General features: G+C 39.3%; 1 protein-coding gene, 1 long non-coding RNA gene and 1 pseudogene across 5 annotated transcripts; 1 reads left to right on the top strand and 2 right to left on the bottom strand.

Moving 5' to 3' along the window:
- Positions 1 to 33,827: 33,827 nt before the first annotated feature.
- On the bottom strand, positions 33,828 to 37,871 carry LOC113934098 (annotated as a pseudogene).
- Positions 37,872 to 43,595: 5,724 nt separating this feature from the next.
- LOC113935139 lies at positions 43,596 to 49,966 on the top strand. 2 transcript variants are annotated; one of them, XR_003523910.2, is made up of 4 exons: positions 43,596 to 43,699; positions 44,265 to 44,354; positions 45,413 to 45,469; positions 49,564 to 49,966. It is a non-coding gene; the product is annotated as an uncharacterized LOC113935139 (long non-coding RNA). The 2 variants fall into 2 exon arrangements; XR_003523911.2 differs by lacking the exon at positions 45,413 to 45,469.
- A 286-nt stretch (positions 49,967 to 50,252) lies between these two features.
- LOC113935138 (spermatogenesis-associated protein 31D4) lies at positions 50,253 to 135,156 on the bottom strand. 3 transcript variants are annotated; one of them, XM_035723425.1, is made up of 6 exons: positions 135,071 to 135,156; positions 133,879 to 133,943; positions 99,144 to 99,207; positions 55,318 to 55,363; positions 54,695 to 54,755; positions 50,253 to 54,425 (listed from the first exon to the last, which is right to left on the bottom strand). In XM_035723425.1, the coding sequence occupies exons 1-6, from the start codon at positions 135,113 to 135,115 to the stop codon at positions 50,306 to 50,308; spliced, it is 4,401 nt and encodes a 1,466-aa protein (XP_035579318.1). In that variant the 5' UTR covers positions 135,116 to 135,156; the 3' UTR covers positions 50,253 to 50,305. The 3 variants fall into 3 exon arrangements, with proteins under 3 accessions (XP_035579318.1, XP_035579319.1, XP_035579317.1); XM_035723426.1 differs by lacking the exon at positions 133,879 to 133,943; XM_035723424.1 differs by lacking the exons at positions 99,144 to 99,207; positions 133,879 to 133,943; positions 135,071 to 135,156 and adding an exon at positions 56,430 to 56,903.
- Between the last annotated feature and the right edge of the window lie 9,023 nt (positions 135,157 to 144,179).

Below are 144,179 nucleotides of genomic sequence, written 5' to 3'. Positions count from 1 at the left end.
TGGGCAGAAAAAACATAACAAGTGAAATTGGCATTTCTTTTTTAAGCCCCTTATGAAGCTGGTCTAGGGCTGTGAGCTTACAAAATAGAAAAAGAGTATATATCGGAGTCCCCAAAGGGCTTTCAAGAGGTCAGAAAAATACCTGGCTTTTCATATGTGTTATGCCTGGACTTTGTTACTCTGGTAAAATGCCTTCATAGCCCAAGAAACTGGCAGTTTATCTTAAAATCTGTAGAGTGGACCGCAATGCTGTTTACTAGAGTGAATGCTAATCTTGCTTCTTATCTTGTTTCACACTTCCAGAGGGCTCATCCAAGCATTGATTTCCAAGGACGATTTGCTACAGGTTAGCTTTTTTTTTTTCTTTTTTCTCTTTTGACGGAGTGAACCGAGAGCCCAAGATATAATATCTTACACCCACTTGCCCAGTTTGGAGAGGGCCAGCCATCCGTAAACTGGAGCACTGGGTGGCCACTTTGAGAAACTGCATGTGTCTCCTGTGTGTGCATATGGATGGCAAATTATGAGGCATTCTCTGCCTTTTTGACTCACAATCGATGGCAGGGAACAGTTTGTGTGTGTGTGTAGCAAAAATCCCTTAAGTCCTCTGCTTTGCTTTGCTATCATTGTTTAGGTGCTAAAGTGAAGTAAATGTGTCACCTAATCACTGTTTGTGTAAAGGAGTCATGATGAATTCAATGAGACTGGCAATGAACAGTCAGGCAGGATTTGATTTTGCCTTGTCATAGAGAGACTAATTCAAAAGTGGGAGAAATGTATTTGCCAATATAATGTACACCTTCAAATACCCATTGTTTACCTAAACTTCTTAGGCATATGCTCAGTGGAGGGCATAAAAAAGACATTTACAGAGCTCATTGAAAACTGGCTTTAGGCAGCTTTTGCCACAACAAAAGGAGCATATTAATCACATCGGTGATCACAATGCCTTCTGCACAGAGACAGTGCGTTTGACTGAACTCCAGGGTAAATAGCAGAAAATATTAAGCTTGCTGGAGACTTAGCTTCAAGGCTGTTCCCTGCTCCAGTGTAGGAGTTTCTGAGTGCTACCTGAAGCTCTTTTTACCTGGAGTACATAATTGAAATTTCAGTTCAATAACTTGTTGATTCAGTCAAGTAACAGACTTGACATTCTAATCAACCAGTTATTTATTGGGTATTCCTAGTGTGTGAGGATGGATGATTATGTAGTAGGTCAAAACAGATCTCTGTTCTAACTTTTCAAGTCTTTTGTACCTTGTAGCAGTCAGGGCATCAAAGCAGTTACCGAAATAGTGGTTGTGTCCACCCAAGGCAGGTGTTCTATCTTAACAATATATATATATCTTTTAAATTTGGAAATTTAGGAGAGTAGCAAAGGGCCACATGGAGAATTAAGCCCTCATTATGAAATGACCTACATACACTTTACTAACAGGAAATTTAGATGTAAATATTTGCCATAAATTTCAGATTATACCCAATGTGGTTCATGCTAACTATGTATCCTCCATGTGAGGAGTTGGAGAAGACTTGAGAATGTGTGGTGCTGGTGCCCATCCCAGCCTGGTCTAAACCCACCTCTTGAAACATCCTAGCTCTTCATGGCTCTGTGTTTAACCACCTTACCTGCTTCTGCCTCACACTCTAGACCATGTTGCACAGTGCCATTGGTAAAGTTACTAAGTTGCTTACTCCCTCTGTCAGCAACTCCTCAGAGCAAAGAATTTTCTGCCTCATTTATACCAAGCTCTACAACTGCATTTCTGTTGCAATCACTAGTTTTATTCCTGAGAATCCATGTAAAATAAAGCAAAGGAAAAGTGGCTTATGAATACCTTCAAAGGCCAGGTATTTTTACTGCTGTGGGAATAAAATCATCTTTTTTTTCTTTTTTTTTGGCATTGGGAGACTTTGGCTCATTACACATGCTCATTAGGTCATTGGTGAATGAGTGAATGAACGAATGTTTCTTAGTAGATGATTCACTTTTCCTTTTACTACAGATACTTCCTCTGGCCTCTAAGATTGAACAAAAGGCCTCATCCTGGGGCTGCCTGTTTCTTTTAGGCCTCTACTCTTCATATAGCCCATGATCACTTCTTTTAGTTTACGTAAGCATTGTGCTGGGTACTTTGAAGGGTATGAGGAAATAGTCTAAACTGTGATCTTGTTAGCATTCAGGATATTTAAACTGTGTCAGGAAAGCAAACCTTATGTGACAAAGCAATGAAAACAAAGCTGGAGGCATCATACCTCACAATTTCAACTATATTACGAGGCTATAGCAATTAAAACAGTATGGTGGTGGCATAAAAACAGGCACATAGATCAATGGAACAGAATAGAGACCCCAGATGTAAACCCGTGCACATATGGTCAGCTAATCATTGACAAGTGTGTCAAGAACATAGAATGGGGAAAGGAGAGTCTCTTCAATAAGTGGTGTTGGGAAAACTGGACATTTGCTAAGAGTAGATCATAAATGTTTGCACATTTACAAAAAAAGAAGAGAAAAAATAACTGTGTAAGGTGATAGATGTGTGAGTTAACTTGAATGTGGTCACCATTTCACAGTGTACACTTTATATACATACAGTTTTATTTGTCAATCACTCCTCAGTAAATCTGGGGCACAAGTGCTGAGGAACAGGGTGCTGCCAGACACTGGAATAGGAATCAAAGTACAATCAGTGAGATTGGGTAATTCAGGGGAGGCCACATGACATCTAAGTGGGGTATTGATGTGTGGGCAGGATTCGAATAAGCAGGCAGGAAGAAAAAAATCTTGTCAAGGTGAGAAACCGCATAGAAATGACTGCCAAAAGAGTAGTATTGCTCGCTCACCCGTGCAAAGACTTCTCTAACCTCCTCCCATTCCAAGCTCCTTGCCTTCCAAGTTGGATTAGATTCCTGAGTATTTCCAGAACTTTCTGTAAATGCTTCTATGATAACATTTACATACCATATTCTCTTTGTTGGTTTAAGTCCTTCACCTTTGTGTGCCCAGTACCTGCATCGGTATCCAGCATAAGGTTGGTCGTCAATAGACTTTATGACTGGATGAAAAGAAGATTGAGTAATGATGCATGGGAGATCAAAACCAAAGGGCTTATAATGAGATAAAAGTATAGAGATTAAATTTCATGAATTCAAAGCTTACAAAATTTCTCATTTGGACAGAATAAAACAGAAAGGCTATAGTACTGACTGCAAGGGTATATAGGATAGTGATATAGCCTCCTTCTCTAAAGTCACTACCTGCCGCTCTACCTCGTACTCACTCCATTCCCACCACAATGGCCTTCTGGATGTCTCTAGGACTCGCCAGGCATCTTCCCCACCTGGGGCTTTTAGAATTCTTAATCCTGGGGCGCCTGGGTGGCTTAGTCGGTTAAGACCCTGTCTTCGGGTCGGGTCATGATCTCAGGGTCTTGGGATGGAGCCCTATGTCATTGGGCTTCCTGCCAGCGGGCAGTCTCCTTCTCCCTCTCCCTCTGCTTCTGCCCCTCCCCACTGCTCGTTCTCTCTCTCTCTCTCTCAAATAAATAAATAAAAGCTTTAAAAAAATAAAAAAATAGAATTCTTAATCCTTTGCGTAGAATGCTTTTCTTTGTTATTGGCCCGGCTTGCACCTTCACTTCATTCAGTATTGCTCAAGCAGACCCTTATTTGAGAGTCCTTCTCTGACCACCCTATCTGAAATAGTTTCTGCTGATCACCCTGTTCTTTTGCCATGTTTTTTGTTTTCCCTGATTTTTCTGTTTATTGTCTGTCTTCTTTCCCTAAAATGTAACTTCTATGACAGCAGACTTAGTGCCTAGCACGTAGTAGGCACTCAATAAATATTTCTTAAATGAATAAATGAAAGAAAAATAAAGAAGCAGGGCTAGATATGAGAGCATCTTCGTGAAAGCATGAAGTTTTGAGAGTATCTTCATGAAAAGTGGTAGTGTATAAAGGTTTATCTTGCAGTGGCATACAGAGTGGATGGAATGGGAGGGCTCAAAAAAGCAGTATGGCTAATTAGGTGGCCTAAATTGAAGTAAAGACAAATACTATATGGTATCACTAATATGTGGAATCTTTAAAAAGAGAGAGAAAACAAAGCAAAACTCACAGAAATACAGAGTAGTAAGATGGTTGCCAGGGGCTGGGGGTCAGGGAAATGGGGAGATGTAAGTTAAAGGGTACAAACTTTCATTTATAAGATGAATAACTTCTGAGGCTCTAGCAGGGCCTGACCTGGTAGGGAAGCTTCGGAGCAGAGAGGGAGTGTTTGGTCCACTCAGGTAGGTGACCCCTAGTAGGTCTGATCCTCTTGGCATTTTGGAGATACTCCCTATCAACCTTTTTCCTGCTAAAGAGGTTGGGGACCTTTCAACAGTCCCAGTTATCAGAAGGTAGTCCCCTGTTCTCCAATGTTTTTATGTGCCATACAGCTACAGAATTGTTCCATTAAATGCCTATCCCCAATCATGAAATTTGCATGCAGAAAGCACTTAGCTCATTTGGAAGGAACTCTGAGGGCTAGAGTGGGCACTTAGCAGGTTAGGCAATCGTGAGCTTAAAGAATTATGTTCAGTTGCACTAGGCAGATTTGAGTGCACTTCTGGAAAATAATTTAAATCTTCCTTCTCAGACCAAGATGCACAGTCCTCAAACCTTGTGCCTAGCAATCAGTCTCAGATCTGAGGTTCCCTGGGTGATAATAAGCTAAAGAACCTAATGGGTAGTCAGAGGGTGTGGAAGGAGGTGCTGGAAGGGCTTTCTTTTTATTTTAGGTACCTTAAGCTAGGTCAACTCACAACCCCTTTGACCACTGAGCCTAAAGAGAGATTTTGAGTCTCTTATACAGTAATTCCAGTTTGGCCTTATAAAACACTTTGTTTTAAGCCTGCTCGAAAGCAGTGCAGTGCAAGTAGATTATTCATTTACTATCTGTACCTTGCTGAATTTTCTTTTTAAAAGAGTCCTGGTTTGGCCTTCTGTGGGGTGTTTCTTTTTTCATAAATAAAAGGCACAAGGAAAGAAATGTGACTACCTGACAATGTGAAAAGCACCCCAAGTGGATTCTGCCGATGAGCTAGAAATGACAGGTGAACACTGTGTCTTAAAGTCACCCCAGGGGATTCTCTCTCTGATATGAAGGAAACCGCAGGGTCCATCCTTTCTGATTTAGTCTTTGACAGGCTGCTTTTCTGACAGTGGCTGCAATGTACTAAGTGCTGGATTGGGAAAAGGATAACGGCTGAAGGGCGCCAATTGCCAATCGCAAGGGAAAGAAGGGGGTCTGAAGAGCTACTGAGATGAAATATGCAAGAGGCTGAAGCTGGGAAAACCTCTCAAAAAGCAGACTTGTATTTAACTTTGCAAATGCCAGAACCTTTCCTTTGATGGTAATGTTTTTGGAATGAATGAAGAGACCGAATTATAATGCATCTCTTCGTAGATGTAGTTTTAGTTAAAGACTAACACTCTCACAGATATGAACTTAGGAGATTTAACAATGGGAGCTAATACACCTTTAGGAGGTTGGCAAACAATAAAAGCAATTATTTACCACATGATATGTGTGTGTGTGTGTGTGTGTGTGTGTGTGTGTGTGTGTGTGTGTGTGTGAACTATTTAATTCTGTCTATGGAAAAATAAGAAGATAAGAATTCTTCTCCAAATGCTCAGGCAATATCGTAGCTCATACCAAGAAAATGTAGGAATGGAATTCTCCACAGTTGTCAGAAACACCTATACATGGACTACTTACTTCACCCACAGACATTTTCAGGACAGAAATATAGACATCAGGGTTGCAACGGAATGATAGCTATACCCCTAATTTGTATCTAGTATCTTTTTAAGGGCAGTCTAGAGATATCAAATGAATAGATTTGCCCCCTTGAGTGTCTTAGGTCAACACTTTGAGACACAGCTCTGGTTCCACTTCTTTTCTATAGATTTAAGGCATTATTTCCCCCTCCAAACTCCTTACCTTGATACCTTGAATGAATTTATTTACCCTAGGGTGCACAGTTTATTCTTAGAAAACAGTGTGCTTAGGTTCCTTCAACATAGCTATTAGCTACTAACTATTTTACTGGATATATCGCTTTTGTTTTTGTTTTTGTTTTACCCCATAGTTTTCCTTCAAATAGGAATCAGTGAACTAGATGATATATTTAAGTGCAGAGCCAGCAGATGGTCAGGCTGAGATGAGAACATATGGTTGAGTATATTGTATGGTTCAATCTTCCATTGGCACAGAAGGCATATCCATCTTAATATTCCCTTTTAGCACCTGGATAAGGAGGGTAAAAGATTTCCCTTGAGTCTAGGAAATTTCTATGGCCATCACTGAAAGAACTTTACTATTTCACATCCAAAAAAATTTGAGTTGGGCATTTTAAAAAACCAACCACAAAGTCTAGCATAAAGACTTTTTTCCTTCTTTTAAAAATTAACTTGGGGCACCGGGGTGGCTCAGTCGGTTAAGCGTCTGCCTTCGGCTCAGGTCATGGTCCCAGGGTCCTGGGATCGAGCCCCTCATCAGGCTCCCTGCTCCGCGGGAAGCCTTCTTCTCCCTCTCCCGCTCCGCCTCCTTGTGTTCCTTCTCTCACTGTGTCTCTCTCTCTGTCAAATAAATAAAATCTTTTTTTAAAAAATAAATAAAATAAAAATCAACTTATTGAGGTATACTTTACATATAATAAAATTCACTAGTTTTAGATCTTTCAATTTCAATGAATTTTGACAAGTGCATAGCTATATAACCACCACTAAAGTCAAAATATGAAACAGTTCTATTATCCCAAGTTCTCTTATTCCCCTTTCCAGTCAATTCCCTCTCATTACTTTAGCCCCTGTCAACCAGTGAAGCGCTTTCTGTCACTATGGTTTTGCCTTTTCTAGAATTTTATATAAATAGATATCATACCATATTCATTCTTTTAAATCTGGCTTCTTTTACAAAACAAATGTTTTGAGATCCATCCATGTTGTTGTTTGTCTTTTTTTACTGCTGGGTACTTTCCATTGTATAGATATACAGCAGTTTGTTTATATATTCAGCAGTTGATGGATATTTGGGTTGTTTCCAGTTTGGGGCTATAATGAATAAAGCTGCTTGGAACATTCATGTACAAGTATTTGTGATGATAGAGAAATAGATTTTTTTTTTCAGTTCCCTTGAATAAATACAAAAGAGTGGACTTGCTGGGTTGCATCAATTTTCTTTTTTTCTTTTTGGTCTTAAAGATTTTTAAAAATTGAGGTGAAATTCACATAACACAAAATTAACCATTTTAAAGTAAGCAAGTCAGAAGCATTTAGCACATTTACAATACCATGCAACCACCAGCTCCAGCCAGTTCCAAAATATTTTGATCACTCCATATGATTCATGAGTCACTTCTAATTAACTCAACAACCCCTAGCAGCCACCTATCTGCTTTCTATCTCTATGGACTTACCTAATCTGGCTCTTTCATATAAATGGAATCATTAAAATATGTGACCTTTTGTGTCTGGCTTCTTTCAGTAAGAATGATTTTGAGGTTCATCTCTGTTACAGATGTATCAGCATTTTACTCCTTTCTGTGGTTGAATAATATTCCATTATTTGTTTATCCATTTATCTGTTGATGGACATTTGGTTTCATTCCACTCTGGGGATACTGTGAATCATACTGTAATAAACGTTCATGTACAAGTATTTGTTTGAGTACCTGTTTTCAGTTCTTTTGGTTATATACCTAAAGTAGAAATGCTAAGTCATATCGCAATTCTGTTTAACTTTTTTAAGACCCACCACATTTTTCCATACTTTATATTCCAACTTTATGTTCCCATAAACAATGTAATAAGGTTTCAATTTCTCCATATTCTTGCCAACATTGTTGTTTTCTTTCTTTTTTTAATTTTTACCTTTCTAGTAGGTGTGAAGTAGTGTCTCATTGTGGTTTTGATTTGCATTCTCTCAATGTTTGCTTCATGTATTTCCTATTGTTTGGTGTGCATGATCATAATTTTTATATTTTCTTTATATTTTGACCCTTTTATCAGTATATGACTTTCTAAGCATCCTGTAATGATTTTGACTTGAAGTCAGTTTTGTCTGGTAATAATATAGACACTCCAGCTTTCTTTTGGTTATTACTATGGAATATCTTTTCCATTCTTTCACATTCAACCTATATTTTGTCTTTGGATCTAAATTGAGTCTCTTATAGACTGCATGTGGTTGGATCATGTTTTTGTATCCATTCTACCAGCCTCTACTTTTTAGTTGGTGAATCTAATGCATTCACATTTAGAGTGAGTGAGTACTGTTAAGAAGACTCTTCCAGGTGCCTGGGTGGCTCAGTCAATTAAGCTTCTGCCTTCGGCTCAGGTCATGGTCCTGGAGTCTGGGAACCAAGCCCCACATCGGGCTCCCTGCTCAGCAGAGAGCCTGATTCTCCCTCTGCCCCTCACCCTGCTCTCGTGGTCACTCTCTCTTGCTCTCTCTCTCTCAAATAAATAAATAAAAAATCTTTAAAAAAAAAAGGCTTTCTTTCACCATCTTACTATTTGTTTTTATATGTCATATCTTTTTTTGTTGTTGTTCTTTAATTCCTCCAACACTGTCTTTTTTTGTGCTTGGTTAATTTTTTCTAGTCTGTCATTGTGATTCCCTTCTCACTTCCTTTTATGTGTATTTGTTAGTTATTTTTAAGTGGTTACCATGGGAATTTAAATTAATATCCTAAATTTATATAATCTAGTTTTGAATTGATAACAAATTTGCTTCAATAGCATATGAAAACTCTGCTCCTTCAGGGAAATCCAAATCAAAACCTCAATGAGATACCACCTCACACCAGTCAGAATGGCTAAAATTAACAAGTCAGGAAATGACAGATGTTGGCGGGGATGCGGAGAAAGGGGAACCCTCCTACACTGTTGGTGGGAATGCAAGCTGGTGCAACCACTCTGGAAAACAGTATGGAGGTTCCTCAAACAGTTGAAAATAGAGCTACCATACGATCCAGCAATTGCACTACTGGGTATTTACCCCAAAGATACAAATGTAGGGATCCAAAGGGGTACGTGCACCCCAATGTTTATAGCAGCAGTGTCCACAATAACCAAACTGTGGAAAGAGCCAAGATGTCCGTCGACAGATGAATGGATAAAGAAGATGTGGTCTGTATATACAATGGAATATTATGCAGCCATCAAAAGGAATGAAATCTTGCCATTTGCAACAACGTGGATAGAACTGGAGGGTATTATGCTGAGCGAAATAAGTCAATCAGAGAAAGACATGTATCATATGACCTCACTGATATGAGGAATTCTTAATCTCAGGAAACAAACTGAGGGTTGCTGGAGTGGTGGGGGGTGGGAGGGATGGGGTGGCTGGGTGATAGACATTGGGGAAGGTATGTGCTCTGGTGAGCGCTGTGAATGGTGTAAGACTGTTGAATCACAGACCTGTACCTCTGAAACAAATAATAAGTTATATGCTAAAAAAAAAAAAAAAGAAGAAGAAGATAGCAGGAAGTGAAAAATGAAGGGGGGGAAATCAGAGGGGGAGATGAACCATGAGAGATTATGGACTCTAAGAAACTGAGGGTTCTAGAGGGGAGGGGGAGGGGGGATGGGTTAGCCTGGTGATGGGTATTAAAGAGGGCACATACTGAATGGGTGTTATACACAAACAATGAATCATGGAACACTACATCAAAAACTAATGATGTATTAAAAAAAAAACTCTGCTCCTTTGCACCTCCATTTCCCCATCCTTTGTATTGTTGTTGTCACAAATTGCATCTGTGTACCTGTGTGCCCATTAACATTGATTTATAATTATTGTTTTATGTATTTGTCTTTTAAATTATATAGGAAACAAAAAGAATTCCAAAGCAAAAATATTACTAGCTTTTATGTTTACCGATGAACTTACCTTTACCAGAGCTCTTTATTTCTTCATATAGCTTCAAGTTACTGTTTAATATTCTTATATTTCAAATTGAAGACCCCTATTAGCATCTCTTGTAGGACAGGTAGATAGGAATAAACACCCTCAGTTTCATATACTCAATAAGAAACAAATGTTTATTATTGAAAAGCAGTAAGCTTTAGGAATATTTGTTAAGGGGTGGAAGCAATCTAAGGGTCCATCAATAGATGAATGGATAAGAAAGATGTGGTGTGTATACACACACACACACACACACACACACACACACACACACATACACACACGGGAATACTACACAGCTGTAAAAAAGGGTGAGATTGTGCCATTTGAGACAACGTGGATGGTCCTACAGGGTATTATGCTAACTGAAATAAGTCAGACAGAGAAGTCATATACTGTCTGATTTCAGTCATAGATGGAATCTATAAAAACAACAAATGAATAAAGGGGTTTCAAGGGGCAGGAGTTTGGGCAAAATGGGTGAAGAGACAGGGCATTATAGGCTTCCAGTTCTGGAATGAGTAAGTCAGGGGAATAAAAGGCACAGCATAAAGAATACAGTCAGTGATATTGTTTTTTGTTTTGTTTTTTTAAAGATTTTATTTGTTTTTTTGACAGGGAGGAGACACAGCGAGAGAGGGAACACATGCAGGGGGAGTGGGAGAGGGAGAAGCAGGCTTCCCGCTGAGCAGGGAGCCTGACACAGGGCTTGATCCCAGGACTCTGGGATCATGACCTGAGCTGAAGGCAGATGCTTAACGACTGAGCCACCCAGGCGCCCCAGTTGGTGATATTGTAATAGTGGTGTAATGGGACAGGTGGTATCTGCGCTTGTGGTGAACATGGCATAATGTATGAACTTGTCAAATCACTAAGTTTTACACCTGAAACTAATGTAACATTGTGTGTCAGCTATACTAAAAAGACCAACAAAAACACCTTATGTAGGGGAAGGGGGTGGGAGGATGGATTAGCCGGGTGATGGGTATTAAAGAGGGCACGTTCTGCATGGAGCACTGGGTGTTATATGCAAACAATGAATCATGGAACACTACATCAAAAACTAATGATGTGATGTATGGTGATTAACATAACATAATAAAAAAAATAAAAAAAAAACACCTAATCAAAAATTGGTAGCAAGAATGAAATACAGCAATGACATCAACCTAAAATATGAAGCATTGGCTTTGGAATGAGGAAACTGTTTTAAGTGGCCTGGGAATGGCCCATGTTGTTTGGAGGTAAAACATTTGGTAAATCTTCCTTCTAATTAATTTGTGGCATTAGGCATGGAAGTTTTGAGACAGATTGTTGATAAGATGAGCTGATTGTTACTAGTTTTATTTGAATCATTCCAAAAGAAAAAGGAGCTCAGGAAAAAAAATAATTTGAAAGGAATATAGAATACTCAGAAAATCTAGAATTTTTCAGGTTGAGAAATGAAACTCTTTCAAGTCTCAACCAGTTGAAGATAAGATTAAAAATATTTTGAGTTTAAAAAGACTTCTAAGCTCTGCATGGGGCTCCCTGCTCAGTAGGGAGGCTGCTTCTCCCTCTCCCTCTGCTGCCCACCCCCTCCCCGGCTTGTGCTCTCTCTCTCTCAGATGAATGAATAAAATCTTAAAAAAATAAAATAAAAAATAAAAGGCCTTCTAAGACTCAGACTCATGGAAAAAACACAATTGGGAGTTTGGTTTTTAACACACAGCCTCAGGGCAAAGACAAAATATGGATGTGGCTATGACACCTTTGGTTAAGTTGTACAGAGATCTTACAACTTAAGATAGGGCTCAGTAGATCATTACAGTTGGGCAAGATAACCTCTATAAAGGAGACTAAGGGTAGAATTTCAGTGAAGGAAGATATGGTCAAAGGAGATGAAATTAAGTCAAGAGAAAGAGACATGTCCCCCCAAAAATTATGGGTGTGACTTTTGGCATATAGGACTGACTGACCAAACTCATAGATTTAAAAAAAAGGGAGAAGGTGTTCAGAGAGCTGTTATTGACAAAAGTATATCACCCTCAATTTAAGAATGAGCAGTGAAAGAGAACATAGGGATTCTAACTTTATACAAGTAAGAAACAAGCTAAGAAAGAAAGGCATATTCTCTGATGGTCTTTTCAAATGTGACCAAGGTTAACAAAAGAAAAGATATCACAGAGGGTGGATCCAAGAACCATGGAGAACAATGGACTAGGAAGTTATTCATAGGAATTGGATCTGGGGCCTAATTAGGACATATTTACTACCATCTGTGGGATTTTGGTAACTCCTATGTGCCTCCAATTCTTTTCTTTTCCAAATAGGGATGTTAACTGTAGTTATCCTGCCTCTTTTCATCAGTGTATATGTGTGTATATATGTAGAGCAGATGGCTTGACATTTTAATTCATAAGTCTCTGGTCATGAGTTGCCACATTTTGGCCTGATACAGATATTGTCATGAGATCCTGGATGTTGACCCTGATTGAATATGACTCTTGGGGTATCCATGATTTGGATTTGGGAGGGAAAATTGTGATAATAGGGAAGACTGTGTTATATTGCAGGGGTCAGCAAATGCTGGCTAGAACATGGAACATAGAACATTTTGTGATGCTTTTTACTATCTGACCCTTTAAAAAAACATTTGCAAACCTCTAGTACACTGTGCTATTTGTAAAACTTCTCCTGTACTACCCATTCCCTGCAACTAATGCCATATGAGCAGATTTTCTTTTGTCTCATTGACTTTGAATTTGACTATGTGTCTTGCTTTGGTCGATTGAATGTGGTGGTGTGGGGGGGCAAGAGTATGTACCAGTTCTAGGATGAAGCATTAAGATACATTGCCCATTTCTGTTCACACCTCTTACGTTTTGACCATCCACCATGACAAAACATACACTGGGTAACTGCTGGGCCCAAAATGAGAAAAATACATGGAGTGTATCTCAAACCAAACCACAACCTAGACCAAGCTCAAATGATCCCAGGTAAGCTTAGCAGAGACCCAACCTACCTAGAAATCTCCACAAGAGACAATGTTTGTTTTTGTAAACTACTCTGTGGTATAATAAAAATAACATTTGATCTTTGTCCCCAGTTCCTGGCATAGAGCTCCCAAACGTTTGGAATTTTCTGTCTTGCATGTCTTGCATTAACTTAATATGATCCATGGTGGTAGGGGCTAGATAGCTTTAGAATGGGGACTGATCAACAGAAAAAAAAATCGTGAAATGAGAGGGTTAGAACTTTTGGCTCCCCTCCCCCCAACCTCCAGGGAGGGGAGAGAGGCTGGAAATTGAATTTAATCACCAATGGCCAGTGATTTAATCAATCATGCCTACTGCTGAAACCTCTCTAGAAACTCTTCAACGGTAAGATTTTGAGAGTTTCCAGGTTGGTGAACACATTGGTGTGCCAGGAGGGCAGAACACCCAGAAAGGGCATGGAAGCTTTGTTCTCCCTCCCTTCCCCCGTATCTTGCCTGATGCATCTCTTTCATTTGGCTATTCCTGAATTATATCCTTTATAATAAACTGGAAATCATAAATAAAGCACTTTCCTAATTTCTGTGAGCCACTGTAGCAAATTACTAAACCTAAGGAGGGGAGTTGTAAGGACCCCTGAATTTGTAGTCTTCTGATCAAAAGTTGGGGTAGGTTGGGCGCCCCACTTGTTGCTGACATCTGAAGTGAGGATAATTTTGCAGAGTCCTTGACCTGTGAAATCTGTGCCACCTCCAGAAGTTAGTGTCTAAAGTGAATTGAATTGTTAGACCTCCAGTTGGTATTAGAAAATTGATGTGGAAAAACAGCATATAGTTGGTGATAGTAAAAACAGTACACACACTGAATTTTGGGAATGTTTGTTACACATTACTATTGCAACATAAACCTAAGAAATATAAAAGTTATCTTCCACACTGAATTTTTTAAAAAGCTACATACTGAAATGAAACATTTGGCTGGCTGATCATAAACTTAGGCATAAATTCCTAGTGTTTGTAATGTGACCTCGATGTACATAGATTTATGTAAAGTTAGCTGGCTGCTTAGTAAAACAAATAAACAAAAAAACAAAACCCAAAATTTCAGGAGCTCTGAAGTTTTATTTCATTAATACAACCAAGATTTAGTGATATAAGTGTTGTATAGGGAAAATGAAATAATACTTAAAACTATTTTTGTTATTTAGATTTTAGGATGACTAAACTTATGAGAGTCTTTTTAAAGACTTTTGTTTTTTAAGGAGAACAAAGGGAACTGAGAGCACTGGATATTAGACCAGAAGAAGCTTGCTAAATAGGGAAAAAACTATAGAGAAAATACAAACTTTATTTCTAATTTATACCTAGGGCATTAGACATAAGCCATGGTATTTTATATGGAACTCCACTATGTTTAGTAGAGGATCTCTCTTGTTTTCTCTGTTTTCTCTACCTTTTATGTTTTTTAAATTGTTTTCCTCCTCATTTTTTCTAAGACAGTGTAAATTTTCATTGAATCTTAGGGACATTTTTATAGGTAACTGCTAGTGTCCAAAACAAGATATAGTAGATGTCTGGCCTAACTGGAGAAGATTCTAACTGCAAGTGACTCTGGGCTATGGATATTCAATCTCAGGTATACTTTTCTGTGGCATGACCATTTTTATCTCTATGGCAAGGGGTTCTGGAGAATTATCTATACAAAAGAAGCTCCTTTAAGGTCGATATTCTCAGCAGAAGCTGAAAATTCTATACAATTTCCAAAAATCCATTGGAGAAAACAGGAATGATGGAGTCAAGTTTAGTCTATCCAGGAACTTCAAGATAACAGTTTGTTCAATATAGAATAGAATTTGCTATAAATTTGGTGTACATGGACTCTACTTAACACATTATAATTAATGAAAAACCAAAGTGGCCTTTGAAGAAAGTGGTTTTTACCAAATGATTGTGATATGTCCTAATAGCATTACGGGGCCGAAGGAGAAGAATGGAACAAACATTTGTTGAATATCTGGTTCAGGTATTATATGTCTTTGGAGTGAAGTTTTTGAATATTTCATTTGTTCTTTATGACATAACATCATGTCCGATATGCAAATACACTGAAATATAAAGATTTGTGACAAGTTACAAGTGACTCTTGGTTTTGGAAACAAATCCTACCTATTTACTACCTGAGTAGATGTACTTAAAGGTCTGAATGAAGATGATTCACATCTAATCATACTTCCATAGTTCACGTTTTGAATGTATTGTGTATCCAAAAGATACTTAAGGATGAATTCATGAATAATTTTTTTATTCTTCAAATTCTGTGGAAACTTCTTTGCTCCATTAATTAGGTCTTAGTCTTTTGTTTTAATGGCCTGCCAATGGTTTTCTTACTCTTTATTCTGCTCTTTGAAATGGTTCTCTTAATCTCATATAAGCTTCTTTGGCATGTGTCAACCCATTTGGGCTCCTTTGGAGAATAAATTCCATTCCCCAGTGTAGGGGCTGCTCACTCTCAAAAGAGTCAGGCCCCAATTTGGACACCTGGATCCTTCCTGAGAAGTACTGCTAAGTGGCATCTGCTATGGACATCCTACCTGACAGCCGCTCTTCTGAGATCCAGGAATTCATTATTTTCAAGAAGCCTGTGAGAACCAAAACCAAAATTGAAATCAGTTAGGTTTATTTTCTTCTTCAGAAATCTAGATTTCTTCAGACCAAATCTAATACATGCTGCTTCTGGTTTCCTTGACACAATCAGATTTGATTGGCTTACTCAGCTATAGTCTTTGAGTCTTGTTTCTAAAGCCATCTCTAGGTTCTATGCAGGGAGCAGGCAGTCAGCCCTCTCTCTATTCCTCTGAATGGAGGGAGAGTATTTACTCTTGTTTCCAGAAACACATTTGTATCTCAAAGACCCTAAGGTAAAGGCCAAAGAGAGCCTCTTCTGCCTTCTGAATCCCAGTGGCTCTGCTGCATACACCCACCTGTGTGCAAAAAGGGAGCCCTGGGATCCTTTTCTTTTGTCTATCTCAACAGCAGTTTTCTCCACCCACTATAGATACAGCCAAGATATCAGAAAGGAGGCAAAACCTAGCTAGTTTTGCCAATTTTAAGCAGGTAAAAGGTGACTTTTTACCTTAAAAAAAGTTTTAATTTAATAGTTTAAAACTGGCATGCAGTCTCCATGGCTGGAGGCTACTTTATTCCTCTGACATAGATGACTGAGAAGCCTTGGAACATAAATATATGCAATAAGCCAATAATTCTGCCTGCCTTTCTGCTGCTCCTACAGGGTATCTCAGAGCTGGCAAACAGAAGGGTAATGGGAATTAGAAGGAGGGGGAAAACAGCAATAAAAATATAAATCAAAGAAAGAAGGAAATCCATTTGCTCCTTGGCAGCAGAGACAGTGCTCGGCTAATCCATGCTGAGTGCAATCCAATACTCCTTTATATAATCCTGTGCTGGTAGAAGAAAATTAAAGTTTAATGCAATAACGGCTGACACAAATCACTTTTGTTGCCCAGAAGCAGATTAAAGAATAGTTAAAATCATACAAATCTAATTTCTTTTTTTTGTTGTTGCTTTATTCTGTAACATCTTGATGCTTTAATCCCTAGCATCAGTTTTTGATTATTAAACATATATTGCCAACATAAGAGAGATTGTGGGAAAAACAGTGACAGCCAGGAAATGATTTGTGCTCAAATGGTACATGTTAAAGCTCTTTCAAAATCCATAAATTTTTCATAGGTTCATAGAGGTCCGTGCCTTTAATCAATCTGTGTCAAGGGAATTTTAAAATAAGCATAAAAGTAATGGAATGCTATCAATCATAATTGGGGCTGGAAAGAACCATCACAGTCCATCAGCAATCACTCTTGTGTTGTGTGTGTGTGTGTGGTGTGTACACATGTGTGTCAGAATGGTGTATTACCATTCTCTATTTTTGATTACTGCCAGCAATGGGACAATTTGAGGACCTTGTATAAAGGCAGACATGAATTAAAAAAAAATTTTCATTGTGGCTCTAATTTCTACCTTCCCCTGCTCCCTTTACAGGAATTACTATCTCTGCAGAGACAGTGACTTGCTTCATCTGTGAAATAGACTTCTTCATCAGAACAGAACCATTTTTAAAAATAAAGTCTCCCCAACTTTTAACCTATATAAATGTCCCTTGCTGCATACAAATGCTGCAGGGGCTTTAGAATTTCCTCACCCTGTCCAAATACCCAGGACCAACACAGTGAAAGGAAAATTCACACAGTTTCTTCATAACAAAATTTGATGAGGCAGAGACATTTTTGCAGAAACTCTTGCTGGAATGAAGTCAAACTTTTGCTTTAATGCCATGGATTTCAAGTAACACTCTCTAGGGGTTTTCCATAAAAGGTTCTGAAATCATCTCTGTCCCATTTCATGGGAACTTTGTGGTTAATGGGTATTACCCATTTTTAGTCATAGTGTCAGCAAGAGATTTCCAAGGAAAGAGCATTCTGGATGCAGGCTTCACTTGTATTATCAGGAGGATTCAGCTCTCTCCTTGAGCTAAATCTTAGTATATATGTGTATATGTGTATGTGTGTTTTAACTTTTATGATGGAAAGTTTCAAACATAAAAGCAGAAAGTATAGTATCACTCGACTTGAGTAATTATCCATTAATGTACAATTTTGTGTCGTCTATACTTTTACCCATTCTTCACCACCCCATTTGGAGCAAATCTCTGATATCACATCATTTAATATATAAATATTTCAGCATGTATCTCTAAAGATAAGGATTCTTTTTCAAAATAGAGCCAAAAAGCATAATGACAACTTAAAAATTATCAATACTTTCTCTAAATGTCATTAAATATCCAGTCACTGTTCAAATTTCCATAATTATCTCATAAATGTCAATTTTTTTAAGTTTACTGGCTCACATAAGGATTTAAACAATTTTCCAATTAAAATTGGTTAATATGCCTCTTAAATACTTTTTATCAAGCTTCCCCCCTTCCTCATATCTTCATCTCTCTCTCTTCCTTTTGCTGCACAGAATTTTTCACAAATTCTCACCATCTGAGTTTTACTGACTGAATCCCCTTGATGTCATTTATTCTCCTTGGTCTTTCTCATAACTTGGTAGTTAGGTCTAGAAGCTTAGTCTGTTCCAGAATAGTCTTCCTGATTCAGTACTCTTACTCATTCAAATGTTGACAGGGCTTGATAGGAGGTACTTTTGGGCCAGTCCAAGGTTGGTTTCAGACACAATCATTTAGTGGCCATGTCAAAAATAACCACAAACATTGGAGGTTTTGTATACAAGGGTTTTTTGTTTTTTTTTTCAGAAGAGCCCATGTGTTACTAGGTTTCAGTACTCAGTGGTTACCCCATATTATTTCCTTTCTCGTTCCACTCACCTAAGAGCTCTGTAAGCACATTGTTCAGTGAATTTATAGACACTTAGAATTTTGGATCTGGATATGATCATAGAAATTTTAACCCACATTACTAAACATGTATTTTTTGGAAGGACACTGAGGCCAAGAGAGAATATGCAACTTCTTCAAGATTGTATGACTTTAAAAATTTAATTTTAAAAAATTTAAAAACAGTTTTATGTTTTTACCACCCATCTGTGGATGACTTGAATTTAGAGCTTTGAGAGCAGGCCATTTCTGGCAGTAATGCTGGTGATTTGTGTTCAGCCAGTTCACAAACACAAATGAAATGTGACTTTGACAAGTATAAAAAAAGAACTTCAATTGATTAAATGCCTATTGTGTGTCATGCATTATACTAGATCCTTCACACACTTCATTTAAATTAACACATTTCATGACAGTAAGAAGTGTGTTGTTGTTGTTATACTTTATGTGTGAAGAATTAAGCCTTACAAAGTTTAGACAAAGTTGCCCAAGCTTATACAGCTAATAAATGGAAATACTGGAATATAACCAGAGTTAACTGAGTCCAAATCACAAATCACATGGTATCTCTGCTATGATATGTTGCATTTATAATGGTGGGGCTTGGAGTGAGAAGATCACAGCTCTGCCTCTGATTATCTACAATAATACTCAGCAAATCACTTGTCCTTTCAACCTTAAGTTTATCATTTCTAACAATGGATAATAAAAAGAAGTTAAGTTTGTCATTAGAGTCAAAGGGCTGATATATGTGAATAACATTTTATAAATGGTAATGTGTTATACAAATTCCTGTCATTCTAATTTACCTGTTTATCTCAAGCACACATATGACGATTTTGCCTATATGGGCCACTAAAGGATTAGAGAAAAATGAAAATCTGTCTCAAAATCTGGGTTGACTTCATACATCAGTAAACCCTTATAAATCTGGTGCAGAAGACTTAAATGGTTTTGCATAGGATGTGTGGCAGATGTGGAGAAGCAAGGCCCAAATTCCCATTTAAAGAATGACTTGTTGGCCAGCTCCCGGGAGTGCTGTCGACAGTCAACCTCCAGCTTTCATCCCCTTAACTGTCATTAAATGTATTAATTTAAATGAAGTGTGTAAAGAATCTAGTATAATGCATGGCACACAATTGCCTCAGTTGCAGAAGGCTGCATCACCCAGGAGTAAATCCTTTCTGGAGCAGTCCCAATACAATGACTGACCGCATCAAAGATATAAGGCCCATTTAGCCCACTGCAGGACACTTTCATGAATATACACTGTAGAACCTCCCATGGGGTTAGACAAGGTTTTGTGGGCCTGCAACATAGTTTGGCTTCCCTCTTTGATCAGTTCTCCTCTCTTCTCCTTCCTTCCACAGGTATGGATCCCTAATCATACCTAATCAACACGCCATATTCCATTTCACTGTGTGTTTCCACAGAACCTAACCTGTGACAGATGTGTTTCCAGAATTATTTTCTTTTCATGTTTGATTCTAGGGAAACAAACTGTCTATTACAAACTTAGAGTCTGTTTCCCAAATGTAATTCCTTCAGACTTCTAATAAAGTGCAATGTGTTTGAAAAATGGCAGATATTTTTTATTTAGGTAGGGCATTTGGGGGCTCCTTTCTTTGGATAACTTGAATAGGAATCAAAAAAGCTTTTCTACTCGGTGCTGCAATGCCTGAATATATCAACTTGATATCATCAATAACAATGCCCATGACAAAGAGAGCATGTCATCATTCAGTTCTTCCTTTCTTGAGAAGAGAGCAAAGGATCTCTGTTGGTAGATCCGATATTTTATTTGCTTGTGGGTTGGATTTGACTTTAAGAATGTGGTATTGTGACTAAGAACTGAGCAGTGAAGGGTGATGATTTCAAAATATAGTGGAGGAAATGAAGCACAGGAAAATGATAAGAATTAGAACCAGGCTAGAACATTGCCAGTGCTGTAAAATGTGCTAAAGTCAGTTAAATGGGATTGAAGAGAAAGAACTCATTGTACAAAATAAGGAAAAGAGATTGTTGTAAGAAAGTATGGTTAGAAAGCGTGTATTCTCTTTTTTCTTTCAGTCCCACAGATTAATTTTAATTTTCATAAAATGTGTTGGTTTTTTAAATACAGAAAACGTGTAAGGAAGAGATAGCTTTCCATTTCACCACCCAGATAGGCTTTCCAGCAAAAAAAGAAAAAGAAAAAAGAAAAATATATAAAAGTGCAATTACAAAAGGCAAAGTTCAAAAATTCAGAGTAAAGATAGCCATATTGTGAAAAGGAATAAGTTTCTGTCCCTTAAAGAAGTCACTATTAATAATTTCTTATTAATCTTTTAGGAAAAAAAAGTGGGCTTATATCACTGTGTGTGTTTGGGTGCATTCATGTATTTAGCTATGTGTGTGGGTGTGTGTGTATAAATATGCATATATTATTCTGTTCTGATTGTATTACTCAAACTACCGCAAAACTTAGTGGCTTAAAACAAATAATACTTTTACTGTATCTTATGATTTTATGAATTAAGAATTTGAGCAGGGCTCAGCCAGGCAATTCTTCTTCTCCTGGTGTCACTGATTGGTTCTCTAGGAAATACTCAGCTGGCACCTGGTCTGCTCTACAGTGTCCTTTTACACTGTAGCTCAGGAATCTGAAGGTGCAACACAGAAGCCAGAATTGGCATAGGATTACTATATGTTCTTTATTGGTTAATAGTCACAGCCTAGCCCAAATTCAAGAGGAGGGTAATAAGACCTCACAGTCTCTAAGTGGCTATGTGAATTTATTTTAACTATTATGTATACTGTGTACATATTTATACATATGCATATGCAGTATGTGTATTCACAGATAATTTTATCTATATTCTACAAGAAATGCACAAAAAAAGATCAGACATTCAATATTTTTAAAACCGAGTGTGTATATATGGTGTAGCATAAACTATCAGAAGTTAAATTCCTCTCAAATTTATAAGATATCATTGAACTATAACTTCATTTATTTATTTTTTTAAAAGATATACTTATTAGAGAGAGAGCACACATGTGCATGAGTAGGGGGAGAGGCAAAGCGAGAGAATCTTCAAGCAGACTCCCCGCTTGAGTGTGGAGCCCAATGCAGGGCTCCATCCCACAACCTATGAGAACATGACCTGACCCGATACCAAGAGTTGGGTGCTTAACCCAACAGAAATCAATGAAATAGAAACCAAAAGAACATTAGAACAGATCAATAAAACTAGGAGATGGTTCTTTGAAAGAATTAATAAGATTGATAAACTCCTGGCCAGACTTATCAAAAAAGAAAGAGAAAGGACCCAAATAAATAAAATCATGAATGGAAGAGGAGAGATCACAACCAACACCAAAGAAATACAAGCAATTTTAAGAACATATTATGAGCAATTATGCCAAAAAATTAGGCAATCTGGAAGAAATGGATGCATTCCTAGAGACATATATACTACCAGACTGAAACAGGAAGAACAAGAAAACCTGAACAGACCCATAACTAGCGAGGAAATTGAAGCAGTAATCAAAAATCTCCCAACGAACAAGAGCCCAGGGCCAGATGGCCAGGGGAATTCTACCAAACATTTAAAGAAGAATTAATACCTATTCTTCTGAAGCTGTTTCAAAAAACAGAAGTGGAAGGAAAACCTCCAAACTCTTTCTATGAGGCCAGCATTACCTTGGCCCCAAAACCAGACAAAGACCCCACCAAAAAGGAGAATTATAGAACAATATTCCTGATCAACAAGGATGCCAAAATTCTCACCAAAATACTAGCTAATAGTATCCAACAATATATTAAAAGGATTATTCACCATGACCAAGTGGGATTTATTCGTGGGCTGCAAGGTTGGCTCAACATCCACGAATCAATCAATGTGATACACTATATAAATAAAAGAAAAGACAAGAACTATATGATCCTCTCAATAGATGCAGAAAAAGCATTTGACAAAGTACAGCATCCTTTCTTGATTAAAACTCTTCACATTGTAGGGATAGAGGGAACATACCTCAATATCATAAAAGCCATATATGAAAAGCCCACAGTGAATATCATTCTCAATGGGGAAAAACTGAGAGCTTTTCCCCTAAGGTCAGGAACACAACAGGGATATCCACTATCACCACTGCTATTTAGCATAGTATTAGAAGTCCTAGCCTCAGCAATCAGACAACAAACCGAAATAAAAGGCATCTGAATCTGCAAAGAAGAAGTCAAACTCTTACTCTTTGTGGATGACATGATACTTTATGTGGAAAACCCAAAAGACTCCAGCCCAAAATTGCTAGACCTCATATAGGAATTCAACAAAGTGGCAGGATATAAAATCAATGCACAGAAATCAGTTGCATTTCTAAACACCAACAACAAGACAGAAGAAAGAGAAATTAAGGAGTCGATCCCATTTACAATTGCACCCAAAAGCATAAAATACCTAGGAATAAACCTAACCAAAGAGGCAAAGTATCTGTACTCAGAAAACTATAGAACACTCATGAAAGAAATTGAGGAAGTCACAAAGAAATGGAAAAACATTCCATGATCAAGGTTTGGAAGAACAAATATTGTTAAAATGTCTATGTTATCTAGAGCAATATATACATTCAAGGCAATCCCTATCAAAACGCCATCAACTTTTTTCACAGAGCTGGAAAAAATAATCCTAAAATTTGTATGGAGCCGGAAAAGACCCTGAATAGCTAAAGAAATGTTGAAAAAGGAAACCAAAACTGGTGGCATCACAATTCTGGACTTCAAGCTCTATTACAATAAGCTGTCACCATCAGGACAGTATGGTACTGGCACAAAAACAGACAGATATAGATCAATGGAACAGAATAAAGGACCCAGAAATGGACCCTCAACTCTAGAGTCAACTAATCTTTGATTAAGTAGGAAAGAATGTCCAATAGAAAAAAGACAGTCTCTTCAACAAATAGTGTTGAGAAAATTGGACAGCCACATGCAGAAAAATGAAACTGGGCCATTCCTTACACCATACATAAAAATAGACTCAAAGTGGATGAAAGACCTAAATGTGAGACAACAATCCATCAAAATCCTAGAGGAGAACACAGGCAGCAACCTCTGTAACCTCAGCCATAGCAACTTCTTGCTAGAAACGTGGCTAAAGGCAAGCGAAGCAAGGGCAAAAATGAAGTATTAGGACTTCATCAAGATAAAACGCTTGTGCACAGCAAAGGAACAGTCAACAAAACCAAAAGACAATGGACAGAATGGGAAAAGATATTTACAAATGACATATCAGATAAAGGGCTAGTATCCAAAACCTATAAAGAACTTATCAAACTCAACACCCAAAGAACAAATAATCCAATCAAGAAATGGGCAGAAGATATGAACAGACATTTCTCCAAAGACATACAAATGGCCAATAGACACATGAAAAGAAGTCCTCCATATCACTTGTCATCAGGGAAAGACAAATCAAAACCACAATGAAATATCATCTCACACCAGTCAGAATGGCTAAATTAACAAGTCAGGAAATGACAGATGTTGACGAGGATGCAGAAAAAGGGGAACCTCGTACACTGTTGGTGGGAATGCAAGCTGGTGCAGTTACTCTGGAAAACACTATGGAGCTTCCTCAAAAAGTTAAAAATAGAACTACCCTTTGATGCAGCAATTGCACTACATTCCTTGATTGGATTCTTTGTTCTTTGGGTGTTGAGTTTGATAAGTTCTTTATAAATTTTGGACTGTTTCTTTTGCTGTGCAAAAGCTTTTTATCTTGATGAAATCCCAATAGTTCATTTTTACCTTGCTTCCCTTGCTTTTGGCAATGTTTCTAGGAAGAAGTTGCTGCAGCTGAGGTCAAAGAGGTTGCTGCCTGTGTTCTCCTTTAGGATATTGATGGACTCCTGTCTCACATTTAGGTCTTTCAACCATTTTGAGTCTATTTTTGTGTGTGGTGTAAGGAAATGGTCCAGTTTCTTTCTTCTGCATGTGGCTGTCCAATTTTCCCAACACCACTTGTTGAAGAGACTGTCTTTATTCCATTGGATATTCGTTCCTGCTTTGTCGAAGATGAGTTGACTATAGAGTTGAGGGTCCATTTCTGGGCTCTCTATTCTGTTCCATTGATCTACGTGTCTATTTTGTGCCAGTACCATACTATCTTGATGATGACAGCTCTGTAATAGAGCTGGAAGTCCGGAATTGTGATGCCACCAGCTTTGCTTTTCTTTTTCAACATTCCTTTGGCTATTCGGGGTCTTTTCTGATTCCAAACAAATTTTAGGATTATTTGTTCCATTTCTTTGAAAAAAGTGGATGGTATTTTGATGGGGATTGCAATGAATGTGTAGATTGCTCTATGTAGCATTGACATCTTCACAATATTTGTTCTTCCAATCCATGAGCATGGAACGTTTTTCCATTTCTTTCTGTCTTCCTCAATTTCTTTACGAGTATTTTATAGTTTTCTGAGTACAGATCCTTTGCCTATTTGGTTAGATTTATTCCTGGGTATCTTATGGTTTTGGGTGCAATTGTAAATGGGATCAACTCCTTAATTTCTCTTTCTTCTGTCTTGTTGTTGGTGTATAGGAATTCCACTGATTTCTGTGCATTGATTTTATTTCCTGCCACTTTACTGAATTCCTATATGAGTTCTAGGAGTTTTGGGGTGGAGTCTTTTGGGTTTTCCACATAAAGTATCGTATCATCTGCAAAGAGTGAGAGTTTGACTTCTTTCCCGATTTGGATGCCTTTGATTTCTTTTTGTTGTCTGATTGCTGTGGCTAGGACTTCTAATACTATGTTGAATAGCAGTGGTGAGAGTGGATATCCCTGTTGTGTTCCTGACCTTAGGGGCAAAGCTCTCAGTTTTTCCCCATTGAGAATGATGTTCACTGTTTGGGTTTTTCATAGATGGCTTTTATGATATTGAGGTATGTACCCTCTATCCCGATACTCTGAAGAGTTTTGACCAAGAAAGGATGCTGTACTTTGTCAAATGCTTTTTCTGCATCTATGGAGAGGATCATATGATTCTTGTTCTTTCTTTTGTTAACGTATTGTTATCACGTTAATTGATTTGCAGATGTTGAACCAACCTTGCAGCCCAGGGATAAATCCCACTTGGTCATGGTGAATAATCCTTTTCATGTACTGTTGGATACTATTGGCTAGTATTTTGGTGAGAATTTTTGTATCCATGTTCATCAAGGATATTGGTCTGTAATTCTCCTTTTTGATGGCATCTTTGTCTGGTTTGGGGATCAAGGTAATGGTGGCCTCATAGAAAGAGTTTGGAAGTTTTCCTTCCATTTCTCTTTTTTGGAACAATTTCAGAAGAATAGGTATTAATTCTTCTTTAAATGTTTGGTAGAATTCCCCTGGGAAGCCATCTGGCCCTGGGCTTTTGTTTCTTGGGAGATTTTTGATGACTGCTTCAATTTCCTTAGTGGTTATAGGTCTGTTCAGGTTTTCTATTTCTTCCTGGTTCAGTTTTGGTAGTTGATACATCTCTAGGAATGCATCCATTTCTTCCAGGTTATCTAATTTGCTGGCATACAGTTGCTCATAATATGTTCTTAGAATTGTTTGTATTTCTTTGGTGTTGGTTGTGATCTCTCCTCTTTCATTCATGATTTTGTTGATTTGGGTCATTTCTCTTTTCTTTTTGATAAGTCTGGCCAGGGGTTTATCAATCTTGTTAATTCTTTCAAAAAACCAGCTCCTAGTTTCGTTGATCTGTTCTACTGTTCTTTTGGTTTCTATTTCATTTAATTCTGCTCTGATCTTTATTTCTCTTCTCCTGCTGGTTTAGGCTTTATTTGCTGTTTTTTCTCTAGCTCCCTTAGGTGTAGGGTTAGGTTGTGTATTTGAGACCTTTCTTGTTTCTTGAGAAAGGCTTGTATTGCTATATACTTTCCTCTTGGGACTGCCTTGCTGAATCCCAAAGATTTTGGACAATTGTGTTTTCATTTTCATTGGTTTCCATGAATTTTTTAAATTCTTCTTTAATTTCCTGGTTGACCCATTCATTCTTTAGTAGGATGCTTTTTAGCCTCCATGTATTTGAGTTCTTTCCGACTTTCCTCTTGTGATTGAGTTCTAGTTTTGAAGCATTGTGATCTGAAATTATGCAGGGAATAATCGAATCTTTTGGTACTGGCTGAGACCTAATTTGTGACCTAGGATGTGATCTATTCTGGAGAATGTTCCATGGGCACTAGAGAAGAATGTGTATTCCGTTGCTTTGAGAATGAATGTTCTGAATATGTCTGTGAAGTCCATTTAGTCCAGTGTGTCATTTAAAGTCTTTATTTCCTTGTTGATCTTTTGCTTAGATGATCTGTCCATTTCAGTCAGGAGGGTGTTAAGGTCACCCACTATTATTGTATTGTTGTTGATGTGTTGCTTTGCTTTTGTTATTAATTGGCTTATATAATTGGCTGCTCCCATGTTAGGGGCATAGATATTCACAATTGTTAGATCTTCTTGTTGGTTAGACCCTTTAAGTAGGATATAGGGTCCTTCCTCATCTCTTATTACAGTCTTTGGTTTAAAATCTAATTTGTCTGATATAAGGAATGCCACCCCAGCTTTCTTTTGGTGTCCATTAGCATGGTAAATGGTTTTCCAGCCCCTCACTTTCAATCTGGGGGTGTCTTTGGGTCTAAAATGAGTCTCTTGCAGACAGCATATCGATGGGTCTTGTTTTTTAATCCAATCTGATAGCCTGTGTCTTTTGATTGGGGCATTTAGCCCATTTACATTCAGGATAACTATTGAAAGATATGAATTTAGTGCCATTGTATTGCCTGTAAGGTGACTGTTACTTTAGATTGACTGTGTTCCTTTCTCTTCTGTGCTGCTTTTAGGGTCTCTCTGTGCTTAGAGGACCCCTTTCAATGTTTCTTGTTGGGCTGGTTTCGTCTTTGCAAATTCCTTTAGTTTCTATTTGTCCTGGAAGCTTTTTATTTCTCCTTCAATTTTCAATGACAGCCTAGCTGGATATAGTATTCTTGGCTGCATATTTTTCTCATTTAGTGCTCTGAAGATATCATGCCAGTCCTTTCTGGCCTGCCAGGTCTCTGTGGATAGGTCTGTTGCCAGTCTAATGTTTCTACCATTATAGGTTACATATCTCTTCTCCCGAGCTGCTTTCAGGATTTTCTCTTTGTCTCTGAGACTCGTAAATTTTACTATTAGATGTTGGGGTGTTGACCTATTTTTATTGATTTTGAGAGGGGTTCTCTGTGCCTTCTGGATTTTGATGCCTGTTTCCTTCCCTACATTAAGGAAGTTCTCTGTTATAATTTGCTCCAGTATACCTTCTGCCCCTCTCTTTCTTTCTTCTTCTTCTGGGATCCCAATTATTGTAATGTTTCATCTTATCGTATCGCTTATCTCTGAATTCTGCCCTCATGATCGAGTAGTTGTTTATCTCTCTTTTTCTCAGCTTCTTTATTTTCCATCATTTGGTCTTCTATATTGCTGATTCTCTCTTCTGCCTCATTTATCCTAGCAGTTAGTGCCCCCATTTTTAATTGCACCTCATTAATAGCCTTTTTGATTTCGACTTGGTTAGATTTTAGTTCTTTTATTTCTCCAGAAAGGGTTTCTCTAATAACTTCCATGCCTTTTTCAAGCCCAGCTAGTATATTCTGAACTCTAGGTCCGACATCGTACTAATGTCTGTATTGAGTAAGTCCCTGGCAGTTGGTACTACCTGTTGTTCTTTTTGTTGAGGTGATTTTTTCTGTCTTCTCATTTTGTCCAGAGGAGAATAGATGAATGAGAGAACAAAATGCTAACAGGGTAACAACATCCCCAGAAAATATAATCTAAACTGAAACCAAGGGAAAAGAAAGAGAAAGAAACAAAAAAGAAAAAGAAAAAAAGGAAAAAGAAAAAGATAAAAACAAATAAAAACAGAACAAAACAAAACAAAACAGAATATGATCAAATATGATCAGGCTGGTGAATAGATCAGTGCCAAACACTAGACTTTGGGTATATTTTGGTCTGTTAGAAGAAAGTGCCTCCCAAATTTTAAGGAAAGAAAAACTTATATATATACAAAAATAAGGGTTTGTGCGATGAAGGGATGGAATATGACTATAAAGATGAAAATTATAAAAAATTTTATAAAAGGAATTGATAAGAAGTTGTTTGAAAAAAGAAAGAAGAAGGTTTAAAAAAAGGTGGGGGGAGAGAATGTGATCAGGCAGGAGACTAGAACAAAGCCATACACTAGAGATTTAGGGTATATTTTGATCTGTTAGGAGAAACTCTATCTCAAAATTTTAAAGAGAGAACAACTTATATATATATGCCAAAAATAAGGGTAACTACTATGAAGGGATAGAATATGACTCTAAAAATGAAAAATAAAACTGTTTTTTAAAAAAGGGATTGATAAGATGTTGGTTGAAAAGGGAAAAAGAAAAATTAAAAAAAAAGACAGTTAAAAAAATTGACTTTGAAAGACTAAAGAATCATGGTAAAAAAGCCATGAATTCTATATACAGTATACCCCTAGCGCTGGAGTTCTCCCGTTCTCATTGATCTGTAAACTTGGTCTTGGCTGGCTGTTCTTGCTGATCTTCTGGGGTAGAGGCCTGTTGTCATGGTTCCCAAATGTCTTTGCTGGAGGCAGAATTGCCCCGCCCTTGTCGGTCTGGGCTAAGTAATCTGTTCGGGTTTGCTCTCAGGAGCTTTTGTTCCCTGCAAGCTTCTGGTATTACTTTGGAGGATGAGAGTGAAAATGGCGGCCTCCCAATCTTCATCCTGGAGGAGCCAAGAACTTGGGGCCCCACTCTGCAGTGAGCCTCCAGAGAAAAGCAGTCACTCACTCCCATCTCCCCAGTCTCCGGCCGCACTCCGTGCTCACCCGGCCTGTGACCGAGCATTTCTATCCCTGGCCCACGACCCCATGTGGAGTCTCCAAACCCAGCAGATCCCTGTGGTGCAATCCCGCGCCGCTCCTCCCAGGGGAGGAAGGGGAGTCTCCCCAGATCTGCCGCTTGTTGGGTCCCTGCTGGAGGAGCAGTGGCCCGACTGTGTCGCAGATCACAGTTTATGGCAACCCCGAGCTGAGAGCCCGCGCCTCAGTTCCATCTCTGCAGCCAGCTTCCCTGCTCCGATACCTGGGAGCTCTGCCGCACTCAGGCACCCCCGGTCTTTCTGTGACCCCGAGGGTCCTGAGACCACACTGTCCCACGAGGTTACCACACCCCACTTAGCCACTGGAGCGACATCCTTCAGTGGAGCCGACTTCTAAAAGTTCCGATTTTGTGCTCCGCGGCTCTAGCACTTGCCAGAAGCGGCTGACGGAGGCCCCCTCCCCCGCCGTCTATCCTCCCAAATATCGCCTCAGATTCACTTCTCTGCATGTCCTACCTTCCAGAAAGTGGTCGCTTTTCTTTTCAGAGAGTTGTTGCTATTCTTTTCTTCGATCTCCTGTTGAGTTCGTAGGTGTTCAGAATGGTTTGATCCATATCCAGCTGAATTCCTGAGACCAGACGAAATCCAGATCTCCTACTCCTCCGCCATCTTGCTCCACCCCCCAAGACAAACTCTTAATCATAGGAAACAAACAGGTGGCTGGAGGGGAGGGGGAGGTCAGAGGATGGGGTAACTGGGTGCTGGACATTAAGGAGGGCATAGGGATGTAATGAACACTGGGTATTATATAAGACTGATGAATCACTGAACTCTACATCTGAAACCAATAATACAGTATATGTTAATTAATTGAATTTAAAAAAAAATTAAAAAGAAATCTACTTTGAAGGATTGTAAATATTAAATGGGATAATATACATAAAAGCATTTTTTACAAAATTGAATTACAGCAAGCAGTACTTAATTTTTCTAATTTAAATTAAATCTGGATCAGAGCCCCTCTGTTAAAAAGGAAGGTATCCCCAATATTAGTCATCACTGGCAATGGGGATGGGGCGGGGAAAAGTTTTTGCTTTCAGACAAATATTCACTATCAGGCAAATATGTAACAAAGAGACTCTGCTCTTGGGTCTATCATGGTAGCCACTGGGATGTTCATTGCCCAAGCTCCATTTGCCCATTAACAGGCCAGTGGTTGTATAACCTCTATACCCAGTGTGGCAATGCAGAATTTTGTTGCAGCTCCCAAGGTAATGTGGCTTGATGATCATTCATCTCAGCAAACATCATTTCATCCCTTAGAAAAATTGTGCTGTCTCCTAGAGGACTTCCACACAGAACCCATCCACTCAGGAACTCACCTTACACCCTTAGTATCAAGTCGCTGGAGCCACTGGTACCATTAGGCAACTTTCCTTCCAACCCAGCGCCTACATCAATGCCTATCTCCTCTCTCCTGGGAACACCTGGTGAAAATTTTCCTCTCCTTTAAGAGTCTGGACAGGACTATACAACAGGTGCCTCACAACTTCTCTTTGGGGGTCAGGAAACATGAAAACCATTAATAACCCCTGAGACCAGAAGCTCAGAACTTCCTGTAAGACAAAAAGGGAAGTTAACTTTTATTCACTTCTGGAGTCCCCTCTGGCAGGGAATAGAAGCAGCAATCAATAGCTTGGTAAAATATCCTGCCTCAAATGAAGGCTGCCTTAAGCTGGGAGAGAATCCCTACGAAGGAAAATTACCCACTCTTGTCATTGCCAGCCCAACCTCCTCCCCACAGGGAAGCACGGCTACACTTATATATGAATCCGTTCTTTCCCTGCTTCCCCCACCCCCACCAATGAAGGAAGGAACAGATCTTGAGTCTCCTGGGAGAATTAAGGAGGCAGCCTCTACAAGTCTCTGAACCTGCCACTTGGCCTTCCTAATGAAGACCAAATGTGCCCTTGTGACCCCAGGAAAATAGTCCAGTTTAGGCTCTGATCCAGGACCAGTGGAATTTCTAGGGGAAAAACCTCAAGAGAAGAGACCCTTCTCATAGCCCGGGCTCTTTCACTGCAACTGCGACTATGGCACAGTTCTGTGTTAGTCCTTCTGATGGCTGCCTCAAGGAATCTGATCGCCTTAGGCACCACCTGGCACCAGAGAAATTCTCAATGCCTGAAGCTGGGAACTGGGGTCACCATGCCCAATCCACATTAAGGTTCCAATCAATTCATGCATTTTGTCAACCCTGACGTTAGGTTTAGAGTTTAAGCTTGAGGTTGTAAAAATTCAGGTAACCCATTCCCATTGCATTATGTGTCAGGGACAATTCTTCAGGCACCACACTATATCACGTAAATGACACTCTCCTAAAATTTCATAACACTGTGATCCCTGAATGTGGGCATAAAGCACATCTTTTTCTAGAGAAATTGATCCTCATCTCCCCAATCATTTTTCAGCTAATACACTTTCTTAGTTTTTTATGATCCTGATGCTTTCCCATAGGAACAGGAAAATGGAAGAAAGGAAAACAATCCTAGAAGCAGAAAAAAAGTATGAGATCACTCATGGATGGTGTTACCAAGTCATTTGGACAGATCACTTCCTAGGTGTTCTAAGTGTCCAAATTGTATCTCATTGCCTCATCCAATATTTCTCTGAATGGAAGCAATAGACATTAGATATGACTTGTTATGTGACCCCAGCTTATTAACCCTTTCAGCCTTCACATCTCCCTTAGCTAGAAGTGCTCAAAACATAGGTACATGGAAAATATCTCAAAATGGGACTTATATGCTCTAAGATCCCTAGTACTGGCTTTTCCATCAATTGGGTGACCAATTCTCTCTGATGTTCAAGCTATGAGAGTTAAATTTGAAATGATGGATGTACTATATTAAATATATTAATTAATAAGGACTGAAATTAAACCTTGCAACCTGAAGGGTTTGCTTCCTCTATAAGCTTGACTAGGTCTACAAAAGCTGAAGGTTACTTCTTTAGACCTATGGTCTGGGAGCTAAGGCAAAATGGAGAGACTGTGGTAGAGCCAGAATGAGACATATTACACCTACTTTTTCCTCCCCTCTAAGTCTGAATACTGGTAAGTCAGGTGGTTCTGAGGGCTCATTTTACTTTACCATTCAGGATGAACGCATACTACCTTTACCTCTCTATACCACCTTTCCTTCCTTCTTTTGCTGCTCCAGTCTCTGATGTTAACTTACCAGCCACTACTCCATTTAGCCGTTAAACAGTTTTGACCTTGATGACCTGGTATGAATGAGGACAAGGATCCACTTGGCACGTTTGGCCACTTTTGCTTCAGCAAACTGAGTAGGGTGTCCAAGAAGAAACCCTTGCATTAGGAAGACTTCTAAGAAGATTCCAATGATCCCCACTTCCTGATGTTCACACCCTTGTGAAATTACCCTTCCCCTTGAGCATAGGCACGACTTAGTGATTTGCCTCTGAATAATAGAATAAAGAAAAGGTAATGGGGTGTCATTTCCGTTATTAGTTTACAAAAGATTGTAACTTCTGTCTTGTTTGCAAACTCTCCTTGCTTTGATGAAGTAAGCTGCCATGTTGGAGAAGCCCACATGACAAGGAACCAGCCAGCTCCAGCCAAGAGCCAGCAAGGCACTGCGGATCCCAGTCCAACAGGCTTTGAGGAACTGCATCCTGCCAACAACTGTGTGAATGAGTACAGGAGTTGGTCCTTCCCCAGTCAAGACTACAGATGAGAATGTAGCCTCAGCGAACACCTTAATTACAGCCTTGAAGCAGAAGATCCAGGTAGGCCTCATCTGAATTTCTGACCCACAAAAACCATGAGATAATAAGTATGTAATTTTTAAGCCACTAAATTTTGTAGTATCCATTACACAGCAATAGATAATTAATGCAATCCTAAATCACTGTAACCTTGGTGTAAAATGTTATATGTTTGGGAAGGCAGGCACCATATAGGAGGACAATGTCCCTGGCAAAATCCCTGGAGGTACTGTCTTCATGCTCAAAGGCTATCCCATATACTCTTATGCTGAAATGGTATCACTGGGTTCTAATAAGCCCTGAGTAGCCTCCAGGAGGTGAGGTCTAGATGACATGGTAGCTCATTCCACCCAACGGATAGTTTGGGAGCAAATGAAGAGAGAGTTTGAACCAGTTCTAGACTTTTAAGGGTTTTTCTCACTTTGTAAAGGCCTGAAGGTTTTCAAAGTAAGCTTTTTGTACTTTTTATGAAAAAAAAAAGTAAATGTTTTAAAACAGGACATCTGAGCAGGGTCAAATAAAGGACCCCAGGATGAAACTGAGAAGGCTACTGTCCAGCTTCTTACAAGGGACTGGTGCACTTATAGAAGCCAGGGAGGAAACCAGTAAGAGCTGAACACACTTCTTCCTTTCCCTAAGCACAAGCCCCAGCCCCAGTCCCAGTGCAGCACACAGAGAACAGCACTCTCTATTAGAAGAAACATTTATTGAGGAGGATTGATATTCTTGGTTGTGCTGAAGGTTGTTCTTATCAGAGGATATATTGTCATGAAAACTGTGAGGCTTTCTTAACAAGGATGGAATGATTTCTTTAGGGAAATTTTTCTCTCTGGAAGTGCTGGAAAAGTATTTTCTGTTTGAGTAGAAGAGTCAAATCGCTAACCACAGTACTTTCATCAGGGTCACCCCTGGTGGCCGAAAGGACCTGGCATACTTGATGCACACAGGTGGGGTTTGGATGAGACACAGGCTCCCCGGAAGGCAGAGAAGAAGGGGGTTGACTCTGGCTTAATAGCTGGCCCTTGAAGGTCACAACTTTTCGGGGATCTCTGACCCTGTGTCTGTTCTGTCTGACACTGCTAAGACGGTTCTGGTCAGCACAGACGGCTTCATGGCTGCAGGACTTGATACTTGCCCGTTTCTTTTGTTGTGGCTCAGAGAGAGCCCAATAGTTGGAGGAGTATCTCTGGGCAGGCCCTACCTGGGCCTGTAGTTCCTCCTGCTGCTGGCTTACCGCTGAGGCCTCAGATCCGTACCTACATGCCAGCTTCTCTTCTAGGACCTTCCCAGTGGTAGTCATGAGCTTGTGAGCTTCAGGAGGCCCATCACTCACAAAAGTAGTCACACTTTCAACTGGGTCTTGGTGCTGCACTAAGATTGACATGAACTTGCCTTTTTGCTGGGGACATTCCTGCTGCCCTGTGATTATTTTCTTGGAATTGATCCACTGAAGAAAGTGCTTCGTCTTTTTTCTGAAGTAACTTTCAGGAGGAAACTGTTCATTCTGTGACAGAGATGGGGAAGCACTCTAATTTTCTGTCCTCAACACGGTAGCTCTCCTTTCTGCCTGCAGATGTCCCTACTCCTGAGTCCTCACTTCTACATTTTCTTGCTTTGGAATCATCCTGAGGTCTCACTTTCCTTTCACTTTTTCTTTGTGGGAAATTCTTAGTCTGACACTTACGGAAGGCCACCTTAGAGTCCCAGGACTCCTGCTGCTGCCCCATGCTAATTCTGCTATCCTCCAATTGGACATGCAGCACCTGGGATGCTTCCAAGACCCTGCTGCAGACACTCTGGGATGGAGTCAGTGAAGCCTTGGAAGTCAAGCTATCTGAAGTAAGGGGCATGTCAGTGGGACATCTTTGAGCCTGGTTATGCTCCTCACTCTACAACTTAAACTTTAACTCACTCAGAAGCTGTCTTTTCAGCTCTGATAGCTTAGAATCTTGGGGAACCAGTATTTTTGGTGACGGATGTTCAGTGGTCAGGGCAGTTTCTACCTTACTCCTACTGACACTTCTCATTTTGGAGCTTCCCAACTCACTGGTTGTCAAGGTGTCACAAGATTGGGATTGAAGAGTACGGAGCTCCTCGGTGTCGAATATATCCGTGGACAGGTTGGACATGGCAAATTCTTCTAAATTCTTCTCCACCATCACTTTGCCCTGTACCATTTCTACTCTGTTGCTGGAACCCACATTCTCATGCCTTGGCTCATGTCCAGCCGCAGCTTGCCTTGTGGGCACCTCTGGGCCACATGTGTTTTCTGGTACAGTCTCACTGGGTCTGACCTGAGCTCCGATGCTGTGTGTAAGGGGCTGAAAAGTCTGGCTGCCACACTCAGGTATCTGGATGCACTGGGCAGGACTCTGGTCAGTGTGAGAGTGTGATGCCTTCAGGACCCCCCGTCCTGCATTGCCCACAGATAACATAGTAGGGAGAGGATGATCCAGGGTGGGGACTGAATTTGCTGTTCTCACCCTGTTTCCCAAAAAAGTTTTGGAGCTTCCCTCAAGGGGTTTAAAAAAACTCAGCTTTGGAATCCACCCCAGAAATATGCATGGCTGAGGAGGGAAAGTCAACTTGGGGAAGAGGCCATGTTTTGGCTTCTCTCAACATATAGAATTTTATGGATTCTAGAACCCTGAGGGGTAGACCCCACCTCTGACTCATGCGAAATCTTATAATATGTACCTCTAGTAACTGTTATATATTGGGATCAAGGAAAGAAAGTTCTAGAGTGGTGACCTGGCAGTAAGCCCTACCCACCAGTCTTTTTTGAATTTGTGTTTTCTGAGGTAGTCTGGGAACTCCCAGAGAAAGGCAATGTATTGTCATCAGCCAGCCATGAATAACATACACCTATAGGAATCCTACCCGCTGTGATCTGCCAAAACTTCTTGCTCATATGTAATCTAAGAGTGCTTTTGATTTGATTCTGGTCTGTCTCCTTCCTTGAGACATTTAATAATTCATTCTCTCAGTGATTCCTTGAATGACACACACAGTTACTTGTTGTCTCCAAGGCAGCCCTGCGACCCTTCACTGGGTAGCATTCTGAGACCCAATGTGGGCTGTCTTCTGGGCTCTTCTCTAGGATATACCCAAGATTTCGCCTCATATCCTTCCTTAGCTGAAACTTTGTTGGGACCCTCTCATGGAAACTTCCTGGGAGATTCAGTTCGGTCTTTGCTAGATCCTTGCTACTGTGGCCCTGAAACTCAGAGAATTATGAGTGAACATGTCTGCCTTTTTGGTGAGAGATTTCTGTTAATTTACACTGAGGCTCCATCATTACTAGGGACTCTAGGTTTCTACAGTCATGGAGGCACCAGCGTGGGATTACCTTCCTTCGACTATGTAACTCCAATGTCTCCTGGGGTTCATAGGTGATCTGAAAATGGCCAGGAAGAATGGAGACTGATACATGGGCATGGGATGCCTGGCTAGCCAATGGAAGGTTGGGAGCTTGAGGACAGATGGTTTCTTGAGACTTCTGGAACACAGGGACTAAACCCCACAAACTTTCCTGTTGCTTCTGCAACACGTGCCATTCCAGCTGTTGGTTTTTGGTCAAGATATGAGAGTCTGACTCATTGTTGGATCTATGGAAAGACATTCCACAGTCCCTAATCTGGGATGAAGAAGATGGTATGCATGGGAGGTGGGATTGAAAGTGGGTCTGGGTGTTCACCTGAGTGAAAGGTAGCAGCTGGGATTGGGACAGGGTTTGAGACAAAGGTTGGGGATGTACACTGAGGAGAGGAAGGGGATAGGAATGAGGAAGTGGTGGAAATGCTTGATTCTGCATTTTGAATGCAGAGGTATTATGAATTCCATTGAATAAGACAAAGTGAGACTCTAAGTGGGGAAGTACTATTAGAAAACAGGAGAGTGGCTACTAAGGACTCACTGTGCAAAGACAGAAGACCCCAGAAGAACTGGTTATATTTTGATGCAAGTTTTCCCCCAAAGACTTGACATTGAGGAGCTACTGATAAATATGCAACTGCTCTGATTTGCCTTCAATGTTCCAGCCAGTTTTGGGGGCTGTTGTGACCTGTACATCAAATGGCTCTAACGAATTCCCTTCAGATGTCCATTGGTATTCTGACCATATTTGTTTGGAAAATGGCCCCTCCTCTTTTACTTTCTTCTCTAAAATCTGGAAAGCCATTCTCTTTTTCATTTGTTTCTCCAAGGGTGCCTGGATGTTAAGGCCAGGGAAAGAAATTGCACTGACCTCCTTGTGCTTAGTAGCAGAGTCTCTCCAGAGATAGGTTTCTGGTAGATGGAGGTAGACTTGCTCTTATTGAAAATCAGAGTGTGCTAGTGTGGGGAGGCACATGTTCTTGGCATGGACCTGCCAACAGGAGAATTTTGAAATTGATGGGCTTGAACAGTCACTACCTCTGATTCTTGGGACAAAAATGGACAACCCACCACAGCTATCTGGAGATGACTTCTCAGGAACAGGCTTCATTGAGATGGAAATCAATTCAGATTGAGTCACAGTGAAAGTGCAGTCTGGCTGTGGTGAAACAGACCGGGTTGGTGGTGCATGATGACAAGCAAATGAATCAGTGGGATTCCTTGTCTGGGACAGATTTGGTAAGAGGTTGAAATCTTGTGAAATGGTGGGGTCAAAAGCGGACATGGTAATCAGAGGTAAAGTGGCCTCTGGTTGGACAACAAGATCCCCTTTCTGAGTGTCTTGTAGTAGGAAAGCAGGAAAGGCAAGTGGTTGGGATATGGAATGGCTCACTGGGATTTCAGAATCCAAGCATTTTGCCTCTAGGAGCAGAGAGTGTCCAGGAGGTGAGGGTAAGAAAAAGTCAGCTAAAGGGATCATTGGGTTAGGTGAGAAGATGGTGGGGCCAGGTGGGGTGGGGAAGGCTCATGCAAAGCACTGGTATTAGGCCTCCTGGACAGACTGCTGAGAAGTCAGGGGATGAAGTGAATGATGAGTCAGTCACACGATCTGTGGAAGTCAAGGTGGTCACAGAGGAAGTAGCATCTTCCAGGGCCTCTAGGAACAGCAGTCGATTGACCTCAGCAGTTGTGCTATTACACACCTCACAGAAGCGGTCTGGACATAACAGATGACGAAAGTGGATGGTATCATTATCCCGGCCTAGGGGGCTGCAGGAGACAGGAGGTACAAAGCTGCAGCCAGGACCAGAACAAACATATGTGACCCTGGCATATCTGGCAAAGGTAGTCCCCCCACACACCACATCCCCAAGACTTTCACATTCTAATTCTGATGATTTTCCATCCCATGTCAATTCCAGGCTTTCCTAAGGCCCTAGAAATCCATAGACTCTGCTTAAAAGGGGGGTTGAGGAAAGAAGGTAATGTTTAGTCACCTCTGCAGAAGAGAAAGCACCTTTCTTGCCTCTTCTACTTCACTCTGGCAAGTTCGCCAACCTGGGAAACCAGGAGAATGATGAAAATAGAAGCAAGAGATCTTATAAGAAGCTGAGAAGAGTGTCCTTTCAGTGATACCCTTGGTAGATTGGACTTGGAGAGCTCCAAAAATTTGGATTTAAGGTCACATGATCAATGATAATAATAACAAGACTTATATTGTTTTATCATTCACAATGGGTTTTTTTATGTATTATCTATCCCATGTGATACTGAAAACCACCCTATGAAGAACATAGGTTAAACTACCTCAAAGAGGAATTTGAGTATGCATGATGTCACAAGTCTTTCACAAAGTCAGGAGACAGAAGTTCTGACTCTTGACATCTCACATGGCCACCTATTGGGCAACACTCATTGCCTAATCCCAACACTGCTTCATGTTCAGGGATGGTCAGAGCAGGAAATTTGAGAAGGGTTTTGTACTCTGACTATGTTTCCATGAGCCTCTCTTCTGAGGCCTCTGTTTTCTAAGAGGCACTCTATCTAGCAGCTGACCTCCTCAGAGATCATGGACCTGAGCCATCATGGAAAGGACAGGAAGGGTCACCCTTGGAGAGCTCAGGTGGAAGAGGCAGAACCTTACCTTTCAGAGTCCCACCTTTCCTCCTCCTCTTGGCTCTGCCCTGACGCTAGAACAAAAATTAAAGAATGAGGGGTTGGGACTCATCTCTCACTCTTCTCTCAGAAATGGAGACATTCTTTATCCAAGAATAGTAGGGCTTTAATTAATAGAACTTTGTGTTCCTTGCTTTTATCAATTTTTAAGGTGATAAAATGTTCTCAATATTTAATTCTTTTTTTTAGATTTTATTCATTTATTTGAGAGAGAGAGAGTGTGAGCGAGAGAGCAGAGGGAGAGGGAGAAGCAGACTCCCCACTGAGAAGGGAGCCTGATATGGGCTCAATCCCAAGACCCTGAGACATGACCTGAGCTGACAGCAGCTGTTTAACCAACTGAGCCACCAAGGTGCCCCACCAATATTTACTTCTTTGAAAAACTCAAAGGAGGATTTTGTCTGGGAGGTCCACGCTTGATATTCTCAGTCAGAAGTCCTATGTTCAATGATGACATAAAAACTGAAGCCTGACAGTCACACCTGTGCTCCCTCAGGTAGGATTCTGTATCCTAGGACATACCTCAGACCCCAGTCTCTTCTCAGAGGCTCAGCACTGTTCTTCTGATCACCCCAACACGAAGGAAGGCTTGATAAAGTGATGCTTGACATGGGACTGTGACTCATGGATCCCAGACTCTCTAAAAAGCCTAATCCAGGACTGTAGAATCCCTGTGTTTGGGATTTTACCCAAGACATGCCACCATACCCACATAGACTGTGAGTTTCAAGTAGAAACCTTAGTCTTTCCTTAACCCTTACCCCTGCCAGATCTCTTTTCCTAGAGGAGTGAATGTCTATTCTTTCTTTAGACTTCCCATTTTAGGTGTTTCTCTGACCCTACCAAACTCATTTAAAAATGTGGGAAGAGGAACAGGAAAAGAAAAAATCATTCTCTGAAGGGCAACTTCTGGTTCCAGATCTAACATTTAAAAAGCCTGGGAGTCATCACTTCAGTCTGTGAAAGAAGCAAAAAGCTGAACAGACTAAAAAATGACTTTTCTTGGAACCATAGTGGCAAACCACTACCCCAAATCTTCAGAAAGTGTCAATGCAGAAAATCATAGTTTAGATTAGTTTACCTGGAACAGAAGCCACTGGAGGCTCTGCAGTGCTCTCCTGGTAGGAACACTTAAATAGACACTTTGACAAATTGCTGGAGGATGCATATGGGCTAGCATGAGAGTGAGAAACTGCTGGGGTCACAATCTAATGGGGGACCCCCGCTTATTTATGTGTTTTCTTACCAGGAACCCTACCTGGTTCTCACAGTAAAGAGCTACAAAAAAAAAAAAAAATGCTCATGCTTCTGGCAGGGGAGTGTAGGGTTGGAGAGAAAGGTAACCATTTGAAAATATTCCCAGAGTGTTCTCCATAACAGAAGCCTACTTAGCAGGGGAAATGCCTCCCAGAGACTTATGCCACATGGGAGAAGGTAAATTACCCAGCTACACCAGCTCCCTTTAGCCTTCCTGTCTCATCTATAGAGTGGAACAAAACAAAACAAAATACCTTTGAAACACTTGTGAACATCACAGTCCAGGGACATAAGCCCATTAAAAGACTGATGTTTAATCATATCCTCTCCCCTGACACCTTACCTCATTATTGACTGGGCTCTGGTATAGTGACAGGATCATAGCTAAAAAGAATGGCAAGGTATAGGTTCTATTTAAGGAGATTTAGGGAAACATAAAGACACTAGGGGAGACAAAAACAAGGACACTAGAGGAAACTGAAGCCTCTGACATGTATAGCTACAGTAAATATTAAACACATCCCAACACCTAAGCAGATTAATATAAGACATCACATTAAAGGTCTGTTTACTTCAGTTCCTATTACCCAATACATCATGTTTGGCTTTCAAAGAAAATTTACAAGGCATGCTAAAAGGCAAGAAAAGGCAATCTGAATAGACAAACCAGGTGTCAGGTGCACATTCAGATATGAGACAGATTTCAGAATTCTCATACATGGAATCTAACATAACCATGATTATTATGTTAAGGGCTCTAATGGAAAAGGTAGACAACATACAAAAACAGATGAGGAATGTAAACAGAGAGGGAAATTCTAAGAAAGAATCAAAGGGAAATGTTAGAAACCAAAATCACTATGACAAATGAAGAATGCCTTTGATTGACTCATCTGTAGGTTGCATATGGTCAAGGAAAGAATAAGTGAGTTTGCACAAATATAAGTAGAAAATTTCCAAACTGAAATACAAAGAGAAAAAGAAAAATTTTAATGCTAAAATCTAGAGTATCCAAGAACTATGTTTCAAAATGTGTAACATATATGTAATTGGAATATCAGAAGGAGAAGAAAGAACAGAAAAAATGTTTGAAGTAATAATGGCCAAGGATTTTCCAAAATTAATGACAGATTAACCATACATTGTGGAAATTCAGAGTACATCAAGCAGGAAAATACTAAAAAAGTTTATAGCTGGACATATCATATGCAAACTGTAGGAAATCAAATGATAAAATTTTGAAAGAATCCAGAGGGAAATAAAAACCCTCCCTCTAGAGGAAAAAAAACAGGAATTATAACCTATTATCATAAACCATGCAAGTAAGAGATTGGAGTGAAATATTTAGTGTTGACAGAACAATACCACCAATCCAAAATTTTATATCTAGTGAAATTATCCTGCAAAAGTGAAAGAGAAATAAAAACTAAGACAGATAAAAACAGGGAACTCATCAGCAGCAGACCAGCCCTGCAAAAGATATTAAAAGAAGTTCTTTGGGGATAAGGAAAATAACTCAGTTCTATATAAAGGAAAGGAAGAGAAGGAATGAATGAAGATAAAACTTTCATTCATCTTATTCTCAACTGACCTAATAAAAATAAGGATAACGTGTTGGGTGATTTTAGTATATGGATAAGTGAAATGAATAGCATCAATGTTATTAGGGACTGGAGGAACTGGACACTCCTGCACTATGAATTGGTATAGCATTACATGAAAGTGCACTTAGAGTAGTTGTAAATGTATATTATAAAATCTAGGACAACCACTAAAATATTTTTAAACAAAGAATAATTGGTATGCTAACAAAAGTGAGAAAATGGAAATATAATGATTGTTTAAAACCAGAAAAAAGCAGGAAAAGAGGGGAAGGATAGGTATAATGAATAGTAAACAGTACAGACTAGTAGAGATATTAATTCAACTATATTTAAAAAGCACTAAATGGAAGTGGTCTAAATTCACCAATTAGAAGACTGTCAGAGTAGATAAAAACAAGACCTGATTTTATGTTGTCTATAAAATACCCACTTTAAATATAAAGATACTGATAGATTAAAAGCAAAGGGACAGAGAAAAATGTACCATGCTAACACTAACTAAAAGAAAAGAGGAGTAACTGTATTATTTTGGACAAAGCAGACTTCACAACAAGGAAAATTGTCAGGGGTAAAGAGTTGTTGTTTGTTACATAACAACAAAGAGGTCAATTCTCCCAGAAGACACAACACGCCTTAACATGTACACACGTAACAACATGTCAAAGTATGTGAGGCAAAAACTGGTAGAATTGCAAGAAAAAATGGATGAATCCACTGTTATTGTTGGAGATTTCAACAGCCCTCTATCAAAAATGGGCAGATTCAGCAGGCAGAAAACCAGTAAAGATGTAGTTGACCCAAACAACACCATCAATCAACTTGATCTAATTGACATTTATAGAATGCCTCATCAAATGGCAGAATACACATTCTTCTCAAGTTCACATGGAACATTCACTAAGATGGACCACATTCGGGGCCATAAAACACACCTTAACAAATATAAGATAGAAATCACACAAGGTATGTTTTCAGACCATAGTAGAATTAAACTAGAAATCAACTACAGGAAGATAGCTGGAAATCCCAAAATGTTTAGATTAGATTAAATAACACACTATTAATACACAAGTCAAGGAAAAAGACTCAAGAGAAAAAAAATATTTTAAACCAAATGAAAATTAAAATACAACATAAGGGGCGTCTAGGTGGCTCAGTCAGTTAAGCGCTTGGCTCTTGGTCTCAGCTCAGGTCTTGATCTCAGGGTCATGAGTTCAAACCCTGTGTTGGACTCCACACTGAGCATAGAACTTACTTAAGAAAAGAAAAGAAAATACAATGTAAAATTTGTAAGATTCAGTAAAAGCATCATTTGGAAATTGTTAGCTTTGAATTCAGGTATTTGAAAAGAAGAATTTAATATCTCTGAGGGACTTTACTTTACTTACCTGATTGACATCTCTCTGTTTTCAAAATATTGGTGAACAAGGTTTCCTCTTTAGGTAGCACAGCACCAGAAGGAGCCCCACCCCACAGAGGAAGGCAAGGATGGGAAGACCTAGCAAGTTTAATTGGAGTCCAGCCATGGTGCGGTAAGGCTTCTCAGACAAAGATGATTCACATCATTGGAAATGCACGGCTGCCTCAGGCAGCTGGGCATTGAGAATACACGTTCTAGACTAGAGTTCCAGGCCCACATCACAGAGCTTTAGTACAGACACCAAAGGTTCTTGAGGGTGGGGCAGGGGACAACACAAGCAAGAGAAACTCACATGACCCTTCCCCCACTCACCAGCGCAGCAGATGTGTCCATCCTTCCATGGCCCTTTAGGTGCCTCCAACCTACCTTCCTCCTCCACCTATTCACCATATCATATCTTTACCTTAGTGAAATTTTCTTGTTCCACCTGTTACCCTGATAATACCTGAGACCCTTTTTACTACGTGGTGATCTCACTTTGGACCTCACATCATCTCTGAAAGTTTGCTATACCCAGGGATTTACATGGCCAAGGTCTACTCTCCCTTCAGCTGCAGCTCTCCCTCATGCATTTTTACCTGTATGAAACTAGAAATAGACTCAGCGCCAGCCCCACCCCCCATATCTCCTCAAAAGTATTCAAGTTCACTAAAGAGAAGGAGAAAGCAGAATAATCTGTACCAAGGAACAGAAAGGATGACAAAGAGGGAGACAAGGGCATGACACACCCATGGACCTGTGGCACACAATTTAAAAATTTTAGTAATTCTTTTATTTCCCCAAATCCCTCTTAGGCTATTCACGCCCACAGGTTCTCTTCCACACATATAGTGCCCACCCTGCTGCCCCCTCTTTCTTCTCTCTGTCAAATCCCCCTTCTTCCCCCAACATTTTTGAAGATTCCTTTATTTTACAGAGCAAATGTGCTGGATCACAGCCCACAGGACCAAACTCATCTTGATTTAGGAAGTGGGCTCCTCTAGCATCATGTCTAATGAGCACAATTGTAAGTATATTTAGTAATACCTTTTGGCATTTTTTGAATGACACCTATGCTTACTTTTTCCATGAAAAGTATTTTTCCCACATAGCTTCAAACTTCTGAATAAAATACCTATTGTCATCTCTACCAGTTTTAAAAATAACATCATTTTTGTTGATGGTTTATATGTATTTATTTCATCTCCCCATGCTACCTAGTCATTTAATTGTTGGAACCCTTACAGCTTCATTATTTAGTTTATAAACTGTTGAAATTAGGCCCTGTATCATTTCCTTACTTGACGTGCCTATATTCCCTCTCTGATGAATCAGTCTTGGCCATAGACACCCAATCCTTTCCCTCCCATATGAGGGGGGTTTATCAGTAATGAGAGCTCCTTTCTTTACCTCTATTCTCCTGCATCCACAACTTCACCATTGTCTCAACCCAAAAGGAAGGTACACTTCAAGCCCACCCCACTTCACATACCCTCCCTTGACTGCAGGAGGTATGTCTGTTAAGAAAAATCCCTCCACATATCTTTGCATCTCTGGAAATGTTTTTAAATAGGAAGTGTGGTTTTGACTGTCCCTAAGGCCCCTAGGACTCACAACTATAAAAACATCCTTTAAAGTCCAAGCAAAATAAGCTCCACCCAAAAAAATTTCCAGGTGAGAAGGAGTTATAAATATGGCACATCAAATTTGTTTTTCAAAAAATGGCCTTGTTCTAAGAGGTTGGGAAACTGATCCAGATTAAAGGAAACTAAAGATACACAACAACTAGATGTAGTATGTGATCCTAGACTAAATCCTATAAAGGAGGTTTACACACACACACACACACGACATTACTTGATAAATTGATAAAAATGGAATGTGAGTGGGAGATTAGTTAAAAGTTTCATGTCAATGTGAAATTTACTGAAGGAGATAACTGTGCTGTAAGAGAATATTCTTTTTCTTAAGAAATACACAATGAAAACTATTCAGGGAGAAAGTGCATGATGCATGAAATGTATTCTCAAATATTCAAGAATGTATGCATAATTTTCATATGTGTATATGTGCGTTCCTATGTAGAGAGAAGAGGAAGGAGGAAAGGAGAGAGAGATTGTAAACAGGTCAAAATCTTACTAGGTAAGATTTTGTATGTATGCAACTTTTCCACAAGTTTATTTTCCAATACATTTCAAAAATGAATTTAACCCAACTGTTGAGATTTCTGGCTTTGATTCCAGCTGCTGCTGCCTCCGCCATACTCAGACCCCGGATGTGTGCCATGCCAACTTTAAAACAGTTGTCTCAGGTTCTGTCCCATGCAAGAAACCTGGGATCCTCTCTGCAAATTTGAAGCATGCTAACATTTCAACAAGGTTTTACAAAATACTGGCAAAGAGAACCCCCACTCAAAAAAAAAAAAGATTTTAGAAATTATGTGCAATATAAAACAAACAAAAAAGAACAAAAATTCAACTTATTAACACGGAACCCCTAATTTCTTTTTCTCTAGTGCCACCAGGTTGCTCGTCTCCTGGGTTTTGCAGTGTGAATGGATTTGCCAGCACTTTGTTTGCTCTGCTAGTCAGTTTCCACTCCTCCACCAGATTTCCATCTTCCAAAAATATGTTGACATCTTTTGTCTTATATGCTCCCCTTCATGTCATCCTTAAGCACTTATTTTTAAATCTTTTACTTGTTAACACCTTTATTGAAATTTAGTTCACATACCATACAATTCACCCACTTAATGTGTATAATTCCTTTATTTTCAGTATATGCACAGACATGTGCATCACCACAATTTTAAAACATTGTCATGACTTGAGAGAAAAAAATCTGCAACTTTTGCTATCATTCCCCTATCCCATCCTCCCACCAGCTCTAAGATGAATCTACTTTCTGTCTCTAGACTTCCCTATTCAGAACACTTCATGTGAATGGAATCGTATGTGGTCATTAGTGACTGGCTTCTTTCATTTCACATAATGTTTTCAAGGTTCGTCCATGTTGTGGCATGGATTGGTCTTCTTTATTCCAAAAAATATTATATCATATGGATATGTCATATTTTATTTACCCATTTCACAGTTGATGGATGTTTGCATTGTTTCTGTCTTTTGACCTTATGAATAAGATAGCTGTGAACATTTGTTTACAAGTTTTTGTGTAGACCTATGTTTTCATTTCTCTTGAGTATATACCTAGAGGTGGAACTGCTGGGTCATATGATAACTCTATGTTTACCATTTTGAGCAGCTGCCAGAATGTTTTCCAAGACTGCACCATTTTTCATTCCCACCAACATTGTGGGGGGGTTCTAATTTCTCCACATTCCCACCAACACTTGTATTCTCTTTTTGATTTTAGACATCCTTGTGGGTGTGAAGTGTTAGCAAATACTGGCTAAGATTGGCATTTCCCTGATGGCTAATGATGTTGAGCATTTTTTTCAACTAATCTTTTAGTTTTAATGGCATTTTGGGAAAGAGGGGAGTGTTTGATCTACTGTGTTTAACTTGAAACACAATAGTTCATTTGAAAAGTGACAGGACAAATTTTTCTTCTAAATATTTGAAAACAGAGCAGTGTTAAGTCTTTATTAACATAAAGTGTTCTCCTATGTTTTTTGCAAGTTACAGTTACTGTGTGATTAAGAGACAGTGAAATCGTGCCCTGAATTTGCTCTGTAAGATTACTTCTTGTGTGGAGTTGAGGAATTCACTCAAATGGCTCCTCGGGGTTGACTCTAAGGCAGAGCAGAACTGATTGCCAAAGCCTCTAAAGTTCAGTGCTTTTTCGTCACCAATGCTGCACACATCTGTTGGGAATAAGTATGTTCCACAGGTGATAAATATCAAAGAAATGTGAGAACTCTGAGATGGGCACATAGCATATGTCTCAGAGAGGGATGGCAAGATGTTTAAATGGGCTTTTGCACTTTAATCATAGTGTAAAAGATGGGACGGATTTAACACACCTGCCAAATGATAATAGTGCAAGTTAGGTGAGGGATATGTGGGAAGTTATATTGCTCGATCTGCTCTTGTAAATGTATAAACATTTCTGTAGTAAAAAGCATTTAAAAAAAAGATGTTGGGTGCCTCAGAAGGACAGGAAGAGGGGCAGAAGGAGACGTGGAAAGGGTAAATCAGTCCATCGAGACTAGAATTTAGCTCTCTCTCAATGAAGATATTTCAAAAAGTATGTTTCCTTTGAGATTGGGAAGGAAACCTCTTTCCATATAACAGGAAGAGGAAAAAGAGGAATAGGAAAATACTTTTTGGAAGGTTTTTGTTTTTTCTTTTGTTTTGTTTTGTTTTGTTTTGTGAAAAGCTCCCACGTCACGGCTTTCTTGCTCCTCTCTGAACTGTGGTCCAGCACATCTGCTGGGCAAGTGAAGATGGCCTAAGTTTGAGGAAAGTGAAGGAAGTTTAAAATAGATCTGAGGGGCACCTGGGTGGCTCAGTCAGTTAAGCGGCTGCCTTGAAATCAGGTCATGATCCCAGGGTCCTGGGATCGAGCCCCATGTGGGGCTCCCTACTCAGCGGGGAGTCTGCTTCTCCCTCTCCCTCTGCCACTACCCCTGCTAGTGCTTGTGCTCTCTCTCAAATAAAATGTAAAATAAAATAGATCTGAGTAATAGGAGAGAATGTACTAAGGAAATAGTGACCTAACTCCATTTATTTTGTTCACGTTAGTAAGCCTGGGATAAGTATTTGTGGAATCAATGAATGATTTCCAGGTAGTGCTGGGGCTGTATTTCTTGTGGCCTCAGTAGACTCAATTGTGAGTAGACTCCATTGTGAGATGTGAGATTTAATCCAACAGTAATCAGTTACTTACAGAAAGGCATTTCTAGAAAAGGCAGAGAGACAAGATTTTGCCAGACAGGAAGGATTGAAGGGAATTAGATGGGGCCCACTTGTACGGGAGCCTGTTTTTTTTTTTTTGTTTTTTTTTTAATTGAATAGTTGATGCAACATCATTAGTTTCAGGTATATAACTCGATACTATGCTGTGCTCACCACAACTACAGCTACCATTTGTCACCAGATAACACTATTACAGTACCGTGGACTCTCTTTCCTATGCTGTTCTGGAGTTTTTTAAATGTTGGTTACCTGATAAGCCATCAGTTCTACCTTGGAGAGTGAGGAAAGGAAGACAAGGCCTTGGGAGATTGTCGAGAAGTGGAAAATGAATGACGTGTCATTGAAAAATTAGCAGGGGACATATAAACTGGAAGGATAGGGGGATGAGGCAAAAGGACAGAATGTCAGGCTATAGTATTCCTGATGCCAGAAGTATTCCCAGTAATAAGCTCGACAGAGGAGTGGTAACTCACTGGATTGGCCATAAAGGACCCTAAAATGAGATTATGTAGGAACTGGCAGGCTGTGTCATTGGCTGGCTTATCCACATAGATGTTAGAGCCTCCGGTACCTCCTCACTTCTTCAGGTTCCCTGCTGTTGGCCCCATCCCACCTATTGTCCCTCTCAGAGCCTCCACAGCATCAAAATCTGCATTCTTTCAGTGACCCTAACGTTCAGATACTGGATGGTCAATGATAACCCTGGACAAGAAGGTACAAGTGTGGTAGTGAAAGAGGTCGTAGACATCTGGTTTTTTGTTTTGGCACTGAACGGTCATGAGTCTGTCCCAAAGACTACCTCAGGTGCTCTCTAGGACACTCACCCCATTTTTGAGTCCCAGTCTCAAGTGGAGTTGCCTTCCCTCCAAAACCCTATTGTAAGTGTGGGTACGAGTGCAGTCTTGGCTGAAAAAAAGCATTCTGTGGAGTTCCATGATAAGCCCCCAAACATCTGTACCCTGGTACGCAGTCGAGAACTCACCTCTGGTTCATAAGTTGCACATCTTCTGGAGAAGATCTACCACGGCTCCACTGAGGCCATGAATATGAGAGGTGGCACCTCCATCCTACCCATACTGAAAGCAGTATCTTACATATTGCCATCAAGCATGGATGGAAGGAAGGCACCAAGATCACCAAAGGCGACGCCATGCCTGACCGCCTGCAGATATTGTTGGAGTGCTCAAGGAGCAGCCCCATGCCTCTTTGGTATAAGGCATCAGTAGGCTGTGCCGTGGTGGTGCCTGGATCAGACCGAGGAAGGAGGGGAGCAGGACAGGGTCATGATAAGGGGATGAGTAGACATAAACCTTTGTTCCACCAGCAAGGTCACTCTTTCACCTTTTCATTTCTTCAAAGGTGTCTTACCCTGGAAGGTGGTAGCTGCCTGGTCAACATTCCTGCCACTAACAGCTACGTGATGCTTCTGTTCTGCATTTGTTCTGCATAAAACGTCATCAGGCGGGCAGCCTGAAGAAATGCCCAGCGAAGGGAAGCACTTCCAGTGGGAAACCTCAATGTCGAGTTTAGCGTGACTCACATGACAGATTCTTAAGCAGCATCTATGCGGTTCTTCTACCCTACCCCAACCAGCCCAAGATCAACTGGGCCACCCTCCCCCAAACACTCCCATTCAGAGTTCACCCACCTGTGGGATCCTCGGATCACTGACTTCTACATAATGATTAAGCTACTGTGTAGTAACAGTGAAGAAAAAACAGTGGCTTAATCATTATTTTCTGAAAACTATACCTGTCTTTGATCCTAGAACACTTGCTCTAAAGGGTATAAAACATTCAGTGAGGGCAAAGGTGTGAGCTACTATACATTTTCAGTAAGGCTAAGCTAAAGGTCAGGAGACAGAGCTCATCTCCTCAAACTTCATCAGAGAGGAAATGGGCTTTGGGGGTCTTGCGGGGCACATGGTATCTAGTTCTCAAGAGCTCCAGGAGACTGGTCACCTTTTAGAAGCCAAAGGAAGCAATCAGTAACAGCCGAACTGAGTTACCCGAAAGCCATGCCCCCAGTACAGTACACAGAACAGACATCGCTATTATTAGAGCAATATTTATTGGAGAGAATCAATATTCCTCACAAGGGATTATTTTGGGGTGGGAAATATCCCCCCGTGGAAATTCTGGAGAAGGGTTTTCTGCCTAAATAGTAGAGGCAGATCTCTGAACACAGTGCCTCCAGCAGTGGTGAGAGTGGCCGGAGGCCCCTGGCCAGCTTGATGCCTGCAGGTGGCATGTGGGTGGGGTGCAGGCTCCCTGTGGGGCATGGATAGGGGATGCAGTCGCTGGTCCTTAAATGCCACAGCTTTCTGGGGCTGTCTGTCCTTGTCTCTGATCTGTCTAATATTTCCAGTATGGCCCTGGACAGGCTGTGCCTGAGCCTGCACTTGTGCTTTCTGCTGAGTTTTCCCATACTTGGTTGGGAAGGGAATGGGCTGTTGAGGGCAGGTGCTATCTATTGCATGCCAACGCCCCATTTTCTCCTCTAGGAACGTCCCGTCTGTCACGATTTTCCGAGCTTCCGTTGCCCCAGTAAAGGCAGTTCTACCTTTAAGTAGGCCTCTGCTTTCCACAGATGATCGGGGGCTGCCCTTTTCCTGGGAGTTTTCTTGCCTCTTGCATTTTATCCCTGGCTTAAGCCATTGCAAAAAACGCTTCATTTTTTTTCTGCAATGGCTTTCAGAAGGAGGCTGACCCTTCTGTGAAAGGCTTTCAGGAGGCGGCTGACCGTTCTGTGATAGGGTCTGGGAAGGCTTGCTTCCCGGCTTTTCCGATAGCACGTCCTGAGTAGGGAACCTCTTGTTCAATGCCACATCCTCAGTAGGGAAACTGTTCCTTTTAGGTTGGGATGTCCCCAGTCCTGCATCCCCTCCACCAAGCTCTTGTGCCTTGGAGCCTGGAGGGCTCATGGTCACCGCAGCTGGTGGGAGATTCTTATTCTGGCACTTCCGTAAGACATGCTTACGGACCCCAGGCTCCTGCTGTTGTTCCATATTAATTCCTGTGTCCTCTGTATGGACATGCAGCACCTGAGAAGCTCCCATGTCCCCACTGGACACACCCTGGGCATGAGTCAGTGAGGCCTTGTAAGTCAAACTATCTGAGGCAGGGGGCAGGCCAGTGTGGTGGGCTTGCGCCCGGCTATGCTCTCTCTCCTCCAATTTAAACTTTAGCTCACACAAGAGTTGTTGTTTAAGCTTTGATGATTTAGGATCTTGGGGAATTGATATGTTTGGTGGGGGGCTTTTAATGGGGATGGTAGTTTTGGCTTTATTAACATTCACCTTTATGGTTTGGGAGCTTACTGGCTTGCTGGTTGTCAAGATATTAGATTGTGATTGATGAGCATCAAGTTCCTTGACCCTGAATATCACCCTGGACACTGTGGGCACAAAGACAGGTTCTAGATTCTTTTTGCCCTGTTGCATCCCTCCTCTACCTCCAGAATTTGCACTCTTATCCTTTGGCTCATGTCCGGCCCCAGCTTCCCTTGCAGGCAGCTTTGGGGGCCATCTGTTGCCTATGGTGTCATGTTTGACAGGTGTAAGAGTCTGTGTGCCATCCTTAATCTTCTGAACATCCTCTGCTAACTCATGGTTGATATCAGAGGGTGATTGCCTCAGACTTCTCTGTTCTTCCTTGCCCACAGTTGAGGCGGCAGGGAGAGGACGATCCAGGATGGAGGCTGAATTTGCTGTTCCCACTTTGTCTCCATGGAGAGATTTAGAGCTTCCTCTGAGGGAGTTGAAGCCCCCAGGTTTAGAATTTAGCTCAGAAATCAGGTTGGTTGAGGAGGAAAAGCTAGAATGGGAAGTGTCCTTTATCAATTTAAAGAGCTCTATGGATTCAAGGACCCTGGAGGGAAGGCCCTGTGTCATCATCATACGAAACCTTTTAATATGGGCTTCCAGCATCTGTTGTGCACTAGATTCAAGAAAGGGAAGCTCCCGGAAGGTATTCAGGGAGTAGTCCTGAACCTCTGATGGTGGCAAACTTCTGTGTTTTATTTCAGTGTGGGAGTTCTCAAAAAGAAGCGACGTCTGCGTCATAGTATGCCATGAATTATGCACAGGCCCGGGGAGCTGACCCTCATTAATTTCCTCACACTTTTTGCTCAAGTGAATTTTCAAGACATTTTCAAATTGTCCCCGACCTATAGTCTCCACAGACACTGTTGAGTTTTTCTCTGATGGTCTCCTAAGTTCTTTTTCAGAATCATACCCCATATCATTACCTGAAGAGCTCTCTGGGTCACTCAACAGATAATCTTTTGGGCCATTCTCTGGGTTGTGTCGCTGATCCTTCTCCAGATCATCATTGTCCTTCTCCAGGTCATCGTCCTCCAGCTGACTCATTTCTGAGTCCCCCTCATCGCTTTCAGATTTGCTCGATTTACTCTCACTCTTAGAGATCCATGTGCGTCCATGATAGCGCTGCAAGTTAGGTGTCTCTGAAAAAATACTCGGACCCATCAGTGATAGAGACTTACAGATCCTACGGGACAGGCCCCACTGGTGTTGGATGAGCCTCTTTCGAAGGTGACGCTCTAGTTTTCTTCGAAGCTCATCGGTGAGAGGAAACTGTCCAGGAAGGATAGAGATTGCAACACGGGCCTGGGAGGCCTGGTGAGTAAGAGGTTTAGGAGCTGAAGGACAGAAGTCCTCCTGGGATCTTTGGACAACAGTGGGTAAACCCCACACAGTTTCCTGTTCCTTCTGCAACACGTTCCATTCCAGATGTTGCATTTCATTTGGTATGAGAGACTCTGATTCCATCTCAGGTCTGTGCAAACACACTCCACAGACCTTAACCTGGGTTAGAGGACCAGATGACAGGATGGGGAGTGGGGACTGAAGGTGGGCCTGGGGCTGGACCTGAGGGATAGGTAGGGGCTGGGGTTGGGGCAAGGACAGAGGAAGAGGATGGGGAACTACTGGGGATTCCTGCTCTGTGGAGGCATTCGAGACTCTGTTAAAAATTAAGATGGAGGAACAATTATCTAAGACATGGGCAACAGAGAACAAGGACTCACTATGCAGAGTTGGGAGACCCCAGAAGAACTGGATAGGGGTTTGCTGTAAATGGCCCTCCTTCAAGGTGGTTGTAGGATATGGGGGCTGCCGATGCACATGCAGCTCCTTTGATTGATCTTTGCTGCTCCAGAAAGGAAGGGAAACTTCCAAGTCATGTTTTTCGGCAATTGTTTGTTTTGGAACAGAACTCTTTTTCATTTCCTTCCACATCCAGAAGTCACTCCTCTTTCGGACTTGTTCCTCTAGGAGTGCCAAGCCATCGGGGCTGAGAAGTGAGAGGTTAGCAGGCTCCACAAGCTTGGCTGCAGGGTCTTCCCCGGAAGAAGCCTCTGAAGAATGGAGGGCCAGAAACTCTTGATGGAAATCATATGGAGCCAAGGTTGAAGGGAAGAAATCTTTGGCATGAGTTTGCCACGAAGGGAAGTCTAAAATTGACAATCTGGAGGGGTTAAAGCCTGTGATTGTTGGGACATAAGTAGGCAACCCACCAGAGCTATCTGGAGATGAGATCTCTGGAACAGGCTTCTTTGAGATGGAAATCGATTTAGGTTGAGTCATAGTTAAACTGCAGTCCGGTGGTGGTGAAACAGACAGGGTTGGTGGTGCATTATGACAAGCAAAGGTCTCAGTGGGATTTACCATCTGGGACAACTCCGGTAAGGGGTTGACATCTTGGGAAAGGGCAGAGTCCGGACAGAAGATGGTATTTAGAGACAAAGTGGCCTCTGGATGGACAACAGGATCCACTGTCTGAGCATGATTTGGTGGGATTGGAGGAAAGGCAAGGGACTGGGGTGGGAAACTGTCCTTTGGGAATTCGGAATGCAAGGGAGGAAAAGACTCTGGTGGCAAAGAGCCACCCGGTGGTGAGGGTGGAAAAAAGTCAGCCAAGGGGGTCACTGGGTTAGGTGAGAAGGTGGAGGCAGGTGGTGGGGAAGGCTCAGGCAGAGAAGCTGATATTAGGTCTCCTGGAGGGACTGCTGAGGAGTCAGGGGAGAGAGTGAACGATGAGGAAGTCACAGGGGCTGTGGAAGCCAAGGGAGTAGCATCTTCCAGGGCCTCCGGGAACAGCAGCCGATTGATCTCAGCAGTTGTTCTATTACACACCTCACAGGAGGGGTCTGGGCATAGCAGTTGATGAAAGGAGATGGTATCATGATGCCGGCCTACTGGGCTGCAGGAGACAGGAGGTACAAAGCTGCAGCCAGGATCAGAACAAGGGAAGGGGGACAGGCTGGCCCGGCAAGGGAGGGGCCACCTGAAGCCTGCTGCCCCTTCCCAATGCCCCACCTTTATGACTTCACAATGTACTTGGTAGCCTTCACCCCAATACCTGTTCCTATGGCTACCCCCTCCCATGGCTATAGCAGGCTGCATTGAATCCTGCAATTGCATAAAACGGACTCTAAGAGGGATCAGGATAGAAGGGGAAAGACTGGTCACCTTCTTAAAACAGAGATCAGCTTCTGGGCTTCCTCCACTTCTCTCTGGTAGCATCTGTAGTCTGGGAAACCGGGAGAATGGGATATATGTAGTGAAAGTAGAAACGTAAGTATTAGTACAGGAGTCCCCTTTTGGGACACCCATGGGATGTTAGACTCTGAAAGCCCCAATAATCAATAGATGAGGTCAAATGGTCAATGATGTGATCCTGGTTAGTATTCTTGCTTCATGGATAAAGTACTCGCATGTAAATTATCTCATGTGATACTCAGACCACCTCTGTGAAGCACAGAGGTCAGTGGTTACCTCAGGGAAGAATCCTGAGTATCCATGATGTCACAAGGTTTTCACAAAGTCAGGAGACAGAAGTTCTGCCTCTTGACATCTCACACAGCCACCTATTGGGCAACACCCACTGCCCAGGCTCAACAATGCTTCATGCTCAAGGATGGGCAGAGCAGGGACTCTAAGGGTCTCAGGTTCTGACTGCTCTGAGGCCTCTGTTTCCTAAGAGGGACTGTGTCTAGCAGCTGACCTCCTCAGAGATCATGGACCTGAGCCATCATGGACAGGACAGGAAGGGTCACCCTTGGAGAGCTCAGGTGGAAGAGGCAGAACCTTACCTTTCAGAGTCCCACCTTTCCTCCTCCTCTTGGCTCTGCCCTGACGCTAGAACAAAAATAGAAGAATGAGGGGTTGGGACTCATCTCTCACCCTTCTCTTAGAATGGAGACATTATTTATCCAAGAATAGTAGGACTTTATTTTAATTAACAGAATTTTGTGTTCCTTGCTTTTATCAATTTTTAAAGGTGATAAAATGGAAGATTTTGTCTGGGAGGTCCATACCTAATGTTCTCAGTCAGAAGTCCTTTGTTCAGTAAGGACATAGAAAATGAAGTCCGGGGCGCCTGGGTGGCAAAGTCAGTTAAGCGTTGGCCTTTGGCTCAGGTCATGCTCCCAGGACCCTGGGATCGAGCCCCACATTGGGCTCCCTGCTCAGCAGGGAGTCTGCTTCTCCCTCTCCCTCAGCCCCTCCCCCTGACTTGTGCTCTCTCTCACTCTCTCTGATAAATAAAATCTTTAGAAAAAGAAAAAAGAAAATGAAGTCCAACAGTCACATCTGTATTCCCTCAGGAGGACCCTGTATCCTAGGACATGGCTCAGACCCCAGTCTCTTCTCAGAGGCTCAGCACCGTTCTCCTGATCAGCCCAACATGAAGGAAGGCTTGATCGAGTGATGCCTGACATGGGAATGTGACTTATGATCAAATGCTGGGAAACGTTCTCTTACAGATTCCATACTCTCTAAATAAGGACTACAGAATCCCTGTGTTTGGGATTTTACCAGATAGCCTGTGAATTTGAAGTAGAAACCTTAGGCCTTCCTTAACCCTTAGCCCTGCCAGACCTCTTGTCCTAGAGGAGCGAATGTCTGTTCTCTTAGACTTCCCATTTTAGGTGTTTCTCTGATCCTACCAAACTCATTTTAAATTTTGGGATTAGGGGTCAAGGTAAGCATCTGCCGTCACCTCAGGTCATGATTCCAGGATCCTGGGAATCAAGCCCCACATCAGACTCTATGCTCCACAGGGAGCCTTCTCCCTCTCCCTCTGCCCCTTCTGCCCAACTTGGGCTCTCTCTTATTTATCAAATACATAAATAAAATTTTTAAAATAAATAAGATTTGGGATTAGAAATGGAAACCATAATAATCTGTGTTGAGGGCTTCTTACCTTTTGGGTGGGTTTGGTTTTCCAAGTTGGAAATGGAAGCATCAGGTAGCACAGGAACAGAAGAAGCAATCCCAACCCACACAGGAAGGTGAAGTTGGGGTCAGTCTCTAACCATGTTGAGCTGAACCTCAGACATGGTTCAGTATAGGTATTCAGACATGAGAGAACATTCCAGGTTTTGAACTCCATTGTCTGAATCGCAAGGCTGCCTGTAGGCAACTGAGCTCTTAAGTGTGCAGAGGCTGAATATATATCCTCCCCAAGCTTATATCACAGACCACTTAAGAGTCACAAAGGGGGGCAACTGAAGAGGGTGTGTCCACACCCCTCCCTCACCCACTATCCCAGAAGACCCCTCCACCCCTCCTAGGTCCTTCAGGTCTCTGCCCTACCCTGCCATCCTATTTTCCAACACCTTTTCATCATATCATACATGCTACCTTAATGAAATTTTCTAATTGTTCCACGTATAGCCCATATATTACCTGGGTCCCCCTTTACTGTTTGGAGTCCTTGAGTTCGGTCTTACCAGTTCCGCTGCCTGGAAAGTCTGCAAAACTACCTGGAATTTTTGCTTGTACCCTGACATCTATACTCAGGATCACATATGTTCTCAAATCCATCTTTCCTATAGAATGTGTTTGCCTTACATGAGCCCAGATATAGACCTCAAAGGTCTTTCTTATTTATTTAGTTTTGTACATGTTGCATAGCACATTTTAGTTTTTTGTTTTAGCCTTTAGCACCTTCACTCAGAGAAGCTGACTCAATTAAAATCAATAATTCATTATTAAATATTCCCAAAACTAAAATCAGTATAGAATAAATATAAATAATTAAACCTTCAAATGATCTTGGGGGTAAGTCTGTAGCACTTACTTTTCTGAGTGTTAGGGAAGCTTAATCCGCATAAAACCTTTGGGGTAATGCCCCCACCCTCCCCCGCCACAACACACACACAGGCAAGAGTGGGGAGAGGGGCAGAGGGAGATCTTCAAGCAGACTCCCTGCTGAGCATGGAACCCAGTGCAGGGCTCCATCCCACAACCTATGAAATCACGACCTGAGCCAAGACCAAAAGTTGGGCACTTAACCGACTAACCCAGGCAGCCCTATAACTTCACATTTTAGATGATAAGCTTCAACTACTCTTCATGATATTAAATGAATATAGATTATAGAACTTGAGATTGGACTCTGCCTAAATGCAGCAGTATTTTCTGCCTACAGACACTGATTAAAGTACTTATCTTCTTTTTTTTAGGTATATTGATCTTAATTCAAAGCAAACAACACAACAAAAATAAAGAAAAGCCTCATTATTGATTTTAAGGATTCTTTTCCTTTTCCATTTGCTCCTCCCTTAGTTGGCATGTTGTTATACACTATTCCTACAATTGGCTCCTGGGAACCTGTGGTAAATCACAAACAGTAAATCCTGAGTTGGTATTTACTGGTTTGGCAGTAAGGTGGCATCTCTTAACCAGCTGTGAGGGAATTAGCTGAGGTGCGACTACAAGAAAGTATATTCTGTATAAAAGGGAATTGAGTTTTTCCTCCTTGTGCTGTCAACTCCTCTCAGGCTTAAGAACAGCCCCTCCTCCTCACTCAGAGCATTCTATAGGATAACCAGGCTGTTGGGATCACGGAACCACCTGATGGCAGTTTAGGGAACTGTCTCTTCTTTATTGTGCCCTTTTCTTCCCCATGGTCATCTCTTTTATTTCTTCAGAGAGGGGTTATGTATACTTGAAACTTCTCTACTTTCTATAACCTCGATGACTCACTGATCTCACACAGAGAAACCAAAACGCTGTGGTTTTGTCCAATCCCTCCCACATTCACCCCTTTTCACTGCCTTACTTCCATCTGTTCATAAACACAGCAAAACTATAGAGACCTTTCTATATTCGTGTTAAAGAAAATCAAATGCATACACCTTCAAGGAAAATTATATGTATTCAAAGAATTCACTCTTTTTAAACTCTGAAGAGCTATATAGAAATATGGCACTTCCAAGCTGTATTTCACCTACTTCCTGGTTTAATCAGATGAACTTACTTCTATCGTGATTTAATCAGAAAAATGTATGTTACTGTCACTATCCTTGAAAAGTAATGAAGTTACCCTCATTCATCCATTCATCAGTAAATATTAAATGCCTCTTATAGGCTGGGCACTATTTTAGGAACTGGAGAATATAGCGGTGAATAAGACAGACGTAGTTCTCAAAAAAGTTATATTCTATTGTTTATGTGCATGGAGTTGGGTAGTGGAAGAGGGCATTAAAGTTCTTTCTCATTCTTTGTCCAGGGTATTTAGCTTTCGTTCACTACGGCAGACCAGCATTCAGCAGGCCTCAAATGTCATCATTTGGTTTGATGGTGGGCTGGGTTGCTAACTGAAGTACAACCCACAAGCCTCTGTATTATCTTTTGCTTCCAAAAACTTTTTAGATCTTATATTTTTCTCAACAACGTCTGGAAGACAACTCTGTATGCATCTGTTGTGTTTCTGCACATCTCATGAGCGAGGCATTTCCTGCCCTTTGTTTCAGGCTGTCTTTTCAAGGATATTTATATATAGAAGAGTCTTAGTAGATAGAGTGTCTCCCTCAAGAGTAAAGGGCAGGCATGCTTCCTGTCCAATATAATAAAGATGATGTCTCCCTCTGGAATAAAGGGAAGGCCTGCCTAGTGCTCATTATAAAAGATTCAAGTTCCCCAACCTCCGGGTTCCTCTCTTGTAATGCAACCCTCTGCGTGGACCGGTATCTTCTTGCTTTCTTCACGTCACCCTGTGGGAATTGGGCTTCGTGGAACTACCGCAAAAATGCCAATGCTCTAGCTACTGCTGTTGCTGCGAGTTATAAACTGCCCTTCATCTATGACCCAGGAGTTTTGGGTCTTCTGCCGTCATCCATGAAACTCGGCAGGATAACCTGTTAGCTTGCAAATGGGAAAAATCTCAGACCTTTCACAGCTCTTGAAGGTAACTTCGTGAAGGAAACCATATTGAAATGAATGCTCTTCCAAAGGTCTTATTGGTAAATGATTATTCACTACTCTAGAGCTTAAAAGGGAATAAGGCAGGGATAGGAAGAGGTGATGTTTCCTACATTCCAGTTCTTGAGAAACATGGCTACATTCCCCACATTTGGAGGGGACAGTGGAGTCAGAGCTGCGAGAACAAAAGTGAAATGTTGAGGTATCTCCTTCGGCACTAATCTTTTTTGGAGTGACTATTTTCATGTGCGTTTTAATAAAATACATTCTCTAATATGATGCCTTTTTAAATACAAATATTAAACAGGATTCCAGCCTTCTGCAGGAGGCAAGCTCCTCATCGCAAACTAATTTACTGTATTTAACTACAGCTGTGTTCTTGCTACTTTGCAGATGCCCTAGGCTGACAACTAACTTTGCTGTCTCCTTTCTAGGTGTTGAGTGCCACTTCACCAGAACACAGCCTTGTTCTCTTGTTACTTCTTGTCTGCAGACCCACATTTTTAGATCAGAATACTGAATTTCACACAACTTCTGGGCCCCATTCTCCCATGGAAAGGAGGGCAGCCTCTCCTACGTAGTAAGTTGGCAGCTCCCTGAGACTTTTACACTTTGGGCTGTGTCTTACAGATAGATGTGGTGGATGTGATGTGTTATCATCTTCATTTTCTAGATGCCTCTCTTTTCCAAGTGTTAAGAATTGTCTTGTGTATCACTTATGAATTAACTGTACAGTGAGTCACTTTTCTGTGTGTGCTCTGATGTCTGTTTTGCAACGGGTGTGATAGTCATGTACTAATTACTAATTTACTTACTTTCTAACTAATGATAGTCCTGATTTAAGACAGTGCTTATTTTAAGTTATTTATTTGTTTTATTAATAATATTTATTATGTTAGTGTATATTATATTTTATAATACTGAATATATTATTGTATAAAACATTCAGTTACTATTTATATAATGTATATAATAACTTATTCTTACCATATATGGAACACATAACTAAAGATAATATGTATATATTTATGTAAATTCATATCAATAACTATCTATATACAAAATAATTATATATAAATATTTGCCTAGATAGAATGCTAGATGGATAGGAAGGTAGGTTTTGCTGTGGTGACAAATTAACCTCCAAATCTCAGTGGATTAAATTACAAAGATTTATTTCTTGTGCACACTCTATGTCTCTCATGATTGGTGAGGGAGCCTGTTCCACACAGTTGCTTGGGGTTCCAGGTTGAGCCACCTTGTGATGCTGCCATCTTAGCATGTGGCCTTCGAGTGGCCAGTGAAAGAGAGGAGAGTACAGAGAATTCATACCTTCTCTTAATTGCCTCTGACCAGATATAGCACGTGGAATTTCTACTTAGACCACTGGTCAAATCTAGGCACATGTCCTCCCTAAGTGCAGAAGGGACTGGGACATAAAGGGAAGCACATGGACTATTAGGTGAATATTATTGCATCTGGCACAGTCACAACTAATAGAGCTGAGTGAGCAGTAGAGTCATCTGCACTCCTACCCTTGGCATGGTAAGGATACATATGCTTCCTGTGGCATTGCAAAAAGTAGCTCAGCTTGAGTCTTCTTCCTGTAGCCATCGGAGGAGAGATGCCTACCACCCAAGATGACCCGAGAAGCAAAAATGCTATGCAATACTGTTGAGAGTAGGAAAAAAAGGGAATGAAAATGGAATCACGCAACCGGGAGGAATTTGTAGAACCAACAGATGTGTCTCATGAGAGAGCCAGCATTTGAACACCTATCGTGCAGATGGCACTGAGGCCTTAGCCAGAGAAGCAGGGGCAAATAGCAACAGAATTTCAATCACATGCCCAGTTAACAAACAGGCTTTGGTCCTTTGCTCCCTATTCCTTCTCTTGGCACCTGTCATGAGTGAAGTTAGGTTTTGTATATGTGCTGCCGAAGCGAGCACTGAAGTTAGGTTTTGTAAAGGAAGGAGAACAAATGACCCCAGGATAAAACCTCCTAGCCAGTCCTACCTTGAGGATGGAGGTGGGAGGAGGAGCAAAAGACCACATGTGTGTCATGCATGTGTGTGCATGCACATACACAGAAATACAGACACACATGCCTGCAGAAACACACACACACACACTCTCGTTAGTGTCCTAGAACTAAAACTTCACCGGTGTTGGATATCACTTTAAATCAGATATGAGATTGGAGTTTTAAAGTGAACTAGATAGGATTCTTGTTATGGTCATCTGCAAAGGCCAATGGACTCCCTCCTGCCCTCCCCTCTGTTAGTTGTGATGTCGAGTGATGACACCAAACACACACACAAAGGAGGTATGAAAACATTCATTACTTACATTATTGAGGTTCAGAGTTCTTTGAGGGAGCCAGAAAAGGAGACTGGCCTGAGTTTTTATAGTAGTTGGGAGTGGGGCTGGGCCTACCTGTGTGCATGTAGGGGCTTGTGTGATATTAATCTCCCTTCGGAGTGCCAAAGGACAAAGTACCTAGGGTTCCTTATCAGCTCACCCAGATGGGCAGCACAAAGGGAAGAGTGAAGGCAAGGCTTAAAAGTTATTAGCATCAAACATCAAAAAATGGAGTCAGAATCCTCATTGCGACTCAGTAACTGAAAATGATGAGATATGGTGGAATCTCCCTGAGGCATTCATTGGTTGAGGGTCAGAGGAAAGGTGGCATTTTGCAGCAGAAGAAAGGGAGGGTGAGAGAACTCATGTCAAGTCTCCTTTATGGCAGAACGGCCTCTGAAACAGGTTGAGACACAAAGAACTGACTCTCAGTTCTTATTGTAGACTTAAAACATAAGGTAATATGTGCCTGTGTTCCTGTTGCTACTTAAGTGACCCCACAGAGGCAAAGAGATTCTAAAAAGTGCTATGTTTTATTAAAGATCTGTTTAGTAGAGCACCACCCTATTAGTGTCCATCTGACCAAGCCAGGACAGGAAAGTTCAATTCTTAGGACTTGAATATAAGGACTAAATCAACCAGCTCTAAGGTGAGGTCTGCCCACTAAAGCATAGGATCTGATGTGGTAACGGGGCTTGTAGAGAGTTAGCCCACTAGAGCAGAGGTTGAGAGGTGAAGGACATCAGGGTATCTGAAAGCGCATTATGAAATGATGGCATATATCTTGATAAGTATTAGTATCTTCCTCAAATAAATTATTTCATGTAACATTTAATTAGCCATGTAAAATAGTTAAAAGGCTCATGGTGGAATTATTTTTAAAAGGAAGCCTAGGTTAGGAGAGAAGAGACACTTTGGATAGGAAAAATCATGATTATAAAATATTACAAATTAAAATGTCCTCTATTTTCCATTGCCTTTAAAAGTTATTCCCCATAGCTTTAAAGCCTTCAGTTTAAGGCCTTGGGGGTTTTGGATTAAACTGAAGTTTTATAAAAGCAAGTGTTAAAGTGTTAAAGAAGGAATTATATACCCTCCCCCTGCCTTTTCATGTTGTATATATATAAATTACCCTAAATCCTAACGTTATTTAGGGCTATTTCCCCAAATCTAGCTAATAAATGTAATTATCTGGGACCCATGTTAAAAAAAAAAAATGATTTCTAAGCCTCACCCCAGACCAACTACAGCAGAATATCCAGCAGAGAAGTTTATGGATTTGTATTTTTGACAATTCCATTTCCCCCAGATGATTCTGACAGCAGCCAACTTCTGATGCTTCTTCAACATGAGGCATGGTATCTACTCTATTTTGGAGTAACAAGATCTCTCCTATCAGCTGAGGAAAGCCTGGGGCCGTATGATAGGAAAACAATGGTTTTTAGAACATATGAACTGTACAAAAGAACTCTTCTGGGTTTAATTACACTTAGTTGATTCTATTTTGGACATGCTGTGGAAAGAGCATATTTTGTTGGCTAATACACAGCTCATTTGGGTTGTTTGGTTGTTTGGTGAGACTATTAGTGGCATTTAGGTGGCCTTTCCTCTTTGGTCTAACAACACCCAGTCCCATACCACCATTAGGACACCTTTCACATACTAATGCCTCTTCAGATATCCATCTGCCCCCTCCCCCACCCCCAAGATTGAGCTTCTTGAAAGCAGAGAGCAAGAATTTTCTAAGGTGGAGCTTTGGCAGTTAGGATAGGGATTATTTGTTAAATAAATGTAAGAATTAATGAATGGATTAATGAATGAATATGTAAATGCATGAGTTGTGATAATTACATTAATTAGAGGGGTTCAAAATAATTATGAACAGGCAGAAGACAAAAATCAGTTGGTAGTTCTTTTTCAAAGAGAGCTTATATGACCATTATTCCCAAAGAGTTACTTACCCACCCAATGTCATAAAAATCTGAGCACTAAAGCTTATGTATAATGAAAGGGCAGTAAAACCCTCTCCAGGTCTTTAGTAAAAAGCAGCTGCTAAAAATTCTTAACAGGGAGAACATCCTAAGAGAGAAATGGTAAAACGTGCCCATATATATAACCTAAAAACATATATGTGTCATGCAAGAAAGCTTTACAAGTAGGAACTTGTTAAACATTTTTACTATACTTTTTATTCATTTATTAGCTTGGGTTCTTGCCTGGCATTGCCACATTTCTCTTTGTTGAAGAATTTTATGCTTGCTTGTCTATCTATTTATATGAACACCTATGTTTGTGCCAATTTTTTTTAACTCTATGTAGTATCTATACCACACTACACACATTGGCACTTAATAAACATTACTTGAGCGTGAAGATTTGATTACTGGCAAATGGCAGCTGAATATTTAATAGAAGACGACATCTTTGCATTTAAATGCACACTCATTCTTAAAACGTTAACCAGAAATAGTTGGGGGGAGAACCTTAAAGAATGAGCTATCATGTTTCTGGACTATGTTGGCAATAATTCTCCACTATATTAGTTCCTTCAAAGGTGAATGATTTTTGATTATGATATAACCTTAACTTGCCATCTGTTCTGAAACAGTGTATGAAGCTTAAACTTAGGATTTTCAGCTTCACAAATTCTCCAACAATTACGGACTCTTACCGACTTCATAATTAAGTCTAGACAAGGTTAACCTGCCATTCTGTTAATGTGATTGTTCAGCTGTGAACCTTGCAAATTCTTGTATTTGTGATCTTTGTTTTGAAAAACAAATATTTTTATAAACCTTTCAGGGAGTGAAAAATCCTATGACAAATCAGAAGGACTTTTGAGGCTTAAGAGACAACTTCAAATCCAATTCTCTGTCCACTTCCCGGGATAGATCCCCACAGTGAAGAACATACGAAGTAAGGAACTTTTTCAACACGGCAGAGTTGGAATTAGAACTCATTTCTTTCTAATCCAAAGTTGGGGGCAGTGTCCCACACAAGTTGAGTGGAAGGATAGTGTATAAACAAAGATGAAATTTATCCACGGCAAAGCATCTAGGAGCTGTGCCTTAATGAGACAATATTCTTGTGATTATGCTGCTCTACAACTCTTACACGGTCAGATAATTCACAGAAACTTGCTGCTATGGGCAGCATCTGCTGTTGCTATATATGACTTGCTGAGTATTTTTCTCAGTAGAATATATACTTTGATTACTGGATAAATAGTCAGCATTTACAGTTCTTATGAACTATAACTTACTTTCCATATAGTTATCACTAATGACCGGAAGTTTAATAACAGTCATAGGTGTTTGCCTCTGATGTGAAAAGATTTCCTAAAATGATGTGAGGCCTACTACCATTAAGATGGAAGCCCCTCTTAGTTCAGCCCAGCTCAGTGCTTGCTCATTCGCTCCCTCTCTCTTTCAGTGGCGGCTCAACTAGTAAGAGGATGATTGACCCCAAACTCTGCGCTCCCAGACATTATTCTATACTGCCGTTCATGTGACCTGCTCCTCCATCCTTGCTGAGCCAGCCTGAGCTAATGGCCACCTCCAGTAGAGTGGTGCAGATAATTCAGGGTCCTTGCTCAAATGCACCATAACCTAGGACTCTCTCTGATCCTGTCATACGCAGCAGGAGACAAAGAAAGCTGCTTGTCATGAATGTTCAACATTTTGTTGTATTCAGGATTATCTTCCCCTTGAATGGAATCAAATTTTCATAGTTGCCAGCAACTGTGGTCCTCTAAAATGTGTTCTTTCATGATGAAAAGCACCCTTTAATCACTTAGACCTGCCCTTTCCACATATACTAAATGCAATCCAATTTAATGAGAACATGTCTAGCCAATCCAGGTCATAAATGAATAAGTCTTTACTCTGGGTGCATTTGACATAATAGAAATTATTCTCAGAGGAGGGTTATCAATTTAAAATATACAATTTGGGTAGATATGCCACTGATTTTACTGCTGCGCTGTTCTTTCCAACACAGTCAAATGTGCCTTTTCAAAAAGCAGGGCTTCACATTGCAGTCAGGGCGTGGATAGATGAGGTCCTAGAATAAGCAGAAAGCCACCCAGTTGTGCAGGTTTTCATTCTCTCATTCGGTCATTGTCTTCCCTTCAGCCTTTCAGAAGAAGAAAAATATTATTCCCCATGGCAACGTCTAAAAAAATTACATTGGGCCCATTTACACAGGAATTCCAGAATGAAAGCAGTATTTTTCTTTTTTTAAGTAGTGGCAAGATAACTCTGAAGTGCTCTGTCATGGAGAAAATTTAAGGGTAGAAAGAGTTGTAGGCTTAAGGTTTACAAGAGACAAATTGTTACCATCCCTTCCTACCCATCCCATTATCCTCACCCCCTGTTGTCTACTGTTTATTCTTTTTACCCTTTGTTTCTTCATTTATTCCTTCCTTTCATAAACTTTTGCTGTGTATCTCCTATATTCTAGACCCGAAGGAGATGGGGGTACACCGCCACCTTCACCTGGGACTGCATGTAGGAAACACACAGCATTGTAGGTTAGAAAAGGGAGAGTGGGGAGGCTCCAGGACAGTGGTTCTCAACCACGGCTATAATTAGAATCACCTGGAAACTTTAAAAAACAAACAAACAAACAAAAAACAATGCTAGGGATGCACCCCAGAACATTTGAATCAGAATTCCTGGAGAATGGTGGATTTTTTTTTTTTTTTCAGGATTCAAAACTATTGCTTTCTATGGAGAATACAAAAGGAAAGAGGAGCTCAGGAAGTAGGGTTAGGGAGCCATTTGATGTTTTTAACTTGCCTATGTTTTATGCAGGTAGCCTAATAGCCCCTGGCAGATCAAGAGAAGTTAGCCACACAAATATTGGTGGCTTTCCTAAAATTAACAAGAAAATATACCTTTAATTCTTCTACCAATTGACACTGTGGTGATTACAAAGCAATCTATCGACCTTTGGAATTGTTTACAGTCCCTGAGCTTGCTGACTTCTACTATGGTGGCTGTCCTCTAGATGAGGAAGCAAGGCTCACCCGACATCTCCTCTCAATTTGGGCAGCCTACTTGCTTTACAGAACCCCAGCTTTTGCTTTATGAAGGTCAAGTTGTAAGGAGTGAGCCTCATAGATTAAAGCAAAGGGAATTGAGGGAAGAGCAGTTTTCCCTTCTACAGATAATGGAACTTCAGGTATTAGTCAGAAAATATTGCCGCGACAAAGAGTATCCAGCCCATTTCGTGGTGGAGGAAATCGAAGCAGAGTTTAAGTGACTTACAGTACTCCCACTGTTCTTGTCTAAGACTTGCCAGAAGTCAGTTCTCTAGGTTCCATGTCCCTATTTCAGTGCCCTGATGCGTACTTATGGAACAAACTATGTTTTGAATAAATGACAAGTATCAATCATGAAGATAAAGAAGGAAATCTCTCCATGAACAAGAAAAACCATATTTATGGAGTAGAGACACTATTAATAATAGGTCCTCAAGCTGAAGGCATGAATTTGAAGTCAGGGAAGCAGAATATTTGCTTGGCATCCCGGCGCCCGGCACAAAAAAAAAGAAAGAATAGGGGGAAAAAAGCAATAGTAGTAGTATTGTGGACTGTCAACAAACCCAAGGTGGTTTTGTGGAGCTATGTTGTTTGTGAAAATGACCACAGGTCTCAAATCATAGCATGGCAAATGCCAGCACAGTAGAGCCATGTTTACACATGAACTGCAGATACCATTCCTTATAGGATACACGAGGTGTTAGCTGAGAAACTCTGTGCTTCGTTCAGTAATAGAAATTGTTGGATATGGCTGAGCTGGAGTCAAGACCCTGAAATTTCCTTGCTATTTTGGGGCAGGGTAGTGGGAGGAAAGGGAAGGGAGGAGATGTGAAAGAGTGGCTAATGTGGAGAACTATCTCTTGGCTCCTATAAATTTATAGTGCTAGTTTTTGTGGAGTTGGTTTTGTTCTTTGTTGAGCAGATAATTACAGGAGATGAGACAGGTAAGCATTGGAGGAAGATGCTGCTGATGTGATTTTTATGTCTTGCTTGGAAGGCAGACTGTTTAAAAGTTTTGGATTTCTAGCCTGACTTGGGTTGCTCTTATGATATTTAAGATAAAATGATCTGGAACATATTGGTGTTGAACTGCATTGGTCTATGTCAATGTCTTAGCGGGGCTATAAAGCAAGACCCCACTTCATTTGGCACAGGTAGAGTTTTACGTCATGGGAATGGTCAATGATTATTGTTGGTCAACTGGGAGTAGATCATTACTGTGCCAGGAATATGGCCTGGAATAAATCCTTACTCTAACAAAGAAAGATATTCTTCCCCTCTCTGGAATATGACATGGATGGTCTTGGACTCTAAAGCCTAGGTACTCAAAATATTCCTGCTGAAAAGGGTGAACTGATCTCTACTGGGTGGGAAGAAATTATAGACTAGAAAGGAAGTGACCCTCTGGATCAACCAGAATATTTCCTTTCCATCATCCTTGCTGTTTAATGAAATCATTTAAAATCTTACAATCTGGATTTAAAGATACTGTGGAGAATTAAGGAAAGAGCATGCTTTATACATCAGACAATGAAGGCAGATGGAGGTTTGCAGCACCCCCTCTAAAGATACAGTGGTGTAGCAGAAACAGATACTCTTAAGGATGTCCATATCCAGCATAGGGGTGGTCCTGTCACAAGGGGACAGTGAGAGCAGAATTAGAGGACATAAGCCAAAGGACGTGAGAGTCCTGATTCTGAATATCAAAGAAGCAGCAGTGGTAACTCAGACAGAACTGGTAGGCACTGTGCAAGTGGGGGCTCTGAGTAATTATAAATTGGAGAATAAATGGAAATATAACTTCAGTTAGAGCTAAATCGGTGACGTTTGTACTCTGACTGGCAAATATCCTTAAGAGATGATCCAGGAACCAAGCAAGTATTCTGAATACATTGCCAAACATTGTCATCTGTTGTCCTTACAAGCCAGGCCTGATAGTAAAAACTGCTAACAAACCTGTATTACATGTTTCTTCTGTGTCACATACAGTGCTAATACTTTAAAATTCTTAGGATAACATTTGGAGTTTCATATCACAAGCTTACTTTTGTCAGTGAGGAATCTGTGGCTTTAAAAGTTTAAATAAATTGCCCCAAATCAACAGAGAGTAAGTGGTGGAGGTGGGAATCAAAAAGAGATCACTTCTTCCAAAGCCTGCGCTCTTGACCACCACACTATGCTATCCATTAGGAACCAAAGATGAAGGCATGCGAGTGGTGGGGATAGGAGGAGCGAGATGGATGGAACTAATATAATTACACAATTTTAGCATATATCAGTATAATCAGTTTTTCAGGAAAAGAAAGAATAAAACATTTAAACTGTGTCAATTACAAGATACTTCTGCTTTCGGAAATATTAAAGTAAGAGAAACGAATATTATAGAATATGGAAAATATGGTATATCAAGTGCTTCCCATGTTCTAAGGCTCTTGTGTATTATCTTATTTAATGTCCATAATGATCCTCAGAGAATTAAATGACTTGTTCAGAGTTAAATAACGGGTCAGCAACACCACCAGAATTTAAACCCATACCTGCCTGCATATCAGCTCAATATTTAGAGGGTACAAAGCTTCCATTCCTAATTTTTTCTCCCAAGACAGGATCCCACGATTCCACACTTGAAAGAATGGCCTTAGATGTGGTTTCCATAACTGCTGCTGCTGAAAGCAATGTAGGTGAGAGTTCTATAATCACCTTCAGCCATTTTGGATGCATTAGAGAAAACAGTAATGGCTTTTGCACTTTACCTAGTAACCACCACTTTCAGGAGCTCTACTTTAGAGCCAAGTTACCTGTGTGATTTTGAGCCAGTTTACTTTGGAATCTAACACTGAGGTGGTTCAAGGCATCATACATGAAGGGTTATTATTATTTCTTACCTAGAAAAATATAAATATATTTCAGTGCATCAGTTTCTCTCAGAGTGCAATACTCTTTGTGCTGTATACACATTTGGAAACTGCAACAAATGCTTTTGGAAAAATTAATTTAAGTTGATATTTATTACCCTTCTGGTTAAATGAATTAAATATAAATTCCTAAAAGTTTCCTGCTTGTAATTGAAGACAATACAAGGAGCATTTGTCTCATTGAGTAACAGAATTCTGAAAAATTCAATTGCCATAGAAGAGTACTTACAATAGGAAGTCCAACTGGATTGTTGGAAACTGACTATATCATCATACACACACACACACACACACACACACACACACGGGTATGTCTACATGTACATGGATATATACACTACCCACATATACATATGCCCTTGGAGGAATCATTTGACCTCTAAAAAAGGTAATGGATATAAAAATATCTCTAGATAAATACATTCACACATCTCAGGCATAAACACATGTACTCAAATGTATACATATGCATATACACGCACTCCTCATCAAAGATGGTCCTGAAAAATTGATTGTGAATTGAATTTTTCTTTAAATAGATTTTAAGTACCTTGATGAGCCAATGTTTAACTGAATGCTTTTTAATAAAATTTGTTCTTGCTCTCTCTTTTCTTTTATATATTTAATTTTTTTAATTTGCATTTATTTTAATTTTTAAATTGAGGTGTAATTGACAAAATGACTTCTTTTTTAAAAGTGACAATTCCTTAGGCGGTTTATATGATTTACAAAAGAGAAGTATACACTCTTCTCAAACAAGTCATCCATATTTTAAATATATACATATATTGCATTTGTTCCGTCAATGTCAGTCCACACAATGCACCTACTGTGGACATAGCATTCTGCCAGGTGCTGAAGAAGCCATGTATTATGTGTGTGCACATACATGTCCACACACACACACACACACAATTAACATATGAATTTGTAACCAGAAACTTATTGAAATAATAAAAATTCTTTGGTCTCCCCGCAGTCTATTGGTCCTTGGGAAGCTATTAACTGCATATGGAACCGAGCTCTCCTGGGCACTATTAGCAACACAGTCTGTCCTTAATCTCAGTCTTTTAGTCTAGACCAGACATTTACACTTGATTCCCATATGCAAATCCAAGCCCACAGCCAGATAGTCCAATATATTCATTTTAAAGTCCATTCTACAACTTCAAAGTCAACAACAGATTGAGAACATTAGTCCAAGCAGAAAAATACACGTTCAGATCTTTAAACCCTTCACTGCTTGTAGGCTACATGGAAAAGCGAAGGGTAGCTGAAGCAAGGACACCTGATGGGGAGAGCATTTCGGTGTAGTTCAGTAATCGTTTGTCTGTGAGTCCAGGGTGGTGTGCTGTTGAAAATCCTTCAACAGTTAAGTAATACCAAGAAATTGGCCCCCTCAAGCAATAAATTGCTTTTATATTCACCACAACACAACAACAAACTGGCTGTCAAGTTTGGCAACCATTTGAAAAGAGGCGGGCCTCCTCTCTGAACTCTGAATGGAAACATTATTTTTCCTCCACTAGAAGCCATCATCACTCTTTCACCATAAGGAAGGTCACCCCATCTTTCACAAAAGATTTGCCTGCTTGTAATTACTGCCTGCAGCATACAGAAAAACGCAATCTTTTAAAATGCTAACTGTGTTATACTTAGACCCAAGGGATCCGGGGTACAAATGTAATGCGGCCTTACCAGTTTGTCTTAGCGAGACCTTACAGTGCTGATTGAAAACAGCTGAACTAAATCAACAGTTACCTTGAGCCAGGGGCCTTTGGAGAGCAATTAGAGTCAAGGCTTGGGTTTTGAACCCAATATGCTCTGTCAGTCTCAATGATTTGTGTTTGTTGTACTCAGTCTCATTTCCTGCATGAAATATGAGGCTGTATAAAGAGGAAAAATTCCCAAGATTAAAAAATATTTGACCTCAGTGCATTTGTGAGCATAGAAGTACACATGTCTAAATGACCATTTGGGTTTGTAGTACAAAGTTCTATTGATGTTGGCAGCCTGAGCTTCCCCGTCTCAAAGCCACATGAATGGTTTCGAGTTTCAGCCAAAAAATGTTTTCCACATGCTTTAGTGTGGGCCAATTTACACAGTAGATTTCGTGGAGACTGCGGCCAAGTGCTTCATAAAGGGCTGCCTTCTCTGGGATCAGGGAAACCACAACAGACACATTGCTAATGCAATCTAATTATCTGCTTGAATATTTTTCCAGATGTATCCAATGTCTAAAAATACTGCAATAAAAAAGGTATTATTTGGCTCCCTTGACTGAAACAGTGGCATAAAGAACCTGTTTGTCTAGAGGGAAAGTTATGACATTGTACCTCTCTGACTGCATTTAAATCAGTCATACAAAACAGTACCCACAAGGTGGGCCATGCTCTCTGTTTGAATGAGCCTTCCAAACTGAGACCTTCGAATAAGAGATCATTTCTTTGTATAAAGGGGTGACCCTCTCACTTATAAGTTAATTCCGCTCATTTGTGGTTTCCTAATTTGATTGAGGTTGGTTAGTGTAATTCATAACAAAAAGAACCCATGCTTTTTCCGCTAAGCTCACGGTATGCCTCACACAACGGGACGGCAGACCATTTCCTTCCTGTCAGGGGAGAAAAATCTTTTGACTAATAAGTTGAGATTTTTGCCCTGTCCCCATAGAAAAACTGGCTGTTCTGAAGGTCTTAATGTTTCTCTTTTGTTTTCCTTCAGCAGGATTTATTTTTGTATAGCAAGCCCCATACTTCAGCCTAGTTTCCTTTGTGTCCTTTGGATCTCAGCTAGAAGATACATGATGTTATGCCAGGTTATTGTTCAAGTTGTTGGCAACAATGCTCATTCCTAACACATCCAACTGCCTAGGAGAATACAAGCGCATTCAGTAGGAATTTGTTGAACTAAATTGAGAGGTCAGTTTTACCAACCTGTGTTTTTACACACGCCTTTAACAAAGACTTTAGAAGGAACCATAAAATTCCAAATAAATAACTAAGGCTAGGCAAAACATACACACGCACACATGCACACACACATACACGCACAGTCACATTTTCCCAAGAAACTGAAAAATTTTATGAAAAATTTGTATCTTTTTTTTTTTCAATCCTCCTTCAAGCACCAAGGGTGGGAGAGGGGTGCGTTCTGTATTACACTTTTCAAGAAGTAATAAATCAGAGGCAAGACATTGCCTTCACTATTTTAATTTGTCTCAGTCACACCACAAAACACTGTGCCAGCTTCTCTGATTTCCATACTGCACCACTAGAGTGAGAGAGATGCCCAACATGGAGATAACTTTAAACAGTTATATACCGAAGTTGTGGCTGAAACTAACAAAAAAAGGAAGTGGCATGCCAAGGACTCCTGTGAGCTAATGATGAGGAAGGGAGTCCCTCCAGGCCGGGTCATTCCATCTTTCTTAATTGAGCTATTCTCCTTGCAAGGAGCGTTCTTACTGATTGATTTGACTCTATTGTTTCTTGTGAAATCTTGAAACCATATTTTCATTCACTCCATTGTTGGTTTGTGTTTTTTTTTTCCCCTCAGCTGGAATATGGTTTCAAAATCTGTTCATGTTCCCTAAAAGATATCCGTAGGGAGTGAGGTCACCTGGGTTTTCCAATTAGAAAAAAATAAACAGTTAATTCCTCTGGCAATCCTTTTTTATTAGATGACCTCCCCCGCCCCCAGCAATGTATGATTATCCTATTTCCATGTATCATCAAGATATTCTCAGGGAAGTGGGGGCAGACAAGACAGCAATGAGATGCTAGTCACTTTGGCAAATAGCAGGAGGGCAAGGATGAAGGGGGGGAAATGGGCGGGGGAGATGAACCATGAGAGAGGATGGACTCTGAGAAACAAACTGAGGGTTCTAGAGGGGAGGAGGGTAGGGGGATGGGTTAGCCTGGTGATGGGTATTAAAGAGGGCACGTTCTGCGTGGAGCACTGGGTGCTATACGCAAACAATGAATCATGGAACACTACATCAAAAACTAATGATGTAATGTATGGTAATTAACATAACAATAAAAAATAAATAAAATTACATTGTGTTTGGTATCATTAGAAAGAATGCCTTGTGATCAAAGTAATTAGTGCTAAGTTATGAATAACCTCATAATCATCTCAGGCTATTTGCATTTTAAGGAAGTATGTAAATGAATCCCAAATAATATTTAACTTGTTTATTTCAGGCAATGTGATAAAATTGAAAAAATCAAAAACTTGGGGAAAACAAGATTTGATATCTGGATCTCAGCTCACAAGCCGGCCTGCCCAGTTTACAGCTTTGCTCTTGATGTAAGTGTTCTGAGTTTTCACATATGATTCTCTCTCTAAAGCTCTAGAGAAAATGCACTCTTTTAGGGATTCCCCCTTTTAGGGAAGCTGATTCCCTTCACTAACTTCCTTTGTCTGACAGTATTGTTAGTACATAGGGTAACTGTAAGCCCAAGAGTTACTGTAGCAGAAAATAAAGTGGAGCTCTGAGATCTAAATTTGAGTTTTAGAGAATGCTATCCGTAACCTTCGTAATTGTTTTGGACAAATAAAGCCAAAATACATATTTTTTAACTTGTCAAAGAGCAAGTTAAGAAATGAGCCACTTTGAACTGAATTGCTAGGAATTAGACTTTCATGGCTCCTAAAGTTGGCTACTTTGGTTTTGGAAGTTTGGGTTTTGGTTTTCATGGTTTTGAAGATCACAGCATGACATAAAGCAGTGTTTCTCAAAGTGTAGTCCATAAATCATTTGTGACCTCTGGCGTTTTTTTAACAGAGTTTAGAACATTCAGAGGAAAAAGAAATTAAAACAAACTTTGTTCCCAGGTATTTAACAAATTTAAAATGTAAGATTAAATTCTCACTGAGGTCTCCGATGTTCTTAAGTCATTAACATCTTAAAGGTAGCCACTCATTGAAAGGACTCTGATGATCAGACATCAGCTTCCAGTCAGTTAACTGGGTGCAATGCATTTAGGTTAACTTACTTTCAGATTATTAGCATGTTATTGTTTGTATTTGTTTACTTTTGCCTTTTTAAAAATTGTTATTATCGGGGTCTATTATTAGATTTCTAATTTTATTAAAGAAGCAATTACGTACACAAGTAGTTTATGCCAACATAAAATGGTTGTAAAAGTAGAGACAGAAATACACCACCACCATAATCATTTTTGGTGACCGGGTTTCAGAGTGAATGTAGAATGTGATTGCATATATGCTGAAACAAGGGGAAAGCAGCTAGAAGCAGCCAGATATAAAAAGTGAAAATAGGAAATCCAAAAATAAACAATGGAAAATTTTATTTAAGAAGGTAGCAATCATTTTGACCCTGGTGTATAGTAAATTGCCTTTTATAAAACTTGGTTAAATAGTGGCATGAAGCCATCAAACTTTGCATGTAAGTACTACGTACCTCTCTGGTTTAAAAAATGATATTTTTCTATAGAAATATTTTCCAGTTTTAAATTGCTGGATTTTATCACTGAAGGAAATGGAGATATCAAAACTATAAAGGCATAATTCAGAAGTTACATGTCTTGTAACAAAAACAGGTATAGGTGCAAGTCATACTTTTTCAACGTAACTGTAAAACTAGCTACAAAGCTAATAACAAATAATGAGCTCAAAGTGAAAGCATAATAAGAATTGGCAAAACTTTCCTATCATATGAAAATTGCATATCATAGAACATTAATGGCATGTAATGTGTGTGGTCTAGGAGATATTTTGCTTTCAGTTGGCAGTGTGTGTGTAAGGTATGAATCAGGTCTTGGCTAATACGTGATATGTGCACAGAGGAGAAGTGTTTGGTGATTTTTATTTTGTTCCATTAACCATTCAGAATTTGTGGTGGAGAACATTAGTAATGTCATTGTTTTTCTGAAGCATGATGTTGCATTGGGAAAAGAGTATTGGTACTATTCCTAACAAGGCCATCATGCATGTGCACCACAAGGAACAGGATTGCTACACAACACAAAGTGTGACAAAACTGCCAATGTGCATGCATTGCTATTAACAGTGAATGGCTGGTGATCAACAATATGCCTCCTGATCTTGGTACTGTGTTGAAGGAAATACGGAAATTTGTGGATATAATCAGATGGCAATGTATGTCTTGTTAGCATAATCTGGGAAATGAGATTTTTCTTTTCCATGCTGAAGGATGCGAGCCCCCAAAAGGAAATTTCCATAACTTTTAAAATGATGAACTATAACACACACAGGGGAAAAGGTACAAAACACATAAATGTATAATATAATGAATCATTAGAAAGTGAACATCTTTTTTTTTTAAGATTTTATTTGTTTATTTGACAGAGAGAGACACAACGAGAGAGGGAACACAAGCAGGGGCAGAGGGAGAGGGAGAAGCAGGCTTCCCGCCGAGCAGGGAGCCCAATGTGGGGCTCGATCCCAGGACCCCGGGACCATGACCCGAGCTGAAGGCAGACACTTAACGACTGAGCCACCCAGGTGCCCCAAAAGTGAACATCTTTTTAACTACCACTTAAATAAAGAAATAGAATCTTGTCGACACTGAGGAAGTACACTTCTCAATCATATTTCCTTCATTGTCTTAGATATGTATAATGATTTCTCCTTTGATACTCTCTGTATTTCTGTTACTCTTGTATGTAGCCATAAATAAAATGGCTAATATTGACTGGTTTTAAACTTTATATAAAGGCATAGTTTAAAAGAATTTCTTTCAATAATATGTTTGTAAGATTCAGTTAGGTTGTTGTACAAAGCTCTAGTTACTTCACTTCAATTATGACACAAAATTCCAGTATATTAACAAGCATGAGTTATTTATCTATCCTAACACCCTTACTTCCTGATGGATATTACAGTTGTTTTCAGCTGTGACAAAAATTGTTGCTGTGAACTTTTATTTACAGGTTTCCTTACACACATGTGGATGTACTTTTCTAGGTATATACCCAGGAATGGAATTGTTTGGTATTATTTGGTCACAGAATATTGTTTTGTTTTGTCACAGATATATATGGGAAAAGACAGTATTAAAGTGGTTGAAACAATTTTCACTCACGTTAGCTCTGTATGAGAGTTTCTTGTTCATTTTTTCACCAGCACTTGGTATGGTAAGACTTTTAAATTTACCCAAGCTCATGGATGTATAGAAAGACATCATTATAGTTTTAATTTGCATTTGAAGGAGAGAATTATTTAGAGGAATCTTTGACATCATAAATGAAATTTTAAAATATCTCCATAAAATTAGTAATACCAGTAAATTTTTCAGAAAAAACAATGATCACACTTACTCCAAAGAACCGTTGAGTGGTCTATCAATGGTCAACATTTGATAAACACTGGCATGGTATAAAGTGCCAGTGACTAAGAGCTAATGGACAAAGATTCTAGGACTGCCTTGGCATTGCAGCTTTGACAATCTGGAAGAATTATTAATACTTCTGAGTTTCTGTTCCTTCATCTGGAAACTATATCACAAACGGCTGCATTGATTTGCTCATACTGTTTTGTCTAAATGAGATAATATGAAAACACATCTTGAAAACCATTCTGCTGCCAGTTATGATGGGGTAGCTGGTACCAGACTCACTGAAAAACTTTGAAAGTGAAGTACAATGCAATAACAAAAATGAAAACAACAACAAAAAAAGGTTTTTGAAAGTACTAGAGAACAACCAAAATAGTGAGGACATGAGTGGCTAAGATTCTAGATGAATTTACATTTTGCAATTTCCCTTCAAGGCATTTTCTGACTACAAATCAGTATTTGAACAGGGAATGTGCTGAGAAAATAAGTATAAAGCAACAACTAAACTAAGCAGAGATTATCACAGCTTCAGGATTGTCTAAAGAGGAGGGGTTTTAATAAACACCCCAGAACCCTGAACCCTGAACACCTACTCTCCAGGAGTAATAGCAAGACAGAAGTAGACTAGTCTTTACTGAATCAAGGTGATATACCTATATTCTATATGCCTGACAGATGAAACCTGAATCCTCTTTGGAGGAGATAACATCATTCAGCAGCACTAGCTTAATTCATATGTATCATTTAGCATTTACTCAGAAATTACCAGTCATGCCAAGAAACATAACCAAAGCTGTAAAAATCAAGAGAAAATAGAAACAAATCCATAAGTGATCCAGCATTAGAACTCACAGACATGAACTTGAAGATTATTGTGACAAGTTAAAAAAATGGAATGGGGAAAAAATGGAATGGAGCAGGATAGAAAATTTCATAGCAAATTCAGAAACTATACAAATAACAAAATAGAAATGTTTATAATTAATGCATTTAACAGCTGATTAGACAATTAATAAACTAGAAGATAGCTTAGAAAATGTCTAGTTTCAAGCAATGAGAGAGAGAAGAAAAGATACTTTAAAAAACCATAGGAGATATATGGGACACAGTGAAAAGATTGAATTTATGTGTAATTGGAGTCCAGAAGAAGTGAGATAGAATGGGATAGAAGCTTTTTTTAAAAATATCATGGCCTGGAATTATCCATAATTGTTGAAAGGCCCATTGATTCAAAAATATCTGTAAATCAAAACCAGGGCAAAATCAAAGAACATCACACCTAGACATATCATAGTAAATCTGCTGAAAGCCAAAGACAAAGAGCAAATCCTAAAAGTATCCATAGGATAAAAAGAAATGTTACCTTCAAAGGAACATTAAAGCAATGGCTGAATTTCAATAGTATGATTTCTTTCTTAAATGTTTTTAAGAATTCTCCAAAGGATCTCTCTAGGCATAAAATATTCTTTGCAAGAAAGTTTTAAAGTTATATTTGATTCATTATAGATATAAGAAAGTTACATTTTCTGTTCCTTCTGTTAATTTGGATAGTTAATTTTTAAAAAGGAATTTGTCTATTTCTTCTAAATTTTAAAATTATTAGCATAATATTTTTAAATCATATGCTCTTTTTGTTTTTTGAAGTGTACTTTCTAGGAATATCTTATTTGCATGGTACTGGTAATCTGTGATTTCTTTCTGTTTTTTTTTTTTTTCTTTCTCTATTGCTTTTCCTAAGGGTTTATCAATTTTATTAATACTTTTAAAGAATAAACCTTGGGCTTTGTTTATTTTTCTTTACCACATTCTGTTTCTTTATTTTATTGACCACATCTCAAATATTTTATTTCTTCTACTTCTTTGATTTTGTATTGCTGTTTATTTAGATGGTTCCTTACATCTTTGATTTTCAGGCTTTTTTCTTTTCTAATATACTAATTTTGACCTATAAATTTCCCTCTAAAAATACTTTAACTCATTTTATAATGCCAGCATAATCTTAACACCAGAGGATGATCTAAGAATTTTCCTATGTGTCATAATGGCCAACTTCTCTCATTAAAATAAACGCATTTTTTTTCCAAAGGAAATATTAGTAAAATCTACCCAGAAATATAAAAAAGAGTAATACATTATATCCAAGTAGGCTTTCTTCCAGTAATACAAAATTGATTTAACAATAGAAAAATAGGGGCTCCTGGGTGGCTCAGTCGTTAAGCGTCTGCCTGCGGCTCAGGTCGTGATCCCAGGGTCCTGGGATCGAGCCCTGCATCAGGCTCCCTGCTCAGCGGGAAGCCTGCTTCTCCCTTTCCCACTCCCCCTGCTTGTGTTCTCTCTCTCGCTGTGTCTCTCTCTGTCAAATAAATAAATAAAATCTTTAAAAAAAAGAAAAATAAATCAACATTATTCACCACACAAAAATAAACTTTTTTAAAAAGTACAATATGATCATCATAAAACCTTTTTTTTAAAAAGCATTTAGTAAGATTCCACAACCTTCAGGATAAAAACCTTTGGTATCCTTAACCTGACCAAAAATGTCTACCAAAAAATCTACAATAAAAATATATTTAATGGTGCAATAACTAAAGCTTTCCTCCTGAGATTGGAATTGACAAAGATGTCCTGCTTTTACCTCTTGTCTTCAGTATCATACTGGAAGTTTTACCCAGTGTAATAAAATAAGAAAAAGTAACAAAAAGATACAAGAAACAGCAATGTACAAGTGAAATTGCAATTATTTATAGATAACATGATTGTGCTAATAGAGAATTATCAAAAGAATCTATATATGAAGCTCTGAAATTAATAAATAAATTTAGTAAGGTAATTGGCTATAAATCATTATATTAATTATGGTCCTACACACTAACCACAGAAAAAATTTTTAATGAAATTTTAAAACATAATTTACTCTAATAGCAAAACAGAAATTATGTAGCAAAAAATACATGAAGAAAGCTATATTAGAGCTCTAAAAATAAAAACCCTAGAAAACATTGCTATGAGAAATTAAAGCATAAACAAATGGAGGCTATATCATGTTCATGGATTAGAAGACTCAAAAGTGAAGAAAGTTATTCTGTAGATTCAATAAATTATAATTAATATGCAAATGATCCCAATGGAAGGAGTAGTGGAAACTGATATGCTGATTTTCAAACAGTTTTCACAGAATAAAAATATAAAATAAGAACAAAGTGGGAGTACTTATATTTCCAAATATCAAGGCTTATTATAAAGTAACTACAACAGTGGTATTGGTGTCAGAATAGACCAATAGAACACAACAGAGGAGCCAGATATAAACCATATGTTTATAGTCACCTGGTTCCTCTTTGCAGTAATAGTGGGGGGAAAGGATGCTCTTTTCAATAGATGCAGTTGGATCAATTGAATATCCATAGAGATTTTTAAAAAGAACCTTTACCTCACACTTCACACCATACATAAAACCATTTTCTAGTGGGTCGAAGACTTACACACAAAACATAAAACAATAAAGATTCAAAATATAAGAGAATATCTTCATTATCTTGGGGGTATGCAAAAAAATTCTTTTAAGCACTAACCATATAGAGAAGTACAGAAACAGTAACCATAATACAGAAGATTGATAAATTCTTCTTGGTTGAATTTAGGAACTTCTCTTAATAAACTTAACAGATACTACTAAGTAATGAAAATTCAAGTCACAGAGTAGAATTATGTTCACAGTAATAGAGCCAAAAATAAGGAAATCCTGTAAATTAACAAGAAAAAACCCTGGGAAATAGCATGTAAGAAAGACAAATGACAAAGAAAGACAAACTGAGCCTGGTTGGCTCAGTTAAGCATCTGCCTTCAGCTCAGGTCATGACCCCAGGGGCCTGGGATCGAGTCCCATGTGGGGCTCCCTGCTTTGCAGGGAGTCTGCTTCTCGCTCTGCCCCTCTCCCCACTCATTCTCTCTCTCTCTCTCAAGTAAATACATAAAATCTTTTTAAGAAATGGACAAACATTTCATAAACAGGTAATAAGCACATGAAAGGGTGATCAGCATCATTAGCCACTAGGATAATACAAATTAAAACTACAATGAGATATCACTACATGACCACTAGAATGCATAAAATTTAAGGGGAAAAAAAAGATAAAACCAAGTGTAGAGGAGAATACAGAGCAACAGAAACTCTCATTCACTGCTAAAGGGAGTATAAACTTCTGTCTGGCAGTCTGACATATGACCATATGATACAGCAATTCCATTTCTAGGTACCAGTGAAAAAGCACACATATATGCAGCAAAAGATATGTATAAGAGGGATCATAGCAATATTATCCAACATAAAAATGAAAATCAATCTAAATTCTCAATAACGATAAAATGAATAATAAATTGTGCTATATTGTACAATAGAGTACTAGCAGTAATGAAAAAGAACAAGCTACCGCTACATGCAACATGGGTGAACATGACAGGTACAATGTTGAATGATAGAGCAGAGACAAAAGAGTACGTATTGTTTAATTCTATTTATATAAAATTCTAATACAGGCAAAACTAATACGTGGTGATAGAAGTCAAAATAGCAGTTGTATTTGGTGAGAAAGTCATGATCAGGAGGGTGCATGAGAGGGACTTCTGGAAGTTGGTAAATTTGATCTGAGTCATGGTTAATAAGTGTGTACATAAGGGGGCGCCTGGGTGGCTCAGTTGGTTGAGCGACTGCCTTCGGCTCGGGTCATGATCCTGGAGTCCCGGAATCGAGTCCCGCATCGGGCTCCCTGCTCAGCAGGGAGTCTGCTTCTACCTCTGACCCTCTTCCCTCTCGTGCTCTCCATCTCTCATCCTCTCTCTCTCAAATAAATAAATAAAATCTTTAAAAAAAAAATGTGTGTACATAAGTAAAACTTATTGAGCTGGATTTGTGTATCTTATAGTATGTATGCGATACCTCACTACTAAAGTAAACAAACCAACAAATAAATGAATAACTTAAAAGAGAAAATTGAGGGATGCTTATTCATTCTTCTCCTGTCTCAGCTGATGAGATGGAACATCTTGGCTGATTATAGGGACATTACAATTTTATGTCTCATACTTAATGTTTTCATGATGTTCCTAAAATAAGAAAATGAGACTCTCCAATCCAGACCAAAGAGCATGGTGGGGCAAAGGAGAACTCAGTGTGTTGCTAAAGGAGAGAACAATGATCTCTGAGTGGAGCTTACAGAGGGGGATTGTCTCTTACATTATGTTGCATGATCCTTAATGGTAGTGATAGTAAAATACTCATCTCAGCACACCCAGGTGTGTATGTAGCAAAGTACCGGGAACATAGTAATAATTTAAGCGGATATTTATTCAGGGCTTACTCTGTGCACTGTGCAGGACTCTTATAAGTATGATCTCAATTAATTCTCACAAAAACCTGTGAGGTAGCTAAGATTTTGTCCCCATTTTAAAGCTGATAAAACTGAGGCTTATGGTAACTACTTCACATGCCAAATCATCCAGTTTTTGCGAGTGGTGCGCCTGGGTGGCTCAGTTGGTTAAGCACCTGCCTTGGGCTCAGGTCGTGATCCCAAGGTCGTGATCCCCAGGTCCTGGGATCGAGCCTCACATCAGGCTTCCTGCTTAGCGGGGAGTCTGCTTCTCCCTCTCCCTCTGCTGCTCCCTCTGCTTGTGCCCTCTCTCTTAAAAGAATAAATCAAATCTTAAAAATAAACAAACAAATAAATAAATAAATAAGAAAATCCAAGGCATTGCAAATCTTGAGACTATGTGTATAACTATCATACTTCTAAGAAAGCAGTTGGGTATATGAGGCAGGAATCTTCTCTGTATCTCCATTATAGAATTGAAAACAATCCATTTATTTATTAAGTTTAAACTCTGGAATTCCTCCTCCCTAGGCTGTAAGATCCTTGAGGCAGGGGTAATATTTTATTCATCTATGAGTCCCCATTTTCTACCACAGTGCCTGGCTCATAATAGATGATGAATCTAATAAAGATTTGTCCAGTGAGGTGGCTTGATTTGCCATGGTTCTAGGGTTACTATAGAATCTATCTATTCCTGTACATGTGTTTGTAAATTAAATGGAAATTACCTCTCACAGGGAACTTTACAAGGGAATATGAATATTCACAGAGTCCTGATGCAAATTGTGGGAACTTGATGGTATCTGCTAAATCCGAAATTAACAACTGCTCCAGAAAGAAAAGAAAGAAGTGGAAAGGTAAGGAAAGGAAAAAGGAAAGGAAGAGAAGAGAAGAGAAGAGAAGAGAAGAGAAGAGAAGAGAAGAGAAGAGAAGAGAAGAGAAGAGAAGTGACCTAATGATTGCTTGAGAATATAACTGAAAGTATTTTTATATAATCTGCGGAGTAAAAGCAAACTTTAAGATTCTGAACAAAATTCCTTCACTCTGTTACCACATTTTCCACTTTCTCATTGGAGTGATGATTTCTTAATGCAGTGTTTTTGTGTTTCCTGGACACTCTTTGTGTTCTGAAGATAAGCTGTCAACACAATCTCAGAGAGTCTTTTGGAAAGGAAAGAATGCTCGGGGATACTACCTCTGTCTAGAACCCTCCCAGGAGTTACATGCCCTAAAAATGTCCCTTTTCCACCAACTCTGTCCTTGGAGAGGGACCAATTTTCCTTGCTTTTAGAATGCATAAGTTATACAGAGATGCCTGGATGAAGACTTTAGCACATCATCCCAGGAATACCTTGGTCTTCAGTTTGGCAAAACATCATCACTGGAGGTGGTAACAGCTGTGCAACAATTTATAGGAGTGGCATGGGGTCTGGCAGCTGCTTTTATTTTTTCCCCTTCTGGAAGCTTGTTTCCTTTGAGTCATTTTTTGATTGTGATGGGTTTATTTTCTGTTGTGTATTCATTTCAAAGATCTTGGGCAATCTTTTCAAGATTCATGAAAACAAAGATTCATGGTTCGGATGAAAAAGGGTGTTTAACATCTGTCAGAACCTATGTTCCTACACATTTTTATGGCACATATTTGGCATTCTAAAAAGTTATGTAATATCTATGATGACACAGAAATCTCTAAATTATAGCATTCAATGGCTGATTCATTCATAGGTAAAATTTTAATGTACTAGAAGATTCAGATTATCCTCTCCTCTATTAGTATGATTATTTAAATGAAACCTATGTTACTTCTTCAGTATGAAGAGGTACTGCAAAAAAGGGAATATATAACTTAAGGAATAATTATTTATTTTCTAATATTAAAATATAGAGCATGATTTCAGGTGACATTTAAGACCTTCTGCATCTCAGGCAGCCAGTAAGACTTCAAGATAGGACATGTCCTGTTCACTTCTACCTGTGAGTTATTGTGGGAGAGTCATTTTTTTTTAATAATAGTTGCTTCTAAGTAGGTTACTGAATTTTTTCTTTTCTGAAATTCTGTATTAAAAAATTCAAAATATTTTTACCTCGGTAGATGTTTATTAACAGCAATTTATAAGAATAAATTCACAGAATTCCTCTCTCTTTATCATGAAAAATGTAGATATAATGTGAGAAAGGGGCTAGGAAAACGTAGCTAACAACTTACCCCCCTGCCGCCACCACCACCATGTTGTGAGTTAGGTTAGGTTTGCTTTTGACACCCTTTCATTTTCCCTTTGATTCCCTCAGTAATAGTTAAGTTTTTTAGTTGTAAGCAATAGAGAAGACCCTAACATAAATAGCAAGAAGCTGATTAGGATATAAACATAGGCATAATGTAAGGGAGTGATACCAAGAAACCCCCATTAGAAGGATATGAAGAATAGGCAAAGCATGAGGGAAGTCTGCTGAACTAGCAAGAAAAGGACAAAAACTAGGTAATTTCAAATAGTCTCTGTATCAGGAACTAAAGAAAAGTGTTTAGGGAACAGCAGACTGCTGAGGCTGAGGGCAGTTCTAGCCATTCATCAGTGGTTGGTGATTTGGGGGAAGAGATATGAGTGGTCTAGATCGGGTCACATGCCACCCATTGACCAGGGTAAGGCAGAAAATCTTGACTGACATAAAGAATCAAACAGCTATTACAAGGGAAGCAGACCACTCCAAAATTCAGCAGCTTGAAATTGTAGTCATTTATTTACTCAGGCATCTACAGAGAGGCTGGGGGTCAGCTGATCTAAGCTGGGCCTAGCTGTGTGGCTCTGTTTAAAGACTGGGTCAGGTGGCAAAGATATATGTCACATATATTCCTTCAGGGGCCCAGATAAGGGGCAGGAGCTATACGGAAGAGGTTCTTCTCACAGGAAAGTACAAAAGTGCAAGTCCTACCATATGAGCAGTGTTCAAGTCTCCACTCACATCATATCTGCTAACATTCCATTGGACAAAGCAAGTCATGTGGCCAAACCCAATGTCAAATGATGGAAAAGTACACTCTGCTTTTTGTGGGAGTGAAAGCTGAATCAACTGACAACAGGGATGCAAAAGAGGGGTGCAAAAAGGAGTCAATATTGGGGCGCCTGGGTGGCTCAGTTGGTTAAGTGACTGCCTTCGGCTCAGGTCATGATCCTGGAGTCCCGGGATTGAGTCCCGCATCGGACTCCCTGCTCGGCAGGGAGTCTGCTTCTCCCTCTGACCCTCTTCCCTCTCATGCTCTCTATCTCTCATTCTCTCTCTCTCTCAAATAAATAAATAAAATCTTTAAAAAAAATAATAAATAAAAATTAAAAAAAAAGGAGTCAATATTTAAATTGGGCTAATTACCCAAGAATCAAAAAAATAATTACCATAACAGAAATCTATGTTTTTACCAAAAAAAAAAAAAAAAAAAGGGATGCTTGATAGCAAAAAGAAATGAGCCCAACAAATGACTAATTCCTGAAAGGTCTTGTTTTCACCTGGTTCTTACAAATTGCAGTTTTAGGTGGTTCCTCTCATTTCACCTTCATACACCAATAAGACTCCAAGAACCAACAAAATCATCTTATGGCGGTGATGTGACCAGTACTTTAAGATATAAGTAGAAGCGGTCAAATCACTGCTAGATAATGTGCCTCCTTTTAGGAACAACTTTGCAAGTAATTGTGATTTCAATACATTGTGGAAAAAAAAAAGTAGTATAGAAGAAGGAATTGTTGCTTACTCTATAGAACCTGTGAGCATCCAAGCTGCTGATAAACTAGTCCAAAGCAACAAGTCCAGCTGTTTGGGCTGTTTGTGTTGCCTAGTTCAGCACTAGCCACTTCTAAAGGATGGCTGGGTAACAACAATGGATATTACTATTCTGTGCTTTACCCAGCCTGGGGAGTGCTAATGGAACTTGGACATCAGATTTTAGTGAGTCAAAGGGTCCCCTAATGCTGGGCCTCAAATCTAGGCTGGGGTGGCTACATCAAATCATATATTCAGATTCTAGGGCTCCATTCCTAATTAGGTATCCTAATTAAGTATGTCTCGTGTTGAAGCCCCTAATATTGATTTTTCTTCTGACATTCCAGAACTCTCTCAAGTGATTTCAAGGTTTATCCAGGTTGAGAATCTACTTAGTCCAATGCTTTAAGTATGAAAAAAACTGATACCCAGAGTGGATGCCAGTAGGACTTTCTTTCCTGTGTCATACGAGCTGGTTTGTCTGTTGTCAGAACTTGGACTAGTACTTGCTCTACTCTCCTGCCTCCCAGTCCAGTGCTCATTCCTCTACACCCTGCTGTCTCCTTCACAGGAACACCCAGAATACACCATGCTGATCTGAACTTCTGGAGAGTGAACCCCATCCCCTCCCCATTCTCAGGCACATCAATTCCTTTCACTCTGAAGCGCATGTAGATGTAGATATGCTTGCATACTTATGTAGAGGTCATTGCTCATGGTTGCTAGAGAAGTGAGCTAAGACCATTTTTAAATGAAACCTCCAAATCTTTTTTGCCCCATAGGCACAGATTATAAGCCAAAGGTCACTGTGATAAGGGAGACAGCAGCAGGTCCATGGAAAAAACCTCCAGAGCAAAATCATCAACCCTTAATGGAATGTGAATTGAAAGCCAAGAACTGCTAGTGCAAAGAAAGAGATGGAAAGTAGACAAAAGAAGGACAGAGGGGAGTGAGCATGAGGTGACAGTGCAGGTAGGCCAGCCTGTCAGCCAACAGGTCAGGACTCACAGCCTGGCATGCAGGATAAGATAGGGGTGAGAGACAGCCACCCCAAAGGAAGAAAGATGGTCTTCAGGAAGGAAAGATATGCTTAAAATTAAACACAGGGGAGGAAAAGGGTGTTTACAGTTTTCTGAGATGAGATTCAAGGCTGAAGTCATCGTTTGGCAGCCAAACCAAAGAAATTTGGTTTCCCTCTGAAAGATTTATGTCTTCTAGGGTTGAGAAATATGTCTGGCTGCCAATATTTCATAAAGCAACATAGAAAGAAATACTACCTACTTTAGTGTTTGGTTTGGGACTTTTCACCTTTGTTTGGCAAGATTTTTTTCATTTTGAAAGAGAGAGAACAATTCAAGTCAGCTTCCTATGAAGATCTCAGTGCTCTTTGCCTAAATTATCTGGTGGTTCATAATGTTTTACTTACCTACATACAAATATTTTAAATGGTGAATTAAACTTGTTGATGTGCATTCACAGAATCTGTAAAACTCGTAACCTCTCTGTTCCAAAACCCTTTGCGATCATATCACCTTCAAAGAGAATGAAAACAAATGTAACCAAACCCTTTGGGAATTTTGTATAGTAGTTGGGGGAAACAAAACTCAGAGCCAGCTCTGCCATTTGCTATTTGTGTGACCTTGAGCAGTTACTCAACCCCACTGTGCCACAGATTCCTTATCTGGCCAGTGGAAATAATAAAAGAATCTACTTCATAGGGTTGCTGAGGGGATGAAATGACTTCAGCGCTTAGAACAATGCTTGGCACTCAAAAAGGATTCATTGTTATTATTACATATTCTGGAATTTCTGAGAACTCCCAATTTCAAATATTCTCTGTCACTGCAGTCATATATCATGGAAAAATCCTAAAAATGCCAACTAACTACACTTTTAGATTACCGTTTTTGCTTAGTGGCAGACTACTGAAACAATGGGGAGAGGAAAATTTTCTGCAATCTTCTCCAGCCCTAAACCATGTCACCCCCATTGTTGTAATCATTGAACTACCACCAACTCTTTGTATATAGCCACCTGGAGTTTTATATCCCCTTTTTTTCCCTTCATTCTCAGAGGCATTTTTCTCTGGCATAGTCATCTGCATGCTCTAGCTACAATTTCCTCCACAGCCTGTGTCTGCCAGCTTATCTTTCCTTCTCCTTCTGCCTCTTTCTCTTTCCTTATTTCTTTCCCACCCTTCCTTTCTCTCTCCTCTCCTTCCTTCCAGAAGTCTTTGGGTCCCTGGTCTCCTCTAGGCTCTATGTCATTTTCTTTCCAATTCCCCAGTGTTAACCTATATTCAGGTATTATCCAGACAGATGTTAATTTCTCCTCCCCGCCTGCTCTTTAAATATTCCTTCATGCTCTCAATGTCCTTGTCATCCAGCCCTTCTGCTGTGCTCTGCCTCTAGTTCTTTCTCAGAAGTTTTCTCTATTTCCCAGGCAGATAGACAAGTATATGTAGTCAATAGATGGTACTTGAACAATTGACAAGCAATCTAGGTTCTTCTCTTGGTTCTTCTATTTGCCATCTGAGTGACCTTGGCCAAGGCACTTAAACCACCTGTGCTTCATTCTCCACATAGGTGCATTCTGTACTTTGAGTACTCATGGAGATGCTACAGGCTCATATGAGGAAGAATAAGTCAAGCAATATGTTCAAGTGCCATATATTATTATTTATTTAATGTCACCATTGTCCCATTGCTCCTGGTAGTCTAGATATCCTATTCACTTCCAACTGATAGAAGTGGTAGTTTCTACTTTTAGCCCTATTATCATTCCTGTTGGTAATGATGGCACCCTGATCCTTTTCCCCCAACCTCAAAACCTCTTTCTTCCCCCACATATTGTTTACACCAATACTTTCAGATCACTCAGTTTGCCACATTATGACAAGCTGCTTCTTATTCTTATGTTTATGACCCCTCCTCACGTGCTGTTATTGCTGCTTTCCATCTGTCTGGTGATCATTTATTATACTTTGGAACCCAGCTCAGGTATCTTATGTGAAATCTTCCTGTGAGTGACATATATCTATTGTCATCCATGTCATTTCAGTTCGAAATTGTTTACCTTCATATCTGTCACTCCTTCTAAACTTTGCCCTTCTCAGAAGAGGCCTATTATCCTGACGTCCCAGCACATTACAGTATGTCTCTCACTTTGTTGAAATGAAATTTAAGTTATCTTTTTCTGATCATGTGAATATGGACTTACACTGGTTTTGGAATTCTACAACTTGGATTCAGGCTCTGGCCAGCCATGGATATTGGCTGCCTGACAATGACCAAGTCATTTAACCTTTAAGAAAGCCAGTTTTCTTTTGTGTACATGGGGACAATGACACCCATATTTATTGAACACTCACCATTTGCTGGAACCGTGTGTTTGCTCATTCATCTTCTCTCATTCAGTTCTTAAAATTGCCCTGTCATGTACCTATTATTGTTCCCATTTCACAAATAAGAAAGTTGAGCCTGGACAACTAAAATAATCACATAACTAGAATCCTTGCTTCCACTCATTGTTCTTCAATATACTTTGTTATAGCATCAAGGGTGATCTTTTAAAATCATCAAACAAATAATGTTATGCTCCTTGCAAAAAAAACCTTCCTATGGCTTAATTGCATTTAGAAAAAAAAAAAAAAAAAAAGAAAGAAAGAAAGAAATCTAAATGTCCTCCTCTGTTCTGTAAGTCTCACAAATGATCTGGCTTCTAATTACCTCTTGGAAGTCATGCTCTACTTTCCCCCTCTTTCACAGCACTCAGGACACTGGCTGAATTGCTTTTCCTGGAACACGTAAGCTCTTTCCCGTAGAGCCATCGAATGTACTGTTTCTTCTGCCCCAGCAGAAGATCTCAGCTCCCTTCCAGTAGATCCTTACATGGCTGACTCCTTCTTCTCATTCAAGTCTTAGCTCAAATGGTACTTCCTTAGAGTAGTTTTTCCTAAAACCCAAGCCCGTTTAGCCCCACCTCCATTACTCTCCACTTCATTACCCTATTTGATTTTCCTCAGAGCACTCATGCAATCTAAAAATCATCATTTACTTTATTGCCTGCCTCCTATATTTTCAGTGGCTAGCAGAGCAGATTCAAAATGTATTTGTTAAAAGAATGAACTGTCCAAAGCCAACTCAGCCAAGAGGGATGGAACTAGGATTTGAACCCAAGACTGTCTGACTCTGACATTCATATGCTTAACCAATATATTCTTTCCCTGCCTCAGCCATAAGGTGATCCAGAAGAAACAGTAAGCTAATGTAGGAGACATGCTTTGTAAATTCCAAGGGTTGTGCCATTATGAGTGGCAGAGTTGTGGTATTTTGTCCTTCAGTGTCCTTTGCTGGATGCCACACATATTCAGACTCTTCATTCTCAAGAGTCATCACCAATGTGAGGAAAAAAAGGCTATTGGCTATAAGAAGCCCTTCTACTGATATCCCTTTATGAATTGCTGGTGACATATATGGGAAAGGTTTTCTTTTACTTTCACTCTTGGCCAGACCCTTGCTAATCCTACCCTTGTCTTCTACACTCTTGACCTTGCCTTCCTTGATGCCATTAAGGGAAAATTTACTGAAACACCTTCCATTTATTCTTCAATAACCATATCTAACACATTCTATTTTCATAGACACTGTGGGTCTCTGTTCAATCCCTGACTATGCCATATCCCTGCAGAGGGCTGAGAGAAACAAATCGATCCAAATTAGAGCTAGAATGAACAGTGGGGAGACCTAATCCTTAAGGCCCCCGTCTCCCATTAGAAAACTGAAGCATATAGGTTAGTTCACCTGAAATCAACAACACAGCTAGTTAATGGTGGAGCCAAAATAAAAACCTGGTCCTCAAGAGCTCCTTCCCTGAAACCTGTTTGGTTTATTTATTTTGATAGAATATCATTTTATACATTTCCATTTTGGTTATGATTTATTGAAGAAAAATTATTTTTACATCCAAATTATTATTATAATATGTAGTAGCAACTCATATATTTTATCTTTGTATTTGTAAAAGCCACCAAATTTCAAAGGCAAATAATATGTTTTAATATCAGTGGCATGAATTAATGTCCCTTCACTATATTCCTTTGAATTCTTTTTTTTTTTTTTTTTTTAAGATTTTAGTTATTTATTCATGAGAGACAGAGGAGCAGAGAGAGAGAGAGAAGCAGAGGGAGAAGCAGGCTCCCAAGGAGCAGGGAGCCCGATGCGGGACTCGATCCCAGGACCCTGGGATCATGACCTGAGCCGAAGGCAGACGCTTAACCATCTGAGCCACCCAGGCGCCCTATTCCTTTGAATTCTTAAGCTACAATAAGTGTCATTTTAGGATTTCCTAAGATCAAAAGTTTTTAGAATAACCTAATACTTAGATACTTGAATAATTCTGTTGTTTTCCAAGCAAAATATGGAGTATGTCTTTTAAAACCTACTAATTGCAAAATGTATATTTTTATTTATTTTGAAGTTGTGAATATTTTTGGAAATAGGCCATAGCTTCCTCATGCTTTGAAACTTTGGGCTCTGCCTTGCTAGTGACTGTCTTTAAACGATGAAAACAGTGGGAAGAAATCAGAGAGGGAGACAGACCATGAGAGACTCTGGACCCCAGGAAACAAACTGAGGGAAGGGAGGGGGTGGGGGATGGGGTAACCAGGTGATGGGTATTAAGGAGGGCACGTGCTGTGCAGAGCCCTGGGTGTGTTATATGCAACTAATGAATCATTGAACACTACATCAAAAACTAATTTATGTTGGCTAACTGAACATAAAAAAAAAACAAAAGGATGAAAACACTGAAACAAGGATGACATAGATAGTCAAAGCATAAAGTATTACTCTTTAGAAATACAGTCGTTTCAGCAATTAGACCATAGAACTTAAAAATAAAATTTGCCGGGGCCTAGGTGGCTCAGTCTGTTAGTCATCTGCCTTAGGTGCAGGTCACGATCTCAGCACCCTGGGAGCAAGCCCAGCCTCGTGGGATCGAGCCCCGCATAGGGCTCCCTCCTCAGTGGACAGTGTGCTTCTCCCTCCCCGTGCTCTTGTACTCTTGCTCACGCTCTCTCTCTCCCTCTCAAATAAATAAATAAAATCTTAAAAAAAAATAAAGATTTGTGAAGTTTCCTTATCTGAATGTCCAAATCATTTTTCTCTCATTCAGAGAAAACAAGTTCTTGTCCATATAGCAAATATACTGAGTGGTAGAGACTGAAAAGGGGAAAGAAAAAATTCCCTGGCCTTCCAAATCTCCTTTCAGGACATTCCTTTTTGGCTGGCATAGGTATACCAGGTTAGTCTGCACACACCCACCAAACTTTCCACAGGTACTGATAAGCAAGTTTTGAACTTCACCAAGCTCTTTCCTTATACTGAAAAAAAAAATTGTTTTTTATTTTTTTCCCCATCATTTTTAGTCAATGAAACTACTTTCTCCTTTCTGTAGGAAGTAGATTATTATGTTTGAGTCATAGATCATTGCTATTACTAATACATAATGTCATTTGGAGCATACTCACACCCTAGAAAGTGTCCAAGTTTACAATGTCTACTTGAATTTTTCCAGGGAACATTTGTCATTTCATTCAAGAGCAGGCCTATGGGTAATCATTTAATCAAAACTACTGCAGTGATTGCTACTTGTGCAGAAAATTATAAAGCTACAGCAGGAGTAAAGCCCAGATTGCCAAGTTTAAATGGGCACTGCTTTTTTGTTAAGTGTTGGGTTAGAATGAATACCACATCCTTAAATTTGGAGGAAATTGAAGAAAGAGAATCATTCTTTGGTCAGAACCACATTTCCTAATTTTCATTTCCTCTATTTTATTTACACAAAAATACATAATGAAAATTCATAGAAGGCACATACAGAGAACATCTAATTATAATTCATACATTTAAAGAAAAGTCTTATTCTAGCCTTGAGGCCTCTGATATATCCTGTTTTTTTTAAGCCAAGATGCAAAAAAAATTGAAAACCATTGAATGGGATTTTTATGCCTCATTATGATTTCATACATACTAACCATTAAATGAAAAAAATAAGTTGAGGTGATAATTTATGAGATATTCAATCCTAATATGTGAACAAGAACTTATTGGGTAGCAGATTAGTATGGAAATAACTGCTCTTCTGGAAGGAAGCTTTGTTTTGTGTTTAAAACTCTTTATGCTTTTATATATATAATTCTTTCATTATCTCTAATGGATATTAAGTTTAATATATTGTTAACTCAGAGAATAGTTGGTTATATATACTGGAGAAAGTAAACACAGTTCCTTAAAGGGTAAAACAGTGAGGTCATACTCTCTGTAAAGAAATTTTAACAATGGCCGTTTGGACGTACTATTTATTTTCTTTTCCAATAGCATTCTTTAAAAAATGAATTCAACTTTTAAGTTAGAAAGTGGGTTTCTCAAATGCTGATATAAAAAGCAGGTCAAGGGACGCCTGGGTGGCTCAGTCGGTTAAGCATCTGCCTTGGGCTCAGGTCATGATCCCGGGGTCCTGGGATGGAGTCCCACATTGGGCTCCCTGCTGAGAGGGGAGCCTGCTTCTCCCTCTGCCTGCCACTCCCCCTGCTCGTGTGTGCACTCGCTCTCTCTCGCTCTCTCTCCCTCTCTGACAAATAAATAAAATCTTAAAAAAAAAAAATAAAAAGCAGGTCAAAATTGGTACCCACAAAAGAGGAATTCAGCTCTCATTTATGATTAATGAAATGATGGGTGATATATGATTGACACTGGATCTTATAACAGCAACATATATTTTCTGTTTGGAAATAAAGCATGTAAGATTCTACTGCTATCTCACATTGGCAGAAGAGATGGAAGCTTTAAATCTGTGGCATTTCTTGGTGAGTGACGAAAGATGACATGAATGGGTAGATTTTGGAGGAGCTAACCCACTCTGGGATGATGCAAGCATGTTGATAAAACCTCACTGGCCCACTGCACCAAGACTAGCAGTAAACAAGAATTCCCATGGAGCACATTTCACCACCACAAGAAAGGATTTGTTTCTGACAGGAAATCATCCTAAGTTTCTTGTCCAAATTTAAATATAGGTCTTCAGGCTTTAAGGCCATGCTGCTAAAACTTAGTCCGTGTGAATTTTCATACAGCAGTAAGGAAGCTCTCTGTATCCATCATCTGGATGTATATTTGATCTGTGTAGCTCAAAGCTGAAGAAATAGACTCAAACTTATTCTGACCATGGGCAGCAGGAGAACGAAGCTGATCACAGGGCAGAGACCTACAGTTCAGCTAAGTTGAAGACCTATTTGCCAGGAATATAGTTCACTCACACCACAAATTATATTCAGGAGAACAGCTAAATCAGGGAAGAGTAGGCAAGAATTGTGGAGCTAAACAAGCTAGAGGTTAAGTACTTGAAATCAGCAAAAAGAGAAAGGAAAATGGAAGTACCATTGTACAATGGTTGAAAGTCAAACAGAGCTGGATTCAAACTTTAGCCCTGCCTCTCTCTGGCTGAGAGAATTTGGACAACTGTGACTACATTATTTGCTGAAAATATTAGCTGTCTTTCTCTATTAGGTACCCCCTTGTGAGGTCCCTCCTTGTAGGAGGAGTCCCCTCTACACCCACTGATATCAGGGTTGGCCTTGTGACTTGCTTGGACAATAGAATAGGAACAGAAGTGATGAAAATCATGTCCAAATAGAAGATTTAGGATCAGTTCCATGCTTTTTCCTCACTGTTCTTTTCCCTCTGCCATGAGAAGAGTATGTTGCAGATAGGGTCTGCTCCTTCAGCCTGGATCCCAGAATAAGGATGGCTTGTGGGGAGAGACACAGCCAAATCAGAGACCTACAGCTGACATTTATTGTGAATCTGTGCTGTTAGCCACTGAAATTTGAAGTAGTTTTTTACTGTAGCATAACCTGACAAAAACTGACTAACATAGCAAGTCAGACAGTGTCCTCATCTGTAAAATCAGGAGGTGGTTATTGTGAAGAGAAAATGGGATGATATTTGGGTATTTTGTGTTTTCTTGGCAGCATCTTATAAATAGTGGTTGTTATTATTCTAGGAGGCCCAGGCCAGGAATCTGGAACAAAGGATCAGGAACCCAGAAGAACTAGGCAGGAATTGATGAAGACCACAAGCCAAGGATCTACATGAGATGTTGGAATTTAGCTGGAGGCACAAGTAACAGACTCTGGAAGGCGGAGTAGAGGGATATTAGAGCAGAAAGTATAACACTTGATGATGAGCCAACTGCCCTCTGAGGCACACACTTTGTAAGCGTTTTCCATGAAGACCAAAGCCCCCGTGAGAGCATAGTCAAATCCAGGCCATCTGGTGGAGACAAATATCAGATAGTAGGCACTTACTGACATGAGTTTTACATGAGGCATATCTTTACAAAATAAACTTCTTATTTGTTCCCAAATATGTTTTTTCACTCTTAGTGTTATTTGCATATAGTATGGTTATGTCTGAAGTTCAACAATAACAAAATCCTCTCCTTATGGATTGAGTTATCATTTTTATGAAAACTACATCATTTATATATCTAAAATTATTTTTAAAGTAGTAAACAAATTTTAAATCTATTAACACTGAAACTTATGTACTTACAGTGATTGATATGGTTGGTTTTGATGGTAATGATGAAAAAGTATCATGTTGCTGGTGATACTGCATCAATCATGCGGGTTTCTTCCCGTAAATTATTTAGAGGGGAAAAAGTTATCAGCTCTTTTCCCTAGTTATAGGACAACTGATACAGGACAATGAGGCTCAACTAGGCCAAATGTGTGTTTTGGGGTAGGGCACATTTTACCACTAGAATGATTTTGTGGAGCCAGGGGTCAAAAGCTAGGAGTCCAAATCAATCATCCATTGAAAGTGTTTCAGTTGGTTTTCAGTACTGGCCTCACGTTAGAATCACCTGGGGCAATTAAAACTGATACGCAGACTACTCCCAATTAAAAAACAAAAACAAAAAACCTCTTGGGGTGGGGACTAGCCATCACAAATACAAAACAAAATTCCCCAGGTGATTCTAGTATGCACCCAAGGTTGAGAACCATTGAGTTAGAGGTGGTGAAGTCCAAAGATAGTTGAGAAATAAGGATGTTTAGAGGAAGAGAGAGACAAGACTACTGACTGGTGCTTCACAAACTTCAACATGCCTAAGAATCACCTAGGTTTCTTGTTAAAATGCAGATTCTGATTCAGTAGGACTGAGGTAGGGTCTGAACATCTGCAGTTCTTAACAAGCAACAAGGAGAAGCTGCCAGCCTCATGACCATACATGGAGTAATAAGAAATTTGAGGAGACAAGTGGGAATTGTTTTGATTGAATCCTAGGCAACTAAAGCATGAGTGACTCCTTCAGGGCTATATAGAAAAGCTAGTGTTGGGTAAAACATGCTGTCAGGTGCCCAATAGAAAGAATATAGGGATTTCTCATAAATAAAAGGATGGTTGCCATAGCTTGAATTTATTCTAAGAATTTTGTCTCGGGTGTCTGGCTTGCTAAATGGGAAGAGCATGTGACTCTTGATCTCAGGGTGATGAGTTTGAGCCCCATTTTGGGCATAAAGATTACTAAAAAAAATAAACTCTCAAAAAAAAAAAAAGAATTTTGTTGGTAACCTTGTAGCCAATGATGCACATGGAACTAGAAATTAAACATAAATAGGAACCTTGCATACAAGGTAGGTGCTTTATAAAAACCATTCACTCTTAAGAGTTAAAGGCCAGGCAGCATAGTGGTACTGATAGACATGACAGGAACCAATTCAGAAAGCAAAATTAAATGATTTTAAATGGCATTTCCAAAACACTGATGTTACTGAGGTCATTTTAGCTGGTCAGACTAAAATGATAAAGACATGATGATAAATTATATTGAATCCCAGAGTAATATTATCTCTTTTTTAACTTTCAATCCTTTTTATTAGCTTCAGGGGGAAAAAGTATTAGTTCAGATTGTATATCATTAGTAATTTCTCACACCTGCTAATTACCTGTTTTAACAAAAGGAGAGCATTTCCCAAGCTCAAAACTATAGCAGGCAAAAAATACGATTGGTTTATTTTTGTTATAATTGTATGGTTACTTTCTACTTTCAGCGAGTGATAGTTTTGGTTTTGTTTCTGGTAGTGATATATAGTTTTCTTTCAATATAAATTTTAGTAAATAAAGTTAATTTCTAAAATATTAATAATACCACAACAGTGTACAGGTATGAGAAAAATCATGAAGGTGCTATTTAAATAGCTGAAATTTGGAAAAATCTGGCTTGGAATAAACATGAAACTACATAGAAATCTGTGCTGTTTACAAACTTAGATCCTAACAAAATATTTACATTGATTTATTTAGCAAAAACTGCACATTGGATAGGCTTATAAAGACAAACCATATTTAATCAGCAAATATTTATGGAAACAAAAGAGCAAATTTTAAAATTCAAAATGTTTTCCTGATTTTATCTATTTATTTTTTCTGCATATAAACAGTTTTGTGGGTTCAGTTGAATATATCAAACGATTTATTAATTAAAAGATTTAGCAAATATAAGAGCTGTTTTCTAAAAGTGTTTTTTTTCTGTTTTGAGGCCCTGTGTACATTTAAAGAAAAAGTAGAAACTTCTTTTTAAGATTTTATTTACTCATTTGAGACAGAGAGATACAGACAGAGAGATACAGAAAGAGAGAGCATGAACAAGGGGAGGGGCAGAGGGAGAGGGAGAAGCAGACACTCCGCAGAGCAGAGAGCCTGACTTGGGGCTCAGTTCCCAGACCCAGAGATCACGACCTGAGCTGAAAGCAGACGCTCAACCATCTGAGCCATGCAGGCACCCCAGAATTTATTTTTCTTTATTATATTGTTCAAAATAGTATAGGTACCTCAGTCAGTTAAGCATCTGACTCGATTTCGGCTCAGGTCATGATCTCCACAGTGGGCATGGAGCCTGCTTAAGATTCTTTCTCTCTCCCTCTTTCTACCCCTCTCCCCACCCCCACTTATGCTCATTCTTTCTCTCTCTCAAAAAAAAAAAAGGTAATTTTCATCTCAATTATTTTGTGTCTAGCCATCAGGCATTATCACAGTCATTTTCTTGATACACAGGTGTGATGTTGGAAATATGTTCCTACCCAGTAACCTAGCAAGCTATGTTTGGTTTCAGGGAACCCACATGGTCTTGATAAAATTAATGCAAATAATTAGATCACAGATTCATGAGACAGAATAGTCCTTAAGAGATGAGTTTCTGCTTACATTCAGTTGGGCTGTTTTTTGTCTGTTTGTTTTTACTTTTAGTTCCCTATTACCATATATACCACACCACAAAAGGCACACAATTAATTATACAGTTTTTCCAACATCCCAAACTTTACCTCCTGCTATGATCTGAATGTTTGTGTCACCTGCAAAATTCATGTGTTGAAATCCTAATTCCCAGTGTGATGGTATTAGGCCCCTCATGGATCAGATTAAAGTTCTTATAAAAGAATCCCCACAGAGATCTCTGCCCCTTTCACCGTGTGAGGACACAGTGAGAAATTGGCAGTCAGCACCATGGAAGAGGGCCTTTACCAGACCATGCTAGCACTCTGATTCTGGATTTCCAGCCTCCAGAACTGTGAGAAATAAATTTCTGTTGTTTATAAGCCATTTGGTTTATGGTATTTTTGTAATAGCTGCCTGAAAGGACAGACACTTCAAAGGTTCATTCCAGATCATCAGAATTGTATCTGGAGTACTTTGAGAAATGAACCCTCTAGGGCCTCCTTTCCATCCCCTCAACTGATGATAACAATGATATGGATTAGTAAAGATAGAACTGTAACAAGATGGGAACGTAGTCCCTTAAAGGTTTCTGGAATCTGAAAATGTCTGAACACGTTGGGCAGGCTGGTGCGTGGGCCCACCAGATTCATTTGCATGAGTCAACTCACCTGAAGATGTTCTGATGGGAGTAGAAAAGAGCTGGAGTCAGAGCGCGTTGGTTTCCTTTTGTTGCTGTAACAATTATCACAAACTTAGTGGTTTAAAACGACAAATTTATTATTTTATAGTTTTCGAGGTCAGAAGTCTAAAATGGGTCTCACTGAGCTAAAATTAAGGTGATGACAGTAGTGCATTCTTTCTGGAGGATCTAGAAGAGAATTCATTTCCTTGCCTTTTCCAGTTTCTAGAAGCTGCCCACAGCCCTTGCTTCATGGCACTCGGCCATCTCCGAACCCAGCAATTTTATCACTCAACTTCTGCTTTCAACCTCATATCTCCTTATCTGATTCTCTTTTCATTTCTCCTTCCATGTATAACAGCCCATCAAGATAATTCAGGATAATCTCCGTATGTTAAAATCAACTAATCAGCGACCTTCATTCCCTTCCCAGCCTTAATTTCCCCTTGGCATGTAACATAACATATTCACAGGTTCTGGGAGTTAGGGCATGGACATTTTGTTTTGTTTTGTTTTGTTTAAAGATTTTAGTTATTTATTTGAGAGAGAGAAAGAGATCACGAGCAGGGGGGATGGGTAGAGGGAGAAGCAGACTCCCCGCTGAGCAGGGACCCTGATGTGCTACTTGTTCCCGGGACTCTGGGATCATGACCTCAGCCAAAGGCAAATGCTTAACCTACTGAGCCACCCAGGTGCCCCAGGGCATGGACATTTTGAAGGGCTATTATTTTGCCTACCACACAGAGGTAGAGAAAGGGTGGGAAGAGACACAGGGATGGTCTTAGAGTTTATTCTTTTCTAAGTGGCCATGAGTGACCTCTCAGTGGTCATAAGTGGTAATGGGAAGAAAAGGAAGGCAAAGCACTGTGTTCTGAGATGCATGGATGCAGGAGTAACACTATTTTCATTCCAAGCATATAGGAGGACACAAAGTGGGGCGATACACCTTGTTTCTCCTTCTGCAGGGAATATAGTGGGAAGTGTGAAGACCTCCAGAGACCAGATTGCCATCTCTGATTGATGCATCACTGGTATCCACTAGGGGCAGTAGAACAGCAGTGACTGTAGAACAGCGGACCTCAGAAGCAGTAATAAGATACTTCACTGGTTTTCACAAGCACTGGGGAGGCTTAGCCATAGACCACACCAGAACACACTAGAAAATAAAGCAAGAATACAAACTAGATTTATTTATGAGATACTTCTGGAACATTCCAGAAATAACCATAAGACTATTTCAGGGAACTCAAAGACAAAGACGAAAATACAACATTGACAGCAACAACAAAAACAGGCAGTGGGAAACCTGTAAATTTGTACTTATTATATTAATATGGTCCCATTTTTCACAGCATCTTGGGGCATCCAGAGGAAACTTAGATTACATTCAGGAGGAAGGCTCAAACAGATGGCTGGAGAAAAGAGACATTTTCCATTTCAGCCGGGTCATGCCAGTGGGTGAATCAAGAGCCATGCCTGTTAATCTGCACCTCTGATTATGGTTTCATTTTAATTTACTGTCAATTAACCTGACAATTTAACTCTTGCCTCCCTGCCCAGGTGCTTGATTTACTGACTTATATCACTCCTAAAATTTTTTTTTTCCAAAACTGAGGTCTTACATCTATGGTTCTGTGCTTAAGGCATTTCAAGGAGTTCGGCTATCTTGGTGGGAACTGTTGTGGCTTTCCCACGTGCCCCCTTCAAGACGGTGGCATTCATTTCACCAGTTTCCTGGTTGCCTGCCCTCCATGGAGAGGATCTGCTTCACCCAAGATTATGTTTCCTCCCTGGAAACAGCCCATATTCACTGATTCGTCACTGTGGAGGTACAAAAGCCTGCCGCCCTGCCCCTGTGAGGAGATCTGTAAAGGGCCATCCCAGCGGCAGAACACCCCTTGGCTCTGGTTGAGGTCTCTGTTGTGACTCTATCTTGGTTCAGCATCTCCCTCTGCCCAGTCCTTATTCCCTCAGAGGGGCTGTTCCTAAGAGCTGGCATTTCCTGCATGTGGATCTCCGTCTCTGAGAATCTGTTTCCCAGAGGACTTAAATTAAGACACTTGATGTGAGAATTGGCCCAAGGGGGCAGATTCTAAAATGAGACTTGGGAGCTGGATCACTTATTGGCCAGCTGGCAGTGAGAACCCGAGGCTGGTCATAGGTGGAGTCCTGGGAGCACTGGCATGGAGTAGTTGTACCAATACTAAACCTTTCACTGGTGATGACCTGAGATAGGATATGAATATAAGGAAATGCTCTGGTGGGCTCAGTGTCCTCCGGCATTTGAGAGGTTCAGAGGAAATGATAATTAGAAGGACAATGAAATTGGATGGCTGTCGCTAAGTACCACGTATGCAGCTGGGAAAGACAATGAAAGATGGAGGTGATCAATCACTAATTTAAGGCAAAGTGTGAAAAGTTAGAGAGTCTCCATGGCAGCATTTAAAAAGGGCTCTCCTGAAGTTGGAGTGGAAAAGGTGAAGTCTGGGCTCAGTATTTAATTGTAAGGATAGCAGACATAATTCCAGGAAAGATTGAATTGCCAGGCCCTGCAAGACTTCAGCACAGAGGTCAGGGCCCTAGTAGAGAAGGAATAGGATTCTAAGGTTTCAGATGGGACATCTGGGTCAATGCACTAGAAAACCTTGAAACCCCAACCCCTGAACCCTCGGGGCCCACAGAAGCAGCCTACTGCTCTGTCTTAAGGTCCAGCACTCCCCTCCTCGGGACTTACCTCTACTTCCTCTCCTCATCATCAGACATTAGAGTCTTGGAAAGAAACAAACAAGACACATGAACACTAGTAGGTGGGAGATATTCCATATAAAAATATAGGAGTTCATCATATCAAGTTTGGGGAGATATGAAGTTCTCAAGGGCATGCTGCAACTTTTCCTTCACTGTAAAGGATAAATCATTACATCTTCTACTACTAATGAGGAGTGACCCCCTGCTAGATCCCCTCCAGGTCTGGAGGCAGCATATTTTACATTTAGCAATTACAGTTTTGACTCATGTACTAGGAGACATGAAAGGCTGCCAGTTTTGAGTAGGTCTCAGAACAGGAACACCTTTGCAAGAGGTCCATGCTGTGGTCCAAGCAGCCCTACTTCTTAGGCCCTAGGACCTGGCAAATCCGATGGAACTAGAAACATCTTTGGTGGAAAATAAGCTATGTGGAGTTTATGACAAGTCTTGGTGGGAGACTCATAACATAACTAAGGTTCTGGAACAAGAACATGCCATATGCAATGTGGTATTATATTTAATTCAAAAAACAGCTCTTAGGGTTCAGTAGGACTCTGGTAGAAATAGAGCATCTGACTCTGAGACATCAAGTAAAAATGTGTCTAAAACTGCTCATTTTGAATTGAATTTTGTCAGACCACTAAATTCATAGTATCAGACATGTCTAGCAGTAATGCTTTGTAAAACAGTATTGTATATCTGAGACTGGGCCACAGTAGGGCTAGGTGATATCTATGACCACATTAGGGGAGGGTCACTTATACATAGTTGCTGGGAGAGGAAAATGGTCAAGACTGTTCTCAGGTGGGTGGTTTTACCAAATGAAAATGAACTGCTTTTGTACTCCAGCCCCACTCAGGGGTGGCCCTGAAAGGCAGTGGTGAGAGAAAATCCTCCCAATGGGCAGAACTTTGAGTCATTTACTGGGTTATCTACTTGGTATTTCCTATTTAAATTGATTTCTACTCATTTTTTCTTTCTGTTTGCTCACTTCTGATTTAACTTGTTCATCTTTTCTGATTCTTAGAAGTGTACATATCATTGATTTGAGAACTTCCTTTTTTAAAATATAAACATCTAATACTAGTTTAAATGTCCCCTTAAGCACTACTTTAGCTGCATCCTACAAATTTTGATATATATGTTTGTATTTTCATTCAGTTCAAAATTTTGAATTTTCTTTATCATTTCTTTTTTGACCCAGGACTTAAAAGTATGTTGTGTAGTTTCCAAATATTTGGGAATTTTCCAGATATCTTTCTGTTATTGATTTCTAGTTTAACTCACCGTAGACAGATAACATACATTGTATGCTTTCAATTCTCTTAAATTTATTTATTTTTTAAATCATATTGTGGTTTTTATTTGCATTTTCTTTTTTTGTGGTTTTCTTTTTTTTTATTATGTTATGTCAATCACCATACATTACATCATTAGTTTTTGATGTAGTGTTCCATGATTCATTATTTGCGTATAACACCCAGTGCTCCATGCAGAATGTACCCTCTTTAATACCCATCACCAGGCAAACCCTTCCTCCCGCCCCCCCTCCCCTCTAGAACCCTCAGTTTGTTTTTCAGAGTCCATCATCTCTCATGTTCATCTCCCCCTCTGATTTTCCCCCCTTCATTATTCCCCTCCTGCTATCTTCTGCTGCTGCTGCTTTTTTTTTTTTTAACATATAATGTATTATTTATTTCAGAGGTACAGATCTGTGATTCAACAGTCTTGCACAATTCACAGCGCTCACCATAGCACATACCCTCCCCAGTGTCTATCCCCCAGCCACCCCATCCCTCCCACCCCCCCACCACTCCAGCAACCCTCAGTTTGGTTCCTGAGATTAAGAATTCCTCATATCAGTGAGGTCATATGATACATGTCTTTCTCTGATTGACCTATTTCGCTCAGCATAACATCCTCCAGTTCTATCCACGTCGTTGCAAATGGCAAGATTTCATTCCTTTTGATGGCTGCATAATATTCCATTTTATATATAGACCACATCTTCTTTATCTGTTCATCTGTTGATGGACATCTTGGCTCTTTCCACAGTTTGGCTATTGTGGACATTGCTGCTATAAACATCAGTGTGCACATACCCCTTCGGATCCCTACATTTATATCTTTGGGGTAAATACCCAGTAGTGCAATTGCTGGATCATATGGTAGCTCTATTTTCAACTTTTTGAGGAACCTCCATACTGTTTTCCAGAGTGGCTGCACCAGCTTGCATTCCCACCAACAGTGTAGGAGGGTTCCCCTTTCTCTGCATCCCCGCCAACATCTGTCGTTTCCTGACTTGTTAATTTTAGCCGTTCTGACTGGTGTGAGGTGGTATCTCATTGAGGTTTTGATTTGGATTTCCCTGATGCCAAGTGGTGTTGAGAACTTTTTTATGTGTCTATTGGCCATTTGGATGTCTTCTTTGGAAAAATGTCTGTTCATGTCTTCTGCCCATTTCTTGATTATTTGTTCTTTGGGTGTTGAGTTTAAGAAGTTCTTTATAGATTTTGGATACTAGCCCTTCATCTGATATGTCATTTGCAAATATCTTCTCCCATTCTGTCGGTTGTCTTTTGGTTTTGTGGACTGTTTCTTTTGCTCTGCAAAAGCTTTATATCTTGATGAGGTCCCAATAGTTTATTTTTGCCCTTGTTTCCCTTGCCTTTGGCGATGTTTCTAGGAAGAAGTTGCTGCGGCTGAGGTCGAAGAGGTTGCTGCCTGTGTTCTCCTTTAGGATTTTGATGGACTCCTGTCTCACATTTAGGTCTTTCAACCATTTGGAGTCTATTTTTGTGTGTGGTGTAAGGAAATGGTCCAGTTTCTTTCTTCTGCATGTGGCTGTCCAGTTTTCCCAACACCATTTGTTGAAGAGACTGTCTTTTTTCCATTGGACATTCTTTCCTGCTTTGTCAAAAATGAATTGACCATAGAGTTGAGGGTCCATTTCTGGGCTCTCTATTCTGTTCCATTGACCTATGTGTCTGTTTTTGTGCCAGTACCATACTGTCTTGATGATGACAGCTTTGTATAGAGCTTAAAGTCCGGAATTGTGATGCCGCCAGCTTTGCTTTTCTTTTTCAACATTCCTCTGGCTATTCGGGGTCTCTTCTGATTCCAAACAAATTTTAGGATTATTTGTTCCATTTCTTTGAAAAAAGTGGATGGTATTTTGATGGGGATTGCATTGAATGTGTAGGTTGCTATAAGTAGCATTGACATCTTCATAATATTTGTTCTTCCAATCCATGAGCATGGAACATTTTTCCATTTCTTTCTGTCTTCCTCAATTTCTTCCATGAGTATTTTATAGTTTTCTGAGTACAGATTCTTTGCCTCTCTGGTTAGATTTATTCCTAGGTATCTTATGGTTTGGGGTGCAGTTGTAAGTGGGATCGACTCCTTAATTTCTATTTCTTCTGCCTTGTTGTTGGTGTATAGGAATGCCACTGATTTCTGTGCATTGAATTTATATCCTGCCACTTTACTGAATTCCTGTATGACTTCTAGCAGTTTTGGGGTGGAGTCTTTTGGGTTTTCCACAAAGTATCATATCATCTGCAAAGAGTGAGAGTTTGAGTTCTTCTTTGCCCATTTGGATGACTTTTATTTCTTTTTGTTGTCTGATTGCTGAGGTTAGGACTTCTAGTACTATGTTGAATAGCAGTGGTGATAGTGGACATCCCTGCTGCGTTCCTGACCTTAGGGGGAAAGCTCTCAGTGTTTCCCCATTGAGAATGATATTTGCTGTGGGTTTTTCATAGATGGCTTTTATGATATTGAGGTATGTACCTTCTATCCCTACACTCTAAAGAGTTTTGATCAAGAAAGGTTGCTGTACTTTGTCAAATGCTTTTTCTGCATCTATGGAGAGGATCATATGGTTCTCGTTCTTTCTTTTATGAATGTATTGTATCACATTGATTGATTTGCAGATGTTGAACCAGCCTTGCAGCCCAGGGATAAATCCCACTTGGTCGTGGTAAATAATCCTTTTCATGTACTGTTGGATCCTATTGACTAGTATTTTGGTGAGAATTTTTGCATCCATGTTCATCAAGGATATTGGTCTGTAATTCTCCTTTTTGATGGGGTCTTTGTCTGGTTTGTGGTTTGGGGATCAAGGTAATGGTGGCCTCATAAAGTGAGTTTGGAAGTTTTCCTTCCATTTCTGTTTTTTGGAAGAGTTTCAGGAGAATAGGTATTGATTCTTCTTTCAGTGTTTGGTAGAATTCCCCTGGGAAGCCATCTGGCCCTGGGCTTTTGTTTGTTGGGAGATTTTTGATGACTGCTTCAATTTCCTTAGTGGTTATAGGTCTGTTCAGATTTTCTATTTCTTCCTCGTTCAGTTTTGGTAGTTGATACATCTCTAGCAATGCATTCATTTCTTCCAGGTTATCTAATTTGCTGGCATATAGTTGCTCATAATATGTCCTTATAATTGTATTTCTTTGTCTCTTAAATTTATTGAGACTTACTTTACAACTCATAATATAGTCTACTTTGATGAATGTTCCATGTATATTCCATTGTTAATGGAATCTTAAATAAATGTTGATTAAGTCATTTTATAATTTAAAGTCTTCTATACTGATCTTATTTCTCCTTGTTCTATCAGTTATGCAAGAGGAGTATTGAAATCTCCAACTATTATTGTGGATTTGCCTATTTTTCCTTTCATGTATTTTGAGAATTGTTAGGTCCTCCTGATAAAGTTATCCTTTTGTCTTTATGCAGTACTCTCTTAAATCTGTCATATTCCTTGCTGTAAATCTATTTTGTCTAATATTAATATAGCTTCTCCAACTTTCTTTATATTAGTATTAGCATGGAATATCTTTTTCTATCTGTTTACTTTGAATCTGTTTAGGTCTTTAAAGTGGGTATCTTTTAGATGGCATGCAGTTGCGTATTGCTTTTTACCCAATATGATAGGTTTTTTTCTAAATGATGTTTTTAAACTATGTAATTTAGTTGTTGATATGGATTGATATAATACTACCATATTGCTTTTTGTCTTCAATTATTCTCATCTGCTCTTTGTTCCTTTCTCTCCTTTTCTGACTTATTTTGGATTAGTTGAAATTTTTCTTTAAGGATTCTATTTTAGCTCTACTCTTGACTTATTAGTTATCTCTTTGGATTTTATTGTTGTTTTTAATTTTGTTTATTTTTACTATGGGTTGCCCTCTTTATCATATTCTACCTTCAAGCTACAGCACATATAATTTCAGAAAGCTATAACAATACACTCTCACTCCCCCAATCATCTGTTATTCTGATTATACGTTTTACATCTACCTGTATATTAAACCCCACAATTCACTGTTACTATTTTTGCTTTCAACTACTATTATCTTTTAAAGTGAGGAAAAAATATCTCTTATATTAACCACATATTTACCATTTTTGGCACTTTTCATTTCCTTATCTAAATTTCTATGCAATGTCATTTTCTTCTGCCTAAAGAACTAACCAGTAACATTTTTTGTAGTGAAGATATAATGGCAATGAATTCTTTCAGATTTGTTTGTCTGAGAAAGTATTTTGCCCTCAATTTTGAACATATTTACAGTGGGTAAAGAATTTCAGATTGACTTTTTTTTTCTTCAGTGCTTATGGATGTCACTCCACTGTTTTCTGGCTTACATGGTTTCTAGTAAGAATATGCTATAATTTTTATCTTCATTTCTCTGTATGTAATATATATTTTTAAAGATACTTTTTTAAATTAACTTTTTAAAATTTAGTTTTAGATATACAGAATAGTTACAAAGATAGGACAGAGAGTCCCATACACCTTATACCCAGTTTTCCTTTATCATTAACATTACTGTGGTACTTCTGTCACAACTAATGAACCAATATTGTTTCATAATTATTAACTAAACTTCATACTTATTCATATTTGATTAGTTTTTCCCTAATGTCTTATGTTCCAGAATCTATCCATAATACTAATTTATGGACTGTCCTCATGTTTCTTTAGCTTTCTCTGGATTGTAACAATTTCATAAACTTTCCTTGTTTTTAGTTATCTTAAGTAGTACTGGTCAGGACCTTTTGTAGAATGTCCCTCAATTTGGGTTTGTCTGATGAGCTTATTATTGTTAGACTGGTGTTATGGGTTTTTGGGAGGAAGACAGCCGAAGTTAATGCCATTGTTACTACATCATACCAAGGTTATATGCTATGAACACGACTTATCTCTAATGATATTAATCTTCATTGTTCAGCTGAAGCACTGTTTGCCTTAGGATATTAGTAGTTTTAAGCTACTTCCTCCCCTAATACTGTATTCTTTAGAAGCAAGTCACTAAGCATAGTCAATACTTAAGGGGTGGATAATTAAGCATCACCCCCTTGTGGGGGCAGTAGCTACGTAAATTATTTGGAATTCTTCTTTATAAGAGATTTGTCTATTCTCCAACATTTATTTATTCAATCACTTATTTATATCAGTAGCAACTCACGGGTATTTAATTTATACTTTGGGTTATAATCCAAAACTACATTATTTATTTTTTTGTTCAAATAATTACAGCTCTGACCTTTGGAAGGTTTTTCAGTTTGGCCCCCATGTCCCTTTAGCATACACCTATTTTTTAAAATACTTATAACAACCCTCAGCATGATTTCTTTAACTGTTTATTCTTAATGGGGTTTATTAAGTTTCTTGGGTCTTTGGGTATATGAATTTCCTAGGACTGCAATAAGAAATTACCACAATCTGTGTGTCTTAAAACAACAGAAATTTATTCTCTCATAGTTATGAAGTCTAGAAATCCAGAATCAAGGTGTTGACAGGGCCATGATCTCTCCATAGGATCTAGGGAAGAATTCTTTCTTGACTCTTCTAGGTTCTGGTGGTTGCCAGCAACCCTTAGTGTTCTTTGGTTTATAGATGCATCATCCCAATCTCTACCTCTATCTTCACATGACCTTCCCACCTGTGTCTGTGTACAAATTTCCCTCTTTTTATAGGGACATAAATCACTGGATTAGGCTACATCCTAATCCAGTATGACCTCATCTTGATTACATCTGTAAAGACCTGATTTCCAAATTAGGTCACATTCGCAGGTTCTGGGTAGACATGAATTTGGGCCTGGGGGGATTGGGCACTGTTCAGCCCAGTACATTGGAATTTGCAGTTTTCATCAAGTTTGGAAAATGTTCAGCCATTATACTTCTAGTGGTTTTTTTTTTCCTCCCTTTTCCTCCCAAAACTCTAGTTAGAGAAATGTTCGACTATTTGATATTCTCTCAGGTTACTGAATCTCTGTTCATTTTTTTTTGTCCTTTTGTACTCTGTACTTCATTTTATTTTTTCATATCTTTCAGTTAACTGATCTTTTCTTTTATACTGTCTGATCTACTTTTAATCCCATCCAGGTTTTTTGCCCCATATATCAAATATCTTTTATTTTATGATGTGTATTTTTCATCTACTTTCTTAAACACATTGGGGGAATATACTCACTGAATATATTCACTGAAGTGAATATATACTCACTGAATATATTCACTGAATATATTCACTGAAGTGAATATACTTTAAGTGGCTTTTTCAAATATCTTTGTCTCCCAATTCCACCATATCTGACCCTTTAAGGTCTATTTCTGTTATGTGATTTTTTTTTTTCTTCTGGTTTTGGAATAATTTTCCTTCTTTGAGAAATGGATCTTGATTGGCTGCCAGATATTGTGAATTTTTTATTGCTGTTTGCTAGATTTGGTTGTTTTCTCTTAAATCATGTTGGATTTTATTCTGGCATGAAGTCAAGTTACTTGGGATCAGTTGGATCCTTTCAAGTCTTTGCTTTGAATTTTGTTAGGGCAGGTCCAGAGCAGCCTTAGTTTAGAGTTAATGTAGCTTCAGTACTAAGACAATATTCTTCTGACTCTACTTGATACCTAAGTATTACAAGACCTTTCATTATGACTGATGGAAACACAAACTATTTACAGCCCCTACTTGAACTCCTAGAACTGTTCTCAAATTACGTATCACCCAGCACTTTAGTATGTTTCATCCTTGACTTTTTCTTTAGCGCTTATTACTATCTCATAAATTATATACTTATCTAAATTGTTATTTCTTTCTGTTTTAGGGAAAGAATTTTATTGTGTTATTCACTGCTGTTTAACTAGCTTCCAGAAAAAGCTTGACTCATTATAGTCACTTGATAAATATTTGCTGTATTAGTAAATTAATCAACAAATTATCTTTTAATTAGACATACTTTTTTTATTTTCCATTTCTTCCAGTCCCTAATATCTAATTTAATAAATTACTACTGATAAATAGTGGTAATAGTATTGCTCATGAGGCTTCTTTCAAGCATGATTATCCCAAGATGAGGACTTCTGGTCTTCATCATGATAGGTTGCAAATAGTACATTGCACAAAACTATATGGTGACATTCATGTTTGTGGCCATCTTAGAGTAATATATTTATTATTCTAATTTTCCAACAGATGGCAGTAAATATCTTGGAGACTAATTTGCCCATTTTTAATAGTGGCAGGTCTGTTACCAATGAGGAAACATTCATATCTTATAAGGCCCTCAAACTTCCCTTTCCATTTTTGGTGGGTTTCAGGATATTTCTTATACTTCTGTTTTCTGTTATAACTATTGTTGAAGAATATCAAAGTAGGCTGAAGAATGTCCATTCACACTTCTGCTTTTGATTCAGTAGCTAGAAGAAGCACTCAATTACAATGATTCAGTAACTAAAGAGTTCCAGAATACCACAGGCCAGGGCTTCCCCAAGACCTGTGGAATATGCTGTCTTCCTCACAAAGCCTCCTTCCCTATAGGGCTACCTTGCACAAACAGTGCCTGAAAATTACGGGCATTTATTGAGTCAGTACACCATAAGCAGAGGGCAGAGTTCAGTTTCCATTTGGGGAATGGCTTACCAAAAAGATTATGGACTTTGAGGCCAGAAAGACCTAGTTTCAAATCTTGGATCTAACCTATGCTAGCAAATTATATTGCCTAGTTATTTATTTAATATCTCCAATTCTGTTTCTTCTTCTGATAAATGAAGGTAAGTGCCTCACAGAATTGTTAAGACTTAAATGAGGTAACACAGAGAACATACAACTCTTGATAGGTGCACAGTAAGTGCTATTTCCTATTCACCTTCCAGTGTAAGTATACATAGGCTAAATCAGCCATCAAAAAGTTGGTAAAGTCATAGAATTATACAGTATAAAAAACTGGTCACATGTGTTTGATCCAATGCAACTTTTGTAGCACTACAGTTTCCTCCACAGCATCCACATTAACTTGCATCCAGTCTCAAGTTAAACATACCAATGATAGTAATGCCCCCTCCCTTCTAAGGGAAGTAACCACTGGAAAATTCTGTTATAGAAAGAAATTGGACATAGTAAGGAAGACTCAACCTTTGGTCATCACTCTGCTTCCTGTGACCTCATGGAACAATATTAATCCCTCATCTAAACGGTCCCTCCAGATATATGAATGAAGCTATTAGGATCCTTTTGAGTCACCTCTTTAACACATAGACCATTTATACTCCCTTAACCTGCACATGTGACATAATATTGATCCCCGTTACCATGGTGTTGGAACTCTCCAATCTGTCTTTGGGCTTCCATCATCATTTCTGTATACCCACTACTGTCTTGTTATTAATTTATTGCCCCTTTATCAAAACTGATCTGTATCATTTCTTATTTCTTCAATCTCTGAAATATTAGTATTGACACATTTATAAATATTTGTATCTTGGCAATCTTTAGTTTCTTACCTAAGAAAATGAGTAATCTCATTACCTAAGAGAATTTTAGGGACAATATAAAAGCCAGTACGGGAGGCCCTGCTAGCAATGATACTCTTGATATCTGTATCTTTTGTGTGTGTGTGTGTGTCTGTGTGTGTGTGTGTGTGTGTGTGTGTGTGTCTGTATCACAACATGGACTTCTATGTGTTCAATTTCAATAAACTGTCCCTGGCTGATAACTATTTCCTTGGGCATATCTGTGTGTTTATGTTGAAGCACAAGCAGGCAAGAGGGAGGCAAAGGTGTGTGCTAAGGAAAGAGAGTTAGGCACCATGATTACTTTTGATTAAAGAGAAGATTTCATATAGGACTGTCTCAGGATATTAATAAAACAGGAAGCCAATGAATATATACCTTTATCCTAAAAGCCTATAAATAGGCATTAGCATTAAAATAACTTCCTGAGTTGAGCTAGTGATTGTCATCAACATTTCTTCCAAGGATCAAACTAATATATTGTGGGTTAAATAGCATTGACCTTTAATACTTTTTAATCCCATTGATTTTCCTCATTCTTGCTTTTGAGTTTACATTTTTAAGTGACATTTAAAGATGCATGTACTTAACTGCATTTAATTTTAAAAGAATATCAGGGGACAATTTTATAATAAAATAGTGCCAAAAGTAAAAAATGAAAAGGAAAAGGTGTTTGGTATTTTAAAAGTAAGTGACAATATTATGGTAGAGGGCTGCAGGGGTGGTAGGAGTAGTCTTAACATTAAAGACAGCTTAGGCTTTAAATGAAGAGTACAGACTCACATAGTGAGTCATAGTGACCTTGTGCATTCTAACTGATTTGCCAGCCTGGACACAGTCTTTAGGAGCTGGAGTAGATTGATATTCATCTGCTGTCTAACTGGATCCAAATCACAGGACTAGTATCCATGCTCAGCTAGTTGTAAGACACATCAAGACTTAGCTTTGTGCTCCATTTCAGCACACTTTCACCCCAGACCTGCAAGCATCTTGGAAACATTGCTTCATTCATCTCTACAACATTCCGTTTGGGGAGTTAAGTTACAATATTATGAGGCCTGTTCTCCAGTTGAGAAAGCTGAATTACAGGAAGGTTAAGAGGCTTGCTTGAGGTCAGAAATTGGTAATAGAGATCAAGTGCAGGCTGGAGGGGACCCAGCAATAGTTCCCAGGATACCTTGGCAGTGTCACTCTAAAATCCTTTCAGTGATTTCTCTATGTTATTCCCCAGGGCAGCAAATTCACACGTGTTAATAGAAAGCTTCTATGAGGCTATTGTATAGGCAGAGCTCTTTCTCTAGGAGACAGATACTATGCTGTTACTTTAGACCCTTCTGGACTCAAAGGCGCAGAATTAATGATTGAATTAGTCTAACACTGGATACACCTCACATTTAAAGTCACAGACACCACCTTGCAATACAGACACCCACAGTTCAGAAAGTCTTCTTGAAGAAATTCATTGCAATGCAAGAAAACTCTTGGGCTTTCCAAAGCCACAGCCTAGATATAGTTTCTTTTCCTTCAAAGAGGAAACTTGAGAGGGAACGTTTAGAATACCTTCACAATCAGTCCTTTCTGTGAACAAGCTTTGGCTTGAAAAACTTCAAAAACGTTGTCCTCATTCTGTGCTTATTTTCATCTCCAAGTAAATCTCTCGAGCTGCATATGCAGAGATTTGAGGCATTTTTGTGGTTTCTTATACTTTGGGTTTATTACTAACTGGAATCCAATGGGTTCACAAGAAGTGGAGGAAATGGGAAGGAAAATTGAAATTGAGTAATTAATCTCATAGGTAAGGCCCATACCTCTGATGGTGGCCACACTTGCCTTACTGGGGAGTAGCAAGTTTAAGACTTTTGAATATGTTTTCTAGGGTGAAAAGAAGATTAGAAATTATCCCCGGATTTCTGATCCAATAATTTACAATGAAGGTGACACTATTTTCCAATATTTTTAACTTTTGTTGTGAGCTAAGTTTATCTTTATAGCCACAACAGTTTTTTTGGATAATATATAGCAAAGCATAAACTTCTCCCCAAAGATAAGAAATATTTTATTTCCTGGTCAATCAGAGAAAGACATGTATCCTATGACCTCACTGATATGAGGAATTCTTAATCTCAGGAAACAAACTGAGGGCTGCTAGAGTGGTGGGGGGTGGGAGGGAGGGGGTGGCTGGGTGATAGACATTGGGGAGGGTATGTGCTATGGCAAGTGCTGTGAATTGTGCAAGACTGTTGAATCACAGATCTGTACCTCTGAAACAAATAATGCAACATATGTTAAGAAAAAAAAAAAAGAAGAAGATAGCAGGAGGGGAAGAATGAAGGGGAGTAAGTTGGAGGGGGAGACAAACCATGAGAGACGATGGACTCTGAAAAACAAACTGAGGGTTCTAGAGGGGAGGGGGGTGGGGGGATGGGTTAGCCTGGTGATGGGTATTAAAGAGGGCACGTTCTGCGTGGAGCACTGGGTGTTGTGCACAAACAATGAATCATGGAACACTACATCAAAAACTAATGATGTAATGTATGGTGATTAACATAACAATAAAAAATTATTAAAAAAAAGAAATATTTTATTTCCTGAATCACTCAAGAATGTACATTCTCTTTGGACACTTTGCCCCCTTGAATATTTATAACTTTATGCATATAATAAAATCAACAATAATTACTATTTATGAAGCAGCATATTGCCTAACTATACAAAGTATATATGTAAAGTATTTATGTATGCATTTACACATATGTACACATATAAAATCTATTTTAATAATTCAACAACCCTTCATTGTAATTACCATCACTTTTGTTTTACCTATGAGGAAAAGGAGACTGAAAAAGACTCATGGTCCCATAACTATATATTGCTGACAGAAATTTTTTACATGAAAGCACGAAGTTAAACTTAAAACAAACCAAAATAAGAAAGATTCAAGATGTTATCTATATACTCCTCCATACAATTAAATCTGGAAAGAGAAAAGTACTAGGAAAGAAAATCATTATCTAATTGCACTGTCAGAATAATCTATGTGGTAGGCTAGAGCTATTGAACCCAATTTTCTGATGACGACTCTGAGGCTCACAGGATTGCAAACTGATGCCTGCGAGTTGTTTAATATCAACCAGGTGTTCAGTAGCACACTCAGAACTGTGGGAATCTGTTCACTAAATGCTTTTCTTTATTGCTTAAAATTCACGTAGAAAATCATCTCATTCTGACCACAGGCCCTAAAATCAGGTTAGAGTTTTCTTAGAATGTGCCATTTGTACTCCCACAATAAGATGGTATAAAACTATCCAAGTGGATGTATACAAGTGGTGCGTCTAGGAGGTGCGCAAATATCCACGGAAATCCGAGGAATAGAATCATAGTTGGTGGGTCAGAAGTGTCAAACATGTAAATTGTAGCAGTTAAACTATGCAGAGTTCAAGAAACATTTTCTGCATCCTCAATCCTCAGGGCTTTGGAAATTTGGAGTTTGGATGACTCTTAAGCCAAAATTAGCAACTATATTCCTCCGGATTCCATTACAAATTTGGAGTCAGCTTTCGCTGAAACACTCCATTTCCCTTACAGACTAGTTTGTTTCCCCTGTGTCTACTCACCTGTAGATGATAGGGTAGAGCTGCTGAATATGTCTCTATATATTAGGTAGGTAGGTAGACAGGTAGATAGGTAAGGTAAGTAGATAGGTGATAGATAGATAGGTAGATAGATGGATAGATAGATCACACTTCTGGATCTGATATTGAGTTGCTGTAATATTGATTTTTCTACCCTGATAGACTCTTAGCAGCTAATGCCTTTTCTTACTCTGCTCTTTGGTTCTCTCACAGCAAGGCTTCCATAGCAAGAGGGTTTCAGAAATCCCTATTTACCACCATTTGGATTATCTACATTTCACCTGGCTTCTCCACTCAAATGCAGTTTTAGGCCAAGAGCCCAGCAGTGTTATTCTTTTAATTTTATATACCCACAGAGCTGAAACATTTGAAGTGCAAGCGTGGGACTGTATACTTTTTAATTAGATGTTGGCACATGCAAACACTAACAGACACTAACTGGCACAGACCAACTACCATTCACTTAATGGATACTCTAATGGCATGGCCAATGATAGAGCAATTTTGGAGCCTTGAGAAATCTAGAAGCAGTGGAAATTACAGTCCACAGCATGACAAGAAGTCCTTTATAAAGGTTTTACACAATTAGCTTATTTCAGAAATGAAGAATGCCAATCGGATTAATCTGCCAAATCTTGGCGGGACAATGATACCAATTGCCTTTTGTAACTATTTACTCACTTTTCTGTTTCCTTAGGTATAGGGGACCAGACAAAGTATTGCTCCTTATATTTGTGTTGATGCCTTTACTTGAGAAAGCACAGGACAGTGAGTCATCCTTCACTCTTTCTCTATTGAACCCTATGAATTTTCAAACTTGAAGGTCCTTTTTTTTTCCCCACATTTAGTTGCTCATTAAATATTCTGGGTCTATGTTTGGATTGAGATTTCTTTGTTTGTGGCTTATAACCACAAATCAAAATTTTATCTATTAGCATTATTATTTGCAAATTTCTAGTAGTCATTTTTATAGTCTACAACTATGGGTGTTATTGTTCCCTATCCATTCTATAATTTCAACTAAATCAAGCAATGAAAATTTTATAGTGCATCCCTAATTGTGCACCAGACTGGAACTGTTCATACAAATTCCAAGCAATTATAAGGCTTTCTGGGAAACATTGGCAGCAAACACTGGATTAAATGTTTATAACAGCAAGCCAGATGGGAAACAGAGATAAGGAAAATCTCATGGAAACTTACTTTTTTTCCCAAATCAAAACACTATTTTAAATTAACCTGGCCAAGGGAAAGCATTTTCACATTGCTGACCAATAAATAGCTTTTGGTAAGTAATAACAGTTAAATTGTGGGAATCATTTTACATGGACATAACTCTTTGTGTCAGCTGTGACTGATGTTATAAACAGATACTAAATAGAGTTGATGACTGAGACTCCAGTGATATATTAGCTCAAATTTAAATAGTAGATACTTCAAAGTTAAAAAAAATGTGCTTCGTATTATATTGAAGGTGGAAAAAAATCACATGGAAATATTTAGCTGTACTTGAAAATGTTTGATGTGGAGACTGTGGTGCATATATAGTGAACTTACTCATGCTAAAAATACTTTTATTGCTTGAGAACTCAGAGTGAAGACTGCCATTTTTGTAGATGAATCTGTCTCTTAATGGAATTGGGCAATAAGCTACTCATCATGCTTGCTTGCTCATGCTTGCTTCTTCTGATTTGACTAAAATGTTGTGAATGTTACAAATGTAGATTTGTAGGGAAACTAATAACACTAAAGTTTCAAGTCCCCTTACCTGCATGGGTACCTTCCCTGGAATGATTTCTAACAATACGTTCAGATGCTCATACATTTTTTGAAGTTTGTGAGGGAAGATATTTTAAATGTAATTGTAATGTAATGTAATTAAAAATAAAAAAATTAAGACTACTGTCTCTTTCCATTCTGATTTTCCCTCCATCACACTTCCTTTCTGTTAGGTGGCATTGGAGAGGGCATGAGCATTTCTAGATTATGGCTAGGTGAGTGTTAAATTTAGGAGACATTTATTGGGTTTAGTCATATATATTTATGTGAGATGCAGTCAATTCCATGTAGTTAAGTTAGTGCTACTTAGAAGCTTAGATAGAGCTTCTGGGAATAGTTTACTACCCACTATGCCTAGTCACGTGTTATGGAAACATGAAGGTACAGCCCAGAAGAGCTATTAACAGGTCCTACCTCACCTGACATGCCTAGTGGAGGAGAAATAAGGTTTAAAATGCATACAGCAAGGAGCTGGTTTATAGAACATTTTTTCCATCAACAAATATGTAAAAGATATTCATACTTAAAACAGGAGTACAATGACTTTTTAAGAACTCTAGGTTATATTTTCTAGGAATTGGAAAAAGAATACAAACATAAACATGCCACAGACATGTATGCAGAAAGTTGTAAGACTCAAAGACAACCTTTTAACTGCTAGCCAGGAAGATGTTCTGATTTGACATTTAAGTGAAACAGATGAGAAATTATGGACTTCTGATTTGGACATACATATGTGAAGATGTTTTCTTTTGCCACATTTAATTCTATTTATCAAAGGTATTGGGAAAATATTAATATAAAAATTAATGCAATATGAAACGTATGGGATAAAGTGAGTATAATCAATGGAAATTATTCTTAAGACAATTTGACAAATATTTTTATACCATACTGAAAGTAATTTGTTAAGTTGAAGAGAAACATTTTGAGTAGAAGACAAATCAGGCCCTGGGCTTGTTGTGAATCCAATAATGAAAAAAATGAATTATATGAATATATTTGGGAAACCACTAAAATTTCCTGCTAAATTAATTAGCTTTTGCTGTATAACAAACTTTCCCTAAACTTAATGGCTTACACTATATCATATGGGCCAAATGAAGCCCATGGCTTCTTTTTTGTTATTGTTGTTTTGGGTTTTTTTGTTTGTTTGTTTTTTAAAGAAGAAATGCAACAGAGACTTTCAAGTGGCCTGCAAAGCCTATAATATTTACTACCTGGTTCTTACAGAAAAAAAGTCTGCCAAACTCTGGCTTAAAACAACTTACTTAGCTCCCTATTCACCACATTAGTGATTTGGGCTGGGCTAAGTTGGGCACTCCTTCTGCTGCTCTGGGTTGACCTCATTCATTGTTTTACAGTATCCAGTCGGTCCCCTAAAGCCTAGTGATCGGCATTTCCTCCCTTCCAGGTTTGGCAGTTGACTGCCAGTCAACTGGGGATGATGGGACCACAGCCTCTCATTATTTAGCAGACAAATCAGGGCTTGTTCTTATGGTGGTAGTTGCACTGTTTCCAACAACAGCAAGCAGAGACAAGCCCAAATCCAAATGTTCGTTTGCATCATGGTTGGTAATGTTCCAATAAAGTAAGTCACAAGGCTGAATCTAGAGTTATTAGCGGGGAGGGATACTACCACAAGGCATAGATGAAGAAAAGGGAAAAAATTGTGGGGATACCTTGCCTCAATAGGTAGAGCTGCCACTCTTAATCCCAGGGTTGTGAGTTCAAGCCCTACCTTGGCATGGAGCCTACTTAAAAATAAAAAAATTATGGCCATTTTCACAATCATCCATACTTGATTTGACATAAAATAATGACAATAACAAAGATAATGTATAACTAATAATATATGCCATTACTATGAGGACATTGATGACAAACTCTTAAATAAGTGATGTCAGTTCAATAAGTATTTAAGATTAGTAGCTACACAGGAAATTTTAAAAGCTGTGAAATTTTTTTGTTCATATATGAAAGAAATCTGATAGATATTTTCTCCAATTGACAATAATCCTCAAATTTTACATGGAATTATCAATACAAATTATGAACTTGAATGAATATTTACTAAACTATCAATAATAAAAGCACTTGATTAATCATTAATAGAAACTCAATGATCATTATGTTCTTTTTTTTTTGAAAAGATGACAAAATCATTGTCATATGAGTATGAAAGGTATAATCAGCCAAAAACTGTAGGAGATAAGTATTATAGAAGAGCAGCAGGCTCTTCTTAAAAGCATATTTTTCTGGATTTGTGAGGGGGTGGTATTTTCAGCTTTTTATTCTCATGAATATAGATGCAAAAATCCTCAACTAAATATTAGCAAACCAAATCCAACAATACATTAAAATATCATACAGCACAATCAAGTGGGGTTTATTCCCAGAATGCAATGGTGGTTTACTATCTGCAAAACAGTCAACATGATATGTCACATCAATAAGAGAAAGGATAAAAACCATATGATCATTTCAGTAGATGCAGAAAAAGCATTTGACAAAGTACAATGTCCATTCATGATAAACACCGTCTGCAAAGTAGTTTTAGAAGGAACATAGCTCAACATAATGAAGGCCTTATATGAAAAACCCACAACCAACATCATACTGAATGGTGAAAATATGAGAGCTTTTCCCCTAAGGTCAGGAACAAAACGCAGATGTCCACTCTCACCACTGTTTTTTAACATAGTACTAGAAATCCTAGCCACAAGCAATTAGAAAACATAAAGAAATAAAAGGCATCCAAATTGATAAAAAGAAGTAAAACTCTATTTGCAAATGACATGGTAGTATATGTAGAAAACCCTAAAGACTCTACCAAAAAACTACAATAAAATTGCTAAATGAATTCAGTAAAGTCACAGGATATAAAATCAATATACAGAAATATGCTGTATTCCTATAGACTAATACTGAAACAGCAGAAAGTGAAATTAAGAAAACAATCTCATTTACAACTGTACCAAAAACAATAAAATATCTAGGAATACACCTAACAGAAGAGGTGAAAGACCTGTACTCTGAAAAACTATAAAACACTGATGAAAGAAATTCAAGGCAACACAAAAAATGGAAAGACATCCCATGCTCATGGGTTGGAAGAACAAATATTGTTAAAATGTCTATACTACATAGCAGTCTACTGATTGAATGCAATCCCTATCAAAATACTAGCAGCATTTTTCACAGAACTAGAATAAACAATCCTAAAATTTGTATGGAGCCACAAAGACCTCGAATAGCCAAAGAAATCTTGAAAAACAAAAACAAAGTTAGAGGTTTCACAATTCTAGACTTCAAGTTATATTATAAAGTGGTAGTAATTAAAACAGTACGGTACTAGCATGAAAAGCAGACACACTGATTAATGGAATAGAACAGAAAACCCAGAAATAAACCCACAGTTATATGGTCAATTAATCTTCCACAAAGGAGGAATGAATATACAATGGCAAAATACAGTCTCTTCAACAAATGGTGTTGGCAAAACTGGACAGCCTCACACAAAAGAATGAAACCAGACCAATTTCTTTCACCATACAAAAAAAATAAACTCAGAATGGATTAAAGACCTAACTGTGAAACCTGAAATCATAACTTGAAGAGAGCACAGACAGTAATGTCTCTGACGTTGGCCATAGATATTTTTCTAGATATGCTCCTGAGGCAAGGGAAACAAAAGCAAAAGTAAGCTATCAGGACTACATCAAAATAAAAATTTCTGCACAGTGAAGGAAATAATCGATAAAACTAAAAGACAACCTACTAAGTGGGAGAGGATATTTGCAAATGACATATCTGTAAAGGGTTAGTATCCAAAATATATGATGAACTGATACAACTCAGCACCCAATAAACAAATAATCTAATTAAAAATGGGCAGAAGACATGAACAGACATTTTTCCAAAGAAGACATACAGATGGCCAACAAAGACATGAAAAGATGCCCATCACCTTTTATCATCAGGGAAATGGAAATCAAAACTACAATGAGATAGCACCTCACACCTGTCAGAATGACTAAAATCAAAAACACGGGAAACAACAGGTGTTGGCAAGGATGTGGAGAAAAAGGAACACGTGTGCGCTGTTGGTGGGAATGCAAACTGGTGCAACCACTGAGGAAAACAGTATTGAGGTTCCTCAAAAAATTAAAATAGAACTATCACATGATCTAGAAATTGCATTACTGGGTATTTACCCCCAAAATGCAAAATCATTAATTCAAAGGGATACATGCACCCTTGTGTTTATTGCAGCATTATTTACAATAGCCAAACTATGGAAGCAGCCCAAGTGTCCATTAATAGATGAATGGATAAAGAAGTGATATATATATATATATATAATTGAAAATTATGCAGCCATAAAAAAGAATGAAATCTTGCCATTTGCAATGACGTGGATGGCGTTGGAGAGTATAACACTAAGTGAAATAAGCCAGTCAAAGACAAATACCATATGATATCACTTACATGTGGAACTGAAGAAACAAAACAAATGAGCAAATGAAAAAGAAAGAGACAAACCAAGAAACAGACTCTAAACTATAGAGAACAAACTGATGGTTACCAGCGGGGAGGTGGGTGGGGATGGGGATTAAAGAATACACTTATCTTGATGAAATAAAATAAAAATTTTATAATTTGTTATAATTTCTTATTCTAAAACACACTTTCATGCCTAATCTTAGAAACATACTTTTTTAAAAAATTCTTTTCCTTCTATAGGACTTCCAAAATGTTCTAGGTTTCAGACCCCATGAAACCTGGGTCCACCTAGGGAAGGATCAGTTAAGCATTCTGGCTCTGGAGAATTAAGCCTGGGCAGGAGAGCAGCTGGTACAAAGGAACAAGAAAGGAGAGTTCCAGCTTTTTTTGGAGGGGGGAGGGGGCGGGTAATTTGTAATCCTGAATCTTTTTGTCAGCTCCAATTTTTATTTGAAAGCCTTTAATAATTCTTTCTGCTCATAAGCAAATGCAATCTATCAACATTAGGGTGATGAAAACCCCATAGTTCTTAAAGCCTGCTAAGTTGCTATATTAAATACCTGCTCCTCTTTGTTACTCCCATTCCTACTTGCCTGGCAATTTTCCCCCTTCTTGAGAGGGTGTTTGACTGACATCAGAAGGGGTTTCATTTAGGAAATGGAGGAAAAAGCCTCTGAGAAATCAAGTATTTTGCCCATGGACATACAGTTCAATGGGGAAGCTAGGATTGCAAACAATGTATATCTGTTGCCAAGGACTATTCTTTTCCCATCCATCAACCTCCCAATGCATAGGGCCTGCCTCTCTAAATTGATGAGAAACACATCTTTTATAGAAACTGAGACTTTATATGCTAATTATGATCCACTACATATCTTCTGTATGCATAGTCCTATGTTAAGTGCCAGAAATCCTGGGGAAACAGAGAAAATAAAAAATAGATATATTATAAGGTAGCACATGTTAAGTGTCTAGTAAGTGATATATAATTTGTCATATGTGAAATTCAGGTAGATGGTCTTGAAGGGACTATATGGTATACAAGTAAAGATGCGCTGGTAGGGCCAACTAAGAAAGGAAGGAGGAACACTGACTGACTTTATTCAGGGATATGACTTTATTTAATAGATTACATGATACCTCTCATAAACATAGAGTTGCAGACACCAACAGTCTTTTAGAAATCATCTAGTACAAATCTTCACCATTTACACCATTTGCTTGATTTTCTTTTTTTTTTAAGATTTTATTTATTTATTTCAGAGAGAGAAAGAGCGTGCAGGGGGGAGGGGCAGAGGGCGAGGGCCAAGCAGAGTCCTTGCTTACCACACAAAGTCATTCTACATAAAAAGATTTTGTGAGAAATCTTTAAATCAACCTAAACATTTCCCCAAGACTAGAGGGAGAAAGTGGACAAGCGTTGTTCCACCATTCTTGCAACCATTTTCTTCAATTGTGAAATCCATATATTTGGGATCAAAGAGCAAATGCTTGTAGATTCAAGACACAGCCCATAATTTTTTAAAATTTTTTTTAAAGATTTTTTAAATTTATTTGACAGGGAGAGAGACAGCGAGAGAGGGAACACAAGCAGGGGGAGTGGGAGAGGGAGAAGCAGGCTTCCCACTGAGCAGGGAGCCTGATGCGGGGCTCGATCCCAGGACCCTGGGATCCTGACCTGAGCCAAAGGCAGACGCTTAACAACTGAGCCACCCAGGCACCCCCACAGCCCATAATTTTAATGATTAAAATATGAGTCCAAAAAGTAAAACCTAAGTACTATATTTATTGTCTTCTTGGTTAACATGCCCAGAGGCTCATGCCACAGTGGTAAGTCAGAACTACCACACAACAATTTATTTTACTTTATATTTCTAGATAAAATAGCAAAATTACACTTATTACAAACACTGCATCATTTTAACCATCAGTTACTTCCCCCTCCTAGTCTTCCCAGGGTCATTATGTCATCTGACATGAGTCCAGGGCCTCTGAGAAGAAAGCCCACAGCCAGGGTACAGAAGCTGTGAGGAAATGTGGATAAGCAGGCAAGCAGGTCTTAATGGCTGTTCTTTGGCCTAGTTTACAAAGTCCTCTTCCTAAACTTTAGAATTCAGAGGTTTCAGAAACAAAGTTAAAATGGTGCCACAACCAAATCATAGATGCAAGTCCAATGCTATATAATTGCTCCATCACCCCTATGAGACATTCTGATTAAAATGAGTCCCATTGACCTTTGATGACATGGCCTTAGGGGCAGTTATTCCCCAAGAGACTTAATTAAATGCAATTAGACCAGTGAGAGTACATTTAACAAGGCCCTTTGCGATACCTATGTTTCCAATTTATTTTTCCAGCAACTTCCACTAATGATTTGACTCATTCAACATCCATCAATGGATAATGACTGGATACTCACTACTATAAGGTGACAGTAGGATACCTGGATCCCATGATTCAGAAATTAGAGAGAAAAGACAGACACATGAAAAATTAAACAGTGTTTTCCAGATTTATCTGATAATTGTGTTCTAGATGTGTGGAAAATAGTGGGGACTGACACAGGCCTATACTAGGCCAATATTAATTATAACAAGAGCCTCACATAGGAATAGTGATTTCTGGCAATAATATGAGAAGCCAAAAGCATTGTGGAAGTGATTCTGGACAAGGGAGGAACAATGTCAAATATGACTCCTAGGCTTAAAGCATGGATGTCAGGAGGCAGCAGGCTGTAGTGGTCGTCAGAGATGGGAACCAGAGTCTAACAAAGCAGAAGGGTCATGAAGGCCCTGAGAGGAAAAAGGTGTGGTCTAGGATCAGAGGGTCCTGAGAAGGTCCAGGAGTGCACCACCAGGGATGAGCTAGGGTCTAGAAAAATAGAAACTGAGGTGAACCTGGGCACTTCAGATCTGAGCAAGGCCATGGCTTGGAAGGAGCAGACTGCTGGGGGCCAGGAAGGCTCAGACACGGAAAGGAAAGGGGCAGCCTGGCCAGACCAGGAAATCTGTAATAAACTCTAGTATCATAACCCAGATCAGGAGCCTAAGCAGCTGCAAACAAAGAGAGTCTGGCAAGAGATCCCAGTCAGGTGTGGATGCACAGCATTAAGGAACACTACCAACTGGAGCCCCTGGAAGGCAGATGAACAGTTTTCTTAGGGTGTCTGCAAATCTGGAGAAGCTCTAAGAAAGAAAAGAAGAAACAAGTGGAAATTAAATTTTAAAAAAATATATAGATGTAATCATCACAGAAGAAAACAGAACACTGTAGGCTTCGTCACATAATAGTTTTGATTTATGGGGACAGAGAATGTGCATGGAAGTAGAACACGAAGTTGTCAATGAGGCTAAATATATTTCTCTGGTTCTGCTGGAAACTGAGGAAACTTTTGCTCCAACCAGGAAGTTGCTAAGATGTTTCCTTGTTTGTTACTTAGGGACTGCCTTGCCCCAGAATTGCAGTAGAGGTAAGGTCATGCGCAGTCCTACTTACAGAGAACAGTATGGAAAGGGAGTTCACCCAGATCTGATTTAGTTCTGGAAGAAGAAAAAAGGTGTGTGTAGGTGGGTTAATATCAGGAGAATCAGCTGGTTTCCAGGAGGAATGATGAGTTGTGTGGATATGGAGCTCACAGCAGGACATTGAAGGAAAAGTCTCTATGAGCCAGCTGAAGGAAGATTAGAGCTGAAGTGTAGACTTTGGAGTCATACACAGAACTGATAAATGAAGGTGAGTAGGGAAGGCATTGTTGCTTCTCAACAAGTCACATCATCTGTTATTTACATGAAATTATTTCTGTTACCTCCATTTTTTATTATTTATTTTTTTGATGTAGTGTTCCATGATTCATTATTTGCATATAACACCCAGTGCTCCATGCAGAACGTGCCCTCTTTAATACCCATCACCAGGCTAACCCATGCTCCCACTCCCTCCCTTCTAGAACCCTCAGTTTGTTTTTCAGAGTCCATCGTCTCTCATGGGTTCATCTCCCCCTCCAATTTCCTCCCCTTCATTCTTACCCTCCTGCTATCTTCTTCTTCTTCTTTTTTTTTTAACATATAATGTATTATTTGTTTCAGAGATACAGATCTGTGATTCAACAGTCTTGCACAATTCACAGCACTCACCATAGCACATACCCTCCCCAATGTCTATCACCCAGCCACCCCATCCCTCCCACCCCCCACCACTCCAGCAACCCTCAGTTTGTTTCCTGAGATTAAGAATTCCTCATATCAGTGAGGTCATATGATACATGTCTTTCTCTGATTGACTTATTTCCCTCAGCATAACACTCTCCAGGTCCATCCACGTCGTTGCAAATGGCAAGATTTCATTTCTTTCGATGGCTGCATAATATTCGGTTGTATATATATATATACCACATCTTCTTTATCCATTCATCTGTCGATGGACATCTTCTGTTACCTCCATTTTTAAGGTACTGACGCATTTCGCATAAACAAGAGTATGACTGGTGTTGTAGACCTTCACCCCAGTTGGACATGATCTTAATTAGATGGACAGCAGTGGAAGTTTGTGAATTGCAAACACATCTGGAGGTGCCATTTAAAAAGATATCTGCTTCAAAGAGGTGACAGAGCAAAGCCCAGGGGCTGGCTGATCATCAGCAACCATTGGGCATATGCCTAATAAAGCAGGGTTTATAGCTCCATCAGTCACTTGAGTTAAGGCTGGCTCATTTCAGCATTTGAAGAATCATGGGATATGTGCTAAAAAAGATTCTCTCTTGAGGTTTCAATTATTCTCTGGTTGCTCTCCTTACCCTGGCCCTTCACACGGCATCCTGGAACTTTTACCCCTATTCCAGCCTGAACTTCAAAGCCAAAATCAAAATAAAAAGTAAAATAAACCCAAACGAAAATATTCTGTGGGGGAAACTGCTTTTGAATAAAGGTTCTTCCTTATTTATATGCATTGGTGTCTAAAATATCTGAATGTAGAATATAGTGGCCAAACACTTCAGGTACTCATTTTTTCACTGAGCCAGCTTTAGTGCCATTAACTATGGGTGAACCTTGGGGTGGGTATGATACCCTGTATGCAGAGACAGGTCAGGGTCCAGTGGCTTGGTGATAGCAAGGACAAGTGTGTTCCATGCCAACTCTATTGAAATGCACCCAATTTTGGAACAACAAATGAATATAAGCAGCCAAACATGGACTTAGTCCAACCTTAAATGTCCTACTAAAACTGCATGATGGCTCATAAAGATAGCTCTGCCTCTAGGAATTTTATGGACTGAAACAGTGTGTTGAAGTGATAAATAGTGTCCCCAAAACTTCCATTAAGAGCTATGCCTGTATTGCTTTGGACCACCAGGCAGCAGAGAAATGTCCAGCAGAGGGGAATTAAGAACGAAGCCTGCATTTTCCTTTTCCTTTTTATGCTGCACATATGACTTCGTTTTTTTCTAATCTTCAAAATGGAAAAAGAAAATTCTAAGTATAACCAACTGAAAGAATACCATGGTGCTCCATTGTTTTGAGAAGGCTTCTTCCGCTGTGTCATTAATGTCCCTTTTATAACAATCCATGATCCCAGATACGTGTCTTTCGGAATTTACCGCCATGCACACATACTTCTTTAAAATCTTTAAATTTAAATGCAAATAATGAGAATTATATGACACATGGTGTTTCCCTTTTTGCACTAGTTTCTAGGGAGCTCAGAGTGAAAACCAGTGCTGAATTTCTTATCCCAAGCATTTAAATACAATGATTTTCTTCCTTCTTTATCTGCACCCTCTTTTTAAAAATCTCCATCGTAAGTATAGTTTGGCATGTTTTTAATCTCTCAATATTTTGGAGGGGATGCAATTTTATGGGGGCATAAAATTAAAGAATAGCAAGAAATATAATTAGCTCTTTATTATCTGTGCTTTGCATAGCTTTTTATGACCTGAGATATTTTTCCCAACACAGCCTGGCTTCGTTGAGGGATGTTAATGCACATCATATTATCTTGCCACTGAGCTTCCTATGGGATCTTGTTTATTACACTCCAAACTAGAAAGGGTGGATTTAAGATGGAAGGATAGAAGAGATGAGGTGAAGAAGGAGCAAGGGAAGAATACATAATTTCGTGAACAAGTGAGTGAGAATAAAGGTGTGTTTGAGTAATTTTTATAAAATACTTTGAAATTCTTTTTCTCTCTGGAATTGTAGATATTTCCCCACCATTATCATGAACTATTGAGAGGTTATTATAATGGCAGTGCTTTATATGGCATCAACAGAAAGAATGAGTACATGTAAAATTTTGATCATACAGAAGACCCACTGAGATAAATGCCAAAATTTTCCTGTAGAATGTATTAAATGTATTTTGACTTTACATTTGATCTTAGATACTGAAATGCTTTACTCTTATCCACATCCTTTTGGTCTTGGCAATTTGGAAATCAATATAATGTGTTCTGTGCTATCTTAAGATATCATCAACTCTGAGATTTATAACTGCTAATGAAATCATAGGGTACCCAACAAAATGAACTTCTGGATTGGGCTTTAACTGATGATTTAGGATGGGAATTTCTCAGAGAAATTGTGAATGAATTCATTCAATGAGAGAAAGAAATTACCAAAATATACTAATTCTTCTGGATGCCTGAAAACTAAAATCTCATTCATATCCTCAACAAAGTTAGAAAAACCTATATTCTTTGGCTGAAATTAGAAGTGGAAATTGTAGATGTATTAGGATTATTTAATGAGATGTCTTACATAAAATGAACAAGGTGATGGTCAAGAAACTAATTTTTCATTTTGAAATACGTGTACACTAGAGGTGCCTGGGTGGCTCAGTTGATTAAGTGTCTGCCTTCGGCTCAGGTCATGATCCCAGGGTCCTGGGATCAAGTCCCGCATCGGGCTCCCTGCTTGGTGGGGAGCCTGCTTCTCCCTCTGCCTGCCTCTCCCCCTGCTTGTGCTCTCTCTCTCTCTGACAAACAAAATCTTAAAAATAATATGTGTACACTAAGGAATAACAAGGCACCCACATCCTTAACTTAATAGCAACTTCTATTTTTTATTAGACTGATAAGAAAAATTCAGTAGGAAAGATGATAGGATGTTGGTGCTTATGCCAATAGTTGCATTTCTTCTTCATTGAGAGTTTCTTCATCTTTTCACTGCTGGAACACTGTAATCCCCCCTTGAGGCCTAACAGAGACTGAGTCTACATTGGGCTACAGGATATCTTCATTCTTACTGAATTAACCTTTTGAATTCATCAAATTAACAGGCTCTGTTTCTGTTAATTGGCCATTTTATTGACTATACTGATTGATTTAAGCATTCATTTCAGGTCACTTAAAAACGTATACCTGCAGTATACATGATCTCTGTACATTCAACAGGTCTTATTGAAATCTAATGCCTGAAAACAAAAATGGCCATCTCGAAGGAGCATAGGAAACTGATAGAAAGCCGATTCATTTTTAAAATTTCTTTTTAATTCACTTATTCAGCAGAAACTTTTTGAATAGTAATGGGAACAACTATGCACCAGTCAGACCTATTCTTTTTTTTGTCCCTAGAGCTTATGGCTAGGGATAAAGTGTCCTCGGTGCAAAGCTAGGAGTTAGCGCAGGGTGCCATGGGAGGACATGGGCAGGACACCTAACCCTGCTGGAGCTGGGGTGGGAGCAGAGAACAGACTAAGCTTCCCAGAGGAAATGACCAAAGCAGCTAAAAGGAGTCATGAGAAGACTGATGCACTAAGAGACAAGAAATACATGACCTATTTTTCATTGTATCAAAAGAAAAGAAGAAAAAGATGAATGTGGAAAACTTGTGATTTCAATGGCAAGAATCTGCCAGAATTCTCTTTGTGATTTTCTTTGTGAAATGAGACAGGGGGTACAATCATATTCGAAGTGTGGAAGAAAGAATGAGGAAGAAAAATCAGGGTGGGGTAATATAGGCAGGGAGAGTTGTGCAAGGGAGATAGAAGGTTTGAGAAAAGTAAAGAATATAATAGGATTGCCAACAGCATTGAGAGGCCAGTTAAGATGAGTTCATGACTTTTTAGAGACATCATTTCTCATAGTACTGTGATATCAACCAGCAGGACTCCACTGATCAGGTATAGATACAGAGCAAATGGAGAGATGGAGGCCTGAGGGTAATGGTTTTGTTAAGCCGAAGTGTTAGAATAATCACAGGCAAAGAGTGAGTTTGAAGACATAAACCGTCCAGTCTCACATGAATAGGAAAAGCAGTGAAGTGTGGATGAAGCTGATAGAGAGGTTCAAGGTATTAGGAGTCTCAGTGGGTTCAAAGAACAAATCTCAAGAGTGACTCATTAAGAGGGCTCAAAGTTAAGGTCAGGGCCAGCACTGGGGGGAGCAGTTCCAGATGATGACACAGTGCAGTGTGTCTCTAAATGAACAGATGGCTGAAGTGTGGTAAAGTTAAAGGTCTCTGGAGGAGAAGCCCTGGGTGAAAAGAGAGCATCCATGCAGGTGTGGGAGTTGCATAGGAGGATGTTAGAATATGAGGAATGATGGAAGACTCTGAACCTTGGTAGGCTCACTAACAAACTGAAAACAGGATAGTGGGCATTTCATAGAAGCAGAGTTTTTAAAAGATCCTGGAGTAGTTCTAGCATGGGGAACTGGATAAACACCAACTGGATAAACTCCTGCCCCAAGCTGGGAAAGTGAGCAGCTTCTCCTAGAGAAGGTGTCAATAACTCTCTGGGAAGAGAGTTCTGGAAGAAAGACGAAGAGCTGAGGGTTTAGACACAAAAAGATGCCATGATTTGCCCAAAGTCACCAAATAAGAAACTCAGGTTTTGGGACACCTGGGTGGCTCAGTTGGTTAAGCGTCTGCCTTCGGCTCAGGTCATGATCCCAGGGTCCTGGGATTGAGTCCCACATCGGGCTCCTTGCTCGGCGGGGAGCCTGCTTCTCCCTCTGCCTGCCACTCCCCCTGATTGTACTGTCACTCTCTCTCTCTCTCTCTCTAGCAAATAAACAAATAAAATCTTTAAAAAAAAAAAAAGAAACTCAGGTTTTATGAATATCCCTTGGTACTTAAGGTTCTAATACTTGCCATAGGCTTCCTACTGCAAGTACTTGCAACTCTCTGCCAAGGGCTTTCTATGGCTGCATGGCAAACAGAATGGGCAGGAGAAGACTTGTGCCCTGGGACCAACACTTAACAAATAATGGAAGAAGATGGTGGATACATGCCCAGGTTCCTTTGCCCCCAGATAGGACAACTCTAAGGTATGTTCTATACAGTTTCCTAAAGTCCCCAGAGGGACTGAGCTACCGTTGTCCACACCTGCTCATTAATGCATCCTGCATTGGTCTTTCCTCGTTCGTCTTGTGCACTCCCCGCCCCGATTAGCTTCCTGAGATTGTGTTGCCTAATCAAATGCAGGATGCCCATCTATACTTGAATTTCATATAAACAACATTTTTTTATTTTATTATGTTATGTTAATCACCATACATTACATCATTAGTTTTTGATATAGTGTTCCATGATTCATTGTTTGCGTATAACACCCAGTGCTCCATTCAGTACGTGCCCTCCTTAATACCCATCACCAGGCTAACCCATTCCCCTACCCCCTCCCCGCTAGAACCCTCAGTTTGTTTCTCAGAGTCCATAGTCTCTCATGGTTCTAAACAACAATTTTTTAGTGTAAGTATATCCCAAATATTGCATAGGACATAACTTATACTAAAAATTTTATTGTTGTTTATTTGAACTTCAAGTTTAGCTGAGTTCCTGCATATTTATTTGCTAAATCTGGCAACCCTATTTGGGATTGCCTTTCAAATAATCTATGTGTATTCCTATCCTTGCCTCAAGATCTGCTTCTGATGGAGCCCAAAGTAAGACAGCAATTATTCCAGAAGGATAAACTTTGAAGAAGAAAACAAACTTGAGAAGCAGCATTCAAATAAGACTGAAATTATAAATGACTGTCCTTCTATTGCCAGCTCTAAAGTTACTAAACCAGTCTCAGCACATTTAGCTTGATTTGTAAAAGCCATCACCTCATCAGAAAAGCACCTGTTATCCAGTCACCTTTATTAAACTCAATGCCAAGTATCATTAGTACAACAATGCCATGATGACGTGTATTCATTCCATCACCAAATGTCCTAAATGTCTATCACTGGAGAACAGTCTCTATTTCAATAAAATAATATAACTGAATAGGAAAAGGGGAGGCCATGCATCCCTGGTGATCTCCTTGACCTACCACTTCCTAGCAATAAGTTGGGCTTGATTACATCAACACTGGGGATCCCAGATGCATTATTATTAATGAACTTTCAAACTGAGGCTTGTTTGTTAATAATTTAATTAAAACCCCAAGTGTTTACTTGTTGCTGTTCCTCTCAAGAGATCCCCCTGCAAATTCTGCATAGGAGCTGTTTCACTCATCTACCCCAACAACATCGCCAACATTTTCCAAGCTGATATTCACTATACCCTAATTTCTTATTTCCATGAAAGCATCCAAGCCTTGATGGTGTGTGGTTTCATTTCTCATCAGTGTAAAGCAAGGCCTTTCAGAGTATCTGCATTTCGCCAACATGTCTGGTGATTCCTGTGTCTTGAATTTCAATAGCAGAAGTTCAGTTGTTTATCACTTTTGTTCATGTGCAGTGAATACAAATCATTGGTGCTAATGTGAAGTTGTGTTCAATTCAGGTATAAAACTTGTTCAAGTATTGAACAAAATTGTTGGTTTAATGAATGTGTGGTAACTTCTCTAAATATTTGAAATGTTATCCCATCAGTGCAATCTAATTTGGGCATCCACACCATCATTTATGTCTTTATTTTTTTTTTAATTTAAACTATTTAAACTAAAATGAAACAAAAAAACCCAGCTCACCCATTTCTCTCATCTTCTCACCCCTGCCTCTGGCAAGCATCATCAATCTGTTCTGTTGTCTGTATCTATGACCTTGTTTTCTTTGTTATAAATTCTACGTATAAGAGATAATGCAGTATTTGTCTTTCTCTGTCTGACTTATTTCACTTAGCATAATGCTCTTGAGGTCCATATTGTCACAATGGCAAGATTTGCTTGATCATATGGTAGTTCTATTTTTAACTTTTTGAGAAAACTCCATACTGTTTCCCATAGTGGCTGCACCAATTTACATTCCCACAAAGGTTCTCTTTTCTCCACAGCCTCTCCAACACTTGTTATTTCTTGCCTTTTTGATACTAGCCATTCTGCCAGGTGTAAGGTGTTATCTCATTGTGGTTTTGATTTGCATTTCCATGAAGATTAATGATACTGAGCATCTTTTCATGTACCTTTTGGCCATTTGTATGTCTTGTTTGGAAAAATGTTTACTCGGATTGCCATTATGTTCATGTAATACTGGGCTCTTTTATCTCACCAATAGATAGTACCAATCTGTGGCAGTATCAGCAAACCTCAGGGCTGCTAACAGCACTTGAGTCACTGGGGAATGCTAGTGAAGTTCACTTTAAAGAAAATAATTCTCACTTTTATATGCATTCTACGGATTTCCTTTTGATTTCCATGGTGAGCCGATGGACTTCAAAGTGTCCTTTCAGGATCACTTAGAAGGCCAGAGACTCATCGTGTCCTGATTCATTGACTTTGCTCTGTGCTCGGCACTTGTTTGAAATCTGTGGGGTTCTGTCTAAAAGAAGCTCAATAGGCAGCAGAGAGAGGCAAGTGTCTAGTCTCAAACCTCCCTTGTAAAATGATTACAAAACCAAGTGGAGACTGGGGAACTGGGTATCATCTTGACAATGAGTCATCTTCTGAAAATGAGTACTCAGATCCAGCATGGCAGGAGAATGGCTACAAAGGAAGGCACTTTATAAAGGCGCTCACATCTTCCTCCCCTGCCTGTGCAAACTTCACCATTTTGAAATCTCAAGAAGTTGGTCCTACACCAGAGTTTGAAGGCAAATGATCTCCTGATTCACAAATCATTAAATTGTTTGAATATAAACGGAAATCAAGATGGATGGAGATAACTATCTTCGTTTACTTTCATCACACACTCCTAATTGTAGTTCAGGTTTTTTCCTATAGAATGAATGAATGAATGGCAGAAACCCTGCCCAGGAGAGCTCTAAGGGTTCCATAACAACGCACAGAATTGCACTGAGCTTCCTCCTATCTGCTTCTTTCTGAGGTCAGCATTGTTCTAATAATAAGGCTCAGATGGTTTTTCTATTAATGGCAACTTAGGGCAATACATACTTCATAAGACCAGTCTGAAGAACCATAGTCCTGCTGCCCGCTTTCCTTGTTCCATGTGGTTGATCCTACGTGATATTTGAACATGACACAGTAACATAGATCAATTGTGTGGCAGGCATCAATGACCAGGCATCATCCCAGGCTTTGCACCTCACCCATGACTGAGGGCTCCCCACCCACTCAGACTCTAATTCAACTTTGTAATTAATTTTATTTAACTATTAAACACATTCTGAGTGATTTTTACATCATTCAGTGTCTAGACTATGCTCATATGACATAAGACGAAATGGCTGATACATGCAAAAATTCACACAAAGTGGGAATTTATCTTTCTGTGGAATTAAGCCACTTAGCTGTTTCATGGAATTCAACACTTCATTTTTTAAAATGACTTTTCTTTATCACTTGAACTTAGCTGGGCATACCAATGTTTGCCAAGAGGAAAGTTTTTTCATAATGCTAATGTCTTCAGACCACACATTTGTATCCTTCATGCTGTCTCACCTTCATAGGAATTTGGAAAGACCTGAGTTGAAAAATTAAAATTCATAGGCATCTCCCCCAAAACTTTTTTTTTTGCCACTGTTTGTAGAGCACACCTCAGAGTCTTGGGAGCCTGTTGTTACTATACAGTTTTTCCAAAGACCCAGGGCAAGGGCCACATCATTTTAATCTGGGAAATGACTCTTTTGAGCAAGTACCAGATAAAGTTAGTGATTTACAAAAGCTTTTATCAGCCTCCTGATGGCTTTTACAGAGTGGAACACTACATGACCCATGTGATTTGTTTTCATTTACAAAGGTGCAGAGGCTTTGAATTTAAAAATGGAACGTTTTCTTCTCGTGCCAAATGTAAACAATTTAACATCCATTTCCCATCCAGCTATTTTACCAGTTCAAAAGAGTTTATATGAATCTTATCTGTATTATATTTCCTGCTGATTGGCAGCGCCTCCTACTTCAGCTGGGAAGCCAAAAATATGCTGGCTCAGATTTGAACAGGAAAGGAATAACAAAGAAAACTGGGAAATAAATGTAATGAGTGGTTACAGGGTGCTGAAAACTATACTTATCGTTTCTTATTCTCGCAGAGTTGGTGCTGCCATATTGATTTATGCCTGGGAAGTCTTTTATGGAAACACACAACAAAAGCTTCAGATTATTTTGTCAACAAGAAAACTCAGTTTACCTTATCTTCAAAGTCCCCATCTATTCCTGATTTGAGCAGTTCCATATTCCTTGCTTGCTGAGATCTCTGTGAGCCCCGGAGGAGATCTGCATTGGATACAATAATTCACCATAAGAGATAAAAGCCCCCAGAATGTCACAGAGCTGGTTTTCTAGGCCGGCGGAATAATTCTGGGGGCACCACAAACAGTCCAGAGAACAAAAAGAATTGTGCTCTTCCAGGCCGACTTAGAGTCCGTTTACTGAGCCCCGGAGACCCTTTTTGTTTTTTTCCTTCCAGAATGCAAAAGACATTTATTTGGCGTATTGTTTGAGGGTCTTAAGTTTCTTTCTCACATTCAAGGCCTGGACAATTGGAAAGGAGAAGAGGGAAAGAACAAAAACAGCCGTCTAGACATTTCCTAGTGGAGTATCATGTTTATAAGCCCTTTTCCTTGCCTTGTCCTAACCATACATTATGAACTGAGATAAAATACTAGATCATAAGTGTGGACTCTATTATAAGGATGACAGGCAAGGGTTATCGTTTTCTTTCCAAAATTAAACTTTAACTTTTTTAAGATCACATGACCAACAATTGCTATTAAAAGGCCTTCTTCTAGCCACCATCCTAGAAATGTTCTCACTTGCCATTGGCTTCACCACCCCACATTCCCTTACATGCTCTACCCTACCCTCTACCCACAGTTTTCACTTCACTCTCAAGCTTCAATTTAATTGGACTTAATAAGTATATGGGGGTATTTTTTTTCAATAAATACCCTGCCTCTCCTGTCAATAAACATCATGACTATCACCACTATCTAGCAAATTGATGCTCATATGAAGGATAAGACATAATGTAAGGTAACTTTATGACTAATTAAAGAAGGATAGATGTAGGTGAGCTTTCTGAGGCTCTCTAGGCAAGATGTATTTGGCAGACAGAGTATTATAGGTATCCCAGGTTCCAGTCCTTGAATAAGACATGTAACCTCTTTGAGCCTCTACTTTAATCACCAATTAAATGGGGGTATGGAGCTGATAACTTGGAAAGTCTCTGATTCCTGAAAGGTTTTTTTAAGCTTTTTAAGCTATGTGTTTCCAGGAAGCTATGTCCTCGAAAACTACTTCCTGGGTATTAGATGTCCTTGCTATGAGGAGCGCAAAGTGTTTTACTAGAATACACATGTACTGATCTTCATATTAATATTTTACATCATTGAGTCTATTGGCTTACCAAGCGTTCACCCACCAGATAACTTCTCATTCATTAGCCAACATACAGGTGCAGTGGGTAACAGTATAAACTGCCACCTTCAGTACAGTGACATTCTGAAGAGCAAATAGAATGGTGCATATGATGGACAAATAACTGGTAAACTAAAGTTCACCAACCAGAAATTGTAACTGACATTTAACAGCAGTTTCCTAGTCTCCTGTTCTTTTCTTTACACCATGATACATGCTTTCTTTTTCTTTCTCCATACAAAGAAATACACTGATTTCCTGTCCCTGTATTTACATATGGTTTTCATTTGAAAGGTCATTGGTTATTTGGACAATGATAACAAGATATTTCATTAAAAAGTAATCTTCAAATATTGAGCAACTCCAGAGATGGAATACTCTCATTAAGTTCATTTGATGATATGCAGTTAAAATTGGAGGAGGAGGTATACCATTTCCCCAGCCTCAAAAACCCAGCCTCAGATAGAGCACCTTAAGATAAGATTATGTTTCAGGAAAGTACAAGTTCATTTAAAAGATATACCCAAACTGGGGGGCCTGGGGAGCTCAGTTGGTTAAGCATCTGCCTTTGGCTCAGGTCATGATCAGCCCTGCATCAGAGCTCCCCTGCTCAGCAGGAGTCTGCTTCTCCCTCTTCTTCTCCCCCTCCCCCCGACTTGTGCTCTCGCTCTCTCTTTCTCTCTCTCTCTAATAAATAAAATCTTTAAAGAAAAAAAAAAAGATATACCCAAACTGTACATTTTGCTTCTTACCAAGACACTAGTCCTTTGAGCAGTAAGTTCAAATTAGATGCTGAGATATTTTTTCTATTTAACAGATAGTCTGTTAAAACAATGAATGGGTAAGTGAATAAGTTGCATCTATATTAATATACAGTTTACCCTTGAACAACACAGGTTTGAACTGCACAGGTCCACTTATATGTGGATTTTTAATATAGTACAGTACTGTAAGGGTATTTTCTCTTCCCTATGATTTTCTTAATATTTTCTTTTCTCTAGCTCATTTTATTGTCAGAATACAGCATATAGTACATGTAACATACAAATATGTGTTAATCAACTATTTATGTTATCAGTAAAGCTTCCAGTCGACAGTGGGCTATTAATAAAGTTTTGGTGCAGTCCAAAATTATACATGGATTTTTGACTGTGAAGGGGGTCGGTGCCCCTAACTTCCTCATTGTTCAAGGGTCAACTGTATATTGCACTGGTCACTGACTAGTGGGTGGTGGTTATTATGTAGCCTATTTCACCAAAGTTGTAGAAATAATATTAGTAGGTCTCATATGATTTTTTTCTTAAGGTTTGTTTTCTTCTTCGAGGGTAAACCATTAAGCTTATCAGGTATACACATTATTTAGGCATTTTTGAGATTTAAAACTATACAGAGCTTTCTTAAAGTGCCAGTGTGTTAGACAGATAATCTGATGCCTCATTCACATCTGATGGAGACAACTATTAGGTTCATTTATGCCAGTTACTGGCTTGACTGGTGCCATAGAGCTAATTACTTGGTTTTCCTTGATATAAATGAGGGCATGGGGCCCACATGATCTCCCAGTTCCCTCATGGCATTAATATCCTGTGGTTCTATGAAAGCAGCAACTGTGCTTACAGAATGATCTTTGTTCACTGTAATATGTAATGGGAAAAAAATGATAGCATTTATCCATGGTTATCTTTAAGTAGTGGGATTATCGGTAATTTTTAACTTATTATTTAAATTTTTTGGTCAGAACTTTTTTACAATGAACATTCATGATTTTATAATAGAATGAGACAAACTTTATTTTGTTTCACTTTAAGGAAAAAAAAAAACCTAACTCAAGGAAGAAAAATAAAAGGCAATAATAATAAAATATTAGTTTCCTTATCCAGGTCTAAAGTCACGGTTTTCAGACATTTGTGGACCCCATCCTGGAGGTTCTGATTCAGTAACTCAGAATGAGGCCTGAGCATTTGCATTTTTGCAAGCTCCAGAATCACACTTTGAGGAACTTGGGTCTAATAGTGAAGCATCATATGGATATAGTGCTTTGAGTCAATCGTACTAAAAATTATTCCTTATAGTCCATATCTGTGACTATCACACTTATAAGGAAAAGTTTCTGCATCAAAAAGTATTTAACTGGGAGCACCTGGGTGGCATAGTCAGTTAACTGTCTGACTCTTGTTTCAGCTTAGGTTGTGATCTCAGGGTTATGAGATTGAGCCCCAAGTCAGGCTCCGTGCTCAGCTCAGAGTCTGCTTGGGATTCTCTCTCCCTCTCCCTCTGCCCATCCCCACCCCTGTGTTCTTTCTCTCAAATAAATAAATAAATAAATAAATAAAGGCAACCTAAGAATCATCTAGGGCCAAAGAATTATCAAAAGACTCAGATCCACTGGAAAATGGTGTTTCCACCCACACCTCTTGGATCCATTCCTTAACCCTGGGCTTGCTGAAGCTGTGACCTCCCTCTCTGAGTTCTGCCCCCAGCACTCCAGCTAGAATCAGAAATAAAAGAAAACTTCTGTTGCACCAAGAGGCTAATTAAAGAAACCACAAAAACCTATAAGAGATTTCTGACACTTTCCAATTCTTTTAAATCTACAGCTCCTTACAGCCCTTCATGAGGTGGCCCTCCACCACGTCTTCCCCCCAAGCTCTGGAGACCTTCTTAAATGTATGCAGAATGGATACCAGGAGCCCTTTTCAGATTGAATTCCAAACTGCCCATTACACGCCACCCCATTATGCATTCCATTCCTTGCAGGTTTTATTAGGGGGATGTACATGGCTGAGGAAAGAGAGGCCTTTAGGGTACAGTATATTTCAAAACACAATTAAAATAAACTCTTGATGTGGAAATGTAAAAGGCATTTGTATTCTATTAAAGCCTTTGGCCTTAACAACTGCAGAGTGCTCCATAACAAGGTCATTAGGAACCAGCCTTACACAATGGGCAACAGGCATCAGCTGCACAAAAACAAACAGGGGCCCCAAACACCACAATAACTTCCCGTACCTGTTCTTGTTTGCTTGCTGAGCCCTCAAACATTGGGAGTTGCTGAAATACATAAAAGCGTAACAGCTTGAGTCAATATTTACCAGCCTAAGTGAGTGATTTTATTTAGCAAGATGACTGAACCCCTTTGAATAAATACACCTTGCAGAGTACAATCCCAGGCAGGCACTGGAGGAAGGGCTAAGGCAGAACTAGTTCTGTCCTCGGGCTGGGGCTCTGAGACTGTAGACGGGCCTTCTGTGGCCACTCGCCTGCATTTCTCTGCCACCTAGGGCAAGGGGTCCAGTCCAGGGACGAGTTGGGAGAACTCACCCCTCCAGCCTGCCCTGGCATCTGGATTCATGGTTCTCCTCATGTCACCAGAGGGCCTCATAAACACTTGTTCCTGGGCCCAGAGTTGCTGATTCAGTAAGTGTGGGGTGTGGCCTGAGGATCTGCATTTCTAACAAGTTCCCAACTGATGCTGATGCTGCTGGTTCTGGGACCACACCAAGAACCCCTGATCTAAGCCCAGCTCTGTGTGATAGAAATGTGATGCAAGCCACATGTGTAGTTTGAAATTTTCCAGTAGGCATGTTAAAAAAAAAATAAGCAAACATAAACAGATGAAATTAAGTTTAATAATATATCCAAAATATAATTAATTCAAAATATAATCAATGTAAAGTGACTGAAATATTTTATGCTATTTTTTTTTGCACTAAGTCTTCAAATTCTAGTATGTATTTTATACTTGCTCACATCTCAGTTTGGACTAGCCATGTTTCAGCAGCTCCATAGCCACATGTGGCTAGTGGTTGTTTTATGACACAGCACAGTTCTAGACTGTGCACTGGGTATACAGAACCTAGGATTTCCCAGACCTACAGCTGTAAGCCTACCTCCAGAGCCTGAGTGTCCCCACAAGTGTGTGTCTTGCTGTTGGACTACAGTGCAGGTTCAAAGTTTGTCTTGGTGCTGGGTATGAGTTGAACAGGTGAAGAGTATTGGAATAAACTTGGAAATAAGGGCTGGTGTGTTTATGCATATGAACATGAGGCCACTTGAGGTGTGGGACAGAGTTGAGGGGGTGGAGAAATGGGACAAGCTAAGACAGAGGAAGGGAGGGAGAGGGGAGAGAAGAAAAGGCAGAGAGAGAAAGAAAGGGAGACAGGCAGAGAGAGAAGGAGAGAGAACTATGATTGATTCTATTCCAGGCTCCCTTCAGTTACAGAGCAATCATTCCCATGACACGCCCTCAGTGAATTTTGCAGAAAATTCTGGTTACCACTACACTTGCACTCTCTCACCTGTCTTTAGGCCACTTCAGGACTCATAAGAGGAGATACCTCATATGCCTTCCTGCTGCAGGGCTCCCCTTCCTGGCTTTTTTCCTCTCTTTTACAAAAGGCTTGGGGTCTAACTTGAAGGAGTGATCATAAAGAGAGTGATTACTTTTACACTGGCTGCAATGAGGAGAGGATTCTGTGAGGAGGGATTTATACATGAAAATCAATACCAGCATCAGAAAGCATCCCCTTTTGCCCATATAAGTGCTGCCCACAGGGTCAATAGCTGGAATTAACCTGGATCCTTTTTTTATTATTACTATTTTTAATAAAGCTGCTTTATGATAGACTCTGATGTGAGCTCCCACTCTGCAGCTGCACCAATGTGAAGGGAAAGAACCAACAGTTTCATTTAAGAATTATCTTTTTTCCCACTGGGTACCATACCCCACTTCCACCTCCCTCCCCCTCCAAGTCTCCAGAAAGTCAGAAGGAGAATGAAATTAAGCTTTTTATGAGATAAACTGATACTAACATAAAAGAGAATGAACTCATTGCCCTGATTTTATAGGTTGTTTAATCTGTGATATACAATAATAAAAATTAGCTTTTGTAGGGACGGCTGTACTGAATGCTTACTGTAGGCCAGACTCCATGCTTGGTGCTTTACTTACTTCATTAATTTTTTTCAACAATCCTATCAGAAGAAATGAGACCCAGGATGAACTAATGTCTTAAGGAAGGAATAAGTGGTTGATAGCCTTTCTCTTACCTGTCTTTTTGACTCCCCAAACTGTGCCATTTGCTGGATCGGAAAGATTGAATGGCTGGATGCTCCTTATTGGCTAGAAGAGGTGGCAGAAGCCTCATGTATCTGTGTATCTTATTCGGGCAAACGTCTGCCATTCTTTCTGTTACAGCGTACAAAGATGGCATAGTAAGAAATTGCTTTTGTGATAACCCTAGAGTCAGTCCTTGTTCCTCCATCTTTCTCACACCTCACAACCAGTTCATTGGTGAATCCTGTTAATTCTACATTTAAAAATATATCAGAATCTGGGGGCACCTGGGTGGCTCAGTCGGTTGAGCATCTGGCTCTTGGTTTTGGCTGAGGTCATGATCTCAGGGTCGTGGGATCAAGCCCCACGTCAGGCAGGGAGTGTGCTTGAGATTCTCTCTCTCTTCCTCTGCCCCACCGCCCACGTGCATGTGCCCGTGCTCTCTCTCTAAAATAAATAATCTTTTAAAAAAGAAAATAAAATATATCAGACTCTAAGAATGGTTCACTTCCACTAGTTTCACCTCCACTGGTCATTAACTTCCACTCTCATCCCCATAGAGACTCCGCTCCACTCGGCAGCCTAACTTACTTCAGTAAGTTAGGTCCTACCAGGTCTGTGTTTAAGATCTTCCAGTGGCTTTCCATCTCATTCAGAGTAACAACCAAATTCCTTGCAATGGCCTATGTGGCCCTACATGTTCTTCACACACACACACACACACACACACACACACACACACACTTCCTTCCTTGCTCACACCCCTCCAGCTACACTGTCTCGATGCAGTTCTTCAAAGTCACCAAACACCCTCCAGCATCCGGGCCTTTGCACTGAATATTCCCTCTGCCTGGAACATATTTTCCTTGGTTAATAAAATGGCTCACTCCCTCACTTCTATCTAGTTTCAACCCAAAATGTTTTCTTATCAGAGAGAATCCTGCCCTGACTACTGTGTAAGAAATGGCACTCTCTCATTCTTTATCATCATCTCTGAGCTGCATTTCTCTATAGCACTTGCCACTGCCCAACATTTAAATATTTATTTGTTTCCTGTCTTTGTCTTTCTTATACTCCATCTTTCTCATCAAGATATTAGTTCTGTTGAGGTTTATTTGATTCATTACCAAAACAGTTTCTGGAATAGTTTCTAACAGGCAGAAGGTGCTCTGTAAATATTTGCTGGATGAATGAATGACAACCATTTGGGAAAACCAGATATCAGAAAAGGGGCAATAAAATGAATTTTAGGACAACCATTGGGTGCCCAGACAGTAAGAGCCTCCCCCTTAGAAGCCAGTCTTGACAGAATCCCTCAAATGCAAACTCTGGGGGATTTTCAGCACCACTTCTGACCAGGAGGGCAAGCAACACTTTGTAAGCTTTTGTATGTGGCATCCATGGCATTTGAATAAAGCAAGAGCACTGCAGTTAACAATCCAAATTGTTTCTCATGATCCTTTGTATTGCTCAGACCTTAGAGGATAAGTTGGTGTCAGAGTGGGACTTTGGGCATGGGTGGTCATTCCTCTTTCCATTAGCTATGCTGCCTCATCTGTCTGAATCCTTTGGGGGCAAAAATATCAAGAACTACTGGACGTTTGTAAGTTTAACCAAGTCTTTGCACCAGATGGGTCCTTCAAGTTGACTTTCCACACCTTTAGCTGGGTGGGCTCATGGATTGGGCATTGAGGCATAAAGCAGAGTTGGAGAAAGCTGGTCTGCCACTCAGGGGATAATCTGAACAGGGTTCAACATATAATTCACCTCCTTCTACTCTGCTATCTGATGTGAACCTAGCAGCCCTAAGGATGATAATGTTGCAGAAAGCCTCAGCCCTTCAAAATGGAACACTGACCAATTCAAATTGACACTTGCCAGCTAGCAAACTAAAAGCAGTGTTTACCTGCACAGACTCAGTCCCAGGCAATGTGGTAATTCCCATCTCTCTCTTTAATGTTCTCTGGCTTTGGGGATCTTGCCCTACATGCTGGACTATCATTATTAGTTCAATTAACCAGTAATTTTTAAACCTACGTGTCATCTTGTTTGGTGCAGACACAGTCTCACTGCAGGTATCTGTGCCTCGTGGGTCTGAAACAATAGGTTGTATCAGGAAAGCCTGGGAGAAACGTTCCAGTCTCCCAGCAATATTAGAGTGTGTCTTTGGCTGCCATAGCAGAAGAATAGTTCACAAAGGTAATATATTCTGGGATCCTGCTGGAACGTTCCACTGACAAGAGCCCTGTTGAGATGATGTTCATTCCCCCGGGAGATTTTCTGTTTACATGTGCCTTTACTCATCTTTCAGCTGAATCAGAAAGCTGAAGGGAAACTGCACTGTTTGAGAACACAAAATGGATTTTGATGCTTAAAAGGACTTTCACAGAGAGAAACCCAGACTTAACAATCTTCACATGTAGTTCTAAAACCCTAGAATTTGGGAGTTGTCTGGGACTATAGAGAATGCTTCCTATGTAGTCCAGTATGGTAGTCACCAGCCATGGTGATTTGGCTATTGACATTGCAATTTAAAATAATTTATTTCAAGTAAAATTAAAAATGCAGAAAAAAAGTCTTTCAGTCACACCAGCTAGTCACAAGTCACGTGCAGTTAGTGGATACCATATTGGACAGCACAAATATAGAACACTTCCATAATCTTAGGCAGCACTAGTTAGACTACTTCCCTCATTTTATAGAAAAGAAAACAAAGGCTTATAATGATCAAGATCAAGTGTCTTGCTTTCTTACCTTAAAGATGGTAGCTTGGCTGCAATTAGAAAAGATCCAATTTGTCTTATTCTGTCCTTTCATACAGGCC

This window comes from Zalophus californianus, chromosome 13, assembly GCF_009762305.2.
Source record: "Zalophus californianus isolate mZalCal1 chromosome 13, mZalCal1.pri.v2, whole genome shotgun sequence".
Taxonomy (NCBI): Eukaryota; Metazoa; Chordata; class Mammalia; order Carnivora; family Otariidae; genus Zalophus; species Zalophus californianus.
The sequence above is the reverse complement of the archived record's forward strand: the minus strand, read 5'-3'. Positions and strand labels throughout refer to the sequence as shown.

Excerpts from the sequence above, each read along its gene's own strand:
- LOC113935138 (XM_035723424.1), bottom strand. The coding sequence starts at position 56,618 with ATGGAGTTCAAAACCTGGAATGTTCTCTCATGTCTGAATACCTATACT. Across the intron at positions 55,364-56,429 it reads AAACCAAACCCACCCAAAAG|CGTCAGGGCAGAGCCAAGAG; the intron begins GTAAGAAGCCCT and ends TTTTTGTTCTAG. Across the intron at positions 54,756-55,317 it reads GAAAGGTGGGACTCTGAAAG|ACTACAGATGCTACCAGAGA; the intron begins GTAAGGTTCTGC and ends CCGGTTTCCCAG.